Source organism: Phalacrocorax aristotelis, chromosome 6 (assembly GCF_949628215.1).
Source record: "Phalacrocorax aristotelis chromosome 6, bGulAri2.1, whole genome shotgun sequence".
NCBI lineage: Eukaryota > Metazoa > Chordata > Aves > Suliformes > Phalacrocoracidae > Phalacrocorax > Phalacrocorax aristotelis.
The window spans coordinates 40,083,909-40,228,087 of record NC_134281.1 but is presented as its reverse complement, the minus strand read 5'-3'; the positions used below and the strand labels follow the sequence as shown (position 1 = coordinate 40,228,087).

General features: G+C 38.7%; 1 protein-coding gene across 3 annotated transcripts; it reads left to right on the top strand.

Moving 5' to 3' along the window:
* Window positions 1–36,553: 36,553 nt before the first annotated feature.
* LRRC7 (leucine rich repeat containing 7) lies at window positions 36,554–143,014 on the top strand. Of its 3 annotated transcripts, XM_075097301.1 has the most exons (24): window positions 36,554–36,760; window positions 42,333–42,450; window positions 43,333–43,411; window positions 44,169–44,258; window positions 47,354–47,410; window positions 70,121–70,184; window positions 74,329–74,403; window positions 77,099–77,243; window positions 79,276–79,348; window positions 85,033–85,162; window positions 85,570–85,685; window positions 93,695–93,764; window positions 95,814–95,913; window positions 96,658–96,782; window positions 102,284–102,484; window positions 111,223–111,334; window positions 111,555–111,735; window positions 112,732–114,409; window positions 116,195–116,344; window positions 120,890–121,009; window positions 126,032–126,250; window positions 127,534–127,626; window positions 130,250–130,324; window positions 135,719–143,014. In XM_075097301.1, exons 1-24 carry the CDS (start codon window positions 36,572–36,574, stop codon window positions 135,824–135,826), a joined length of 4,368 nt encoding a protein of 1,455 aa, XP_074953402.1. In that variant the 5' UTR covers window positions 36,554–36,571; the 3' UTR covers window positions 135,827–143,014. The 3 variants fall into 3 exon arrangements, with proteins under 3 accessions (XP_074953402.1, XP_074953401.1, XP_074953400.1); XM_075097300.1 differs by lacking the exon at window positions 116,195–116,344; XM_075097299.1 differs by lacking the exon at window positions 116,195–116,344 and having other exon boundaries at window positions 36,564–36,760; window positions 130,267–130,324; window positions 135,719–135,729.
* Window positions 143,015–144,179: the final 1,165 nt, after the last annotated feature.

Here is a 144,179-nt window from a genome sequence, read left to right as displayed (position 1 = left end):
TAAATGTTATTATTAGCCATATATTCAGCTTTCTTACAGTTCTCAAAGCAGTGTGTCTAGTTATTTTTTTCAAGTGTATTCAAAGTTTGTGGTTAAAATGTAATTGAATGTCTTATGGGGATACCTACTGCATATTGCAGCAAGCATCCTCTGATGGTAAATACTGTGCCAATGAACTATCTGACATGAAAATCCATTTTTAAAATTCCTTTTAGGAGAGGCGCCGCAATATAATTAGAGTGTTACACAGTACAATTGCATTTACACTTGCTAAAATTGTTTTCCTAAGTGAAATTAAAGCTATTTTAAGTCTTACCTTTACAGAGCACATAAATATGCCTCTCACGTTAGCAGAGATCTGTGATTTTCATCAGGGGCTGAGGCCTGCTTGCGGGGTGTGGTACCCCTTGCTGCTTTCTGACTGCAGTGTAGAGATGTTCTTGTTTGCTGGCAAATATAGAGGTGTGGTGCACCTCACTGAATGTCCAGAGGGAGTGTCTGACATGATTTAAGTAGGTACATGTACTTTTCCAAGTTTTTAGCGGCTTGGTAGTTACTGAATAGATGCCAGGGGACATATTTTCAAACTGGGCTTTAACCTCTATCTATAAAAACTGCATTTACTTCTACTGAAAGACATTTTTACGTGCAAGTTGGGTAATTAAGAATTTAATCATTCTGTCTAAAGTGAAAATAATGTTTTATTCTCAGAAAAAGAAGTGAAGTTTAGAGGTTTCATTCTAGAGAGCTATTTGCAAGCTTGATATAGAGTCTGAAATGCTTTGTTTGACTTAAAAATAACTGGAAGGTAGATCCCTTGAAAATACGTTTCTCCACGCATCCAGAAGAGAAGGAGCCAAGCCACAGCAAGCAACAAAGTACAGAAATGACTTTGTTTTGTCCACCAGCATACAGATCTGTCTGGCATTTGAGAGGCACGTCTCGGCTAATCCATTTCTGTGGAAATGATGTGCTGTTTTTAGGCACTCAAAGTTCTAACTGAATTATTTCAATTGCTGGAAATATCACTCATATAAAGTCCCTATTTTCTGATCTTTTTAGTGAAAGACACTCACAGATTTGGGGTGAACAGGAGTGATTCCAGGACTTAGACAATGGGCATGTCTCTTTACTGGGGACTTGTGAGCAACTTAATTTCTGATAGCTCATGGCGATATTAATCAGCTGGATATATAGATGACTTGTGATAACTCATCGTTCACTGCTTCCAAGCGACAGCATGTGGGACTTTCAAAGATGTTGAAAATTTTGCCTAAAAAGTGGCAGTGTTGTTTTGTTTATAGGATTGTACATAAAACTTATACTGACCCGATACTTGTAAAAGATAGGTCTGAGTAAAAGCAACTTCATCTTAGTTATTTCAGAAATATATCAGTGGATGAAGCCAGACATACTAACCTACGAATCGGACATTCCCTGCAGAGATTCTGTGGCAAGCTAAGACAATGAAAGAAGGTTCATTTTAATCCAAAATATATTTCAGCCCCGGGATACATAGTCTCCACTTTTCTTCATGCTGTTGGCAGTTTCCCCTGTCCTTAAATGTGCCACTACATTCACCCAACTGGTGGTTGTATGCTTAGCTGCTCTTAAAGACAGTGACTCCTGCATTTAAGGAAACCTTTATTCTTTTCTGTCACCACAATGCTAATAATTGAAAGCCAGCTGAAAAAAATGGAACGTGTACAGCTGCGGGAGAAGTGTGCTCTGGAGGGTTTTGCTACTGAACAGAAAGGCTGCAAGAGTCAGTTGAGTTAGCTGCAAAGCTGATTTACAGTGTAGTGGATGACAAAATATAGCCCGGAATTATGCATATATCATTCATGTTGCATTCAGTTTTTTCAAAACTGCCTTCTATGACTTCAGAAGATTATAGATATTGCCAGGTGCTTATATAATTCAGCAGACTCTATGAAAATTAATTTGGTATCATGCTCTGGCATTTGAGACCACTTTGGTATTACAAATGCTTATGGTTACTTTGACTTTGATGCTTGCAATGTAAGTCAGTACAACAAGATCTATTATTATTTGCCTTCATTAAGAACAGTTTAAATTTTTGTGGCTTGCTACATATCTGGTTTTGTTTTGTTTTTTATAAACACTTCTATTGCATGAGAAAATCTAATGAAAGCACGGCATAGGCAAGGTGTGTAACAGCTGGAAAATAAGTACTTTTTCTGTGATTGCTACTTTAATGAGATACACAGAGTGTGCTACAGAAGGTGCCATCCAAGATTCCATCTCATGCAGTTTAAGCTCCTACTAATAGTGAATGAGACTGGCTGGCTGAACTGGCTGCCAGGCCTCTTTTTAAGGATGTATAGCACTTGCTTACCTTTGCTTGAAATAAACTCATACTGGTATGATTCATATGAAATACATATATATATTTAGGTTACTTACCATCATTCTGATTTTCCAGTGCAAACCTAGTAGGGCCATAAATTAGTTTTAGGAAGATAATCTCAGGAACATCCGGTTTGAAGGTTGTGATAAAAATACTGGAGGTTTCTGAAAGGTACCTCCAGATGTGGCACTGACTCTTGTGTGAGTTTTCATACGGGTCCTAGCTTTGCAAACTTTTCCAGACTTTTAATTGCCTTGAAGTAAGGTATTGGTCAAAAGAGCCTGGGGACCCAGAGCTCTCTGTGGTGCTGTTAGCAACCTCCTGGGATTCAGTTAGCTCTAGATCAGAGCTTCTGATCTGACTTCAGTGGCACTGTACAGCTGGACAAGGTGTGCCTTTGGGTTAGAAAACTTCATTATTCAACTCTTAGATTCATTGAGTCATACTTCATGAGTGTATGTGTATATATTTATTTCTGTCTTGCTCTGTGAATTTTTGATCCTGTTGAGTGATTTCAGTCAAATTTGACAGAGTTCTCCAAAATACTTCAGTATTTGCACATTTGGGGGCAGAAGGAAAAGAAAACTTTTAAGTGGAGTCTTGAACTCATACAGGAGAGAACCCCAAAGCAAACAGACTTGTAAATATCCTTACTGCAGAAAAAGCTTCAGCTGACCAGAAGGACATTTAACAAAAAGCATGTATCCATTGGAAAGTAGGCTTTTCTACTACTAAGAATTATGAAATTACTTATTTTTCCAAAGTCTGAATCCTGTGAAGAACGGGGCACAGACATCGACAGGATACTTGGTTTCACTTGCTCTTTTTAAAGTTTGTCTTTAATTAGAGGCTTCCATTTGAAATTTTAGAACATAATCACAATTTTAAGGCTCCTTTTTTTTTATAAATGTCACAAGGAAAGCTGTTCATCTGAAAACGTGGAATTGTTTCTGCTGAACTGTGGTATTGATTGTTTTCAGATAAAATCCATTTTGTGTGTGTGACATAATTAATTTCCAAACTCATTGTGTAGAAATTGCAAATAAACTTTCTGGTAATGGAATACAGCAGTTTCAGATTTTAAGAGGTAAGCTAGGTACTTTTCCCCAGGCTAGAGTCACAGAATCACAGAATGGTGGGAAGGAGACCCCACAACCTCCCTGGGCAGCCTGTGCCACTCCTCTGTCACCCTCACAGGAAAGAAGTTTTTCTCATGATTCAGTGGAACTTGTGTTGCAACTTGTACCCATTGCCCCTTGCCCTGTCATTGGGCACCACTGAAAAGAGCCTGGTCCCATCGTCCTGACACCCACCCTTTAGATATTTATAGGTATTGATGAAATCCCCCCTCAGTCTTCTCTTCTCCAGGCTAAACAAACCTTTCTCAGCCTTTCCTTTCCTCACAAGGGAGATGCTCCAGTCCCCTGGTCATCTTGGAAGCTCTCTGCTGGACTTGCTCAAGCAGTTCCCTGGTCCTTCTGAAACTGGGGGGCCCAAAACTGGACACAGTACCCCAGATGTGGTCTCACTAGGGCAGAGCAGAGGGGGAGGATAACCTCCCTTGACCTGCTGGCCACACTCCTTTTAATGCAGCCCAGGATACCCTTGCCCTTCTGGGCCACAAGGGCACATGGCTGGCTCAGGGTCAGCCTGCTGTCCACCAGCACTCCCAGGTCCTTCTCAACAGAGCCGCTTTCCAGTAATTCAGCCCCCAGCCTGTACTGGTGCATGGGGTTGTTCCTCCCCAGGGGGAGGACCTTGCACTTGCCCTTGTTGAATTCCATGAGGTTTCCCTCGGCCCAGCTCTCCAGCCTGTCCAGGTCTTGTTGGATGGCAGCACAGCCTTCTGGCGTATCAGCCACTCCTCCCAGCTTGGTACCATCAGCAAACTTGCTGAGATTACACTCTATATCATCGTCCAGGTCATTGATAAATATATTGAACAGGACTGGACCCAGTATAAGAGTAGAGTCCTCTTTTGGGTACTCTTCATAGATGCATCTAATTTTTCATCTTAAATATTTCAAATTAAATGATATATTAAACAAATTCCATCTCTTGTGTACAGATTGATGTTTGGTAGTGCTTCATTTTCTATGTGTTGTTTCCATGGTCGTCCGAGATTGTAAAGCTTTGCTGCAGTTCTTCACATTTCCCCAACTTTTTGAATGTTCATATTGGAAATTAAGTGTGATATATCCATTCTGAGAATGGCTTTCCAATAGTTTGTATTGGATTTATTAGGAAACGCAAAGTATCAGACTGTTTTTTAAATCCATTCTACTACAGTGTATACAGTTTTCTGTCTCCTTTTGGAAAGTCACAGCACCTAAAATAGAACATTCACCTTATTGATGCTTATAGGAAATAATGTTCTGTTCCTCTAGTAGGATTGGCTGTCTTTGATACAAAGTTTCTTTCCTAAAACAGCAGTGAAATAATGAAAAATGGGTTTGGTACTTTCTACAACAATATTCAGCCTTGTTATTGTGGTAGTATGTTGGTAAGTATGAACCCTTGGTTCCAGAAGGCAATTGTCATAACGGTGGTTTTCTACAACAGGAAACAGGATGGAGAAAAAAAGAGGGATGCTGCTGATAGCAAAAGTATTCAAGGGGAAAGAACAGAAATATTACAAACTGTATACATGCAGGTCAGATCCTTACCAGATTTAAGACAACGGGAGTCTGGTGAACTCCAGTAGCTGTGATATAAATGTATATCCAGACTCTCCTCTAGTTTGTACAGGAATGTTTTGACAATTTTATAGATAATTAGAGATAACAACACTGCTGTATGAGTTGCCCTTTGCTGTATACCTGTGGGTTCCTGGCAGGCCATTAGGGCTTAGCTAAACGAAGTTAGTCAGGAATATACTTTTCCTCTATGCTGCTTGCCAGTTATGCACAGGTGTGTACTGAAAGATGGTTTGAGCTGAAGCTTTTCTCGTCAGCCTGTTCAAGTTGTGACACCCAGCCATGAAAGGCTGCCTCTGGGAGTGTGAAATCATGGCACTGGGTGCTTAAGGGGGAGGGGGAAGAAATTATTTACAAGTTGCAAGTAAGCCATATCAAGAAGTGAGGAAAAAAAGAGTTTCAGAATTATCAGTAATCCAGTCATGTGATAAGCTCTTGGTTATGCAAGAACGAGACCCTGCCACATTTACAAATCCGAAGCAATTTATGATGCTTTCAAGTGATACCTATCTGTATTTCTCAATCCATATGAGATGTTTTGGCAGTAAAAAACATTTTGTAAGTGCATCAGAAATCTTTGCGTTCTAACCAGTAATGTGCAAACAGAGCTATTACATCCTGTTAGGGAAGAGCACAGCATCATAGGAGAATTGCCATCATGCTCCTAGCCTAGGTCTCTTCTTATTTTAAAGGCTGTAAATCAAGGTTAGACATTAAAAAGTGAACAATTTATTCTGGAGGAAATATGTTTTTAAGTGGCTGAAGAATTTGGCCCTTTGGAACAGCTTTTCTAACAAAATATATGCCTTTTTTAAGAAACTGATTGTGATGTACTTTGTTTTCAGGTTGTAGTGCCTCCAGGTATTACATGTTCTGAAGAAGAGAAAAGATTTACTTATGATGCCGATGGAATTCTTTTCTCCAAATACACATTTACGATATCCAGAGGATGGATTCTACCTAAATAAGAGTGGCTGTAATACATTCAGCTCTGTGCAAAGTTTTAAAGTAGAAATCAGTGAAGTACTCCATGTGATAGCTTAGGTGCAGGCTGAACTGGGTAGGAGGGATAAAAACTATATATTTGGAATTTGGAATATTGATATGTGTTAGACCATGTTCAGACATATTTATAGCTGAGAATATCTAGAAATCAGGCTTTTATGTTTAAATATAGTTGCTACTTGCAGAAACAGGTTCTCAATCATTTATCTCACTATATCACCTTTAGTGGACATATTTGTTAGACTGTTTTCTTGTTTTATCCTTTCCCTCATTAAAATTTAATGAAAAATTACATGCAAAAGAGAATTACTTTACAGTTATATTGAAACTGGTGTTTACTCGTCTGAGGCTGAATTTCTAATGCTACATCTGTTCCTTTCTGGTTTCTAGACAGAACAGTGTCAATATGCATAATTAAGCAGGCTGAATAATTTCCAGGATATCCACACACTTTTGGTTTTTTATTAGTTGGGTGGATGAAGCATTTGACTGATATTTTTTTTTCCAGGCTTGTTTCTGGCTAATTTTTTTAATTCTTGATTTATGTGGTTGGGGTTTTTTTCCCTCCTTTAAAGTTTCAGGTTTTGCTAACTATCAGAGGAGCTTCTGAGGACCAATGAAAAACAGCTTACTTATTGTTCTTAAACATTTTTATAGTAGTTTTGGACATTCTGGCACTTCAGGTATCTGGTGCAGAATGTGGAAATCTGGCAGTGAGTAATTCTGAAATTAAATTGTTCCTCTTTCCGTGTTTATGAAAAAGAATTCATAGCTGTGTAATGTACAGGTCTTTTGTATACTTGGCAGGCTTTATTACACATTCAACTTGATTTTCAGGGTACTCTTGCCTCATACAGAGCTCAGACCAAATTGATAGTATCGTACAATTAAAGGCTGAGTCACATTGTAGTCATAAAAATGGGTAAAGTTAAGGTTGTAAGGGCAACCTATTTTTGGCATTTCTTAACTTTGAAGTGCTTGATTTTCCAGCTTCCTTTGAATTAGTTTTTGTGGGGGACCATATAGAAGTACAATCACGTGCTGCCATTTTGCCAGGCACAATGGGAAAATGACAAAGGAGACTAGCCAAGAGGTATAAGGCTGGTTTTCAAAGGCTTTCAAATATGATTGTTACTGGACCTATAAATATTGTTTAAAAGCCTTTATGAAAGTGATTTTCCCTTGGGGGTACTGTACAAAGCAACAATAATCTGTAGTAGAATGTAGACATCCTTAATACAAGGCTTTTAAATATTGTTACTTTCCTTACTGTCTGTCTTCTAAAAATACTGAATAAAAACATTTCTGACATGTGCTTTTTTTCCCCCCTCTGAGATATTTTCTTGTCCTGGATCATGTCTAACTATGGATGTGGGTGACTGGCACTGGCTAGCTGTACGTCATGCAGCTGCCGGGTGATAAGATTAAATCATGCAAGGCAATAAACGTACAGGCCTCACTATTTAGTGAGTGGCTTAGTTTGATGGGGAGATTTAGATATTTTTCTTTCAATTCTACCTTTATTTTCAGTGACAGAGTTGTCCAGGCTGTGTTTGTGGCTGCTTGAGACACCTTCTCATTCCCATATGCCTCTTTTTCCTCAAAAAGAGTGTAGGTACTTGTCAGAGGTACAGCTAAGTATACTGTATTTCTCTAGAGAGGTTGCATTCAAGCCACAGCCTACTTTAAGCATCCTACTTTGAGGAGAGATTTGGTTGCCTGGAAACTATAGCTGGTCAAAAGGAATTTTGGGTTTTCCTTTTTTTTTTCTTTTGAGTTGGAACAAAGACTGCAGAATTTCTTACAAAATCACAAAGAAATGGTCAATTGAGATATTTCATTGCAATGTAATCCAGATGCTTAATTTGGAGTCTGGCAGAGGATGTAGAACATTTACATGAAGAGTTATTTTGGTATTCTGTTCTAGAATGGTTGAAATGGATCATCTCAAGTTTACCAAAACACTTTTACACCTCCTATTTGGAAAACAAAGCTCTTGTAGGGAAATGTTTGTATGGAAAGCTTCATTTTTTGCAAGATATTATTCTCAGTTGAAAAAAATGTTCAGCTGGAAATTTTTTAGGAGGTTGTACTTGTTTCTGTAATGCGTTTGGCTTTCTGTCCATGCTTAAGCCAGTCCAGTGATGTTTTAATCCTTGCCCATTACTTTTTCAACTCAGGAGCGTTGTGTATTTCTCCCCTCTAATGTCTAAAATTTGAGAAATACTCTGTCCTGTCGCCTGCCCTGTAGAGAAGACCAGAACAACTATTTAATAGAGGAATGCATTACGTGATGGTATCGGACACAGCCTGCTGCTGTGGCCTGGGGAAGGCTTCTGTGCACCCCCGGTTCCTTGGGAGTACTCCAGCGTATCTGTGGCAGTTGCAGGTGCCGGGGAGCGGTGGGGAGCTCCCAAGCCTCTCTCCCTCACAGTGACACAAAGCAACGTGGTCTAGCATTAAACAGACTTCCCAGTCGGCTTAGGAAATCTTACTGCAGTACTTTCAGTCTGGGGTGATGCATATATTGGCATATTTGATACTAATTGGACCAAAATAACAGCAACTGTGCTGTGTTGAGCTCAAGACAGACCTGACGCAAAGGAGATTTTCTTTTATTTTTTGAGCTTTGTGGTCTGCTTTTTTCATATCTACTTAGAAGCTTGAGTGAGGGGGATGTGGACTGATGGTTAGCACTTTGACATTGTCCTGGTACTAATATGAAAATGTGATGAAGACTATATATAGAGTTTCTGTAATTAATTACTGGAGAACTTTTCATAAGATGCAGAATGACTCCTTTTCTCCCCCTTTCTCAGTCATTTATTTTCATCCTAAATTGTGTTACTGGCAGATTTGTGTAGGGCATTTTTTTTTTTTTTTAATTTCTATTGCACCACTAAAAGGAAATAAATAAAATTTATCTTTCAGTCTCAAATGCCTGTTACACTAATCTCTCCCCATTGTGATCCATGGTAAGTGTCAAGATATCAGAACTGGCCTACTATAAAGATAAATATGATTTTGTGACATTATCAGTCTGCCGTGGTTTAATCATGTTAGGTGACTGACAGCAGAAAGCTCCCATTCTGGAGACACAACTTAGCTCTTTTTTCATTTTTAAGTTATTTCCATATTGCTTCATGCATTTTAAAGTTAACTGCTTAGGCTGGGCCTATGTTAAGAGTAGAAAGTGTGAATTAAAAGGTACACAGCTCTTAGCACCAGCATTGCTGTAGTGACTTCATTCAAAGCAGGTGCTGACCTACTTGCTTTAAATTAGGTCCTTTTTAACTGTAGTTAATTAATTTTTTTTTTTAAAGGAACCCACTGTGTGAAAAACTGTTGTGAATCAAAATGGTCCTTAGAAATCTACAGCTACAGGAATAACTAGCAAGTAGATATTCCATTTTTTCCTCAATAAATGTTTATATTCTTTTAATCAGAGCTGTTCAGTTGATAGCCAGGCGTACATTTGTGATCCTGAAAAGGTGCTCAGCAGCAGTCACTAGATTTTCATTCTAATGTCTAAACAAAAGAGGGAGAACATTAAAGAATCGTTTCACTCAATTAACTGGCAGTATATCACTTCGTAGTGTGCAGGGTGTGTGTAGCCTGGGGAGTGCTAAATTTCAAGTACTTTTAAGACTTCCCCATTTGTTTTAAAACAAATGTTGCTTTTAGTTATGTCAGATGAAATCCTCTGAAATAAATGGCACTGTTACAGATTTACACAAGTACAGCTGCGAGTAGGTTCCGGCTACCTGCTGATTATCATCTAATAGCTTGGATAGCATGAGGCATGCTCTGTTGATGAGGGAGAAATACCGGTGTCATTAAGGTCGCAAGTATACTGGATTAACTTTGAAATGTCAATGAAAACTTACCTTTCACTGAATTATTTCCATCTTGAAATTGAAGGGTTTGTCTTGTTTAATAGGTTTTAAATCTACTTTAAAAGGTTATATTGCAATTAATTAAAATGCAAGCAAATAATGAATAGCAATCTATATCTGTCAGAAGGGTTTACTGTATTTTTATTGCCATGGCATTTTGAAGTGAAGTAAGAGAGATTATTTGGAAAGCAGGCATTCAAATGAAAGTGAATTAGGAAAGTACCAAATGAACAATAAGCTGTACGTAGCAGTGTTAGAATAAGCTTTCAGTAGTCTCTGTTGCTTCTTTCTAGTAAGAAACATTTTTCTTTAAAAACATCATTTGTTTACTGGTAGGGTTGTATCGGCAGAAGCTGGAGGCTTTCTTTGTATCTTCCTGATTTTCACTGTTTCTGAAATTCAGCCCAAGTGGGTTTGGTTAATGCCTCTAAATTGCTTGACAAAGGGAGTGATCTGAGAACATCCAGCTTGATTTTATACTTGTGTAAAAACTTGATAAAGGAAAAGAACCAGGAACAGATGTCAAAATATGTCAAGGCAAGTACGGTGGGAGTAGCACTTGGAACACTCTGAACTTCTGCCTGTGCTTTGGCATGTGGGCAATGAATGAATGAAAATACCATAACGAAATGCAGGTCTGGAATCCCTGTTTTACAACATCATTTTGCTCATTGGGAATATAAAATTGTTTTTCTGCAAACTCTTCTACAAGATTCAAAAACTGTTTCCTGATGATAATATACTGATTTTTTAGTAAAATAATCTTTTTAGCATAGATGTACAAATGTATATACAATAAAGCAGCAGAGTAGATTCTCCAGTAGTGGCAACTAATACGTCACCTTCAGTTAAGGAATTTTTGCTGTTTTACAGAAGGGAGGAAACTTGTGTTATGATCAAGAGATTTAACTAAGGCTGTCAAATCCTTGCAGAATGAAGCATTTGCTGTAATAGGTACTATTTTTTAAGAGTAAAAAAGTTCTTAGACTGCCATGGTGGTTTTTTTTTTTTTCTTGGATCATACTGAGGAAGCAGATTTTTGCAATAAGCAGGATGGAATATAAAAATCTCCCTCTCTGAGAGAATGTTGCATTAATCAGGTTTTCCCCGAGTCCTGCTTCCATGTTAGGAAGAATTCAGTGGCAGAACTCCAGGTGAATTCAGCAAAAGTAGGATTTCATCCATAACACAAAACTCACTTAAAATGTGACGAAAATTTTTTTAAGTGTGTTTTGTTTTTCCTGCCAGCTCTAGTGGATTCAGAAAACTGAGAGAATAGCTTCCTGCTTACCCCTGCTGCACTGCTCAAAGCGGGACGGGAACGTGACCGCGCCTTTGCACTGACACAGGCTTTTCCTCAGATTGGGGCTGGGCTTTCAGAGTAGCATCAAGGCAATACGTGTGTTTTCTGTTGTCCTGTGTCTGGTGCCTGATAGATCAATGTGTTGTTCCACCTTGGGGTCACCATGACCCTAATACTTGAGCAGTGCAGTGATGAATCAGGGTGTGAGCTGTCTTTTGTAGTCAGGCCAAGTGAACGTAAAACGCCCCTTCCGCTCCTCTGTGTTAGTTCTTGTACTTCCTTTGCATCCTTTTTCACAAAGAAAAAGTGATTAATGCAAAAAAAAGTTCAGAGCTGTTCAAAACAAATATTACACTCTAATTCATGACCACAAAGCCTGATAAAATACTATACCTATATGTACTTTATCAAAATGATATCATGATATCAGTACATCTGTCAAGTTGATCTGGCTTGTAAGAGTTTTGGTATAAACTTATTCTCTGATGTGTATATTATAACTGAAAACAAAATCAAATTGCAGCAACAAATTTAATAGTTAACTATATATCTGTGATTGCTTTTACCAGTACAGAATACATTTTAGTTGATGGGTTGAGTTTAACTCATTTATAATTTGGAGAACAAAAAGGGGGAAAATTGCATTACAGACATCAAACAGCTACAAAACACCTGTCCTTGAAGGGGATTCTATCTACTATAAAATCTTTCTTTTATTATATTTACGAGGAATTTGAACTGAAGATGAAGAGGGGGTTTTTTTGTTTGTTTTTTGTGTTTTTTTAGCAACTACCTCTTACTCAGCACTGATACTGCTATTTATTAGTGTAAACTTCTACCACTGGATATATACTACTTACCTTATGGTGAATGTTTTTATGTTTACTCCCACCATCACACTGGTTGCCTTTACTATTGTTAAATGGAGCCATCTCTTATCCAAAGAGATCTAAGTTCCCACTGAAATCAACACAGTGGTGCAAATTCAGGCCAGCTAAAAACCTGGTCATTTTTATTGCATAGACACTGACTGAATGTAGAAACTTAGTGGAGCGAGTCTGGTGAAGGGGCCACTAAGATGATTAAGAGCCTGGACCATCTTTCATGAGGTGGGGCTGTTCAGCCAGGAAAAGAGAAGGCTCAGAGGGCATCTAAACAAATATATAAATACCTGATGGGAGGGAGTGAAGAAGTTGGATGCAGCCCCTTCTCAGTGGTGCCCAGATATGGGACCAGAGGCAATGAGCACAAACTGAAACACATGAAGTTCCACCTGAACATAAGAAAACAATTTTTTACTGGGAGGGTAGCTGAGCACTGGAACAGGGTACTCAGAGAGGTTGTGAAGTCTCATCCATAGAGATACCCAAACCCAACTGGACACAATCCTGGGTAACCTCCTCCAGCGGTCCCTGCTTGATGCCCTGCAGGGGGTTGGACCAGATCATCCTGAGAGGTCCCTACCCAACTTCAAACATTCGGTGATTCTCTTTTCTGTCAGCTTTCTCACTCTTTGGATTTGGCTATGGATGCAGGCATGCCAGTTTTACTTTCCTAGCATAAAAATGTGTAGTAAAGAAACTTATAATCAGGAGGCATGAAACTGCTAAAGAATAAGATAATATTCTGGCATGAACTGCCAATGGTAATTTAAATCTAAGGCTTCTACATGAGTTGATTTGAAAAAAAGAGCTCATGGCATTTTTGAGCTAGCCCTCTTGGTTCATCTTGTGTAGTTTTCACAGCACTAGATGTACAAAAAACCACAGGTATCTTCCTTTAAAAAAAAAGTTGTTCTATATTATTTGAGTGTTGGAGATTAGTCACAAATTTCAATTATATTTTTGGTGTAGATTCATGTAGATTTTCTGTCTCCATACCACTGATAATGTCTTTTAAATTGTGGCATTAATTGGCTGTGTGATTTTGAGGTGTTTCCTACAAAAGGGCTTTTCTTTCCAAGGACCACTGTCTGTGTCTCGTACAACACATGTAGAGAAAAAATCACAGAACTATATCATAAGTCTGATGTAGAGCAATGCTGAAAAGCTAAAAACTTGGTGTTTGTTAAGTTTCACAAAGCTAGAGCATTTTGGATTGGTTTTCAGTGATGTGTTTTACCATTGCCAGCAGAGTGAGTGATCACTATGGGAAAGTCCATAGCTAATGTGCCAGTGATACTAAACCATACATTTGCTGGTTCATCCTCATGATGAAACACAGTAAAAGCAGAGGACCTCATCTTCTGATATGTTGTGCTTAATTTCATGGCACCATCTTGTAAAAGGTAGGTGCTGGTTTAGGTTCTAACTCCTTTATTCTTGCTATTGTAGAGATGCAAGAAAGTCTTGCTAGGACAAGAGAGATTTGTCATCAAAGAAATTAATGTGTGGATACTTAAGATTATGAAAGCTGTCAATCAGGACTTCTTAAAAATGCTCATACGTCTTTCTGGAAAGTGTTAAGTGATTTCAGTTCTGTGCCTTTAGATCAACATGCACAAAGTCCACTCTCCTAAAGCATTAATGAGAACATTTCCACCATATGAAAGTGGACTAATAAAAACCACTTTTACTGTCTCACAGTTAGTAGCACTTGGATCCCTTCAGGACCAGGATCTCTCATTCTGTTTGAAAGAGAGTAGAATTGCATTGTCAAAATTTGAAGTTGGACAGCTAATTCTAAAATGAAGGTATTTTCCTAAGTTATTTGGAAAAAGTCAGAATTTAATTTAAAATTTTTTCTGTGAAATATATTGATTGTTCTTTCAATTAATTAATTACTTGTCACTAAAAGTTCATAATAATATCTGATGTCACCTGTGATTATTTGAGGTGGCATATGGATGCCATATATGTGAAAATCAAAATATTGTCTTTGTTAAATTTTATTTTATTTTTAAACCACTACAAACAAATTGATACATTTTGCCTTATTTTCTTGGTCAAAGTGCCTTCTGTTTGTGTTATAATGAAACATCTTGACAGTTTGAATCAGAAAATATGAGACACCTTATAAGTAAATTGGAGGAGCAGCTATTTTCAGTAGTCTAGAAATGTTATCACAGTCTAACACATGGGTGTTAAAAACAGCTGCTACTCTAATTAGTTCAGTGAGTATTTCATTTTTCTACATGACTTGAGATGATAAGACATGCCATACTGTGCACTGTTACAATTGAAACAACGTGAAATAATATAAAATGTACTAAATGCATTTTTAAACAAAGGCTTGATTCTGGCATTGGTCTCAACTTTGAAATTTTATTTTGAAACAGAAGAACTGAGTTTCAGTGACCTCAAACAATGTCTTCAAAGCATTCAAACAAGAGTGTTTTCAACAGTGATAAATCTAATATTCTGTGTGTTGATTTTCATGAAACTTAATGGCATCTAAGATATTAATTAATGCTTAGTCTGGTTTTTTTTTGTGCACAATATTATATTTATGACTCGTTTGTATTTGGGAACACAGATACATGCACATCACTATTTTCTGTAAAATACAAAATATTTAAAACACTATTGTTGGAATATTAATTTCAGATTAAATTATGGGAAGTTTTACTTTCCCTTTTCCTTAATGGTAAATGACCGATTGCTTTTTAACCAGACATGGAGCCTGCTGTGACAGGAGCTTTGTCTTAAGATTCTTTTTCTCATTAAAGAAAGACTCAGGTTTTGTGTAACTTTTCACTTCTGTTTCTTTAAAGATGAGAGAGCTTCTGCATCTCTTTATGCTGGAAATTCCTATATAACATGTTTTGACTAGAAAAGTTCATAGAACTGTAGAATCACAGGACGCTTGAGGTTGGCAGGGACCTCTTGAGATCATCTAGTTCAACACCCTGCTGGAGCAGAGTCACCTAGAGGGGGTTGCCCAGGACTGTGTCCAGTCAGGTTTGAATATCTCCACAACCTCCCAGGGCAACCTGTGCCAGTGTTCAATTACAGTCACACTAAAAATGTATTTCAGGTGTCATGTCAGATGCTCCAGTCCCCTAATCATCTTGCTGGCCCTTCACTGGGCTTACTCCAGTAAGCCCATGTCTGTCTTGTACTGCAGAGCTTGGAACTGGATGCAGCACTCCAGATGTGGCCTTAGCAGTGCTGAGGGGAAGAGTCACCTACTGTGACACATGAAGAAGTTGTGAACTGCTGATTATACGAACAAGGATAGCAAACAAATTGAACACGGCTAAATATGAGGGGGGAAAATTATTTAGAATGCTTGCATTTTAATGTTTGTGGTTACATATTAATATGTAAATGTACTTTTAAAAGTATATGTTTATGTACTTCTGAAAGTAAATGTTTATATGACAAATTCCAACCTTGATTTCATTTGAGTGTTAAGAACTGAGATTTTGGTTGTGAGTCATCTTTAGTCATAGCAAAGTCTGACATTTCTATTTGGAAAGGGCAAATACTGTACGCTTAGGTGGAGGAATTCAGCCAATTTAAATTTTTTATTGACTGATGGAGTGTTTCAGAAGTGGAGGAGTGGAAGAAGAGAACATCTTCTGTTTACCTCCTCCCTTATCTCTGTTTAATATCACAGGCTCATGAAGTAACATATAATGTCAGGCTGGCATGATTTTTCTAGAAATAAAGACCAGGCCAGACTTTTTAATAGGTGCATCAACTTCACTTGTAAAACATGCATTCTGCAGTTGAATGGGCTACTTCTGTACAAATGCAACAGCTTAAAAGATGATGAAACTGTGGGTTCAAATTTGGCTGCTGCCCATGTACATAAAACAGGAAAAATATTTGGTACCCTTTTCTTTATGAAAATGCAAGGGAGCCACAGTACATCAGTTATGCCATATTGCAGCTCTTTCGGCAAGCTTTCAAACTTCAGGAGTCTCTCTGTAAACTGACAGTTCTTTTTAAGAAAAATTCCCTAAAAGAAAAAAAAAAGAAAATTTTAAGAAAAAAACTTGTACTAAACCAATAGGAACTTCTTTCTCCAGCAGACTGACACCTATTATAATCATCTTCTAAATCCAGAAGACAGGTTCTTTGTCAGCTAAATAATATCTTTTTTCTATCATAGAAAGTGACAAAATGAAATTCTTTTCTTATAATTTTGTCTGTTATGAGCTGATGCTCACAAATCTCACAGTACTAATTCAGCAACTTTCATCCTTATCTCTAGAAATTTTCAAACTTCAGAGTCTTCTCTCTTTTTTTTGGTATGTGTTTGTGTGCATATATTCTTGACTCAGCTTGCAACTGATCTGGACTAGAAATAAACAGTAAACCCTACTTAAAAATTTAATAGTCCTGCTTCACCACTGTGCTGCTGTAGTACCTACACCAAGGAGCTTCGGTCAGCTCTGCAGTGCACTGAAGGAATGCTGACAGGTTCCTCTGGCTCACAAGCATGTTTCCTTTGACCTGGCAAATGAATGGGGAGAAACAGTGCTTAAAATACTGTAGGTGAGGAACTCACGTGAGATTTCATTTTACAGGGTCTCTTCCCCTCTTTTCGCTTAAGTATTTTCATCCATTCTTCCAGTCTAGTCCTTTACACAGAATAACTTCCGCATACTGTTTGTAGAACTGTTTTCATGTAATTTTTCCCCCTTCCAAATCCCTTCCAATCTCTTGTATTCACAGTAAATAGCCAATTATATTTGACTTGTCTGTTTTGAATAATTAAAGCAGTTCCTTTTAAACCTTCCCAACGGTTTGGTCAAAGCCAGGAAGTGGTCAGAGTTGTAATGTGTTGTAAATTTCTGCTAATGGAAATAAATGTACTGGGATATGAGCCCCTTCATTTGTGTTTTGCCTATTTGCTTGCCTGTGCTATGAAGTTAGGTTGCAGAACATTTAGAATGGGACGGCACTGTTCCATTTCTGAGGAGCATAATAATGCAGGTATTTTTTGCATCATTTTGAAACAGTGGAATTATGTTTTCTCTCCAAGAAAATTTTTCCAGTGCTGCTGTATTATGTAATGAAAGTGGACACCTGATAAAAAGGAGAGCTTAAAATTACCTTCATCTAAATTCTTCTTCCCAGTCTTAGATATTTTCAGTGTATGAACTGAACTTCTAAAAGAAATCCTATGAATAAACCAAATCATAGAACTTTAGACTTATTGAAGTTGAGAAGTAGAGAGCCTTGATTCAACTCTTTCTCAAAACAACAGTAGCTTTGATGCTAGATTAGGTTGCTCATCCCCTTGAGTATTTCTGGGGTGAAGATTCCTCAAACTCTCTGGCCCCACTGTTCTGGTACATGACCACATTCATTGTGGAGACTCTTTCCCTTATATTTAGTCAGAATTTCCTGTGCTGTTACTTGTGCCTATTACCTTGGCCTTTTCCTGTGCACCTCTGAGAAGAGTCTAGGTCTCTCCTTTCTGCAGTCCACCAGTATGTAGATGAAGAGAGCAGTTAAATCACTCTGTGCCTTCTCTTCTTGGGGCTAAGCAAACCCATCTCCCCCAGCTTCTCCTATATGTTGTGCTCCAGACTCTTGAACCCAGACCACCAGAACCACTAACAGCTAGAAGGCTGTCTTTCTAGCTCACAGGGAGGGGCCAAGAATGCTTTATATGATGACATTTTGTGGATAGAGAAGCCATTTCATGCATCACTTTTTATTGCTGTATTTCCCTTTTAATTAAGGTAAAAGAAACAAAAAAGTTGGTTTAAATGAAAGTATTTTAGAACATTTGTTTTGTTTGTACCCTTACATAGCTAGATAAGGTCAAAAAAGATTCTACAATAATGTATTGGGAAACTATAGGCCAGTCAGCCTCACGTCCATTCCTGGAAAGGTGATGGAGCAGTTCATCCTGGAGGTCATCTCCAGGCATGTAGAGGAAAAGAAGGTTATCAGAAGTAGTCAACATGGATTCACCAGGGGGAGATCATGCTTGACCAATCTGATAGCCTTCTACAATGGTGTGACAGGTTGGGTAGATGAAGGGAGAGCAATGGATGTTGTCTATCTTGACTTCAGTAAGGCGTTCGACACTGTCTCCCATAACATCCTCATAGGCAAGCTAAGGAAGTGCCCCCCTCATCTAACCCGCCTGTGAGGTGGACAGAGAACTGCTCAATAACAGAGCTTAGAGGGTTGTGATCAGCAGGTCAGAGACTGGTTGAAGGCCTGTCACTAGCGGTGTTCCCCAGGGGTCTGTGCTGGGTCCAGTCCTTTTCAATATATTTATCAATGACCTGGACGATGACATAGAGTGTAACCTCAGCAAGTTTGCTGATGACACCAAGCTGGGAGGAGTGGCTGATACGCCAGAAGGCTGTGCTGCCGTCCAGCGAGACCTGGACAGGCTGGAGAGCTGGGCCAAGGGAAACCTCATGGAATTCAACAAGAGCAAGTGCAAGGTCCTGCCCCTGGGGAGGAACAACCCCATGCACCAGTACAGGCTGGGGGCTGAATTACTGGAAAGCGACTCTGTTGAGAAGGACCTGGGAGTGCTGGTGGACAGCAGGCTGACCCTGAGCCAGCCATGTGCCCTTGTGGCCCAGAAGGGCAAGGGTATCCTGGGCTGCATTAAAAGGAGTGTGGCCAGCAGGTCGAGAGAGGTTATCCTCCACCTCTACTCTGCCCTAGCGAGACCACATCTGGGGTACTGTGTCCAGTTTTGGGCCCCCCAGTTTCAGAAGGACCAGGGAACTGCTTGAGCAAGTCCAGCAGAGAGCTTCCAAGATGACCAGGGGACTGGAGCATCTCCCTTGTGAGGAAAGGAAAGGCTGAGAAAGGTTTGTTCAGCCTGGAGAAGAGAAGACTATGGGGGGATTTCATCAATACCTATAAATATCTAAAGGGTGGGTGTCAGGACGATGGGACCAGGCTCTTTTCAGTGGTGCGCAGCGACAGGGCAAGGGGCAGCGGGCACAAGTTGCAACACAACAAGTTCCACTGAATCATGAGAAAAAACTTCTTTCCTGTGAGGGTGACAGAGGAGTGGCACAGGCTGCCCAGGGAGGTTGTGGAGTCTCCTTCCCTGGAGACATTCAAAACCCACCTGGACATGTTCCTGTGCCCCCTGCTCTAGGTGTGCCTGCTAAGGCAGGGGGGTTGGACGATATGATCTCCAGAGGTCCCTTCCAACCCCTACCATTCTGTGATTCTGTATCTGGTTTTTATGACTTTGCAGGATTTTCTATTGCTTCTTCTGAATTTCCTTATTCTCTTAGATTTGTGTCTATTCTATGAAGCTTGTACCTATAAATTAGTATGTTGGCAAAGGAGTAAGTAGGTATAAATAACCTCTGAAAGAATTTAGACCAGTTATTAATAGTAGTATGAAACTCAGAAGAAGTGAGGTTCTACAAGAACATTCCAGTAGCACTAGACAGGAGCAAGAAAACATTTGAGTGGAGGTGGAGTTAGAAGAGTTTTGATAGGACGTTAAATGACGTGGTTGTAAGCTGTAGTAGGGCATCATAATTCACCAGAAAAGTTCCTTCCCATCCTATACTCCTCTGCCGCTCTGTTTTTATTCTTTAAGAACAGTAGCATAGACTGTTAGGATGTTGTTCATCTTTCTGATACCATCTGTTTTCCTTGGTGGGAGGGAGAAATGGGATTCATTCCAAGCTGTTCCAAATGTTTTTTTTCTCATTCAGGCTGAAATTCAGATGTTCAGTTTCTAATGTGATTCAGTGGCACTTAGAGTACTGTACTCTGGGCAGTCCTGATCCATATGCCACTTGACCCAACAAAGCTGTAATCACCTCTTTATAGAGATAAAAAGGTCTGAGGCAGTAGCTACAGAATCAAAAGACAGTGGTTCATCAATGAAGCTATCGCTGCATTACTTTGCTGGATTTACAATTTACTTTCTTGTGTATTGTCTAAATGCTTTCCCCATAGCTTTTGTTCAGCTTTTTTTCCAGTTCTGTACTACCTCTACATTTCCTACATTTCTTCTCTGTAATCATCTTGACTACTGGTGATTTTTCATGCTTTTCCAGATTCTTTCATGTCCTACTCCAAATTATCTTTTTTTTCCCCTCCATTAAAATAATGGACAATGTCCTGATCTTGTTCATGCAGCCATCATCTTGCCTGTCCTCATATTTAGATCAATGTATTTTTTCAACAGACAGCTGAGAGTCTGAGCACGGTGGTAGTTCTATTTTGTTTTTCCAGTCTGCAGTTATGTGTCTTCAAATCAGTGAACTTCACCAAAAGGCTGAGGCTGAGAAACTGGCTCTGAAGCTTAAGCCTGAAAAGTACTCTTCAGAACTTCTTCCTGGCTTTTGCAATGTCTTCTGCAGAAGAGTTTTCTGCAAGTCCCTCTCTTGCATGTCAACACTGTGTAAAACTGTCAAATCTGATATAGCTCAGAGTTGGAAATGTTGTATATTGAAAGTCCTTGCAGCAGTTACGGTTAAATGCTGTTCTGCATGTGCGTAGCTGCTCAAGCCATAAGCAGTAACAACTCTTGCCTCTCTCCCTCATGTCTTCTGACGGTGGTTTAAAGACATCCTGGCTTACCAGTGGAATTAAAACCTAGATTGTTATCAAAATTGTTTTGTTTCTTCTAAATCCAGTCCTGATAGGCTATATATATATATATATATAGGCTCTCTCTATATATAATTTTAGGCTATAGAGGGATTGAATTTTTATTTTGCTGTTATAGAACTCAAAGAAAGAATGTGTATAACTAGATGTTGGCAGAATCATCTCCAAGTTATAAGAGCTGACTACCTATAGCATGCATGATTTCTAATTTTTTTTCTGTATGTGCAGTGTTGTTTAGAAATCACCTGGAACTAAGGACCTTAATGTAAATAATTCAAGCATATGGGTTTTTTGTTTTGTTTTTTGATGTGGACACCCACATCCGTACAGCAGCCCTTTCCATTGCCTTCTCTGGGCTCACAAAGAGAATCCATATAGACAGAGACTGAAAAGTGACAAAGCATCTTTCAACTGTTGAATTACAAATCTTTATAAATATTTCAATAAAAATTAGCATTAAAGTGTTTTGATGAGTCAGGCAATAGCAAGAGAAATATCTCAAATGCGAAAGAACACTTGAGTAGGTATTGTTGACTGTGCTCTGCTATGCTGCTGATGTGGAGAAATTTATCAATACATGATTGTCATAATTACCAGTAGAAATGTTGCTGGAATAATTTAACTTGAAATAAACTGATGAAATCGTAAACTATCTAGATAAATTTATAAAACCTTCAGGAAAATCCTTGATTCTTTTTCTTACACTGTAAGAATGACAAAATAGGGATCATTCAGTTTGATTATGGAAAGAGATATCAAATACCACATTGATGCAGCTCAGAAAAACTAGTTAAATCTTTATAAAATGCATCTGCTTGAGTGTCGTATTCTGAAGCAGATGAAGTTATATTATTGACAGCTCCTGCAAGAATTAATCTGAACATTTTAAAATGGGATAAGGACTATATTTTAACACCTTTACAAATATTAGTATGAATATTATGACACAGCTGTAATTCAGTCAGATCGGGGTATATCTTTTGAGTTTTCTTTGGCATTAGCTTAGTACCTACTTCAATGGAATTTTTGCTTTCGTTGTAGTTGTCCAAATGATTATAATACTTGATAGCTGGTACAGAAAGCCTGTCCATTAAAATACCATAGTTTTGCTAATTCAGTCAAGGACAGGAAATTCTCTATTTCAATTCTCTCTAGCTTACAACACCACCCCTCTGGGCAAAGCTTGCACTCCTTTTTAGACTTCTTGTCACCAGAGCAGATTGTACAATGGAAGTTGTATGTCTATTTATAAGTTGCTGCCAAAAGGCTATCACTGTTTATATACAGCTAAGACTTAATTTAGCAGGTGCTAAAATATTGCTTAGTTCCTTGTCCACATTTTTTTTCATCTCATTGCAGGCTGTGAGAAATTACATTGGACTTTCAGCATTCATTGTGCTTGCTCGAGGGAGGTATCTTACCCCTTGAAGAATGTCTGCTAAAGTAAATGAGCTGAGACAAGGAGAGACCTTATGTTTTGTAAGAGTGAACAGTTAGCAATTTAATTATGACCACTGGACAGAAGCATGCCGAAGCAAGTGAAACACTACAAAAAAAAAAACAAAACTAGGAAAATCATTGTTGCTGAACGGAAAGAATGTGCCGAAGTGCTTGAATCTTCCAGAGCTTCCAAAGCCCTCCATTAAGAATCAAGCTCTTGTATTTCTTGAGTGGAACAATTCAGTACAGTTCTGGTTGATGATCCCAGTTTACAATGAAAGTGATAAAATTCTCTTCAGAAAGTCATTGCTAAGATTGCATAATTGGGCATTAAAGTTCTGATTATACTTTACAAACTCCAGGACTTTGTTAAAAACCTGACATTCCAATGTACTGAATTTCAGTGTTTGACAGCTCAGCTGTGAGAATTTTTTTAGAGAACATTTGTACCATAAGAACAGCATGTTAATTGACTAAAAAAAACTGGGACAGATTAATCATGGGAGGGAACACGATACTTAAGGGAATGTCGTTCTAGAGCCCTCTGCTGATGAAAACCTTTAGAAATACAGTTTTTTTCAAATGCTCTTTTTTGAATGGCCTGTGTTACTCATCCCATCCATTTCAGACCCCTAACTTGTAGAATAAATCCGCACACTTCAGTGGCTTTCTTGTGGTGTTGACCAAGAAGGAGCCTAAAGGACTAGCTTGCTCCAGACCCTGAACTTCCACATGGCCAAAGATGAGGTGAGGTGCATCTGCTTCTTGTTCTTAGCAAGTGTGTCTCCAGGCATATTAGCCAGTGTATTTTGCAAGGATGGCAGTTCTCATTCAGCAGTGGCTGTGATGGTAAAGTAAGTTACATATTCTGCAAAAAAATGATCAAAAAATGGCTGAGTACTATTGATTTATATATTGAAAGAGTAGAGAGAATAGACATGAGCTAGAAAATTAACCAGCAGAGAGTATGTACTAACAGATTATACCTTCCCCACAAACACTGAAGCAGTGTTTTGCAGCCTGCCTTCCCTTTGTTTGTTTTTCAACATCAGTGGTTGAACCTGAGCCCCCTACAGCACAGCATGCCTTATTGCTGGGAGTGGGTTTAGTGGCTATATAGGAGGATGGAACAAACCAAATAGACCTCTTTATTTTCCATGATACCCCTAAATACATTTATTATCCCTACTGCATAGTAAACCTGACTTTTGAAGTGTTACAGTATCTAAAATATTAGACTGACCATTGTCTCCAGCATTTTGAGAGTGACTGATCTAAGCTGATAAGACTTCCTGGACTCTGAGATGGAGTTTACATCCAAAAATTGTTGAATGGATTTTTTTAAAAAATTTATTGTTAAAAACAGGAACTGGGCTTGTGTCAGGCGGTCAGAGGCCTTGTTTCTTGTTCTTTGGGAACATTTGAAGCAAAAAGAGGTCTGGGAGGGGTTTACTTAGATTCATAAAGGCCAGGCCTTCTGACACAGTCATTTACTTGGAAAAGAGAGGAGCTGGCCTAAAGCTGCCCTTAAACCTGTCGTTTCCTTGTACAAGTGTCAGTTGCTCTCGGCCTTGCCAAACAGGTGCACCCAGAGCAAGGCACAGCTAACAGACCGTGGCAGCTCCGGGGCCGGAGCGGACAGCGCTGTGGGCTGGGCCGGTTGCGCTGGTCTGCGGTGGGCTGGTGACTGCAGTATTGGCAGAGAAAGCTCCCCCACACCCCCCCTTTCCACAGATAAAGAAGGTGATTTCACTTCTGCCGGTGGGGCTGTTCTGAATTCATCTCAAGGTGATGGGGCAACTGACACTGGCAAAACATGTTTAAACCACAAATGGAGAAAACTGCAAAATGTCTCTAAGTGTGAAAAACTGGGCTACTGAAAGAAAGTGAGAATATGCCACCCACAAAGTTCCTTAGGGAAGTGAAATTTTAAGAAACCGTTTACCAGTAATACTTTATATCATGATAATGTTAAAAAAAAGATCATTCTTGTGATCTCTGGTGGCTGTGTAGACAACCATAATTTTGGAAGTCTCCCCTGTCCGGTCACTAGTGGTGTCTTTTCCAAGTCTTCAATATTCTTTGTATGTGTTTAATAAACTGTGATATTTACTATGAAAAATCAGTAAAGAGCAAGGCTCATTTGTCATGGCATAATTAACATTTTCCAAGAGTGATATATAATTTTTGCCCTGGTCCACATTTTTTTCTTCTCTTCTGATATTTCTAGTTAAGCCTGCCTTGACTTTCCCAAGATTGCTTCCTGCCATAGAATTTGAGCCTTGCAAGGTTTTGAGAAGTCAGTATAGTTGGACAGAAAGCGAATACTCCCTGCAGATCTTTCCTGTGAATTCATATAAAAGATTTGTAGTTCTGCAATTACATAGCCTTTACTGAAATGAAATGAACTTTTTCTAGTATAAATGTACTTTAAACTCTGAAGATGAAATAGGCAATTCCCCTGAGTTCTGGAGGGTTTTAATCAAGGGTGTCTCTGTGCTCAGTACTTCACAGCTCAAGGCTAGTGATGGGCCTAGTTGGTGTTGGGGGGAAAGGGCAAAATTCAGATTTATCACTTGATTCTGGTTAAAAATACACAAGAGAAATGCAGCAGCTACTATATGCATTGAAATACAGGGGAGATGTGCTCAGGTATTCATGAGTAGAGAGGTATTTAGAGAGATAAATGTCTGGTTAGATGGAAAATTGTATTCTTCAAGCAACCAATTTTCATGGGTACTTGTGGGAATGACATTTTTAAGATTTTACTTGTGCTGACATTTTGGTATGCAGACATAGGCTTTTGCACTTTGATAATCTGATTTATGAACGTATATGCAAGCATATTACAGCATGGGTGCATAGCATTAATGGGTATGGTGAAACAAATGGGGAGCATTGAAAAACAAAATTGCACCTGTAGCCAGGAAGGAGGATAGAATAAAAGAAGAAAGAGGAGCTGATGGACAATAAAAGTTTTTATATTTTTCTTGGCAAAATGTAAAATCTTCTGTAGAGAGTAAGGGGGGGGAAGGTTTTTAGTTGTGAGTGAACAATGTTAATAATGAAGTTATGTGTTTATGCAATTCAGTTGGAGAATTTGAATGTTACTGTAGGAACTCATAGAAGAGAGAATAATTATGTAGTAAAGAAAGCCAGAATGATTATTGGAAAAAGTTCTGGTAGTGCATAACTTAAAAGCCAAGGGCAGGGGGTTGCGGAGGCAAAGGAAAGAGGATGTGAGCCAGAAGAGGGGTCTGGAGGTAAGACCTGTCATTGGGATGTGAAGGGCAAAGGGGGATGTATGAAGCAGAGTGAATCAAGAACTGTATTAAGATCAGGAAGGAGGGAGAGGATGGGGCAGATGAGAAGTTATTGCGGGTGGATGATTGGAAGAGCAGAAAAGGCTAAAAAAGGCAGGTGACTGCTGGGGAACAGGTTACGCAAAATATAGAAGGATACCAGGAGACACTGAGAGAAGAGAGAAGATAAGCAACAGATATTGGAGAGTAAGCAGTACTTCTGACACTTCAGTCACTTGGGAAGTGGAAGAGTTGAACTAGGTGAATGTGAGGTGAAGTCAAACACTGACTATACAAGGAGAGCGTGGTGAAGAAGACAGGGATCAAAAAAGGCTTTGGATGGACTATACTGGCAATAATGTGGAGAGTGATAGGAAAAAAAGCCTCTGTTACAGGGCTGTTCACAGAGGAACGGTTTGATAAAAGGTCAAGAGGAGGCATCTGGGAGCATCACAAACAGGAAGGGAGAAGCCCAGAGCTGCCTGCCGCTGCTGTATTGCGACACGGAGTGCGTGCTGAACTGGGCCCTGGAATGTCTTCAGTGAAGGGATCTACATTATTGTGGCAGTGCCATATTACTCAGTTTCTGTCTGGCCTGCATAGCCCCATTTTCTTTGATGCAAGCAAAGAAACCGCAGACGAGAAGGAGTGGTGCACAAGCCGATTTCATTCTGGTGTGGAACTAGGACATAGTCTGCATCCTGAAGCATAGATGCAGTCCTGCGGGCTGTGGGCTAGGCTGGACCTCATGAAAAATGCAAGGAATAGCAGGAATGGTGACCTTAAGGGACAGGAATTGTCTCAAGGTAGGGTTGGAGTGGTGGAGGAGGTTGGCAGAAAAACTCACGTGGAATCAGAACTGTATTTTTTTAATGATTAAAAAATTTCTATTTTTCAAAAAGGAAAATGTTTTTGAAAAAGGTTTGTGACTGCATGTGAACATTTACCATGGTGAGTGAGCAGCGTGCATTTCTAGGCAGTTTGTTACATGTATTTCAAATGTAACCATGTTTGGAAATACCGATGTTTAAACAAAGAAGTGTTAACAACATGTTAAAAATTAATCTCTGTTTTGGACTGCAGTAATATCTGCCCCAATGCAACTGTTATCATACACATGCTGAGCAAGGTAGCAGTAATATGAAGGAAGAGAGAGGTCCCTTGTCCCAGCACATTTCTGCCTGTTTTTTTTTCAGAAGTTCAGCTTTCATTATGAGACATAGTTGTCACTTTTAATTAAAACTTTCTTTCCTAGCTGCAGTTTGTAGTTGCACATTATTATCTCTGGAACTTTCATTGTGCAAACTCAGCAAAATGCATACAGTTCTCCTGCAGTAAGCTCCTGCTAAGCTGATTAATATGTCAGGAATAATGCAGACGGATTGTGATGTAAACTGCTGAAAAGCAATTGGGTATTCTGTATGATCCTTTTCCTCTATGGGGAAGAAACCCAGACTTAATGGAAGTTATATAGCTCATATTTAAATACCGGTTTGTTTAGTTGATGTATTTAGAAGGCAAATTGTGTTTTCTATACTGTTCCTTTGAATAGAGGTTCTAGCCATCATATGGGCAGCAAAATCCATTACACTATAAAGCAAGAAATAAAGCATATTTCATACTAAATTTCATACCAAATAATCTGTTAAATTAAAGGATTACTTGAGGTAAAAGATGAAACACGTCAAAGATCTAAGTTTAAATGTAAATTTTCCAGCTTCCAGAAAGCACACTTTCCAAAGAAGGCTATTTCTTGTCTTAGTGTATTGGGATTCTCTCCTACTTGAATGTCTGCAGGGTGGGCCATCAAACTGACTGTAATTTCTAACAATTAAGAGCATAATTACTAATTTTCAGCATTGCAATTGACTAATATGCAACAAATTGTTGAAATTCTGTCAGTTCTTGTATAAAAAGAAACTGAACAAAACTGAACTGGAGTTTTCCTTATGGTTATGCAAAAACTGTCTTTAGGGAGAATAGGGTACAGATTTTTTTTAAAAAAAAACAACCCCAGCAACTTTTTTTGCTGTCACTAAACGGTCTTTGTTCTTGGAGTCATCATCGTCTATGATTAAGATAACCTAAAAACATTTACTCAAAAAATGTCACAGGAATTTCAACGTAAGACCCATAGTAAACTTTTTAATTAAAATACATTAATATCTTATCAGAAAAGGTAAAGATCGCATCCTGTGTGAGGAGGGGTGTTAAAGGTCTGGTAATTCAAAACTGACATTTTGTAGAAAGAATTCTGTCTTAAATTTTACTTTACTCTTTTTACAAATTTCCCAGATCTCGTGATGGTCAAGTTGTGACATCCCAAATCTTGTAGCAAAGACAGAGAAACTTTCTGACATTAATATTCTTGGGAGACAACAGGTAAAGTTGAAATCTGATTATTCATGCTTGGTTATTTTATTTTAGGATTAGCAAAATCTAAATATGAACTTCAATGCAGAATATTATAATGACAATATAATGAAGAGAATTCAATTATCATGCATTACAGGCATTTCTGGGTAAGATATGCTGGTTATCATGGTATTTGTGTGCAAGAAAACAATTCAGATAATATTTCACACCCCTCTTTCTGATAAGACAAATTCCCCTTTGGAAGCATTCTAATAATTCTGCTCTTGTGTCTTTGTCTTTAGAACAATAGTTTCTTAATCTTTTCAGGAAGATTAATGAAAACTATTGGAAATGGGTTATACAAACTGAATATCTAAATTCCTAAATTTGAGTTACCAATTAGAACATAAAAGCAGCACGCCTGACTCCTTCACCTGGCTCAAGTGTGAAATTTCAGTAGAATTTGCTTCTTGCTTCTACACAGGATATGTAAAACGGTAACTTAAAAAAATATGTAGTGACTTCAGTGGAGAAAATGAGGTAGAAAGGAAAGAGTTCTGGTCGAACCAAGCAGTGCGCTTTCTCCTTTTTAAAATATACTAATTGGAACCTTGCAAAAAAAAATGACCTTAATTGGAAGGCACTGAAGTTTTACACTGTTTTTCTGAAATTGCGCTCTCCCTGGCCAGTCGTGATCAGAGTCAGATGTCTGCAGAGTGGAGCTTTTCTCTGAAATTCCGTAGCATGCTTCCTCAGAGCCTTGCCTGCAGCTACTTCCTCCTGTAAGTCTTCTAATACTGCCCTTGTTTTTCCTTCCCTTCCTGCATAGGTCTTATCACTGATTTATTGAAATACAGAGACTAAATTAGAAAATTAGAAAACAAAAGTGGATGTCTGGCCAGTGCTAGGAAAATATCAGTGTGGGAAAGGTTTTTGGCTGAGGGAAATTTTAATTACAACCTTATGCTCATATGTGTAGTCCCTATTATCAAATCTCTTTCAGCAGAGGAAATATAATATAAATTCTGGCCTGTTGGTATGAACTGGAAAACTCCCAATGCCTTTCTAAGATCCGAGGAGGGATACCATATCTTCAGCACTTGTAGAATCACAACTTGTGCTAAAAGCTTCAGAAATGGCTTCTGTTTCAAATAACAATGGGATTTGAAGAAAAAAGTGGTACTACCATCAACAAGATGTGGTTTAAAGAAGGGTATGATACCAGGAAAAGAAATAGTAGCTGAAGAGTTTGGTCTGCAGCTGCCTCTTGTGATCAGTCACCTGTGCTGTGGCAGTGTTCAGGCTAGCACTGTGCCCCGGGAGAGCCGGATCGCCGCAAGGGGAGTTGTCCGTGGCGAGCGGCCTCGGCAGGGTGGCGGGGGCGCGGTGAGGGTGTCTGCTTTGGAGGCTCCAAGTGGGATTGGTCTCTGGGGACGCTGGGGGCTCGCTGGGTCTCTCAGAGAAATGCTCTCCGCTTTCATCACTCTGGAGTAGTGAAAGATTTCTGGGAGAACTGGAGGGGATGATGGAAGCTGTGATTGGTTTAGTGATTGATATATTTGTGATTTCTAAGCCTGATAGGATAGCTCACTGCAAAGAGCCAACATGTTAATGTTGATTATGCTGATAATAAGAGAAAGAAAAAAGGAACAGAAAAATAATCACTTATCTGTGATGTATGACAAAGGAATCAGTGAAGCGAATTGTCTGCTGCTTTGAATATAATTAATATTTTCTGAACCCTCTGGCAAATGTTAGCATTATTACTCATTTCAGCCTTGTAATGCTTTCATTTGGACTCCTAAGTTTTTTATTTCCAGGATTTGTCATTAACTCTCTAGCACTACCAGATCACTTAAACTTCACAATTTCTTGCAGTTTTCAGAATGAAATTTCAAGAGTATGAACAATTTTAACATTCGATACCTTGTCAGGCAACACAGGCTGGTCCTACAGTACTTACGACTTGTTGGTTTTCCTCCTGTTTCAGCTTTGGCTCAGGCCATTGACTTTGGCAGTGCATTGGTGAACTAAGACCTTCCTGAGATAAAAATACTTAAATGAAGTATTACATTGAAAGCTTGTTTGGTAGAAAAATTAAATTCATAATGAATCTATACCGAAAAACAGAAATAAGCTGATTTATACTACCAATTACACAGAGACAAATTCTGGAGTTTTTTACAGTAGCAGTTTAACTACCTCTCTTCTTCATATACCTACTTGACACTTTAGAAAAAGATGTCAGAAACCTATTGTTTGCTTCTAAGAACTTAAATCACCTACAATGATTTAAAATTGGTTTTAGTGAAGACTTTCAAAGGCTTGAAGAACATGCATATATGGGGCAGCTGCTCTGTAGTGCTAGTCATGTTAACACACAGCAATCCTGCGGAACTTGTACCAGGAGAGTAGGCTTAAGGCTGTGTGAAGGTAATCGGTCCTGCCTGTGTAGTGGAATAAAAATGTATAATGTCAGTGTCACCCTTATTTCTCATCTGTTTTTGCTCAGTTTGTTCTTTCAGCAGAATATGCTGGAAAAATCACACCTGGTACTTCTTGGTCAGGGTAAATCTCTATTTTCTACAGGTAACCATTTTAAAAAATTATGTTTGATTTGATTATTGTAAAGTCTAGACTATTTTTAAATGAAAGCTTATATATCATTTGTTTAAAGAATGAGCTGCACAGAATTCAGTAACACCCATCAGTTTAGGAGCTGGTTTCCTCATGGAAACCGAATGATTCTTGTCATGCTTGAAATAAGCCAGTGAGCCTGGTATAAACCAAAGTTCCTATGAATCCCAAAGCTTTTTTAATAGTTTTACCAATGCTTTCTGTCCTGGGGTTTTGGTGTTTGGTTTTGTTTTTTTGGGTTTGGTGTTCGTTTTTGTTGTGGTGGTTTGTTTGGGTTTTTGTTTTGTTCTGTTTTGCTTTTAGCACGTGTATAAATACATGCATTTGAAGTTTTGCAGGTCCAAGATGATCAAGAGAACTGACTTCATAATTACAGTCAGATCATTCAAATATGGTATTTGGGAATTCTTATTTTAAATGCACTATGCAGAAGAAATCGAGTAGATTCCAAAGGCAATTTGAAACTAGTTTTTATGTTACAATTCTTTCAAATTGCTTGTCCAATAATTACCACTTGCTACTTGTTGTTACTGGTTATTTAACACTGTTAATGGAAAAATAAAGCACATTGAAGATAATGCATTGCACATTTTAACATAAAACTGAACCAATTAGATAAAAATATTTCAGAAAGAGATGGCGCTTTTTTTGTTTTTTATGAGCAAATTTTTAATTATTTTGTGAGGGGAGAAGAAAAATGGCTACATTTGATGATATGTAGGTCCATTGCAGAGGAAAAAGCTTTTGAGATTAAAAACTAAATTCTTCTATCTTGTCCTTTGAAACAAATTGCTTCTGTCCTTTCAAGATACTTGAAGTTTTGAAGTTTGTTGAGCTATTTTGTTCCATCTTTAAATCGGAGTTTTGTGAGCCATACAGCAATTTTCTTTGCCTCTGTCTTTTAAATAGGTGAGGAGAACATCTTCTCTCTTGATTACTGAGAAACGGGGATTAGTGGTTTTGCTGCACAAAGGATCCATTAACTGAGAAGAGATTAGATTTTATTATTAATTTCCATAAAACTACTGTTATTCTTAGAATAAAAATTTTCTTTATAAGAGAACGAACTGCAGATAATGATAATGAGATGTTTGCATGAAGCTGATAAATAGCAATTTATATTTATGCTTCTTTCATAGTTTCTTTGAGAAAATATGTTTTTTAAAAAGCATTCAGAAAACAGGTCATAACATTTGTAAGCTTTTGTGGTGAAAAGTGCATTTGTATTTCATTTTGCTTTTCTGAATTGTTGAAAAATGGCACATTACAATTTGTTATGAATACATTTGTATAGAATTATTAGTTAAGGTGTCAATAAATTTCCTTAAGCAGAATCACAATAAAAAAAGGATATATATTCCACTTATTCCCACTGCCTTTGCAGGACAGTCTTTGTAGCCTTCCAAGCTGCTGAGCATTTCTGTGTGTGGTCTGATGAACTTTGAAAATTTACTGTTCTTACATGTGAGACTGAATAGACAACCTGAGATATCTTGATTTTTGACTGTGATAAAAGTCTTCTAGAGTATATAGTCTTTAACTTATAGCATGTGGCATATGGTGAGCAATAACCTCTAGCACTTAGCTGTGGAGAATGATATTTCTTTCACTAGTTTAAATGGGGAAAAGTACTAAGCACTGGTGTTCCTAGGAGGAAGTGGGAAGACTTTCTATATCACTTACAGGGATTAAGGAGTTTTATAAAGCAGCGATGTGTGTGATGACTCAACCTCCCGAAGTTGGGAGGTTGGCTTTCTGTTGACTCTTTGACTTAAATTTTGTTCCCAAGAATCTCAAGTAGCAATCCTCTTACAGTAAGTAACCATCAGAAAAAAAGAAAAGCTTTATCAAAATTATGAAGGAATAAAATGTAGGTAAGAAAAGTGTAATTACTAAAACTGGAATTAGTCCAGGGTAGGAATTAATAATACTGAAATTAATAAAGGGTTTAATTACCATTAGTCCACAGGTCATTAAATTTTACTCCTTTCAATTGTACCGCAAGATCTTTAATTCTGTACTGGTACTTTCTGAAGTGACTGTAAAGAACAATATAAATCCCAGGAGATGTTTTTACAGGTTTTCTTTTAGCATTTTTGTTTGTTTTCTTCTTAATTACTAAGGGTAAATAATGGAGAGACTAATAATGGACACATGCAAACCCACTTCTCAAAATACATCTAAGTTCATACTTTCCCATGGTCATTCTTCCAGCTAATATTCTATAAGCAGAAGTTTCTGTAGTGGAGTTACTTCTGATTTTTCTCACAAAATCATAGCAATGCACCATAATTCAGGTTCAAGTACCTTTCTTATTCCAGTATTGATCTTTTCTTAAATACAAATTGCTCATCTATCCAAATCACATTCTGTTTTGATTAAGTTTTGGTTTGGTTTTTTTGGTTCGTTTTTGTTTTGTTTTGGTTTTGGGTGTTTTGTGTTTTTTGGGGTTTTTTTCCCCTAAAGAGGACAGTTCCCATAGATAACCAATTAATCCCACCAACATAATGTATCATGACAATCAGGTCTTATCATTTTGAGGAAGGCTAGGTAATTAATTCACTTTTCTTTATCCTCTGAGGATTTTTTCTTTCTAATGTTTAAAACAATTTTCTATTGAATAAGAAAATACAGATATTTTTATGAACTGCAATAATGAAACACTTTCGTTTACATAAGCAAAAGAAAAAACTTTTACAAAATGTTTTTGCTGTTGTAATTGATATTTTTAGTACAGTTCTATCACTTCGCTATTTGTACACTTTGTAGCTGTTCCATTATACTGTTATTGTTCCAGGTTTCTATTAAATGAAATGCAGGGTTTGTTTTACGTGTGTGCCTACAGTAGAGGAGAATAATGCAAAGCAAAGTGCTTTGTAATGCCTATGGGAAGAATGTTTTTCTGAGTAGTTTTTGAAGTACATGTCACTGTTCAATTGTTCATTATCTTCAAATGGCTTGAAAAGCTACAAATAATTTGATATTCCAGGGGCATTTATTTTTATTGTGTCAGGGTTTGAAATACGCCGTTGCAAATGCGACTTCTTATGCTTGAGTACAAAGAGACTGTGCAGAGTGATAGCTAATTTCATATTCTGTGACCAATGCTTTTACCATTTTCATCAGTTTTCATCTTGTACGCTCAAATGAGCTATTGGGGAAGATTTCTGGACCTAAAGATGCAGTGCAGATTGGTGTCAGTGGTTGTGCTGCACCCCTTCTCTGTCTTGTGCCTGGATTCTGGAAATACTGGCAGGCGGAGAGGTTGGGAAGCTGTGAGGTGTTTGTGCTGCCTTCCCTGGCTGGCTCCTGCAGCTGGCTCATCTCCAGCACGGACATCTGCCCTGCTGCATACAGGGGTGCTCCTTCAGAGGGGAGGGACAGGACAGGCAGCCTCAGCTGGGCATCCTAGGCCGGGGAACACAGCTGGAGGCTGCCTGACACTGTGGGCTTCACGTCCTTTCCCCTTGGCTCCTCCTACAGCCCTGCTGATGTTGACAGCTTTCCCTCTTCTCATTGCTCTGCCTCGTTTCCTTGCTGCTTCCCAGGGGGGAGAGTTTGCTGAAGGCAGCAGTTGCTGCAAGCGCAGATGATCCTAAAGTCAGGTACAACATGGGGTGGGGTGACTAACTCTAAGTAGTGATGGCCAAAGCTGCTTTCAACATCCAAATACAGGCTTTCCAAGATCAGGTGAGCTGATTGCATGTTGAGCTATGGTGGTGGGAACACATACAGCGAAAAAGGTTTGGAGAGTGCAGATAACATGGCAATTGGAAAAAACCCTGATCTGAGACAGAACTGGGAGAAATTCTGGTGTGATGGGCCATTCTCCTGCTGGACTTGCTTCGGAGCAGAGCTTTGGGACTTTTCCTGCCTTAAATAATAAGTATCAAATGCAAAATTTTTTGAAGTTGAGAAAACTATAAAAGTCGTTGCCCCCCAGATGGGTTTGAAATTGACTGACAGATTTGAAGCTGTGAAGGCAGTAGCCTTATTTCCAGAGGGAAAATTAGGGGTGATGTTAAAATAAACATTTCCTTATCACAGGAGATTTTGAGTGCTAGTCAAGAACTCAGGTCCAGCCACAGTGTTGAGTGTGAACTCTGACTGGGGTTCTAGTGTTCCTGGTGTAAGGAATTTAAATTAAGAACACTTAAAATCAAAGTTCACAAAGTAAATTTGAGTGGTATGTGGTACCCTTAAATTTTCACTGTGTGGCTGTTTGTGTTCTGCCGTGGACTGTACCGTTGAACTGAAATAAAACTTTTAGATTCTGTGATTTATTGGCTTGTAAATTAATGCTGCTTTTTTCATACCTAAAATGTTCTATCTTCACATTGTCAGAAGTTTATGTGCACTATATGATGCAGATGTTTTCATTGCAACAGCTGACTGTAATTAAGATATAACTTTTATGTTATACCCACAAACTTGGCGCCTGGTCAAGCTGAATTACAAAATTACTATAGCCTTCTCTCTGTTTTAAGCTTTACCCTTAAGCCAGAATCAGTGAACAGAAAGCCTGTCATTGGCACTGCCAAATGAATAACTAGCTGCACTCTGGTTTCCCTCCTGTTTGTTTCAACATCTCGGTCTTCTTGAGAACATGAGAAAACAGTATTTGTTTTGACAGTATACGTGTGCTCATCTCTTTGGGATTGCTAGAGGCAGATTAGGTGCTACTAAAATTTAAAAAAGGAAATAAAACATTTGAGTATTTTATCTCCAAAATATCAATGTATTACATGATAAAAAAGTCAGAGAGATCCATGAATGGAGCATTGTCTGACCAATTATTTTTTTATCTTCCATTGCTTAAGCCATTATTTATGTGAAATACAAATTATCTCCACTGATATTTTGCATGAATATACAGTTGCATTTTCACTGGCATCCTGTGAAAGAGGATCCTGATGAGCTTTATTTTGCTTTACCTGGACTAGTTTTGAGCTTTTTTTTCATAAATGTAACTCAAAAACCTTGTTAAGTGGTTTAGAAAATGGGAGCTGAAGTTTTAGCCCTTCTTGGATTTGTGGTAATATGTTTCAGAACAGCCTGATTCATCTATAATCATGTTAAAATAACTTCAAAAAATGTCAATAACTATTCTAGATTTAGAGACTGCTTGATGTGTATAAAATCTCCTTGTTGAGTGTTCTCTTTGTTCAAGAGTAGTGAGTTAAAGTATTTTTATTCCATTGAAAAACAAGAAGATACAATTGTGTAAACTGTTACTCATATGAGTTAGAAGTGCCCATACGAACGGTGTATGCAAGGAAGATCTGCAGAACTTGGTGTCTAGATGAGAAGAAGTTAGGGACAGACTGTGGTGAAATTTCCCAGACGTTTATTTAACTGCAGAGAAATAAATGGTATTTCTCTTAAGTCTTTTATCTGAGTTTTCAGCAGGTAATAAAAGAGAAGCAGGAATGACACGTAAACAAACGGTCTGGTTTTGGGTTACTTTTGTTCTAGTTTTATATTTTATAAACAATTAAGTTTACATATCCTCTTCTTTATTCGTATGGTTGAGAAGACAGCGAATATACTCCAGGAGTAACTGTGGAAGGCTAAGGAACTCTGATTTCGGAGAAATCAGAGAAATGGGGCATTTATCAGGGCAAATCAGAAGCAAATGACTGATTCACTTCAGTGACTGGCAGTCTGAACTGAGCAAGGGACTAAACCATGGAGTAGAAATGTTGTCATTTTGTACTTTGATGAACATGTTCATACATGTGGGATTGACACAGCTGATTTTTATCATTAAAGAAAGTAACAGTTGTGTATGGTCTTGGCATGTTTCGTTCTGTCACGGTGCAGGGGAATAGATGATGTATTGAGATCGCTTTCTGTGATTACGCTGGTAAATCTCACTTTTTCATGTTCAGTAGAAAGGTAGAATAAGAAACGCAGAGTACAGATATCCCTCGGGAAAAAATGTATTTAATGGATTGCAATCTTGATATATAATTTTAAAGAAATTGTCCCCAAAATGTTGATAGTTTAAAAAAACTCTTTTTTCCCCCTTTTCCTTCAGTATGCTGTTTGGAGATGACAACCAAAAGGAAAATTATCGGCCGTTTGGTGCCCTGCCGGTGTTTTCGTGGTGAAGAAGAAATTGTCTCAGTGTTAGATTACTCCCACTGTGGCCTACAGCAGGTGCCAAAGGAGGTTTTTAGCTTTGAACGGACGTTAGAGGAACTTTACCTAGATGCCAATCAAATTGAAGAGCTACCTAAGGTAATCAGTGTTCTGCCTGTAATACAGATGTCACAGTTGTGTTCTTAAATGTGTATTCAACATGTGCTTCAACTCTGAAACAGGGCTTGCTCTTGACCAGGAGATGTGCTTGCTGTGGGAGGAATCATGGCTATTAGGACTAGATTCAATTACATTTTTACAGTTTTTTTTTCTGCCCTCTCTGAAGAGCCCAAACAGCTGAGACACCGTTCTTGCAGGTGGTACTGCATGGGGAGGAGCAGGGCCACCTACCTCTCCTTGCTTCATAGCACAAGAACAGGGGGCAGCCAACGAAGTCTTAAACTGGGAAATTAACAATGTTCAGAAGTAGTACTTCTTGCACAACAAGTAATTAATATGGCATTTGATATCTTGAGCAGGAGTACACTAATATGTGGGGTAGATGATCTCACATTTGGATCCTCTGTAGCACTGCTTTTAAAAGCAGGCTCATTGTCAGGATAAGCCATTTATCATTGTGGGAGAAATGCCAGTACTATCTGACTAATATTTTTATAACTGCAAATGAGGTCCTGCAATAAGATTACTTAAGTTATCCTTCCTGTGTAAAACTTATATTATAGAGCCTTTAAATCTGTTCTTCTGTTGATGAATACTTACTATAAGGAATTAAAAGTTACTGTAACTTAAGTGTTCTGGAAACAAAAGAGGGCACGGTAGTGGAAAAACCAATTAATAGTAGGTGCTAGCTACATAATGAAGCATGAAGTAATGTAATCCATTCCTTAATTGAATTTTTCTCAACAATAATGAACGATGCTTACAAGTCTTTAATTAAACATTGTTCACTGTAATCCGTTCTTCATCATCTCTCAACATATTTCTCACACTGCATGCAGACTTTGTCTAAATTCTATTTACAAATGTAGAAAACGTACTTTTTCCAATACATGGAGTTCCTTTATTCAGATATGATGGTTCATCGCTTAAGATTGCTCACTCGGTCAAGAAATTCTTTACAGATGGTGAGACAGGGTGCCTGCAATCTTTTAAGCATCACAGAAAAATGATATAGTGAACTGCCTTATCTCTGCTGCTACTAGAAAGGACCGAAGAGAGCCAGATATTTTTTTCTGTCCCCATAAATGTGAAATGGATTGTGGTGGAGGCCATTTTACTGCTGATAAATAGTTTCAGGACTATTTATCTTTTAATAATATATGGTTAACCTTGTATATTTTAATTATGCTACTGAAGAACATATAAAGTGTCTAATTTAGCTAGGGATTTTTGGAATATTTGTTTTGAGTCTCTTGAAAGTATGCATCGCCATGCTATTCAAACTAAATTGCAGTGTATAATGGAAGACAAATATATCAGGGCATAGAACAAGAGCAATATGGCATAACTCTATGTGGGAAAACTGAGGGCCAGAGGTAAGGGGTCCAAAATTATGAAACTGGGATGAAGGTCATAGTTGTTAGCGTCAGTCACAATAGAAATGGGAATGCTAATGAAACCTTTGCATTGTGTTGTGGTATCATCTATTTTGTATTTCTTATCTGAGAAACAAAACAGCAGATAAATACATACTTTGGACAGATTTAAATGTATAGGAGTCTTGTTCTGCACCTCTCTTTTCTTATTTTTCTTTGTTATAAATAATATTTTGAAGCAAATACTATGTATTGAAGAAAACCTTTTAATTGGTCTTGAGTTTGAGTAAACGCATTGTTTAACATAGTCTTGGCCTTGTATGAGAGATGATTAATGGGAGTGTTAATTTGCTTTCTGCATACCATTCATAATTTTTGTCTTAAGCCTTTATTAATCATTATCATAAATTAAACAGTCCAAATAATTTCTGTGTCAAGTTTTTTTCTTCATATATTTTTTTTGCTGCAGGTATCTGAACTTTTTTCGTTATTGAATTAATATTCTAGGAGAGGAAATGCCATTTTTTCCTAAAATGGCACCGTATAACTTAACACTAACTCTCGCATTATACGTTATGATCTACCATAGGCAGAACTTTCCTCTCTCTGTAAATGTGAATTCAAATTACGTCTTCCAAGAAAACTTGTTTTGTCAATTTTCTGTTATTTACCAAATGTTATGTGCCTCTGAAGTTACAATATTCTTTTGAACTTTTCTATGACCAGAATACTTTATGCTGTTTAAAAATTTAATGAAAAACGTATAGGTAAAAAATCTGTTAAGCCCTTATCTACCTAGATACATGATACACTAGAAACCAATGAATTATTCTGCATTAAACTGATATATTAAACTCATTCTGTCTGTTTTTAAGAATTTTTTTAATGCATCGTTATTATGCTTTTTTTCCTGCTGTCTTCATTAGAAATGTATTTCGAATTCCTGATTTCTAATATTTTTCTTTTAAGGATTTATAGGGTCATTGTATAATTCTTATTCTCTGTTCTCCCCTAAAACTAGCCAGGTCTTTTATTTTGTTTGCCTTTGACTTCATTTTCCTGAGCTGCTGCTGCAAGTATGTCCCTATTTGTGAGTCAAATGAATCAATGACTAATAAAAACTAATATAGATTTTAATGAAGGTGGAGTCACTGGCAATCAGTATCCAGAAAAATATGAATGAGATTAAAATTTTCCCCAGCAGCTCACCCTTATAAATATAAAGTAAAATCTGGACTAATTTGCAATGGACAAAAAAATGCAACCAATATATAAATGGTGTTGAGGTAGTCACTAATGTATAGCTCACATAGATGGGTAGATATTGTTAATTAACTATATCTTTCTTTTGCATTGCATTTGCTATATGTTACAGTTTCCATTAAAGGCATTGAATATTTTTTCTAGATCTGCCAATAAGAAATATGTTTCTGTTCTGCAAAGCTAGGAAGCGTTCTTCCTTTCAAATCCTGACGTGAAATTCCCCCCATGTATTTCTTGGTTATGCCTATGGAAAGTAAAAAGCAGAAATTTCTTATGGTCCTAGCAGCCAACAACTTCTACTGCTGTGTAGTCGAGAACTGAGATATGCAGAATAATAGCCCATTGTTATAACTGAAATCACAGCACTGTTAGCACCACTTGGTTTCCAGTTTGAAAGAAATAAAAGTAGTATATAGGCATGCAGTATGCTGATTACATCAAGATCGTGATGGCAAGGCCATAAAGTGCCAGAAATTGAGAAAGACACTTTTTGAAAATCCAGTGGGTTAAAAAAATTGAGCAATTTTGGGCCTACATACCTGTATTCACACTCTTGTATTATTTATGATACAACAGTGCATCATAAAATTACTCCAGAGGGAATATTTTTTATTGAACTTCTTCATTCCCCAGTTCAAAAGCCTTGCATCTGTTGAGATATTGTCAAAACTGTAAGTTCCAAGCCTTCCCTGGCTTTTAAAAGATGAATTCTCCAGGGAAACGGCTGGGAAACTGTGCTCAGTTATAATAGCATGGTATGGTTTGTGTATGTACTAAAATTCTGCAGGTTCCTTATGCTGAACATTACTAATGTCTGCAGCTGTCCTCATGCAGTGAGGTGGCTAGAAATTTTAAGAGCAAACCCTGTAGGCTATTAATTTCATTACTTTCCGGTTTTGTCCAAAACGATGTGCTTCCTTAAAAAAGAGAAAGAGTCGGTGCTCTCAGATGCATTGCAAAGGAATTCCTCTTTCTCTGGAGAGATAGTTCCCTTTATTAATATTGTCTGCAAGCAGAAATGTGTAACCCAGTTTTGCCTTCCAAATGTTCTGGCTGTTCCTATGAATTAGATTGGGAACTGCAGGCCCCAGCATGGAAACGGTTTTCTTTGTTCCTCCTGCGGGGCTGCTGGGCTGTAGCAGTGCCTTGGGCTTCTCTGCCTGCCGTTGGCGTTGGCTGGTGAGCGGTGGGGAGGGGGCTGTTGTGCAGTCTTGAGAATTAACAAGTACGTTTCATGTAAGAGGAAATCTGAAAAAGACTGTCAATTCAAAGGCATTTTGGAAAGTGTCTTTCAGTAAAAAGACCCTTTCAGATTTGGTGCCAATTGATTTGGCGCTTCTCATTCTGAGCGTTTTTTATTCATGTGATTCCCTCTCAGTTTTCTGAGAACAAATTATCTTGAACAAAAAGCTGGATTTTTCTAAAGGGTTGTGAGTTACAGCAGAAAGATGTAGTTTCAAAATAATCTAAAATTTACTTCAAATGAAGTACCAGGTTGGCATTTGCACACCATTTACGTGTTAATTTTCTCTTCTCTGGATAGTTGGCTGAGTTTTTCATCTAGGCAATCAAATTATTATGCATTCTTAAATAGCCTGTAGATGAGTATGTAGACTATTCTGATACAGAAGTCTGAAAGAAAGACTAAATCTGTTGTAAGCATAGCAGTAATATTTGAAGAATGCTTTTGAGATGCCTGCAAAGAGAACTGTTCTTCTCTGGAACCCACTGAATTTTCTGGTGCCATTTGGTGAATTCATATTTGCAGGAAGTCCTGCGGGTTTTGGTAACTTTTAACTCTTGAAAAGAGCGATGCTTTTAGAGCCCGCAGCCGCAAAGGGGTAACGTGAAGCAGGTCTTTCCTGCAGTCCGGTGTGATGGGTAGCGCAGGAGTGGTTGGTACTGGGGGTTGGAGGCCAGCTGCAATGACGCTGTGCTGGGTGCACAAACCAGGCTTCGTACCGCACACCAAGGCGGGGAGCCATGCGTGACCCTTCCCCGTTACTCTTTACAGGCAATTTTCCACAGTACTGTTGCTGGGGAATGTGAAGCATGGCAATAAATAAGCCAAGCAATTATATTGCATTCTCCTCTTATACCTAGCGTGCTGGGCTTCAAGAGGCTATAAGCTACTCGATCTAAAAAATGCACCTGCTTGCTCTTCATATATTGCACCTCTAACCTTGCAGTGTGATGTACCTAAACGTGACATCACTTTTCATGGCTGCTTTCTCTTAGTATGGCTGTTTTATTAATGTGTAAGGTGTTATATGAGATAGTGTTATTTCTTGAGGAAAGCAGCCATGTTAAATAGGTGCTTTCAACGTGACTTATTGAATACTTCAGGTTGAAAGGAGGATTGTTTTTGCAGTGGAAATTCTGACCTTTTACAAAATTTGAATTGAAATTAGAATCAAGTTCTGAATTTTGGGGGACTTAAGGAACATATCATTTTGATAATGTCAAAGCCTTTTGCTTCTTGAAGATAGCAAATTTCTTCTGCATGCAGACAAAATATTTTAAAATCTATCATGAAATTAAATAATAAAATACTTTAATTTACCATAAGCCTCAAAAAAATTCAATTGATGTGACACACATGAAATATCATGTACCTACAAAAAGTTGATTGCAATGAGCATGTAGTTTTTGACAGAAAGCTCTTTTTGAACATTCCTTCTCCCGATCGACTGCTCTGATTATTCTTGTCAACTGTGTACAAGCTCTGTTTATGATACTGAACAGCCAGTAAGAATGCGTTCTCAGATTATGGCTTTTCAAAATATTTTTTTTATTATTGAATTCTCATGTAGCAAGTGTAGTTTTGTGGTATTTGTTGCTTCTGTGTATAAATAATGATCCCAAACTGATCTTTTTCCTGAAACACTGTGAAGTATCTTTTTATGTTACAGCAACTGTTCAACTGTCAAGCTTTACGCAAACTGAGTATACCAGACAATGACCTTTCAAGTCTGCCAACCACTATTGCTAGCTTAGTTAACCTCAAAGAACTTGATATCAGTAAAAATGGTAAGAGATCAAAAGTATTTTAAAGAATTGTAATGAATGTAAACAGTAATGAAGTTTTAATTCCTAATAATTAACAAACTAGCATTCTAGAAAACTTGTTCTTTTTCTAGATTATGTACTATTTTCCTGTCTGGCAGTTTTGAGAAATCTGAGTAGATATCTACCTCATTTACTTTTCTGTAAAAAAATATTGAGTTTGCTTTAGCATAGTATCCTGTGATGAATTGTGACCAAAAAACCCCATTAGAAACAAGAGGGGGAGTCCATTTTTATGAACCATTCTGCTTTCTAAAGTGGCTTAGTACTTACTGGGCTCTTGTGTAATGTATTTAAGCATATAAGGCTGCAGGTAAACAACTACCAGGATTTATATAGCCAGTGACTAATTTGCTGATCTGCATTTCCAAATTACGCATTTACATATTTATGTGCCTAAAAACCTTTGCATGTCTGAACTTGAGTGTTATTGTTTTGGAAACAAGGCTTAGGCACTCTTGAAAATGTTGAAAAAGTTATTATCAAAATGGGTCTAGAGACTCTTGGGATTATATGTATGTTCTTCTGAGAAGAGGTGGTGGCAAAGAAGAAAAAGATAAGCAGTTGAAAGGCACAAATATCAGTACAAATTATGTCACTGTTTAACTGTAGAAGATCATATAAATCAAGAATTACCATAATAGCTTTAGTACACGGCATATTATCTGTTCTGGTGTATTTATTTAGTGCTTAAGTATCATCTTTTAGACTATGATAATAAAATATATGTATTCTTCCTGTTATAGCTTAAGTCTGATCTGAAAATGCCAAATGAACTGATGTATGAATAAAACAAGTTGAGTAGTTTTTTACATGCGTATAATAATTCTATCAATATTTTTTTAGGAATTCAAGATTTTCCAGAAAATATTAAATGTTGTAAGTGTTTAACAATTATTGAAGCCAGTGTCAATCCAGTCTCTAAGTGAGTATCAGTAGCTTGTGTTTATTTACTGCAAGTGCAGAAAATTTACGCAAAGTGAACTAAAATTTAAAGGCATTGTATCAAGTTCATTTACAGGATTAATCTAGATTTCTTTTTAATTATCTGAAATCCAAGGTTGATGTATCTATGAAAAGATCTGTGTACTATGTAACAAATATGGTGTCTTTACACATAGTAGAGAAATTGTTGGCAAAGCAGTCCGTATGATGCAACTTCTTAAACACAGGGGGCTGGTTCTTTATGTATTTGGGAAGCAAGCCATGCTGCGTCCTCACATACCGTAATCTCTTGGGACTTTGGCAACCTTTATTCCTTAAAAAAACTTGCAGTAATAGACAAAAAAAAATCTGTGTTGTAATCCCATGATGTATAAAATGGAGGGAAGGAGGTGAAAGGATGAAATTCCACTATTTCAGTTTGGGGAAAAGGAGATATAAAGGAAGGAAGAAAGAAAGAGAGACAGAAACAAACACCTTTGGCTTAAAACCCTCAGCTAGGAAGGGAGAAAAGACTGATGTAACTTGAATGTGTGAGGCGTTTGAATTTCATGTGGTTATAGCAACATGGAAAAGATGAGAATGGGCAAAAACGTTGCCTGTAACCAGTAAGTTCTTTAGAATTTGGGTAGAAATAGAAGGTGAGAGAGAAAGTCATCTTTCTCTTTCTAAATATATATTGTTATTATTTCCATAGCAACTTTGGTGTGAGCATTAAGATTTTAACTTGGTTTTTTTAGGCTGCCAGATGGCTTCACACAACTTCTAAATTTGACCCAGCTCTATCTAAATGATGCCTTTTTGGAGTTTCTTCCAGCTAACTTTGGAAGGTAAGAATTAGTCATCAAAGCACATTGCTTTTTCACACGAACCTGGTTTAGGCTTTAAGGGACCATTTTAAAGCTGTATTCTTTTTTTTTTAAAAAAAACCAAACCACAAAAACCGAAGAGATTTTGGCTTTTCAGCCCTATTTTGATGAATGATTGTTGTTAGAATGTTATATCAGCAAGGATTTTATGATTAAATGATGCAGTTTGCTGGTTGAGAGAAAAGGGGAGAAGAAATAGAAAATTAAGAAAAGGCCTGTCCTTGATCAAATGCGTTATTAAATTGTGGCAGGGGCAGAAAATAACAATATGATCTATGCCTATTGAAAAATGAACAGAAAGACAAAGTGTTGTGAGTCAGAAAGGAAGAAAGAAATGACTGAGCATGGTGGAGTAACCAAAGGAAGAATGAAAAAGCAAGAACAAGGGAGAAGATTCAAAAACAGCAGGGCAGAAAGGATGTAGAATGAGAGTAAAAATAAGTGCAGCAGAAACTGAGCCAAAAAGTGTCAGATATGGACAAAGCAGAGGGAGGTGGGGATCAAAGTTAACCCAGTTTGTCATGGCTATTTAAGAGGGCATTAGAAACTAGTGGATGCTTACACTTCACAGGTCTGGCAGAAACGTCAAGTTTATTCCACCCCTGTTACACTGGTGAGAGAATAGCCTTTCTGCCCTCAGATTGTCCAGTCGGGCAAACAGCTCAGAAGACAAAGGAATAACAGAGAAAATATATGGTGGTCTTACAGAATTCACCTAGTAGTAGTTTTTTCCTGGTCCATCCAGCTACCTGTATGTGTGTTTTATTGTTCAGCTGGGAACATCAACTCAGCACTCCCAAATTAATACTGAGGTGACATAATTTGTGTTGGAAATGACAATGGTAGGCTCAGGCTTTGAGAAATAGGAAATGCTGCTTTATCAGCATTCACTTGATGAGCCTGTCACTGATGCAGGGCTGAGTCTGGGCTTTACGCTGGAATACCTTTTAGAAAATGCCTAGTTGAAGAAAAAGGAAGAAAAATTGTCATTGTTTGCATTTGATGAGTGTTTGAAATATCAGAGTAAATCCTAAGACAGCCTGCTTCTGCAGTTTGGAATCAGACATTATGTTCAAATGTCAAGGAAAAATAAATATATTAAATACCCTGCAATTTATCAGGTGTTTATATTCATTAGGCTCTTCTAAACCCTTGCTGGTACTTTGTCTAATAATTGTTGTCGCTTAAGTACATGTCTAGTATTCTAAATCTCTTAGCAGAAAGCACTAATTTTTTTTTTTTTTTACAAATGCATATTTTATCTAAATGAAATTACACTAGTTCCAGTTGTGGTTGTTATTCCTTCATTATTATTCTGCTCCTGTATTATCTGTTTGGTGTCTTGCATTTACAAATCCTTGTCATGTTTCCAAAGCTTCCCACATTAGCATAAAGACATTGCTTTTTTTTTTTTTTTTGTTACTAGTCACACATAGCTCTTTAACTGTATCTCACTTATTGCTCTTCTCCAAATTTTAGTGCTTTCTTTATATCTTCTGGTACAGTAATAGTCAGTTAGTCTGTTATAGTCTCATTTAGCCATGCGAATAAAGTCATGAACGGAGTCTGCCTGAGCATCATGTAGCTGTCCCTACACATTTCTCATTTAGAGTTGTTCTCTTTAGTCCTGGTTAAGCAAAGCTGTAGGAATGGTTTAGGAGACATGCTATTGTTGGGTTGAAAGTTGGACTTGATGATCCTAGAGGTCTTTTCCAACCTTAATGATTCTATGACTGAAAATATTTTCTGCTTTATTTGGTAGGAAAAAGATAAAATCACAGTTGTCTAGAAGAGCATAATATTGGGAACTCTGAGGTTCCATGAAACAGAAGAGTGGTGGTGTGCTGGACAGAGAACTGTTGAAAGCTTTGTTTTATTTTTAAAAACTTTTTCACATGTTTACATTTACAGCAGTAAAGGACCTGAACTGTAGAGACGGAGTAATATGAAAAGCAGAATTAATGAAATCATTGAAACTCACCATAAAGTTGCTCAATACATTTCTTCACATTCAGAAACTATTATATCAGCCTAAAAGCTTTAATAGTATGTCTCCCGGCTGACATCTCTGTTTAGGAATGATACAGTTACGAATTAGGTATGCAGAGGTGCTCAATTTCACATAGGCTTTGAACAATCCTGGGCATGGTCAGCTCATGCTGAATGTACCTCCAAAAAATTGTTGATTTTTCAGATTTTCTGTGAGGGCAGTTGTACACTTTGAGATGAAGAGGAAAGGACCTAGTTCATCCTTTTGGTTTTATATCCTCTTTCTTTTCCTCCCCACATTGATTATAATTTGGGATTAAAGAGCCAGCAAAAGGGTGACATGAATCAAAATCCTTTCATGTTTATCAAATTATCTTCCTAGACAATATGGGTAATTAGACCACATTGTCCCAAATTCTGGAACTCTAATACATTAGTTTCTTCATCTCTTACCTGATGTGTCCTCCTTCCTTCCCATTGTTCTACTTCATGAAATTTATTGTTTAAATAATAATGCCAGTTAAAGTTTGCACAATGATATGGAATTATGAAGTACTATTGTGTATAGGTTCTAATTTATGCCAACACTTAAGCAAGTGTCCCAGTAAATTCAGTGGATATCTGTTCTGTAGTATTGTTCTGCATGTGTGGAGCTGTAGAATTCAGTGCTGAAAAAATGCAGAAGTTGTGAACTAAATAGCAGTTGCTTTTTATCCTTTAACGGGTCTGGAAATGTTTGAGAGAAATTAACTTTTACTATGTTTGCCTTGTTTGAGTAATTAATAAAAATAGTTCAGGATGACTGTGAATGAACTGCTATATGTCAAAGTTTTTCAGAAGAGTTCAGGTAAGGACAGATACATTCTTCTCTGAAGCTCTGTCCTTAGATGAAGCTATTTGGCTCTGAATATATTTTGTATCATATTCAGCCCCACAATAACTGGACATCTTACTGTTGTGCATTAAGCGGACTTCTTTTTTTGTTGAAATAAGTAGTTTCGTAGAATTCTTCTGAATTCCTGAATTAATTCATTGTATGAACTAATTATTTTCTATCATATTTCCAGACTTGTCAAATTGCGAATTTTGGAGTTAAGAGAAAATCACTTGAAAACTCTACCAAAGTAAGTGATTGAATATTTACATAAGCCTCTTTCACCTGAAATTTCCAAAAGTGCGGAATATTTTTATTGTTAGCAGTGGAATGGTGTAATTTCTGTTAAGAGGTATTTTTTCCTCTGTTTAAAGAAATTCTACTGAAGGTTTTTAACAAAAAGCAAACATATAATGGAAATGAAGGCTGGTACATTAGCTGACTGTAACTCAATATCCAAAATCTATAACATGACATTTTAAAATATGAGATGTAAACAAAATTGGAAAACAACATATGAGATAACCCTGGTAAGTAATTATGTGACAGTATTTTCCTCATCAAGAAGTAGTCTGATGTACTAAAAACATACTCAATGTAACCTCAGTAGAATAATCTCCCCATATGATCCGTACAGAAGTTAAATATATCTGGTGGTTTACAATACTATTCAGAAACCGGTATCACAATATTGAAGAACTGTTAATTTGGTAGTGTTTCTCGGTACTATTTACCAAAAAAAGAAAGTTGCTATAATTTGTTGCTGTAATTTGACCAACATTTAAATGATATTTTGAAAAGGAAACAGTAAAGAAATGAAAAATACATTGATATACTTGCCATGCTAAATATAGGAAGTTGCGCTGCTTAAAGCAAGGAATATGTTTTTATGTTATAATTGTTTTCTGTAATGGGGAACTTAACCAATGAAAAAATATCCATGGATTTCGGGATTGTTATAAATGGGGTTGTATGGCGCCATTATAAATGAGACTTATAGTGGTGGCAATAGACTTTGTTTATGAAATGTTGCTAATACTGAATTGCATATTCTTTAGCTCATTTTAAAAGGGCACCCTTTATAGCAAGCATGCATTTATCAAAATCCTGCGCAGGCACTTTGCCTATAATGGGATACAGTGACATTTTCACTACTTCCTCTGGGCTTTCATCCACAGCACTTTCCTTTTTTAAAGGAAAGCTATTTTTTGTGTTACAGGCAATATTCTTTGTATCAGTTGAAATCTGGCTTTTTGGTATAAACTCTATATTTCCTCTGTTCTGAGTTAGGTTTACTCTTTTGAAAAACAACAACAAAAAAGCTTCAATCTGCTACCAAAGTGTTTATCTGCATTTAAAAATGAGACCTGTTCAGAACAGCAGATTTGCAGCCTTTGAGGTCTGTATCATCGTGAAAGGCTATATACATGTTATCTAGCTACCTCTTAAACATCAGTCTTTCTTAGAAGGGAATTGCATAGTCTTTGCATGCAGAAGGTGCGTGTTGGAATAAACGGATGTGTGCATGCTAAAATTGAAGAATCCGAATTCCACAAAAGAATAATTTTGATCAAAGAGAATTTTTTTCTACTTTTGGTCTAACTCTAATGTCACCGAAGATGGTAACAGACTTGTTGCTGAATTCAGGGGGAGCAAGGTTGGGATCGTGTGTCATTGTTACTGAAAAATAATTTTTTTGTTTTCTTCTGCAATACACGGTGTTTAACAGGCAAAATTTGTCAAGTTTGGCAAGCGTTTGGAAGATCCATACCTAAGCGTAGTAGCCTCTGGTTTCATTAGCACTAATGTTGTTAAGGTGGCTGAGTGCGACTTTTCCCACTGTATGATTCTGAAAGTAAGGAAGTTCTTTGATTCTTGTAACCACAGGAAACGTTATTTGTGGGCATGTTTGTTGTCTGCTTTTTGCTATGGCAGAAGGCTTTGCTAGACACGACTGAGATGAACTGCAAATAACAGGTTTTGCTTATTCAAATGCTATCCTTAAAACTGCCAGACAAAAGGGACATCTGTATTATAAAACAAAGCAAAAGGAAGGGAAAAAAAGTTGAGGAGGTCATTTTTGCATTAACTGGGACAAAAAATGGGAGATCTATGAGTTTCTGGGCTTCTTTTGTCCTCTAGAGCCATTTTCCCTGTGAGCAAAAAAAAAAAGGTGCGCAGTGTAACGGATGGACAGGAGTTAACGCATATTGCAGAGTGTTGATTTGGAGAATATAGGTCCTGCTTCCTAGTTAGAGTGAATTTGACCTCTTTTTATAAAAGACAGTAACTACTTGTCTAAAGCAGCATCTCTTGGCATACTAGAGCGGGCCTGAGAAGATCAGGGCTGAGCATGGGAGGTTGGAGGAGGAAAGTGGTGAGGCTGTGGGTGAACACAGACTCGACAGTGCAGCAGGTAGAGCTAAAGCAGTATCGGTATGTCATTTAGGCTTTACAGGGGAACAGGCAAATGTTAAATACCAGTCTGCTTTATTTTCTCAGCCCATAAGAGAAAGAAAATTGTGACAGGAAAACTGTGTCTACAATAGAACCATCTGCACTTAGGAAAACAAATGCAGTAATATAAATTAATGTATTTCACATTCTAGCTGCAAAAAAGGTGATCCAAATCTTTCAGATACATACTTAAAGGTTTTCTTTCTTATCCTGTGATTTAATAGATGTATCATGAATAAGGTAATGGGATTATGTTGGTAATTTGGCCAGTAGTTCTAATGTAAGAAAAGACATGAAAAGAAGGGCAAATAAGTAATTTAAATATTGTAATTTGGCTTTTAAATAGATGTGAAATGTACTGTAAGACTCTCTTAAGTAACTTCTGCTCACTACCATTACTGTGTTAAGTGCAACTTAAAAGATATTATTAAAAAGCAGATCCTATTCTTTCATCTGTTCTGTGCTGTAAAATGTATGTATAAATAATTTTTAATGGAAACATTTAGTATTTTGGCATAAATAAGAATTAAATGTACTTTTTGTTTACCATAGCTCTAATTCTGCTATATTTCATACTAGCTCAACAGTCAAGATTGTTGTAAAATGTATCCATAGTAACTGAATGCAAGTTTTCTAAAATTATTTACAAAAATACCAGATCAAGTAAATACTAACTATAGTTTGCTGAAGAGTAGCTCTCTAACCAGAGCACAGACCTCCAAAGTGCCTCTCTTTAATACAACTTGCATTAAAAAATGAGAGCTTCCCTTTGCTGAATTTCTTGACATAATTTTATGGCATCTAAACAATGTCCAAACATATCACTGTATTCTCAGACACTTTCCTGATAGAAAATTAGTGAAGCATTGTTTGTGCAATGCTTTGAAGATTCTTCTGATTTCTTCTGACAAGCATACCAAACATTTAAAATACTGCTGTCTTGCTGTATCATACCAGGCTGGAGACATAAGTTGCTCTTCAAATGAAAACGTTGCAGGATGTTCCTATTTTCTGTCAGCAGTACTTTTTCTGCAGGAAATACTACTAGGCTTACAAATATTTTTAACATACTGAAAATATTCATATGTTTAGTCCGTAGATGTTCACAATACTGTTTTAGAAAATCAGTAATTTGTTTTCTGTCTCACACAGTTTGATTAAAGATTATTATTGATACCAATTTCCAGGATCTTTTGAGCATTTAGAAATATTTGGAAATCTCTGGCCGATTTTGCAAATAATTTCTAATATTATATTAAAGCTTTAATTTGTGCAACAAAAATAGAAAAATCTGGTTTTTTCTCTTGTATTTCTGTTATATCTTTCAGAGCATTTGTGAGATTCTGACCAAGTTTCTTACATTTGAACAGTTTTGCCACCTAGATCACAGGTTGTCTGTTGGCATGAAGAACCAACTAAGATGATTTCTATTTTTCTGTTTGGATAAAAGTGTACTTGATCTTTACTCACTGTAGCAACATGTAATATTACTGTGTAATAGCTCAGAATGGTGTTCTATAGACCGTGGCTCCCAGTACCTCTGTAGCATTCTGTTCTGTAATACTACCCTAATGAATATGTGTTTGAAGCTACAGGTGAGGTTTTCCAATTGCCAGTGATGTTTCCAGTCATTTTGCACCCAAACTGAAGCAATTAAAATCAGTGGACAGATTCCCATTAGCCCATCAATGGGTTTTGAATGAGGCAGTTTGTGCTTCAGTGTTTAATTATTCTGTGTTTGAGTAATTTCTCAGAGTGGAGAGATGCAATTCCCACTTTTCTATCCTGCTGAATAAGGCTGTAGTTCAGCCTGGATGGGAAGATACGGGGAAAGAAGAGGCTGCCATGGGAGGAACCACTTAGAGAACTGCACTAGGAGGTTGACGAGTCCCACGGTTCCCACCAAGGGCCCGTCTTGCCCTCGGTCCTGTTTGTGGCAATGATCGACACTTACCTGGCAGGACCTGAGTAACTTGGTGACTGAAAAACTCTTTTCCTTAACATCCTTAAATCTGTGTCATTTATAAACTAACCAGCCTGTGCCCCAGCTTCGAGGCTGATTATTGGCAGCTCCTCCTCCTCCACCCACTCCTTTAAAATTGATATTTTTTCCAATCTTTGGTCATTTATTCATCCATGTGAAGGCCCTCTCTGGTCACATAGCTGCTTAGGTTAAGAACTCTCAGTGAAGGACCTTTGCACATATCTCTTGGAAATGAGGGTAGGCTTTGTTGTCCAGCTCTTTTGTACTCTTGCCAAAACCAGCACTCTCAAAATAATTCCGGAGTCTTTTGAAAGAGTCATCCCTACTCATCACGAAAAGTATGCTGAATTTCCCCAGTGTGTCATTTTTGTCTGTGCATCCCCTTATTCTATTGTTTAAAAGACTTTCTGTTAATTTGTCTGGTACATTTGTCAAAGTCACTGGTCTGTAGTTTCCTAGGCTTATCCTGGAATGATTTAAAAATTGTTCTGACATTAGTTACACTCTTCCCAGTCATCTAGCGCTGAAGCACTGTGTGAAAGGTTTTGTGTGTCATACATGCATGTCGTCTGAGCTTTTAACTGCAGGTAAGCATTGCAGCCTGCCCAAACTCTGAATACAAATGCAGAAAATCAATTTAGTTTTTCTGCTCTGACTTTTTTTTTTGAGCATTCCTTTTATATCTTTTCCATAGACTCTGGCAGGCTTCCTGCTCCTGAGGGGCCTGAGAAAAGTTTTATTATTACTTTTTATGCCTTTTTTCAAATATTTCTGAAGGTATTTTCTGGTCTCCTATAGTTAACCATTCTTTTCTATTTTCCTTATTTGGGCATGTTTTCATCTTTTTTAAAGGACGTCTTCTAAGTCTCCTGTGTTTTCTTCTTTACCATTCTGGCTTTGGATTTTCTCAAGTCCTTTTGACAGGTGATTTTGAATTGCTTTAAGCATCTTGATCTTCTCCCAGCAGTGATTTAGCTTGCTTAGGTGATGTGGCGGACTTCTCACTGTGATTATTTTCCTCTTACCTGTCCAGAGCCATCCAGAGAAAGGCTGGAACTACTAACTCAGAGGCCAGACATTACTCCTGAAGGTCTCTTCATGTGGGTCCCGACCTTTCCCCCTGTGTGGGTCCGTTACTCACTGTTTGATGCAGAGAGAGACAGACTGGCAGACTGTCTGCCATAGCATCTTGCAGTCCTGGGACCGTATGTCCACATTGCATCTTTAATGACAATGAAGTCTCTGCTCATCAGCGGCTTTGGCGCGTGCCGTACGTGTAGGAGGCTGCCCGCTGAGGACAGAGCGCAACTCCTACCGTGGCTTCACCAGGAAGGAAACTGCTGTGAGAGCACCAGTGATGCACTTGAGTGTGCACATGTATAGATGGCTCAAGGAAAACTTGCACCAAAAAGAAATTGTCCTGAATATAAAATCAGGAAGGTAGATGCGCCCAGTGAGCACCTCCACCTTTCCTTCCTCTTCCCCAACAGTACAAGCTCTGCTTGTTTGTCGGGAGTTGTTCAGTATTATCCATGTGGGTGTTTTATATTGTCTGTGTAGGTGTTGTCAGTGAATGTCAGTGAACGTGTCAGCATCTCTGGGTTCAGCGCTATAACAACCTGTGATTACAGTTGCACTTTTCATCTGTTGTGTCTAGTGAAACAGAAAACACCCCACTTAAGGTTTTTTCCTCAAGTTTATAAGGAAAAATCCATTTAAGTTAGTTGTACATTTCAGTTATGTGTCAGAGCAGATAAATATTTATATACACACATATATAGGTGCATACGCACACATAGGTATGTATACATAAAAATGGTTAGTGAAGAGATGTAATAACACACCTGGTTTCTGGAGGTGCTGTGCTTATAACCAGCTTGCAATACTAGGATTAGCATTAGCATGCGTACCTCCCCGTACAATGATGCTTTTTCTGTCCCCTACCAACTTGGAGGCACCCACGCTGATCAGGGCCGTGGTAACTGTGTGGAAGTGCTTCTGCTGTTGCCCTGGCGCCACGTGGGGATGCTGTGGTGGGTGCACCTCTCCTCCCCCAAAATGTCTCCACCTAGCACATGGCTGCTGTGGGGAGGTAGCATTTCTGCCGGCGCTGTTCTTATTCCTCAAGCTGTCACAGGCCTAAAATTTAAGAACAGGGAGGAGGCTGTTATTGAGAGCATAATTACTTACCAAATGTATTTTGTTATTTTAAAATCATGATGGTGAACTGGGAGTTAATGAGTTTTCTGGTAAATGTTGTGAAGTATGTGTATGTGCAAATACTGAAAAATTCTAAAGTATGTTCACACCCGCATGTGTGTATGCTCCTGGCTTGGTCAGTTAGGTGTTCACGTTATTGTCTCAATATTCCCATTTCAGTCCAGATAAACAGCTTTCATACCACTGTTACAGTCTTCTTTGTTTCCCACTCTCTCAATTGTAGCTTCAGCTTGTGTGGCTTTGCCTCACCTCTGATACAAACAAATCGGAGTGCTGTTTTCCCCATATGATTGCACAATGAGGCTTTTTTTACCTAGTGGTTAAATAATTATCAGGCTAGCAGTGTCTGTGTTGATGTTTTCGAAGCCATTTACCAAACACCTTTTGTGTTGGAGCTGTGAACTCCAAGGCCTGTACTTCATTATAAGGCTACCCTTTATGAATGGCTATAAATATTGGACACTCCTGTAAGAACCACAGAATGGTCTGCCAGTGACTTTCTAATTTGTATGATTAATCCAACCACTCTGATGCACAGGATATTTAATAATTTTCTTTGAGGAGTTATGTCAATAATATAAAGTACTACTATGTTTTCCTGCTGTTTGGTAAGTGAATTGTACTGAATGTGCGAGAGGTCAGGCACTAAGCACTTCTGTTTGTGTTAAAATATATTTGGTATAGAAAGTAAACCTTTTCCAACCGTTAGTTGTTTCTTGAAAGTTATGTCAAACTAGTTGAATGAAAGTTCACAGTGGATGCAAATACAGAAGTCATGTTTGTGCTGCCTACGCTATAGGAAACAAATTTTACATCATGATGAGTCAACCTTAAATCATTCAGCAGCAGCGGCTGTGTTCTGCAGTCAGCCTTTGGGTTTCATTGCTTCAGTTCTGACTGCAGTTCAAGGACTGGTGCCCATTTTCTGGATGTTTGGTTGTAATAAATGTACTGTTAGGCAGTAGATCTTCCAAATACAGTCTGATATTCTCCCAAAATAAGTGAAACAGAAAAGTTTGTGTTCAAATTGGACATAAATCCAGACTATTGAAAAGGATATATTGTTATTTCCCTTCTACCAAAGCATGGTTGGTTAAATCCTAGCATTGTTTTCCTAGGGTTTTTGTAAGTGATAAGGCAGTTATATTATGCAGACTTCATATTAGTGCAGACTATATTTTCATTTCCATCTTGACTGTTTTCTGGGAGTTTGAGTATAACTTGGCTTGTGTATTAGTAATAAAGACCCACGCCATTGCATTGGTGTTCAAAGGAATGAGGATATTCAGACTCCTGAAAGAACCCTCATAGGAGAGAAGAGGGAATCAGAAAGCCTGAAATATCTTATAGCGTAATTACACCAGCATATTTAGGAAGCCGAGATACATAGAGGCTATATATAACTCTGCGTTTTGTGTGTGTGTATTTATGTAGAGAGACAGATGTAGATATATAATATGTATGTGTGTATATATATATAGTTGTATGTAAATACACATATGCGATATAGATATATCTGTAATCAGTCATTTCATAGGCTGGGAACCAACCTAGCAAAAACAAACCAAAAAAAGAGCAGTAGGTAGTAGGATAGTGTGAGTGTCAGTGTTAGAAGAGAAGATGGGGAATATGCAGAGTATCAGGGGGACAAGAAAGTGAGAGGGGCATTAGGATCAAGGTTTAGACTGTATTGGCTGCTGGGCACTTACACCCCATGAGCAATGTGACTGCTGCTGTCAGAGAGCCTTACTTGGCCTGCCCTGGCAAAAGTCCATTCTGAATTTCTGCTCTTAAATAATAGTCTGTCCTAAACTAGCTAGTCCGCAATTTAATCCAACCCCAAATCTAAATTACCAATTTTCCTACTTTTTTTGGCCAAACATTCTCGGAACCGTGGCGCATATACAAAGCTCGGAGATGGTTCCCCTCACGAATGTTCATCACTTTGCTTGTCTGCGTGCTGAGGATCTGTGGTTGTGTCAGGACAGCGCGGTTATTACAGTAATTGAAGTAAATCACCAATTCTTCAAACAAATCTAGAAGCTAAATTTACAACTTAGTTGGGAAAGCGATGTTCTGAGCACATTTCAGAATTAACAACAGAAGCTTTAAATTTATCTAGCAGTCATATTTAAGCCTGATCTGGTTACTGCTCCAATGGAAGTTCATTAATTTGCATTGAATTTTATATTTTCTGAGATCAGGCTCTGCAATAAATATTCATTGTACTTCATAGCAACAAGTGTCAGCAGACCTGCCACTCCTAAACTGAATGTTTTGGGACAATTAAATCCTGTTGAATTCCTAGGAGCAATCAAGAATATTTCATATCTCTGGAAACTATACCCATGATGTTGCTTGCACTAAGCAGCCAGGCAGCCTGCACATATTTTTTCAAAAATCTTTGAGTAAATTAAAGTAGTTTGTATGATCTTTACTCTTAAAGCTGTTTGGGCTGAGGAAAACACATTTGCAAGGATTTGTGGGATTTCTTTCAGTAGATATTAGTAAAATTGAAAAATTGTAGGAACCTCATTTGTAAATGGTGAGTCACTAGTGTCTGAGAAACTGTAGGTGCTGGTAATTGATGAGAAAATACTTTTATTTGTTGTACTCATCCTAATGACTCACTGTTTCCCAACTGAAGCTGTGGCTTCTCATCTCCTCTTTGGTTTTCTTGACAGGAGGTATCACAGCTATTGTTTTTCTGCACTGCTGTGCCATTAGGAAATAATGTACAATGGAGGGAGGTGCTACCAAAGGGGTGGGTCTTCAACTATTGCTCAGAATTAATTTGCTTTATGACGAGTAAAAATTATAGATCAAGTTCTCGAGCACAGCCTTTAAAATTGGAAGAACTATGTAGTTCCAAAGATGAGAGAAATTAAAAACTGGGTAAAATTTAACAGTACAGTGTGCAAGGTCATGTACCGAGGTTCTAATAGAAATTTATGTTACAAATTAGGAGTTCTTCAGTAAGAAATCATATTGGAAAGAAAAGGTGTGAGTGTATTAGCAGGGTGTAAAATGTCTATGAGTCATCTATCTAATAGAGCCACGACAATGCCAAAAGTTCTTTGTCAAAGTATTTTCACTAAAGACAAAGAAGTGTTTGTGACATTGTATAAAAAATGAGGGAGACCTCTTTTGGAAAAGCTCCAGATGAAACAAGGACGAGGAAGCGCTGAAGAAGGTCCCAATCTTATAGGAAAAATAATGAATGCAGAGTGTATTGTATCAAAGGGCCCTAAAAGTAATGTGTTGCTTGATCTATGAAAACAGAATTTGAGAGGAGGTGTTAGTGTTTGTGTCTACACACACAGTCAAGGTAGGCAACTTGGAAAAGAACTGTTTCTTCTGCCTGGACAAGGGATGGAGTTGTGTGTGGTTAGCAGAGTAGCAAAAAAGGATAGGCTGGCCATGAGAGGTAGGGATGAGAAGTTTCCAAAGTATGAGAGTCATCAGTGCCTTCTCTCTCCTCCTCTTAAGATTGAAAAACATCACTCTGCATTTTGATGAGAGGCAAAAGCAGGACTTCTGGCTTGGGGTGTCCTCACTGGCTTCTCCTCGGTACAGACTGGCGGAGGTAGGAGGAGGGGGAAGCAGTGGTGGCTGTCCCACAGCTGCTGGAGGAGCTGGTTGTGCGTGTCCTGACAGGCAGGACATGCTGAAACGTGCATTCAGTCTGCCCTGGCTGGCCAGTCCGACCTCCTACTGTCGCAAACTTAATTTTCACTAGAAAATTGTGGAAAGGTCAAACTTGAATGGCACATGTTGCAGTCCTGACATTTCAAACTTGTTGGTATATTGCAGCATTAAGTCTACTCTCTGCATAAGGCAAATTATGGTGGTTATTAAGTAAATTGGCTGAAATCAACCAGAAATGGTAAGTTCTATCACAAATGATGTTACTATATTGTAAGATCTTTGTGTTGATCAGCACTTTGATATTCTTTTGAAGATGTTTGCATGCATTGTTCTGTTGCTCTTTGTTGTTTTAAATCAGCACATTTCAGAACAATACTTATTTTCCAATTATCTCTTTCCCCTTGGTTTGTAACTGTTTGACTGCAATCTTCCTGCATTGCCAAAATATTACATACCTGTAATTTTATTCCTGGTTTAAGTCAGCAATAAAAGGACTTTATGATTTTGGTGATGATGATGAAAGGGTGGTGTTTTTTCCTTTTGTTAAAATTAGCCGTTTTATATGGATGTGTTTTCAGTCTTAAAATGTAAACCAATGTTTTTTATTCTTAATTGCACATTTGATTGTGATAAAATATAACTATGTGAGAATACAGGCAATATGTTATAGCCACACATTCTTATTTCTGAGAATTGCTGCTAATTATGCTTGCTGTCAAAATTCAGACTCAACTTGAAAAATCGTTGTTTAGACAGACTATTGTAGGCAATATAACATCCAGTCAGTAACCTTCTGGTTTGCTTTTTTCTGCAAATGTCTCAAGTTTTGTTGAATCTCTGGGTTTTAACTACCACTGATTACTACCAGAGTACTTCTGTGCATTATAGTTCCACAAAAAAGTGGTTCTCAAAAATTCTATGAAAAATAAACCTTTCTATTTTGTCTAATATTTTACTATGAATGCTTGAATATCTTCTTTGATAAAGGGCATTGAATACCTTTTCATCCAATAATTCAAAAGCACAGAAGGTCAGTCTTATCTAAAATTTCTCATGAAAAATATTTCAAAAAGAAATGGAAACGACAAAGATGCCATCTATTAAGTTTTTTTCTTCTGGATAACAAAAGAAGGTGTGAAAACAATATTTTTGTGCATATATAATATAATTAAAGTATCTGTTTTGGCTTCACAATTAAATATATATTGTAACAAAAACTTAGGAGGGTGGGAGGGGTTGGAGAGTCCCATTTTTCACTGAGAAAAATTCACTCTTACAAAATTCCGTAAAATAGATTTTTTTCCATCCTTTGAATTCCAAGTGTACTTTTATGTGAAAATTGACATTTTTCTCTAACATTCATTCTTTCCATTTCTTGTTTCCCCCCAAATTAAATACAGGACCTTAGAAAGTAGAAGGTCTATAAAGTGGTGGGGGGGAGTATACAGGTTCCTCCCCCCCCACCCCCCCACCCCAGATTATTTATTTACTTATTTATTTATGTTACTTAACAAACTGATTAAATCACAGATTGTATGAGTCATGGGTTGTTATTTCTTTTATTCCCTTGCCAATCACTTAGCAATGTTATAACTCTTTCAAATCTGGAAAATAAGCCAAAATATTAAATGCTGAACTGGGAATGCCAAACTTTTAATTAATTCCACTACCAAGTTACCATGTAGATCTGCACCAAATTAATGTGCCAGTTATCTGCAACTACAAAATGTCTAGCAAACAAATCCAATGGAAACAAGGCAGAGTGGTGGAGGTTGTCCTGTTCCTGCTCTAATGATCATAAATACAGATTTGTTGAAATTACTTGTGGTTATTATCTGGTTATTTCTTAAAATTGGTGTATAAGGAGATTCAAAGGATCAAGGTTTCTAAGCAGCATCATAAAAACTGTATAAAAAGTAGTAGTAATTCATTTTTAGAACAATATAAAAAGAAGTAGACTAGATTATTCTTTGTCCGAATACATATAAAATAATAGTAGGTGTTTTGCAGAGGTTAAGTTTGCAAATTGGAAGTATCTAAACCTCGAGAGAGCTACAGCTCTTACACTCCTGTAGCCAAGACTTTTATTCCAAATTGAGAAAGTAAGCAGAATAATACAGATTAATCACTTCTTGTATAAATACAGTGTGCGTATTGAGTGCTTACATTCCTCTTAAATAATTGTCTTAGTATAAAAACTGGCTTATATCACTTAGAGCATCTTCAGTGATTTATCAAAATGTTGTTTGAAACGCTGTCAGGTAAAGTATTTGTTATTCCCAATTTCAATACCGCCTTGCTCTGCTTTTAAAGGTAAGTATGAATATTTCTCAGCTTTTGCACTGTTGAAAGAGCGTAGATATGGCCTTGCTTGTTCCTTCAGTTTCATCTCAGCAGGAAGGAGCCAATGAAGATTCAGAAAGATATTCAGACATGGAAAATGTCACAATCCATTACCTTTTTTTTTAGATGTGAAATTCACTGAATGAAAGTGATTATTATTTCCTTTAACCTGAAAATGGAGTTGTAAAAAGCATTCTTGTGATTTAAGACCATTGGTCCCATTGACTTAAATAACATTTGTATTCCTAACATCCTTACCACTTCCAAAATCCCATTTTAGGAAGCAGATTTGCAAAAATCGCAGGTTGTCTTAAGTGTGTTGAGGTTAGTGGAACAGACAATTTATATCAGCTGAGAATCTGTCCAGCAGAATCTAAATATGGGTTTAAAAGCTTAGCTTTAGACTGCTATTTTTTGAAATGCTGTTACCCTTTCTTCTAGTTTATTATAAAGATGTAAACTGTTTCCCACACTTCGAGATTACAAATATTTTCAGCATTCATTATGACCTGTTTTCTTCAAATAGTAACTCTGGCTGAGTTTAATAAATCATGTTCCAGAAGACTTACTGCTTTGGCACTACATTACTAAAATATTGCCAATATTCTAATAAACAATTACTACTACATATCTTCCCTTTAAGTTATTTTAAACTAAATATATTTGCAGCTCAGAGAAGATGCAGAAAAAAGTATTATATTGTTTTCTATTGTAAGAATGTTTTTCCAGCCTATGTAGTGGGTCAAACTTGTCTGAAAAATTGCATCCTTTTCTCAAGGCAGCAGTGGCAATTTTTTTGTCATATCTCTTATAAAAGACGCTCTGGGAAAAAGCGTAGCTAGAAATTCTTGGTACTGCATTGAACATACATCAGTATTGCGTCTGCCATCTGGGATAATCCTGACATTACTTAAACTGCAATTAGTGGTTCTTATCTCGTGGTGTTCACGCTGTATAATTTTAATGTATCAAATGGGTAAAGGAAAGACAGAGCAGAAATTAGAGCCTTGTATGCAGGCCTCTTTTGTACACTAATTTTTTTTTATTTCTTTATCACTTATTTGCTTCTTTAAAACTTCCATTTTACAGACACAGAAGTGATTTCTTTTTTCAGAAGGGCTTATATCTGATTAGTAGGGCTAAATTTCAGATAAAGACTTCATAGCACAAAATAGTAGGAGGGGTGAACATTTATAACCATGGAGAATTACCCTAGCCCACCTTACACTCATTTTGTTCTTAATTATACCAGAACCCTGAGCTCCTCCCAGAACAACTGGGAGCTAAACACACAAAGAGTTCAGTCTGACTGTTGTTAATGGGATCTAATTTGGTTACGCTTAGACTCTGTGCTCTGCTTTCTCAGGTATGGTTGTTTTATAGTATGCAAGGAAATTGCTCGTTATGCTCAGAACACCTTAAGTCAGTATCCTTTTAATTTTACTCGATTAAAAAAAATCTACAGAGTACAAACGCCTGCACACAATTCAAACTGCAAGAAGAATTAAACACAGAGAAGATGACTGCTGGAATGCATTGAGAACAGGATGGGGTTTTTACCTGCCATGAACATCGGAGACCTTTTCTTTTTCCCAGCTGGAATAGGAGACTACTAGAAGCACATGTTTCTCAGCTGCACTACTGATGCAGCGTTGACTTGCAGGTAACACACACCTCCTCCGAGTGTCTGTATGCACTGCTCTGTATGTCACTCTCCTGTGTAGTCTCTGAGTAATGGCTCAACCTGATGCCTTGGGACAGTGTGTTTCTGTCATTTAATAGGTTGTTGGATTAAGGATGGATGGTTCTGAGCTAAACACGTGTAGAATGACATTTTTAGTTGTTGCCATCCTTATCTGTAACAAAGTGTAGAAGCTGTACCTGCAGATGCTGTGGGCTGTGAATGTCAGCAGTGGCCGTTTGTCCCTCCACACGAGGGGGAAGGGGTATCCTGTGATCTCTCTTCTTGCAGTGCATCGGAAGTTCCCTAAAGTCCAACAAGCAGACAGCACCTAACCTGTGGCCAGCAATGTGGTATGCAAAAGGTTACCTTGGGCTACCATTTCCGTCACGCCTTGAAAAATCCACTGTACTGCAAGGCATTTTATTTATGTAATCAGCAAAGTAAAAATAATCATGGAATACTTGATGACTCTCAACTGCTTATATTCTAACACGTATAAAATGTGATTGATGATTACTTTTGAAAAACTGCAGAATACATATGTCTGAAGAAATTACAATGGTCGTTGGTTCTTTATCACAATTGTGTTTTCCTGTAGCTGGTCAGTGAGGGTTTTTTATGAGCTATTAATATTTGTATTTCCTATTGAAATACATTTGCAGATTATATTCACCAACAATAACCAGTATTTGTGCCTTGCAGCCGTCTTTTCAGCACATACGGCTTTTTCCATGCTTTTCCCATTTTGGTGTCTCCAATGGACTGGTTCAGTTAAAGCTCAGAAGCTCTGTGTTGCAGCTTGCTTCCTGGCACTGGATTATAAAACAGATCTTGCCCACATTTCCCATACTTCGTAATGGAATATCGTCTTTCTGCCTACCTTTAACAGTTCTCTAGTAACTTAATAAGAAGATCACATTATGGCCAGCAGTTGCTTTGGTTTCTTCCTTTTAAAGCTATGTCTCATAGATAGAAGTCTTACACTGGCCTCCTCTTTGGCACCTGTTCCCCAGAGTACAGTGTGTATCAGATGGGGTTAATTTGCTTGTGATGTTCTCTCTAGCCCACTTGGCAAACAGCCGCTGCAGCCAAACATATTATTAATAGTGTGGTAAAGTAACTATCTTGGAGAGCCGGTCAGTAGAGATCTTATGAACAGTTAAAACTCCTGGAGACCACCTATGAAGAAATCAACCATTCTTCTGAGAGGGCATAACTATAACTGTATACACATATTTCATGTGTGACAACAGGGATTATCCTTCTGCTTTTTCATTTTCTGAGGTGCTCCTTGCCATCTCTGACTACATCCATCCTTCTTCCTCAATTAATATGTAGATAGTTACTGAGTCATGATGTTTTTCACCTCAAGTTCAACCTTCTCTTTTTCTAGCCCATCCCCATTTTATTACTCTGGCTTTCCCTTTAGAAATAATCCTGGGTTTGGTATGTGTTCGCGCTGTCTTTAGGCCATATTTGAGCAGAAATAGGAATCAAAAGGTTTACTAAATAAGAAACCTGTGTCGAGAGTAAAATTCTTTTACTCTTGTTCTTTGGGTTAGCTGATTCAGTTAACTTTTAGTCATCAGATATTCATTAACACCATTTGAATTTGGTTCATCCCTGTTAATTATTCAGCATCTTATGTTAGGTCTTCTTCCTGCTCTCGGGCAAAGTAAATGGGAAACCAGGGCCAAAATTGCATTTTCAGTCTTGCAAGCTAAAACCAGGTCTCTCTTTAATTTATGTTCATTCATTCCATGCAAGATTAGTACAGAGGAGTATAAAACGTGCTGAATTCTTTAGAGATTTGAATAATATATTGTATATCCTGATGAAACATAGGTTATTTTTAGGCAACCTTTAGTCGTGGGAAACTTAGAGCCTGGTTCTCTTCAGTCTTCAAGATGGTGGAGACCCACATACCAAGTACTAGTCATTTTATATCAATTTAATAAGTTCAAATTGATCAGTACTGCAGAGTTTACAGATCAGTTGGTTTACTTTCCACTGTATAATTACACTGAAAACAATGGTTGTCAAATACCTTATTTACCAAATACTGAGTCTTTTAAGCAAAAACAGTGAGGTGACCTTTGTGGCAGTGAATGATACAGTCAGTCTTGCTCAGTTTCAGTTATTTTGAATTTAGATGACTGCAGTGGGTCCTGGGTTCATAACTGTTAGACAGGTGTATTTGTCCCAGAACATGGAGCAATTTTTGTTGTCAGTATGTCGGCCGTGTTACCGTTATATAGTGTTTCCTTGTCCAAACGCAGACATCTTATAGCATATAGCAAAGTCATTGATCTTATCAAAGCCACATGTAGTTTACTAGGTGTGAATTTGGCTCCAAGGTTTAGTGACTGCTAGGGTGTATTTACCCTGTGGCTCTCATGTGCTGAAGCTCATAATTCCCTCAAGGGATATTAATTCTGAAATTCACTGTCAGAATAGCTGTATGTTTGCTGTTGTTTGTTTTTTAAATAGTTTTAACTAGATATACTTTGAAACTAGATATACTTGGAAATTTTGCAAACATGAATTTCATATATTCAAATTGTGTACTGAAATCAGTGTTTTAAGGTAGATACAAGGTTAAGAAACACACGTTACTTTCTGGAAAAGGACAATAATTTAATTGAGTCCATTTAATCCTGCAAGTGGGCACATATATTCTTGTATCTTCCAGATAGCGTTCCTCCAGATTTTTTCTGAGATAAACAGCACAAAGTAGAAAATACCAAACGTTACGTTAAATTTTCAGTTTTCTATATCAAAGGATCCTTCAAGTAGTGGTGATTCTTAAGCAAAATGGGACATTTCAGGGTCATGCTGTGAACATATACATTAGGGATTATTTGGCTCCAACATTCAGGAAAGCAGTCTTAAGATATTGTATAGAAGTATCGCGTGTATCCTTTCCATGTAGTCACACGACTGACCCCATCCCTGCCCATTTTCCTGCTGTTACAGAGCAGTAGGTAGAAGTTGCTTACTCTGCAGGTAGGTCCTGTTGAGGAGGCAAGTCTGAGAGAGGAGCTGCTGCTCCAAAATACAGCATGTTCCGTAAGCATGGTGAGCAAGAACCCACAAATAGGGATGGATCTACAAAGAATATCTAATTATGTGCCATAGGGCATTTCGTAAGAAAATATGTGCGCCAGGTAAGGCAGATTTTCATGTGATTTAGTCCAGAAAGTGGAAACATACAATAACCTTGGTTTTAACCATGCAAAGCCAGTTATCAGGAAGAAGGTAGAGGAATCCAGAAAGCGGATGCAAAATAAAGAGAGGGGGGAAAAAGGAGTTTAAAAAAAGAAAGATAAAAAAATGTATTCATACAGTCTTGATATTGCCAGGAATTTTGCACTGGCCAATGACATTTACTCTACATTCTGTTTATGTAATCAGCTAAGCAGAGGTGGATCTGAACTGAAATTTAGAACGCCCTTCCCCAACGATTTGAAAGCTGTGTTGGGAAAGAAATTTGTGTGTGAACGAAGGTCAAAACTGTGAAGATTTCACCTTTCTCTACAATCAGTTGAGCAAACCTTTCCAGTTGTAGAGTGATTCATAACTCAGTCCTGAACTAACGGATTAATTTTAGAGATCTGATCCATTTCCACCATAAACAAAACTGATAGGAATTTAGGATCCTATGTGGAAGGCAATATTTTAAGTGAGTAGCGTGCTTTTAAAATCCTTACCTTTTGCACGCAAGCATTTTTCCTGAAATCGGTTGTCCATGCATTTTTATTATGACTGAATCACGAAGGAGCTTGATTTCCAGTTTCTGTATGTAGGACAGTATGTATTTTGTCTTTGTTGTGCTTTTTATTTTAGCCTTTGATGCAGAATTAGGTAAAGTCTCACAAGTCTTCAGTGCCATAGATGCATTGGTTGTGTTTAGACACCTTCTGCACCAGCAGTTCCGTCTTTTGGGCATTGAAATTGATTTTTCTCATCTTAGCATTTGAAGATGGAGAGTGCCCTTGCCCATCGCCTGAGAGTGTACAGTGGCTCGAACAGCAGAGGATGTGGAGTCAGCAGCTTTTCGGGCTCCAGAAATGGCAGCATCAGGAGCATCAGCACGAGTAGACTGTGTTGAGGTAGTTCTCCCAAACTATATTATGAAACCAAACAATTCTGGTATACAAAGGCTGATGGAGGCTGCCTCTTAGTCCAGAATGTTTAATCGAGATGAATGTGTTGGCTGGTTTTCCCACATGCTTAACCCAAGTAACGTTGTGTACAGCCCTGCATTTTGCACAGCAGTATTGTCATGCAGCCAAGGCAACAGTATGTCTTGTGGATTGTCTGCTCCTAACTTCTCTTTGTGTTAATGACGAGACCATATAAAAGTAACAATGAGCACTGACGTGACTGACTGAGAGGCTCTGGAGTTACTTAGTCTACAGAGATTTAATTGCTTTAGGCATCATCCCATGGTCTCTGCAATGTTCGCTGGTTTGTGGATTGATGTTGCAGATTGTAAAATAATTAAGTTCTTCAATATGATTAAAAGTTGAAATTAATATTATTTTTGATAGTTAAAGATGAAAAATACATTATTATAGATATTATGTACATTGTTTTAGACATTTTCTCTCGTTACATATTTCAGTTCACATGTAACAGTATTTTGTATCCTCAAAACCAGTTTTTAAACAGACTGTTATTTTGAAGCCTGGATAATACATAGATTCAATACTTTATGACAGATTGATTTATATTTTTGGTCGTTTGCTTTATACCATATGTGTTTTATATTCTAGAAATGATATAAATTATCTTGAGATTCACTGAAAACTGAGACTGAGTTTTCTTTGTAATCCACTAAGTGATGTATCAGTAAATAGCTCTTTGTGATTGTATCATGTAATGCTTTAGTCCTGGTTAAGATTTGACTACTCTGCCACAGGTAATCTATTAACTTTATGTATTAATTTTACAATGGAACTTCCAAACCGATTCATTAATGAATTTAAAGTTACATCGCAAGGTTTAAAATACTGAAACTGGAAGAGACTCCTGAATGTGACATTTTAACAACTTTGAAATAAAGGTTACTGTGTACAACAAAAGTGTGAGAAAATATTATTTTAAATGAATACAGCAGATAATCCGGGAATGGCAACATCTTTGCCTTTATTTGCTTTTTGTTTCTTCAGAAAATAATGATATCAATTTATCATAAACGAGAATATATTTCTGTATGTTTTTGCACAAGGAAATGGAGTATGTAACCATTATAACTTTCTCAGTCCTATCTTTGTAGAAGTATGCCCAACAAAAAGCATGCGTTAATTGTGCGGCAGCATTATATTTCCTCTTTCATTGCATTTACTGTTGTGTAAATCTAGTTGTGTCTCTGACACAACTGCTTTTCGCTCATTAATTTTTACCTGTTGGAGATACTTTTGTTATTTATAAATACAGTTCTTCATATGTGGGAACAATTCAGATGTGATTAGAAGTTTGTGATTGAAGGTTTGGATAAACCTTTATGTAATCACCATCTCCTATCTGTCAGAAAGCTGAGCAGGATTTTGATGAGAATACCGTGATGTCATTAAAATAATTTATGGCAGTTGACTCATTTGTTTTGCCAGAAACTGTAAATGCAAGGCATTTTCCTGGTTATTTGAAGTATTGACACCGTGTAGATAAGTGTCTTCTAAATAAGGGAGCAAAAACAAACATGCAAGAACATGAGAACGTTGTATTAGGCAATATGTGTGATTACCATGAATTATAATTAATACCATTGAATTGTATAATATAAGCTGTAATTTACAGAGTGTGAATATTTTAAACCTATTGCAAGCAATGTTAATTTTTCACTAAATATTCAGTAATCTTTCTAAGCTACTCTCTATGCTGGTTTTCATGCATTTGTAGTTTTTTGAGAATCGTATTCCATTATTGTGTTTAATTAAAAAAAGATTCACCTTATTCTGAAGCTACTGTGAGGTCCACTTCCATAGCCAAGAATCAGATCTTCTCCATATAACTCCTGGAGTTACTTACGAATGGGAGAATAGATCCAAATGTGATATGGATAAAGATTTATGTGAAATTTTTGGCTGCAAGTTTTATTAGCACATTAATTATATTACATCATTTAAGCAATGAATATTTAACTGAGCATTACTCATAATTGCACCTTTCCTCTTCCACCTTCATAAAATGACCCCACATAAAAAATATAATTAATCTTTCCATAAGAAAAATACAAGTAATTACATGAAAGAGATAAAAATATCACAAGCTAATGAAAAATCTCATATAATATTCCACTGGGTACATTTGGCAGCGTGCTTTATCTCTTGATATAGTACCAGCTAACTGAAATGAATCTGTCCCCATATAAATGTTACAGTTTCTGAAACTCTGTATCTGACTGAGGAAATTCCACAAAATAATGTTTAAAAGTTGCCTTTTATGATGAATTTGCAGTAGTACAAACCAAACTTTTTAAAGTTTTGTTCGACGGTAGACTACAGCATGAAATACACAAGTTTTTTGCCAGGTTAATTGGAACTTAGCTTACCATTAATTTCATCTTTGAAGAATTTCACATCTCAAAATATATAATTCCGTAAATATATAAACAGTAATTTTGTATGTAAATAACAAAGCAATACTGCTGTTCAGTTTCCAGTTCCAGTTAGCAGGTATTTTCAGTCTTGTGGCTGGGTTTTTTTGAGCACTTTAACATGGGCGTGGGGAATCAAAATCACTAGAAGCTTTTATCGGCTTTAGTACAGAATGATAAAGTCACAAGTAATACCCCCTGTGAGAGAAAGCTTTGTACAGCCCATTAAAAATGTATGTCATGTTTCCTGTTTTTTTTTAATCGTGAAGGCATTGTACTACATAGTGCTTGTGTGTATACAGTTAATATTACAGCTGAAAAACTTGTAACATCTGCAAGTGTAAAGAGCTGTAAGCCTGCAATGCTCACGTGCTGAAATGTGTTTCCTGTGGTGTAAAAGCTTTGTGTGGTACTAAAGAGCGAAACCTACTGTCAGGGTTTATTAAAGGAACTTTGGTAATATTGAAATGCTTTTCACGACTATCATTCAGGCTGAGTGCGCGCTGCCTAACTGTCTAACGAGTGGCTAGTCTTCAGAGGGGTCCAACTGATTTATTTTAAGCAAAAATACTTTGATTTTCAAAACAGCAACTGGTAAATTGTGGATAAGTAAGTGTATTCTTACTCTGTGTATTTTTAAAAAGTTTGCCTATATTCAAAATTGATAGTTTTTAAATGCTTTTGGCAGTCAGTCCACATATGCAGTGATCCGTGCCTTTGTCACTTTAAGCTATACTTGAGATAACAAGTTTTTCTCACAGCACAAATTCAGAGATAAACCTGGGAGATTTATCCCATTGAATTCAGTAAATAAAGAACTTAATCATGTAATTTTTATCAATTTCTCACTTTTCCTCTTATTTCACTGTTTTAATCACCTGAGCCTGAGCAGTAAAAGTGCCTTTTCTGCTGTCACATAGTGATCAGTGACAGACGTAAATCCAGATTATTCCTCATTTAAAGCCCTTTACTGCATAAAGCACGGGCGATACTAACTTTTGGTTCACTTTCTTATGATACATTCTTATTTGACTCTTTATTTTGTAATGCTGTGAAGAAGGATAAGCTGCTTTGGTTGATTTTGCTGTCATTTGCAGAGTCTTTTGCAGCAGAGGCTGTGTGAAGCCTTTCTTGCCCTCAGAGGAGCTGCTGCCCAAAAAAGGGCTCTCAGGGAGACACCTACCAGCAAAGTATGGCACCTTGCTCCCATCCACGCGTGGTGTGGTTGATCACACAGTCTCCCTGCCATGCTCCTGTGCCATTCATGGCACAGAGAGAGGAATACTTGACTAGATGTGCTTTGCAGCAGATCAAACGATTGAATCTGAGATTGGTCATTTAATTAAAAAAATCTGTATTCTGTTGTTTATCTGCTTACAATGATGGAGCTTTCATAAGCTACTGGTGGACAACAAGTGTCGCTAAATACCACTGCTTATTGGTGTGAGAGTTTCTTTGCTTATTCCTGCAATGGAGGCCGTATTTCAGTTCAGCTGTACTACAACCCAAAGAGGAGGGGACCCCATCAGTTCAGTGCATTCTGTTAAAGAAACACAAGTACTCAAAACAAACCTCATCTAAGCTTAGCTCATGTAGCATGCAAGCCTTGTGCTGATCCTTGACACAAAAGTAATTTTGCATTGTGACTGTAGTTAGGTACAATTTTAGGGAAGTAACAATCATACTTTGTACTTTTGCTGTGAAGAGGCAAAACACTTTCTAGTGTTTTATAAAGAAGTTGATAACGATTTTCTAAATCTGTATCAAAATGTCACAATTTATATGACTTTCAAATGGTTTATAAATATAACATTGGTCATTTTGCTTGAGCAACTCCGCAAAATTATTCCAAGATTATTAATGTAATTGTTGCTAGCTTTTTACTTCAAGAACTTTAGCTTGTGTCTTAAAGGTGGAGTGTATCAGCGTAAGTCTGATGTAATTATTTTTGCAGTAACGGTATCATTTGACCAAGATTTTTCAAGTAAAAATTTAATCTTACGTATCTCCTAATCTGTTACAGGTCAATGCACAAACTGACTCAACTGGAGAGACTTGATCTGGGCAATAATGAATTCTCTGAACTGGTAAGGAATGCACCATTTTTAATAAAAAGCCTCTGTGTTTTGGATGCTCTGTGTATGGGGCATTAAACTTTTACTTAAAAGGCATTATTGTATTGTGGCCACATGCTGTGGTCACATTTCCTTGTAGAACAAAAAATTTATCGTAGTTCATGGGGTAGACGTTGGTAAAACAACATGCTTGATCTACGTCGGGCTTCTGCGGTTCAGATCAAGGTCACAGATGATTCTCTCTCTGACTGGTTGCTACTGCTGCAGTGCATCACTGCCACGATGTGGGATGAATTGGTGATCTCAGTATAAATATTTGTGTCAATTATGTATTAAGTTCTTAATATCTATCACTATATTCTGCAAATATTAGAAATTGCTATAAGAAGAAGTAAATTTTTGGCTCTAAAAGCAGTTTCTGTCCCTAAAATGAGAATTAGCTTTCCTGAGATTTAATGGCCTTTGGGAGTTTTGTCTAATCTCAGTATAGGAAATAATCAAGTTTCTGGTCCCTTTAGGTATGTTTCCACTGCATCTATAGAAATTGACACTTCTCAGAAACAGTATGAGGGTGTTTAAACTATGTTTTAAAATGGGCCTATTTTTGAGGAGAGCTCACTGACTTGATCCTGCAGGAGATGTAAATATGTTAAGAGAAGCAAAACTTAGGAACATCCTTTTTGAGACCTATTAGTGCTAGGGCTATTTGGGAGGGCCTGTGCTTTTGTAGGATAAAAAATGAATACTGTGGCACTTACCATTGGACTGATGGCAGAATAAATGTCTGCATGTGTCTTATCCACCAAGAGCCTGTCCAGTGACTGTTAAACCCTGTGAGCTGAACCATCTTTCCTCCAGAGTCATAGAAGAACAATCTGTAAAGATAGTGCTGCTGAATCAGGGCTTACAATTTTGTAAGCATTTTATTTCCTGTAGTTTTAATTAAAATTAAAATAATTTCACTTTAAACAAATTTTGAAATGTCATCTAGTAGTAGAAAGATGTAGCAGCGTCTACATCTGGTTTGTAGACAGTGCACTATGGTCTACCACTATGGTTATAACCCTGTTAATGTTTGCTAGTTTATACTACTATGTAGGAGAAAAAAGATGGTTTTAATTCAGATTTTTAATTAAAACTAGAAATCTTTTGCAGAGATGAATAGAAAAATTTTTCAGAAGTGGTATTTTGAATTTTGATCAAAAGAAACATATATATACTTTCTGAATTTAGAGTGTGTCTTTTTTGGTGGTGGGCTTGGGGGGTGGTTTGCTTTTGTAGTCTTTGTTTTAGATGACTTCAGTGTCATTCTATGTTTTTGCATTGTAGCATACTGTCCCCTAAGAATGATGTATCAGGAGTTTGGTAGCCCCGTCCTGCTGTTAGGACCAGACTCCCCGAGTTGACTCATTATTCAGGAGGCTGGTCCAAAAATGTATGAAGTAGAATCAAATACCAGAAGCAGAATGGGCCAAGAGGCAAAGGAGCAGCATGCGTCTGCAGAAATGTCATAGGAAAAGTGGTACTAGTCGTACTAGTTTAAATCAAGATCACCTGGAAAAAGGGATCGAAAGGTCCTTTTTTTCATGCATTCTGAAAATGTGATTTGTATTTCAATAGAAACTTCCTTCTTATTGGAGAAAACTACTACCTAGAACCGTGTGAAAGAGCTTAATTTTCTTGACAGTCCATCTCTAGACTATTGAAGTTCTTCCCTTTGCAGTGGGAGACTCTGCTCTTCATACAGACAAACTGGAGCAATAGGCATGGGGTTAAGAATAAAGGTAGTTGCAAAAATGAAGTAAGTCTGTTCATTCATTTTCTAGAAACAAATTTATACAAATCATGAGATAGCTGTGTGTTCCTAAAATAGAAATTGCCACTTCCTAAATAGCAGCCATATTCAAGTGCCTTAATATAATCAAGGAAGGGTATAGGTAATGTGTCACGCGTCTCAGGGAAAACTGGAGCATTAAATCACAAGGTATGGGTCAAGGGTTTAAAATCTCCCAATCTTTGAAGTGTCAAAAATGGCACTGGACAAATGATAAAAGCAATTGTAGTACCTCTGCCTGAAAGGAGGAGGAAGGCTGGTGTAATTCTTTCCAGAGTTTCAGGAGTCTGCTGTCAGCATCAAGGCTTTAGAAGAAAATTTGAAAGAAAATAGTTAAAGGTAGGGAGAAAAGGAAAAGGAAAAGGGATAAAATGTCATATACTTTTACCAAAGATTAATGTCAGTCTTCAATTCAGACTTGATACTAGGAAGCATTTCTTTACCGAGGGGGTGGTCAAACACGGAAACAGGCTTCCCAGAGAGGTGGTTGATGCCCCAAGCCAGTCAGTGTTTAAGGGGCATTTGGGCAATGCCCTTAATAACGTGCTTTAACTTTTGGTCAGCCCTGAATTCGTCAGGCAGTGGGACTGGGTGATCATTGTAGGTTCCTTCCAACTGAAATAGGCTGCTCAATTCCAGTCTAGTCTCGTCTAATTGTGGCAATCTACATGGAAAATGAAAATATTCTCCAAAAATGTGTTAGCAGAAGCATTTCTAACAGAGACAAATAAGATTTTACTACCACTTATCAAATCATTAGTGACATCTCATCTGGATTATGGTATACTGTAATGCTATACCATAATCCACAGTGTGCCCTAATAATGGTACACCATAATCCGTGCTCATGAAATTTCAAATCAAGCTGTAATATGTACAATGTAATAGTAGTCCGTTGCCTTTGAGAAGGGTGTCTGTCTAATGAGAGGAATTTAAAAGAAAATTAAAGTTGAGAGGGGAAATTATGATTATCTGTAATAACATTAGTCAGTGAACACTCTGGGGGAATAAAGAAACAGAAGTCATCACAGTATAAAATAAATAGTATAAATGAAATAGTGTAAAATTAATTTAGCCTGGAAATTAGAAGTGGTTTTAACCATTGAAGGACAGCAAAACTTCAATAGAATTAGCCAAGACAAAGTAAATAATCTTTGAAGTATTGACTAATCATTTTTTAATAGAAGCACATTACGTGACAACATGGAACACTGAGGGATTGAGCTGTCCAGATTAGCAGGTTCTTTCTTACCTGATGATCCATCAGGAGCTTCTGCCATAATGTACCATGTGACCTGGACAACGGGAAAATCATATTTCTTATGAGAATTACAACATTCCGAAGAACTTAGACCAGGAGATAATGGTCTCCTTTAAAGTCCTGCCATGCTAGACAGATACATTTGTTTCTAGCTGTGCTGAAATAATTCCAGTGAAATAGTACCACAGGCTTTTAAAACACTAGAATTTGATTTAGTCAGAACCAAATGAAATATTTAATACCAGTTTCTGGCAGACTGTGAAAAAAAATCTCTATGACTTTACAGAGCTACGGCAAATTCAAAGTCTTGTTTTACCTGTGACAAGTGTTTCATGAAAAAGAAAAATACTGCTTAGACTGAAACATTGACATATTTGTGACCTGATAATTCTCGATTTTACAGCTGTAATGAATGAGAAAGGATTTGGGGAATTGCTTTTTCAGTTTCTCTCACTAATATCCTATAGTGTTGAAAAGAATAGAACATCCTAGATTAAAGTTTAATATTGTAATTTTAAGGCTTTATCATTGCATACTGCTGTTTTAACTACTGAATATGACAACTGTAGACATTAAATTGTACATAAATGCAGTATATCCAGGGAAGTGCTCAGCAATATGACTCTGTTAAGCTATTTTAAAGACTATAAATCATGCAAAAGGCAGACTTTCGCGTGTGCTGCAAGATGAGATTTGGTCTGTCTTTTCAGTGCATTGTTTCTGAAGCTCCACAGTTCTCACTTCTCTTATTTGCCTTGTTCATAAATTGCATACGGCGAATAGACTGCTTAGAACAAGAACTTCTAAGAAGCTCTTCTTTGTATTAATTTTCTTCCAAAGGGTTCTTAAATTTTACAAGTTTTGAAAAAGAGCAACAGTGGTTAAATTAGATGAAATGAGGATACTGTTCATGTCATCAACTATCTGAAAGTCTGATGTGAGTTATAAAAAGAAGAAAGACAGTAAAGGGGGGTTTCTTTTTAAGAAAATATTGATTTATATTTAACTAAAAAAAATACTGATTTATTTAACTGTCCATAATACTATATTCTTTTCTTCAGCCTGAGGTTCTTGAACAAATACAGAATCTAAAGGAATTGTGGATGGACAATAATTCTTTGCAAATACTACCTGGGGTATGAACATTTATTTTATGTAATTAAATTATTGTGTGATATAACGAACTATTTACCTTGCAGTAAATAAATGCGTATGCATTTTCTTGAATGGGTACATATTCCTAGTTCATATAGTCATTAATTATCATCAAGAAATAAAAGTCTCAGCATAGCTCTTCATATGAAAACCTTTTAAATGTTGAGTTATTACATAATAGTGTCTAAATGGGAATGTGCCTGTTTTAAGCCTTGTGTAGTTTTCATTGTGAGGGGAAATTGTTTCCTATTGTCGTCTTGGTCACCACACATTAACTAGCAGTTTTATAAAAACCCAGGAGTTTTAAAAAGGAAGAGGAAATATTAAGTAATCTAAGTAAACTTAAAAATAACAGATAGTATGTATGGATTCAACTATACTAAAAACAATTCTGAGGCAGTGGAATGAAGATCTGTTTCTCTAGAAAGTGCTCCATTTAGAAATGGAACAAAAAATATTTTACAATCTAAACATTAGGGTCATGGTTACATATTAGTGCTGTTTCTGAGTTGTTGCTACCCCACAGCAGAACTTTGATTTTCAATTTTTATTACCATAAATTGAGATTATGACTCTGAAATACCTGGACTGATTGACTGAGGAAAGGAGTCCCCATCGTTAGCATTTTATCACACAGGTAGCAGATCATATGTTTCACACAATAATACTCTTCATTGCTGCAGGGAAAATGTAGAACTAGATCTAGCACAAACATGTCTAGGTGCTGGAAGAAGTAGTAGTACTTTCACCTTTGAAGATTTGTTGATCAAAATGCAATTTTTTGCACTGAGCAATGACTATTTTTTGTCTTAAATAGATTACATTAATTTTAAAATTTTGCATTAAGCAGGGAAAAGTATCATCTTCAGTCACTGTCCAGATATCCACTTTTTGAGTGCTCCATCAGTGAAAAGAAAAGCTGATGTTGAAACCACTTCTTGATACTGAAACAAGCTGGAGATCAAGAACAGGAGTATTGCAGTATTCTTTCTGCGGTGTAACATTTTAACCATTATTCTGTTTCTTTTCTGTTCACAATGAAATTGGTTAATACATCCCGTGCCAAAATGTGTTCCAAACACAGTCCTGCTGAGCTGTCATAATCCCTGGGGAAGGTATTTACAGTTGAATAAGTTTGGTAGATCGTGGAACTGAATCCCAAGGAGCTTAATTATTTTCAGTAAATAATTCATATTTCCTGAATCTGATCCTAGTAGACCCTAGATGATGTTTTATGAAAGCCTTCTCCAAAATAAGATATTTAAAATAGTTAATATTAACTTTAAAACTTTACTTCTAAAATTAGAAAGGAAATACCAACTGGTAATTGATTTTAAAATTTAGACATTTGCCAAGTTTCCAATGTTGATAATTCAGTTTTTAAAAAAGCAGTCTGTGCTAGACACAAAGATTGTATTCAGCTATTAATATGGGTAGAATGGCAAAGGTTGGGGTAAAAGTGAGATTTTTCCCTTTATACGATTTATACGATTAAAAATAGCATGAAACTGCCTCCTTAAAAGCAGAGAGCAGATCTCAGCAAGGTAAGAGATGAAAAGCGAGCTATAATCATATTGTTTTGAAAGTACCTGTAGATGAAGCTGTCTGAAACTATTTTCCTTTTTCATGTATACAGTAAATAAAAAGTAAAAGTATATGTAAATAACTAAAAAACACACTCCTGTGAACTTCTGTAGAATGCGTACACTTCACTAACGACTTCCCAAAATCCATGGAGGAAGTTCCTGGGTGGGCCATGAATGTTTATTTGTCTGGTTTGAAACAGTATTTTGGTGGATGCACAGTGCTACAACCACATGGTAGTTCTCCATAGCAGTGTTGTGCAGCCTTGTGTCACTCCTACCGAGTAATCCTCCACTCTGTGTCATAGCTCTGCCACTGGGTCACAGATCCAGCTCGTTTACTCTAGTCCCAGCAGTGATACCTCGTTGCTGTTCCACTTGTAGGTTTTAGTTGAGGGAAAATAACATCTTTTTTGTTGATTTTCTTGGCGAAATTTCATGTCTAGGATGAAGTGACCATCTTGTGATAGTGGATCAAGAAGCAGGTTGCTTCTACAGGCTTCAAACTCTTACGTGCGACACAGATTTTCAGAGAAATTAGGGAAGAATTCCTGTCCTGTTGCTCATTGATGTTATAGCTGCAGTTAAAGAGCTTATTCACAAACATGAACTATTGGGGTTAACAGCTCGTAACTGAACTACGAATATCTAAAGTCTGATTTTGGTTTTTGTAAAATTCAGAGAATCAGTTTGACACAGAAAAGCTTTGCGTGCATGCCTAGCCTCAGTGACCTGAAGGACTGCTGTTACGAGTAGATGTGACTTGTGAGTAAACATCCCTTGGATCTGTGTCCAAATGAAGAAATAATACAGCCGTATGACTGACAACTCAAACTTTCAGCAAATTTAATGACTCCAGATCACTTTAATTAGTTTGATACATGTCATTTAGTTTTGTACAGGTCGTTTTGCAGTTGTCTGAACAGGAGGGTTGTTAGACCACCACTGATAACTGCCCCAGTGAAATAAATGTTGTAAAAAGTATGCTGAGATAACTGAATATAAGTCTTTATTACTATTGTCTTTAATTAAACTTAGACACTGACTTGCAGTGTATATCTGTTCAAGTAACACTTCGTAACATGCTATTAAGTCTATAGGGAAGTTAAAACAGCTCGTGTACCTGGATGTGTCAAAAAACAGGATAGAAACTGTTGATTTGGACATATCAGGATGTGAAGGACTGGAAGATCTCCTGTTATCATCCAATATGTTGCAGCAACTGCCAGACTCCATCGGTGAGAAAAGCTTCAAATTTATTCTAATCTTTTACAGCTGAGGATTTCATTTATATCATTTTTTGGTAACGATGAGACTTCATAATAGCTGGAACAAGAACTGCCATTAAATTCCCAAGGAGATCAGAATATCTGTGTCTGGACAGTCCATGATGACCATTTTGTAAAGTCAGGAAAAAATTCCATGGTTAGAAGGTATTGATTAGTCTGATTTGCTATTTTAAATAAAATAAGCAAAGAAAGATCTGATCTAAATTTGAAAGTAAGTATAATAGTGTTTACGTTCACAGTGTGAAACTCTTGAAGGAAATCACTACTTAGGTACAGGAGTGCAATTCCATACGAGAGCGTTAAACAGAGAAATAGTTCAAACTATTAATTTTATTTTTTCTATATTGCATGCATAGAATTTCTGAATTATTTAGAATATACAGAAATTCTGGAAGCTAAGTGGTTGTAGGTATATCATTCTATACATCCGGATATTTCATTTCAGTCTTGATCTGTTATATTTTCTTTGGAAACACTTGATGTCTTTCCTCTCTTCTGTTGTTTCCAGCTGATGAGCCCACTGTATCACCGTTGTCTTTTTCACTTTCCTAAGTGTGTCCCTTTGAACGTGGAATTAAGTTCCCCAATTAAATAAACTTAGTCAAGATTCCAAAATGTATTGCTAATTAATAATACTGTACTACGTGAATATTACTAGATATCTTTTACAGCTATTTTCCATCTTGGTCTTCTACATCTCACCATAAATTCTAGAATTTTTGCTTTATGTGGTTTTCTGATATGCATATGCAGATTGATTTTTAAAGGGCATTTAGCTCCTGTACAAAAGGAATAAATGTTTACATTTTGAATTATTCATTCTTGCAATTACATATATTCAGTTCTCATTTCTAAATTCCTATTACTGAATGGTAATAGATTGAACAGAAGCAAAGCAAAAGGAGTCTTTTTAATAATGCATTTTCAGATGAGAGCTTCCTGAAATTCATTTTGGTGGAACTTTCTCTTCTTAAAAGAACATTTTGTTGAAACCTAGATGTTTCTTGGAGCATGCTGATTTTTAAAAAGTTTTCAACAAAAACGTTCTGCAGTTGAAATGAGTAGTGTTTCTAGTATCGCTTTTAATTACACTTCTCATTTGCTTCGGCTTCCATATTACGGCCCATTCAGTTTACGGTTTTCTCTATATTAGTGATTAACTTATATTATTCCCAACATTAAGTATAAATAATCATTCAAAAAGCGCTATTTCAGTATATCCAGAATTCTTTCAGAGAAAAAACTGATTTTGAAATGTTAAAAACTTCCAAGAGGTAGAAATATATTTCAAGCTCTGTTTCTAGCACTGTAATGCATTATTTTTCCCATTTTTTCTGTCTTCACTTTTTCATTGTTTTCTGCTGTTACACACTGGAAAAGCAGAAGCTTTATTCCCGTCTTGGCAAATGTTACCCAGTTATGCATCTGCTTACACTGACGTATGTAATAGTTCTTTTAATGATAAGAGTTAACTGCATATACAAATGCATTCAGGATTAATTCTGGATTTCAGTCTGATTCTGGTTTTCTGTCCATACCTACATATTGTGAAGCTTTATAAAGATAGCATTTACTTTAGATAATTCACCTAATGTCTTGTTATATTCTGAGCACCTTTTAATCAAGGCAACAGGACTTGAGTTCCATTGAAACATTAATTGATGAGTAGAAATACTGCTCTTCCTACACAGATGGGATACTTTATTTTTTTACAGTTTTTTTCCAAGACTCTAGAAATACACTTAATATTCTACTTGCAGATCAGCTTAAGATTTAATCAGTGCTTCATTTTGTTGAAACATTTTCAATGGGACCAGAATGTGTCTGTGTACTGTCCTATATACAGATGTTTTCCAAAATCTACATCAAAGTTATTCAGTGTTAGAAATCATTGCTTGTTTAAGGATATGGGAGATTACAGAAAGTAAAAAGGATTAACGTGAAATATTTTCCTATTACTTCTTCCTTACCTGTTTTGTAGGACTGTTGAAAAGGCTTACAACTTTAAAAGTAGATGACAATCAGCTTACAATTCTGCCAAATGCAATTGGAAAGTGAGTATAAGTCTCATGATTTTCAACATTAAGTGAAATGTGTTTTCCCTTCTGTTTGCAGAATGCAGGGTTTTTGAAATAGAAAATAAGACAAAGATGCACTGGATTATAAAATAATTTCAAACTGTGTGCCTAACACCCATCTTATAACATTTACATTGGAGCAACACTATTACTTCTGTGGACTTATACTGGCCGAAGTGGTAGGAAGACGAAATGTGTCACATTTTCCAAGAAGAACAAAGATATTTTTCTGTATGAATCACTTGTGATTTAGATGATTAGAGCAGCAAAATTAGAAGAAATAGAAGTATTTGGGGGAATACGTCTGTTTCCATAGCAACAGCCAGTACTTGATGCTGAAAAGAAAATGGCTGTAAACCTCCTATGTAGGAAGATTTCTTAAAATATTGAAGTAGGATAAATTAAAAAGTCATGATAATTTCATAGATGTGTACATCAAAATGTGAAAGTATCTTATAAGTAATCTTATTATGAAAAGCACTAGTGATGCCCTTTAGCTCTCATTAGTCAGATATTACATGACCACTGGTGCAAAATTCTGTCTTGTACTGCTGTGCTTCTTGAGCTTATTGCTAAGTGAAATCTGCAATTCATTGTAAAATTCAAGGTGGATGCAAGCCCGTCTCCACATACGGTAAGAGGGGATTCTTTGTGTTGTTTCACACTACACATATGCCCTTCTGGCAGAACATACCTTTAACACTGATATTGTTGTAGGATGCCTGTTCCTCTACATATTTTACTTCTGAAATGCTATATAAACTGATACCTGGAAAAATTTGCAGAATATGTGGTCCCTTGCTGCCTTCTACAGCTATAGCTCCAGTTTTTTCATCCTCCTCCTTGCATCAGCAGTAATATTCATGCAGAAGAAAGAGTTCAGCCTAAGTAATGATTGTCTGTCTGGTGTGACTGAACACATGGTTATCCCATTTATACCAATTCTGTGCTGTCAGCATGAAACATTGGGAATGGGGCATCTGGGAGCAGAGTTGCACTCAGATTCCGTGTCTTTGCTCGCAGTGCTCTCTTCAGCAGGTTGTAGCTCAACAAACTATTTCATTAGAAGTAGCTTTCTTAAGCCAGGGCTGCTCTGAGGCTCCCAAAAGTAAAGCTTAGAAGGCTTCGTTTAGACTTGTCTATGATTATGAGAGTACAGTGAGGTCTCTAGAATGAAAATAATCTCTAACCTGCACAGCCAGTGCTTTACTAATCCTGCACCCTTTTTATAGTAAGAATTTCAACAATAATTTAGTTGTTGGTATGCCAGTCAGGGAAAAAAAAATGCAAATTTGTGAACTATTACAACTGCAGCAACTGAAAGCTCAGGTTTGGCTTACCGTGCTGTACTTCTTGCAGTATCTTTAGATTTATGTGATATTCGTGGAGAGTATTAAAAATTGGTTATATGAATCACAAAAGCAGAAATCTTATAAACATTGTGTAGCAATAAATTCTGATAGGCAGTGAAAGCTTGTAAGGCTCAAAGCTCTACTGGACACTCTACAAAAAGGTTGATATAATGTCCAACATTGTCTTTAACAACTTTTGGGGTTGATTTATAAAACCTGTCATGAAGGTGTCTTATTTATTGAATTGTTCAAATTGAAGGGGAACCCCTCATTTTTTTTAAACCTGATATCTGTTCAGTATTGTTTATCATGGAGCATCAATTACATTTTTAAAGATGCATGCTGCTGCTCTAAATGGTGTATATGCAAAGCAGTAGGCTAATCACCTAATATTATCAGATTATTTTTGAGTGATTGGTTGTGCTTTTTAAATGAAGTACTTTCTCTTATTTAATGAGGACAGTGTCTCCCACATCAAAATGGACTTTCTTCCTCTGACTCATCCATTTAGATAGTTTCCTACTGGGTCTTTTCTCCTAAATGATAGTTGTAGTACCCACTGCAGAGTATATTATTGTCACACAAAGGTTAGCAATGTGGAGGAGGGAATTCTCCCTCCAGGGACCAATTTCATGACAAGACAGAGTGCTTCAATGCTGTCTGAGTCGATGTTGCTAATAGTGAACTGCCACCCTCATTTCTGGCAGTCTCATTCAAAGGGCAAGCCTGCAAGTGGCATTTAGAGTTTGACCCTGCAAGATACTATGCACAGAAGACCCAGCTTAATAAAACATTCCTCATAAAATCAGTGGACTCATGTTGATTAGGTACCAAATTGGACCCAAAGAATGGAGATTTTATCTGTAAGACCTGAGTGAATGCCCATGCTCCCACTCTGTGGGTAGGAAGGTGTCACAAGGGCAGTCGTGACCGGTACATGGGTAATGGTGCAGCTCATGTGTTGCAGTGTGTTGTGTTAGATAAGTATTTTGTGCATGTGTCTAGTCTATACCATATCTGACAGTCCAGATGCTACAAAGGAAAGTGTAAACTTGTATTCCTGAGCCTGCAAAATTGCTTTTGCCTAATGTTGGTCAAATAGTGGGGGGGTAGCTTACACTTAGGGTTTAGGCTGCTTTGGCAGTTATCTGGGTGCTGTGGCTGTTGGGAGAAAAGTGCTGTGACTGTATGAAATGGGGCTGAGATGGGTTGCAACTACTCTTTCATTCATGGCAGTCTTCATTGTCCATTAATCTCTCTCTCTACTAACCTGTCTAAAAACATTCCTGATCTACCTTGGGACGTTAATGGCTTCAAGCTGCGTCAGGGGAGGTTTAGATCGGATATTAGGAAAAATTTCTTTACTGAAAGAGTGGTCAGGCATTGGCACAGGCTGCCCAGAGAGGTGGTAGAGTCACCACCCCTGGAGGTATTTAAAAGGCATGTAGGTGCAGCACTTCAGGGCATGGTGTAGGAGACATGGTGGAGTTGGGCTGACAGCTGGACTTGATGATCCTAGAGGTCTTTTCCAACCTTAATGATGCTGTGATTCTATGTAATGTGAACTGCCTCATTTCAATGGGTGCCAAACTGAACAGCAGGTGCATATCTGATTTTTGTCTGCCTTTCTTTAAACCTATGAAGAATGATCTGAATTTAGCCCAAGAAGACAGTAAGATTAATATTTTAGCTAAATTAGCATTGTCGAAATTATAGCTGTTATTGTCAGCTTACTTTCATGCACAATCCATGATGAATGAAAAGTCACTTTTGAAGTGTGTATTTTTTTTAACCATGGTAGTTATAGAGATAAAATATAGTTTCACACTGACTTTGTTGCTTTGTTGTTTTTATTGTGGCCATCTTAATTTGTCTGCTGCTGATGTCATCAGGAAGGAAAGAAGCTGAGAATGTCTGTGCCAGACAATACCTTTCAAATAATAGTCTACTGTCTGATAAAGTAGTTCTTCTCTGTCAGGAAAACTTCTACAGTTACAGTTCAGAATATCAGATTTTCTGATTGCCATTGGAAACATAGCAGTTCTCAATTAGCTTATCTATTCTCAGGCTTTTTTGGTTGCGTTATCATCAGTAAAAGGAAGAATGTGTGCATCTTGCAATTTAACAACCTTTGCAGTTGGACTTTGCTCTGTCAAGCACATATTCTGTATGAAGTAGGTAAACATGACTGAATTTTGCCTTTACTGAAATTGCTTTGTATCTAGTTTGAAATAAATTGTGGTGGATACAAAGGTTATATTAAAGAAAAGCTATAACCAAACCTGGCAGAGCTTTTGGATATATTCCATGCATCTCTCTCACTAATCACTCTATGACTCACTTTGGCTTTTCAGTCTACTGAAATACAGCAATTAGAGGAAAGTTCTGAGAATTCCATGTTAGGAATAGCTATTTCTGGTTTCATGTTTCATAAACTTTGAAGGCCGAAAAGACTTGAAAACTGGAATAAAGGTAAGTTAGACATACAGTGAAGGTCCAGTCCTGCAGCTGTGACTCATAAATACTAAGGAGCAAGGTTTGTAGGAGAGGTAGACTTTTTACCAGATCTTCCAAAACATTTGGAAAAAATGTTCTGGGCACTTAGTGCCTTCATCAGTGGGCAGGGAGATGACACACATTGAGGAAGAAATAATTGCTTGCCATTTAACCTTACTATTAATTAAATCAGTTGAGAGAAGAAGATAGTACATGTGGAGTAAAAAAAGGGCAGCAGAAGCAGGGAACAATAACATTTGTAATGGGTCACAAAACTTCTATTTGGTGAGCTGAATGAGCAGTGTAGTACAGTATTTGTTTCAAGAATGTTTATATCCAGCCTAATTTTTTAAGAGATTCAGTAGATATTTCTTCAGTATATTTATATATATGTGTGTATGTGCAGAATATATATGTAATATGTATATATATTTATATATCTTTCTATATAACATGTATTACATACGTATTTCTGTTTGTGTTATTTGCATTAACAAAGGTCAAATTGTTGATTCTTAATCACCAAAGTGAGATTGATGTTGAAGTGTTGCCTGGTACCACCTGCTGTCTTCAGGGAAAAGCAAACACTGAAGAGAGTGCTGAGGGTTGTGTGACTGGCTAGGACAAGGTCCTGAAGAGCAGAAAAATGCCTCTGAAGGCCATTTTGTACTGGAGCAGTGGTGGGTGAGGAGGTTCAAGTGCTGACTGTCAGCACTCTGCATTGGGTCAGCAATCCTGGCGTTTCCTTGGCTTTCAACCTGCATAGGTGCCCGCTGCTGTCAGAGAACACCGTGGCTTTTACAGCGTGGGCCCCTTTCGTTTAGGACTCAGTACAAAATCACCAACTCATTTCACAACCTCTTCATGGATAATAAAATGCAGTAATAATACCGAATGCCAATTCCACACACTAGGAAGCTGTGCTTTTTACTGCTCCCTGGTACTGTGGGCTATGGCTAACCAGGACTTCAGTTCAACAGGGGAGTTTTGGTCAGCTGTCTCTATTTCATCCTCTTTCCTGAAAACCTGCTCATGTGGAGGAAAGGTCAGGTCTCTTTCTTTTCACAGTTTGACAGAATACAACAATCTAGGAAAAGGGTTACAAGACAGAAATGAAGATGATTTACTTTTTTTTTAAAGAGAGAATTTGAGTGTCAGAAGGACACTTACTTTAGTCTGCTTTGTTTCAGTCCTTGCCATACAGATACCCATTCAAGATCACTCTTTAGCCAGCTTTCTCAACACGTGAAAGATAAGCACTTTTACAAAAGCTGTGTCTTACTACAACAGGCTGAGATTGCTGAGTTTAGATCCAAGTTCATCTTTTTTCGTGACTGATCTGTAGTAGAAATTGTCAAGCGCATCAGTTGGAATGTACCCTGGAGGCAATTTCTGCTTCCCTTCCCTTTGCTCTTACCAGTGGTATTTCTCTACCTGTTGTCTGTCTTTGTACGTTAAGATTATAAACTTTTTGGTTTGATTCTTCAGCTTAGTGTGAATTGCCCAGATGACTATCTGTTTGAAGTACTTGGAATGCTTCCTCACTATATAAAGTGAGAATGATAATGTGGGGATACTAAGTGGTCTTTCTTAAACTGCCTTGCTGGTTAAGATTGATTAACAGTGTCCCTAATAGTTCCTAAAAATCATATTATTATAGACTTTTACTAGGGAAATATGCAATAAAGGTTCCCTCTTCAGGGCATGATGTCTGTAGTAGTGTGATGCTTTAAAACTTTCAAAGGTTTTAGATTGTTAAATTTTGTTATCCAGTCCTTGTATAGCATCTAACAAGTGTATTTACAATTTCAGTTTATCTTTATTAGAAGAATTTGACTGCAGCTGCAATGAGTTGGAGTCCTTACCTTCTACCATTGGCTACCTTCATAACCTGAGGACGTTGGCTGTGGATGAGAATTTCCTTCCTGAACTGCCCAGAGAAGTGAGAAGCTGATTCTGTTTTTAAATTACAGATTGAAATGTTTTGTGATAGGCCCAAGATTTCATCCCTACTCAGACAAAGTGTCTGTTAAACTGATTGTTTCTGCACTATGTGGAAGACTGAATCTGTCTTTCATACTCGGTAACAAAATAGTAAAACCAGTAAATTACTAAGTTCATGTAAAGGTGAGAGTATCACTTGGAAGAGTACCGCAAGTAACCCCAGACATTTTCCTGATGTTACTGACAAAAGGAGGGCATAATTTTCTGAATTTAGATTCTGTATTTTCTGCTTTTTGTCAATTATAGTAAACACACAATTTGGCTACCTCCTGACATAAAAAGTTAGTGATAATAAATTCTATCAAAGTCGGTATCCTAACATCTCTGGTTTTTTCGTTCCTATAGATCGGAAGCTGTAAAAACATAACAGTCATGTCTCTGCGCTCTAACAAGCTAGAATTTCTTCCTGATGAAATTGGTCAGATGCAGAAGCTGAGAGTGTTAAATCTGAGCGATAACAGGTATAGTTCACATAATTTTTCTAAACCATTTTAAGAATTTATTTTTTTTAATTTTAAACTATTTCTATGTAATTGTAAAAATACATATATATATAATATATTTCTAAATGTAATTTTTATATTTTTAATTACTTTATTTAAACTATTTAAGCTATAAGGAAAAAGCTTGGTGGATTTTTTTTAATTTTTGTTTTGTTTTAGTCCCACTGACATCCAAAGAAAAGCTTGAATGGGGTCAAGATCTGGGTCTCAGTGTATTTCAATAGATTAAAACCTGTTTACTTCTTTTATCTCCTGGTGTTTTCATGTGAAAGTGTGATATTTGGCTTTAAAATAGTTTATAACTTTGTAATATTTAATGATTAAAAAATTGTGACATGCTGATATATAGGAAATCATTAAATGCAAGCACACTAGCATGTTATCCTGACTCCACTGAAATGAAAAGAAAATTTTGTATTTCCTTCAGCAGAGTAAAGATTTTGTCAAAAAAACTGATTCTTGTTCCTATGCACATGACTATTCCTCTGAGAAAAGGAGTGCTTACAGTGAGCCTTTCTTGATACCTATCCTGTGCTGCCACAGGCATCAGTAAAGACTGACTTTTCCTTGAAACTTACCCATATGTATGTTCCAAGAATATGCTAATTTTCAGTATAACCACCAAAATAGAAGTTTGCTTAGTAGTGCAACAAATGGTGTGTGAATGCCATTTTGCTTCCAGTAATTATCCTATGTACTCAGGAAAAATTAGAGGAAGGACTGTGTCTGATGTACTGTCAGCAGTTTCATTGTTGAAATTAAGGTTGACCATAAAATACAAGATGAAGTAATGTAGAAATCCCTGTAATGTATTTGTTGAAAGTTATTTGCTTAATTTTATTAGATGATTTTCTGCGTTGCAATTGTGTATCATAAAATACATTATGTACGGACCAGAATATAAAGTTAAACTTAACTCTAGTTTCTGTTGAAACTGTCCAAGCCCCAGAATCAAATATTGGGTCTCTTGATTTTGGGTTTCAAATTCCAGTGCTTTCCGAGGGACAGGGACTACTCTGTCCCATCAGTATCTCAACACAGCTGTCTACAGTTGTGCTTTTTAGCTGTACAGCTAGAGTATGAAACTGTATTTCAGGCAACCCTTTAAACTCCCTCAGGCTGACATTCTTGCCAACAAAGGCAGTCCAGCTTCCCCTCACAGTTCCTGCATTCATATACTCTGTCCTGTCCCAGTGTGATTTTGTCCAGGCGTATGGTGATCTTGAATACCTAAGTGATACAGATGAAAGTAGCTGATCAGAGATATGGTGAATTTTCAGATGGACATTTGCAGCGGCTGGTCCACCTTGTTGCTGCACAGCCAGCTGTAGAGGCACGCAGGAGGAGGCGCAGAGTGGGCATAGGAGTGGGGAGGCAAAAGGATGGTGCTGGTTCGGGGCCTCTTGAGATTCCAAGGATCATCAGCTGCAGGGTGCCTTCCCTGGCACATTGAACCAGTCTGAGCTGGATCACCATTTGCCCTGTTTTCAAACCCGTAACTGTGCAATGAGTTTGCACTGAGGAAACAGAAAACTAGTCTTTTTTGCCAAGTTACTTTTCAGTCAGGTCAGCCGCTGATTTCAGGCATGTGACTTCATGTGTAATTACTGATTATGAGTGCTGTTGCTGGGGAGAGAGAGGGAGGAGGTGGCTTACTGCTGGGAGGAGGCAGTGGAGGTGGTAAAAGCAGGCAAGGTTTCCTGACCAAGTGGACCTGACAGCTGGATGTCACTAGAACAGCAGTGCTGTCCCACCTTCCTTTTTTCCAGCTGCCCATGTGTAAAAAAGGACTGGGATTTCCATTGCGGAGGAAGCTAATTATGGGACCAGGATTCCAGTGACGTGATGTTCCTTGGGGTGGAAAGTGTCAGCTGCTGTCGTTCCCACTCCCCGTCAGTGCTGGCTGGTAGCCCAGCATCTGCCCTTATGCTTGCTCAGGGCTCACTGGACAAGTCACTGAGCTGACTTATCTCACTGGAAATGGAAGAAGCTACTGTGCTTCTTGTTGTGTTCATTTTATGACACTCCTCATGGCCCATTTGCTCACCATGGAGTCTGGCAAACACCAAAGCCAGCTAAAGGTAAACAGCGGCTGTGCACCACAGCACGTGTGAGGAGGGCAGGAGAACGGGGCCTTTGCCTGTTGGGGTGGGAAGCTGTTCTCTCAAGACCACCTGAAAAACTGTACAGCGAGTTGTGAGCGTTGTAGTACTAATGGGAGAGCACAGTGTAGACTAGGAGGGATAGGAACTGACTCAGACTGTAGACCTTCAACCTTTAAACCTGGTTGAATTGTCTTGTGCTTTTCTTGAGTGGTTTGGGGAGTAAATTTTAACTCCTTTGTTGATATCAGTTCTGGCTAAGGTTAAAGGTTGTCCTGCTGAGACATTGTGGTAATGCTTTTCTTACGGAATTTCCCACCTTAATGAAATTTAAAAGTTTCAACGTTTTGGCACCAAAGGGTTTGGACAAAGTTCAGATAACATCCTAATGTTGAATTTTTTTTTTTCCATTTTTCTGTTTTCCCATTTTCACATTCATATTAACATTAAGGTAATATCCATTCTTTCTTTGAATGAGTCCACATATACATGTTAATAAGGAGTGTACTTGGGCTCCACTTGTTGCTAGGAACCTTTCCATGTTACCAGAACAGTTTTGTCCCTCTACTCTTCCTGCTTTGGATATGACAGAGGAGGTAGAGCACACCAGCTCTTTTCCTGGATACCCTTTCGAGCCATTGTAAGAAGAGACGCAGACACGCAAGCAGAGCAGAAAGGCAGTTCTGGAGCCAAGGGGTCAGTGCATATGCGTCACCCTATGGTGCTGGGCTCCTGGGTCCTAGGATGTGGGTCAGCCTTTTCCCTGTCAGCCTGTTATGAGACCTGCTGAGCCCTGGCCTCTGTGGGCTCCGCTGGTAAGGCAGACCCAGTCACACCAAACACTGCTGATGCAGCCTTCTTTGCATAAAAGCTCCAACCTTTGCACAAACCTGAAGAGCAGCTGTTACTCCCTGTACTATATAACAAACAGTGATGGGCTGTGCATATGACCGCATATTCTTTCAGCAATTTATCTGGTCAGTCCTTGATGACTTTCTCCTGACAACAGAGAGGATTCCATGTCCATTCGGGCAGGTGTCCAGTTGCTTATGCATCTTTGCATGTTATTTTCCTTGCAGAGGGAACAGACTCATCACCGTGACTGTCAATCCATGCTGATCATCATGGATGTATAATTTTACAAAAGAAACACAATCTTCCACTGGGGATCTGTCCACTGCAAGTTAATCCTAGTGAATGATACCTCAGGGTCATCTCCTTCTACTTTGTCACATGCTAAATTTCACCTCCATTGTCTACAACTGTGACTGTAAATGGTGCACTTGTGTATCCATTAGCCACTTACGTCATTGCCTTTATCCCGGTGACTTTCTCTGCTAATAGCTGAGCTATTCAAGTGTTTACTGAGAGATGTCCTTTTGCCACCAAAACTGTTCATTCTAGACTTGGTCCTCATGGCATGGGGAGTGCACTCTGACTCAAGGCATTTAGAGTACAGGGATATTGGTGGCTTTGAACTTGCCCTGCCAGAGGGTGTAGAAAATTTGCGGTGTACTCTCAGAATGGTCAGGCACACATGAAGAGATGTAGCATGTAAAGAGGAAAAGAGGACTTCTCTCTCTTCGCATTACCTGGAGCCTGTCTGGGTATGAAAGTCAAAAATGTTTTGGGAGCATTGGTCTAAAATCCCGATTGGATGTCTTTCAGGAAGGAGGCAAACCTGACTTTTTGCCACTCAGGCTAATGAGAATCCCAGATTTTTGTGAGTTGAAACATTTTGCTCGAAGGTGGGTCAGTGTTTGGAGTTACTCTCTAGTGCATTTTTAATACTATGGTTTCAGCTACTACGGGTTTTTGCTCCTGTTCCAAGTTTTCCGAAGCCCCTCATCACTGTAAGATGGACCTTGCTGATCTTAATTGACCAGAAACTGGTTTAGTTTAGGACTTTCTTCAAATATTCATGTCAGAATTTCATTTTAACCAGGGAATTAGACTCTTCTTTCCCATGCCATACAGTCTAAGACTATATACTTCTCATCTCCATAGGTGGGAGTCCACTCTCCTTTTATCTTTACAGGTCCAAACCTATTCAACCCTGTTAGAGGCTCTTCATCATCCCTGGGAAATGCAGTATGTAGCTGTCTCTGCACAATAAAAGGCAGTGATGGGTTGAATCCTGACTTGCTATCAGATTGCAAAGGTGGAGTCTAATGAGGGCTAGTGTGCCTCTCACCAGAGCTTAGGTGGCTTCACCCTATGCAGTGAGGAAGGTTTTGATTCCAGATACTTGCTAGGCAGCTACCTGGAGATTCATCCTTGCCTTTGCCAGGCATAACACTGTCTCCAGTGCCTCAAGAACCAATGCAGCATTTGATAAAGTAGTTGTGCAATTACTACTTGCACGAAAGATATCGAGACCTCCACCGTGTAATGAGTCATTGGGGATAGCTGCTTGGATTCAGTCACTGTTAAGAGTGCACATGGGATTCATTCAAAGAAAAAACGATGTCTTACCAGTAACCGGTGTTCTTCACAATGTGTAGTCCACATATACATTTGTCTTCCATCTGCTTCTCCTCTCTCCTCAGAGTCCTTCCAGGTATGAGTCCTGTGATTGAGAGGTAGAATTGTTAGAATGTACATTTGGGCTACACTTCTCAAAGAGCATCGGTTACTGGTAAGTAACCTTTCTTTTAGTTTTAGATTGTTCTTAAAGAACTAGTTTAGGGGTGTCATTTCATAAACTGTGCTGGTTTTGGTTTAGTTTGGTTTTATTCACCTGAGGAACTTCAGGGGAAACTTCTTCTCATTTTTTCTCATAAGAAAACAATTTTATGTGAAAATTAAGTACTATAAAATTAATATATGCATTTCATGCTTTTCCAAACTATTACTGCAGACATTTGTTTTCCTGAAAAATCAGTTAGTGCTTCAGGATTTACCTTAAAAGAAAAATTTTTACTAATAACTTCTAAACTTTTACATTTACCAATGGCATACATGATTTTACCTGTAATTTTACCTAATTAATATGAATACAGATAATCTCTATAGCACTAAGTGATTTCTTTAATTTGGCTATCACATTTTCAGCTCTTTTTACAAATCAGTTCAAGAGGTTGCAAACTGAAGTTACTAGTGATTAAAAAATGGCACAGGAATGAAGCTGTTGCTCACGCAGGAAAGCATGCGCAGTGGTTGGCTGCCATGTGTTAGAACTAGTGTAACTGCTCTGAAGGTTCAGAGATATTGTTTTCCCACAGACTGCATGTCTTTGGATGCCATTCAACTGATGCCTGAAGGAATGGGTGCAGGGTCTGTGGCTATATTTCTATTATTCCTACTCCTAGTCCTGATTGCTGGGATACAGTTGCTCTGAAACAATCAAACAGCACCTTCCAGTAGAGAAATTGCCTCATGCAAAGGCTATTTATTCAGACTGAGTAAAATACCATCCATAGTAAGAATGACTCATTTTGGTACAGCGTAGTTTGCCTTTGAATTGTAAGTTAATTTAATTTGGCCATCATCTTAATTAACTATCTATGCACCAATTAAAGTTTCATCTAGTATTGTGAAGATATTTTCCCTTAGATTTATAAAAACAATTACTTATGTAATTTTCCAAACAGTGTCCAGTGAGAAGTTTCAGCATTTAAGCATAAAGAAGAAACTCTGTTGAACAGCACAGCCATAAACTTCTCATTTCTTTGTACTGATATCTGATTGCAGTCATGTATTAGATCAATGGAAGCAGTGAAGATTAATCACTTTTTTCAATTACTGATGAACAGTTTTCTCTTCAGAGGAAGCCAAATCCTTTACTGAGGATGATGTGAGTTAGCTCTTTGAAATCAGCAGGGTTATGCTGATTCATATCAAATAGGGTCTAGCCTATAGTATGTAGAAAGTAATCAACCCACATCCATGCATAACTAATATTTGAGAGCCTTTGTAGCTGTATTATACCCTTATTTTGTCTGATGAAGCTAGAAAAACATTTATGTATTTACCTTTCATGGTTAAACTAATATAGTGTAAGTGACAATTATCATGGGCCTTGTTTAGAAAGTGGGTATAATGCAAAATCAGTTAGTAATTCAGTTGTTCATGAAAGTCAGAGTCTTTGTATGTGCATTGTTAGTACAGATGAAGGAGGAATGTTCCTAAAATACACAATTTAAAAAGCAGTCTTAAACTTGCAAAAACAAATTGCAATTAGAAAAAGAGGCTGAGGCTTATCTTGGTTGAAAATTTTCAAAAAACAGGAATGATTTTGGGTGCCTACATTCTTTGATCGCTGAGATTTTTTCTTTTAAAGACTCCTTAAAATTGGACCTTTTCAGATGTTTAAAAACAGGTATCCAGGCTTTATTGGCAAAGAAGAATTAAAAATCAAGAATTCTGTGTTTTGTTTTAATTTGGAAATGGAAAACCAGCTTGGAGACCCCCTTGCCCTACATAATTTCTGAAGCACGCTTACCAGTTTTGCTTCTCCCTTTGATACATACTTCTCAACTTGAGTGCATTGGAAACATCACCAGTAACCCTCTGCAGACAAAGGTTTCTGTATAGTTTTGAAACTTACATTACAGGTACTGAATCCTAAAGTGTAAAAAACCAAAGATATCGCTTGCAAAGCAAAAGTTTGTCTCTTTTTGCACAATAAAAAAAGTTCTGAATAAAACATCTGGATAAACGCTGTTTAAGAATCTTTATGTTAACTATTAAAGCTTAAACTTGTAACCTGAATTTATAAAAAATGTAACACACTGCACTATTCCACATTGCAGTATTCATTTTATTATGAGACAGGAATGAAAACTAAATTTCAGGTAGTTTAGGCACTCCTTACTTTCTTATGGAATTAATTCTAGGTTTAAACATGCACATGCATGTAAAGCCGCACTAATCTATACAGGCATGTAATTGGAGTTTATGTCACAGTACACTATGTATGTGTATACGATCGTGTCAATTTATTTCACTTTTATAGATAAGTCATTTTTAGTATAAGGTATTCTTATTAAAATCTTTAAAATCTGTTACTTGCAGTAGGTACACACTGCTTTCTGAAATAGCACGATTTGTAATGGTAATGACTTTGTGGCAAAAATCTATCTAAAGTAATTCCATAATGGATGCACTTTCAAAGCGCTCAATTAAGGCAATGGTACAAAAGCTTGTGGGGTGCTCATCTCCCAGAAATACAGATAGGTTTTTAATATAAAGACAGTTCAGGAGTATTGTTGGTTATTTGCCGGTAGAGGGGCAAAGGATTTTCCGGTGATGCCGTGCAGGTGGAGTACCTGACGGTGGATTGCCTGTTTTTATCTGAGGTGTGAGTGAACAGATCTGTAACACCCTTTTTTTCCACGGTATGGGATTATCTGACTCTCTTAGAAAAGGGCTTTTTCTCTTTTCTTTTTGTTAAATGACGTTTAACTTCTGTCTTTGTAATACAGTCCTTTGGTCAGTCCATTTCTTCCTACAGTCCTCCAGCTCCTTCTGTAACACAAAGATGAAGGTGTGTGGTTAGGACAGACCTCTCATGTGGTACAGACTGAAAAGTAAAAATAATAAGTTCAGAATTAGTGGGAAAAACATGAATGAAGTTTCCAGAAATATCTAGTCATCGTTTCCCCATTCTGACATTCAGATCACTTTTAGGAAATGTGTTTACATGTATAATTGAAATGCTAATTTTTTTTTACTGTTTCATGTCACTCTTAATGTAGAACGCCTTTAATAAAATACTATATTTTAGTAAAAAGTGAGAGAAAATAAAGATATGAAATTATAGCTATTTCGGTAGGATCAAGATAAACATGCTACATACAAATCTTTAAAAGAAACTATTGTTAAAATGAAGGATTCATGTTGTTCCAATATTATCATTTACAGACTGAAGAATTTACCATTCACTTTTACTAAGCTTAAAGAACTTGCAGCTTTGTGGCTTTCTGACAACCAGGTAATTACTTTCAATATTCATATTTTCTTCAGTAACTAAGTGATCTTAGTAAGGGCTGTAAATGAAACCTATAATTTAATACATGATTGTAGTAGAATTTTAGACGTGTTTGCTCCCGGTCCAGCTTTCTACTTTCATAACAAGATAAAGTTTCTGCTGGCTGTCATTTATTAAGTTGGAAAGATCACCTTTGCAGGATTTATTACGTCTTATCATAATCTTTTATATCATCTTACCCTTATATGTCTTGCATCATTATTGCATCTAGCTAAGCTTCTCTGTCCGTACAAAAGTAGTAAATCAAGGCCAAAAGTGTCAAGAGAATATTTTGTAAATAGAAAGTCAAGGGGTAAGACTTTGTTATCAAACTTGCTATTAGTTTGTCCCATCCTTTACTCCATCTATGCCTCTAGTCTTGTCATCTTCCCTTTCCCTTTTCCTTGCTTCCATTCCTGCATGTTTTGAACTCCATTAAAGTCAGTGCGAGTTTAAACATGTAAAAGATGCACAAGAACTTTTAGTCTTGTTTTAGATAAAACTCTCATTTAAAAGTTACTTTTAAATTTAAGTATGCCTTTCTTTGTTCCGAGGGGTTTGGTTTCACTACCACATATTCTATAGGATTCCATTTTAAAACAAATTATGTAACATGAACACTGAGATATGTAACAGTTCAACCAGCCTCTGAGCACTAAAAGAAGTCTCGATCCTTTCCAGAATTGGTAGATAGAATAATTTTTCTGTTCCGTAGTTTAAACGGAGAAAAACTCAATTTGTACAATGTTAGACATGTTTGACATGCCTAACAGTTTTTAATAATCTCAAATTCACATAGTCTCATCTTTCTCACTTTGCAGTAGTGCCTGTGGTCAGATATTTTACCTCTTTAAGTGAAGCTGATGAGGATAATTCTTCAGGGGCCAATTATCATACTACTGGAAATTAATCCATCCTTTTATCCGTATGAAAGAGCCACAGGGTCTCAGGTCCTGCAGCTGCCTGTTTGCAGGAGATCATGTGCGTACGCCTGTGCTGAGCACTGCTGGTTGCAGAACTGCTCAGAGCAGAGCCCATGCCTGTCCACGGGGCATGGCCCAGCAGACGGAGTCGGTTTTTTTGTCAAGATGTCAGATGAAATTCCTGCTGACTCCTGGCCACTGTGTACCATTCAGCTGTGCCCTTAAATCATAGAAAAGTCAAATGCCGTGCAGTCTATAGATTTACATTGGTACATGCTTATTGCACTGCTCCTTAAATGTACTCCGACTTTTATAGCTAAGCAAAAAAATTTTAAAGCTGAAGGGAGGGGAGACTAATAGAAGGGATAATAGAAAATTATGAGTAAATTTTAATGAGTTGAAATAGATTTCTTGGGTTTTTCACTCTAATTTCCACTACAAAAAATAACATTGCATGATTCCTCAGCCCAGCCACAGAACATACACTTCCTTTTAAATATACAATATTTTTTTGGCATTTTGACTTTTCTACGATGTAGTATAGATCAATTTCTGTTCTGTGAATTATGGTAGTCACTCCTAGATACTGCATTAGACCAAAGCAATAATAAAAAAATAATCAACTGAAGTAAAACATCCAAATAGTCAGAGTACTTCCATGTAAATTCTCCAGTATCTTGTACCAGGTTTACCCTCAGATGAACTAATAACTCTCATTAACCATGACTATCATTTACTCCTTGTTATCCCTAGCTTAAAAGAGATCACAGCCATAATGTGGGTGTTTTAACTGTGTAGTTGCAGCTTTCTTCTGCTGATCCTTTAACTTCCTCACTGATATGACTCTGAACATGCAGACAGTATTTCTGACATTTAGTGTTCTTCTGTTGATGCTGGTAGAAATTACAGAAGTGAGGAATGGGAGAGGGGGCATTTCCACCAGACTAATACTTCTTTTAGTCCATAGAGGAGTTTATTTTTATACAAATTTTAGTTAATCTTGTATTTTCTATTTGTCAAATGCTAAAATCCCATCTCGGTTAAGACACGCTCTGAGTTAACAGTTCTTTATTTTGCCTTTTCTGTACAGTCCAAGGCTCTCATTCCACTGCAAACTGAGGCTCACCCAGAAACAAAGCAGAGAGTACTGACTAACTACATGTTTCCTCAGCAACCCCGCAGTGATGAAGGTAAAACGCCATCAGCAGTTCTACAAAGGCAGGAACAGCGCTTGTTCAGATAGTGGAGGAAAAAACAGAAGGAGGGAGAGGGAAGGGGTTTCAGACGTGGTTCTGTGTGTGAGTGTCTCTTCTGATACATAAAGCCAGTGGTGCACACATAACAGTCTATATTTTGTCATACACAAAGGAATCCTGTTTGCAGATCAGTTATTCTCAGGCCACCAGATTTACATTTTCTTAAATGCTTTTTTATTTTCAGAAGAATGGCCTTATATAAAAAATTTCAACCCGTGAATTGAGTGTGCAAGGGACAGAAATTCTAGGATATGCCTTGCTGCCATGTGGGCAGGCTGTTGGCCAGAGCCAGCTCAACCTGCAGAGACACTGGACCCATCTGAGAGAGCTGGGGGGTGGGCCAGCTCATAGGCATGGGGACTTCAGAGCTCTGAGCCTGGCAGAATTGAGGGTTTGGCTCCTGATATTCCTATATTAAGTTAGAGAGTTTGCCCCTCAGCTTTGCGTCTGCCCTGAAACCCTGTTGCTTCCCGTCACTCTCATTCCAGTTTTAATACTAAACTCTGTTTGTAATGGTTTGTCAGTTACGACTCTCATTGCCCCCCTTCAACGGTTTTAAAACAATAACCCAATATTACATGATCAACTATGAGCATGTCTTTTCGGATCATTTCCATTCTTCTATTGGGTGCGCTAATTACTTGTTCTTGTGCATTGTTGCTTGCTATTTAACTGTAGATTTCCAGTCAGACAGTGATAGTTTTAACCCTACTTTATGGGAGGAGCAGAGACAACAACGTATGACTGTTGCCTTTGAATTTGAAGAAAAAAAGGAAGAGGAGGAAAATGCAGGGAAAGTCAAGGTAAGTTCTGCTTGATTTATTCTGGTATTCATGTATTATGGACAGGATCCAATTTACAGACCTTGACTTGAACTGTTTTTTTTCTCTAAATACCCAGAAAATACTCATCAGCATGTTTCAAGTACAGCAGTTGAGGAAGAATAATATATCTGTTCTCCCCAAAGTACGCATTATCAATGTCTGTTTTTGCTATTGTCTAGACAGCAAAACCTTGATTTCATAAGTCAGTTCAGGCCCATAACCCTAATGTTGGGTTCCTGCTGTGACACGAAGACAAAACTAATGCAAAATGTTGGGAGATGTAGAATTAATGTCCACCTGGTTCTTTAGAAATATTTAGACGACATAGGGAATTCCATATTCCTCTCAAAGTGGAAGTCGACAAGAGCTTTGCAACTTCATGGAGTTACACAGAAATGTGCGCTGGAGAAGGTATCTCTCATCAATTTTGTAACCTACCAAAAATGAAAATCAAAACATGAATATCCTCCTCCATTTATCTAAAATTAATATAATTGTAGAGTTTTCAGTTGAGCTCTTGATCAGTTACATTGTTATAAGGATATCGTCGGGACCATCTACATTTACCTGGCATGAAAATTTCTGTTTCTTGAATAATATAAAGGAATTACCCCAAATCAAATGATTAAACATTGCAAATTTTTAACTGTGGTAGCATACCCAATGTAAAATGTATTGCCAGAGACAAAAATATTTTAATTTTAAAATTAAAAATACTATTATTAATAGTTATTTAACATTCCATTTAGATCATCTTAGAAAATGTTGATATTTCTTTTTAATATTTTTCCCAATTAGGAATTTTCATCTGCCTCTTGTAACCAGAGATAATGGACTCTGCTGCTTTAGTAAAACAGAAGATTAAATAAAAAAGCAACCTTTGCCTGACAATAAATAAACTGAAATTTTACCCCAGATGAACTGCAGATTTATGGGTCATATATAGAAAACAGAGCATCTGGGAGAGTTTTATATTGTTCCACCACTTCTTGTCAGAATTTTAACTGTGGGTAATATGGCTGTCCAAATGTGCAGAACAATTGAAATACTAACAGAGAAATACATATCAATTTCTAAGATCATTGAATTTAATAGTATTGTTATTTGCAAGCGTTATTTTAAATATTGAAATGCAATACATGAATTACATCACTTAGCCATTTTGGTTTTAATATATTTCAGAACACTATGAATGAATGAAACAAATGTTTCCTTTCAGTAAACTGTTCTTGTAGGAAAAATAATCCCTTCATCCACTGAATGCTGTTCCTGTACTTCAGTTCAAATGCTGCCATCTGCTGTATGGAAAATGAGGAGGCAAACACAGCTGAGACACAGTACCACATTTTCAGGTTTCCTAGAAAAGCACTTAACAAAAATAGTTGGCCTGTGCCCATGCTGTGGGCAGATGTCTCTGTGTGGTGTGATCCCAGGCCGTACCAGAGCTGTTCAGGATGCAGTGGATGCTCTGGTTGCAGTGCTTCTTACCTGGGCTGTTTGCTCATCCCTGGCAGCTGCTGCCGAAGTCATGCGCTGCGAAGCAGCGTCTGCATTCCCAGAGGTGTGCATTGGTCAGCTGCAGTCGCAGACCAGTTGCAGCAGAACGTGAGAGGGGCAGCCTGCAGCCAGTCGTGCTACCAGCGGAAGGAGTGGTTTGTACCACGTGGGTGTTTCACAGCCCACAGGGCTGCACCTCTCCATAGCGTTCTGGCTTGGCCATCCAAAGGTCAAGACAGTCTTTTTCTTTTGTATCACTGCTGCTTAGTTGTAGAAGAGTCCAACACTAAGATATATTTCCTGGAGTTTGTTCTTACCTGTTCTCCCTCTCTTCCATAAAGAGTGGGTATAAACCAATGCTGTAGTACATGACTCTGTTTCTGCATGAGATTCCTCTATTCTCATATACATTTCCAATGTTCCTCTCCTCCATAATGATCCTAATGTCTTCTCATCAGCCAAAACACTAGATGTTGCAGCTGATGCTATAGTTACTGCTTCTAGAGAAGAATTCTTAAATGAAAAGCTAAGCAGGGAGCTTGGAGCTGATCAGATATTTCCTCCCATCTGTGTATCTTGAAGGGTGCATCTCTGGTCTCTTGTATCTCACTGTGTGTACACCAGATACCTATAAATACCTGTAAGTTTGTAAAAACTGAAAGTAGGGAAATAATACTATTCAAACCTGGGAAATCTTGCCAGGCTTTGAAAGGAAAAGATTTCCCATTGAAAGTGTATGTGGGTTTTCCCCCTATCATGGAAAACAACCTTTTTGCCCAAGCCATGAAAAAATGAGCTCAAATTCAATTACTGTTAATAAGATAGAAATGCTTATTTACAACCTTCTGGTATATCTGTGCTCTCTCCCAGTAATGCCGATTCATCTCTGTATATTAATGACCGTAGATGTGTTGTAAAGAGTTGTTTGACTGAACTGTTCACCAGCCTGTGTTTAGACGGATGCACATGAACTGAAAGCTAATTGCTGGAGCCTTTTGAGAACTTGGTGTGTGTCACTCTATCCGTGTGTTGCAATAGGTCTTAGGGAGGTTTTGAGATGTTTGGTTTTAGCAGTTTCATCAGACCTTCATGGGATGAATTTGAAGGTCAACCTGAATTGTCAATAGGCAGTAACCACAAACATTGGTAGAGTTCTGTAAAAGCATACATAGTTTTCACTTCTTATCTTTCATAAAACAGCCCTCAGCCAGCTGTATGAAAGCCAACTATGAAGAAAGGCTGAGACAGTTGGGGTTATTCAGCCTGGAGAAGAGAAGGCTCCAGGGAGACCTTATTGTGGCTTTCCAGTACTTGAAGGGGGCTTATAGGAAAGACAGGGGAAAACTTTTTAACACAGCCTGTTGCAATAGGACAACGGGTAATGGTTTTAAACTAAAAGAGGGTAGATTTAGACTGGATATAAGGAAGAAATTTTTTACAATGGGTGTGGTGAGACACTGGCACAGGTTGCCCAGAGAGGTGGGAGATGCCCCATCCCTGGAAACATTCAAGGTCAGGCTGGATGGGGGCTCTGAGCAACCTGATCTAGTTGAAGATGTCCCTGCTCACTGCAGGGGGGTTGGACTAGATGACCTCTAAAGGTCCCTTCCAACCCAAACCACTGTATGAAGCTATGATTTGGTATGTTAAAATAGATTTGGTAATTGAAATTGTTCAATAACTTCTTCCATCAAGAATTTTGATCTTCAAAAATCTCTTCTCAGGGGCATGCTACTTTTGATGTAGTATTAAACATACAGGAATTATATTGTCAGGGAGTACAGATTTCCTCTGTAATGATAAGTCTCAATCAGTGATGAAAATATCTGCATTCTAGTGGATATCACCTACCACAGCTGCCAGTATTTTTACTGTTTAATATTAATACTCACAGTGATATGAAACTCTTGCGGAAATCCCTGTCTGTGACTTGTCTATCTCATGGAAGTCTTTCCGTTAATTTTTCCTTCACTGGTACTTATTGAGGATTTGCTCTATGACTTGACTTGTAGCTATGCTTGTCTGTAGACCTTACACTTAACTCATTGCCTGAATTTTGCAAAAAAGCAATTGCCTAATTGGGCAACATCTAAATATGATTTCTTTCAACCATAAATCAACCAGAGCTTTAGTAACACTTTAAAGACTTGATTTATTTTTTCTGTTGAAATTCTTTATTAACATATGATATCATAGTCATACATTTTAATGTTTTATGTTAAAGTCATGTCAGAATCTATTATCCGTAATGTTTATTCTATTGTGGTGCAGAATTGTATGCTAGTATTTCGTATAGTTTTATTTTCCAAATCGATCATGCTTTTACTTCTAAAATACTCCTATCAACAGACTGTATACATTTGAATCCAAAATTACATTTTTCCTACTCTTTAGGAATTGAAAATCCAACAGCTATAGCAGTGAGCTATTAAGAGTAAGCTCCCTTTGCTTACCTCATGTACACAATGAGGTAAAAGCTTCTTTGTGGTAAATGCTTCCAAATACTTATCGGTTAGTAAATGTGGAGTAATTTCAGATTTCACAGCCTCATAATCAGAAACAGTTATCCTCACACACACAGGTTGCACTGGGAGATGTAATTTTACTCCATTGAATTATTTTATTGCATTTCCACCCCAAATTCAGGCCCAGAGAGAGTGGCAGCCTCAGCCAGCACCTTCTGCATTTTAGCTGACTGCGTTTGGCGGCTGTTACATGCACTTAGAAGTGGGCTTGCTGCTCCGCAGGGTGTGCTCTCTGGTTCACCTTGTGAGTCCCAAGTTTGGTGCTTAAGCCACAACCATCTTTCACACCTCAGACAAAGGTGGTGGAGACAGGGTGGGCTTGCAGCATGAAGAACAGAGTGGGGAGGGCAGGAGATGCTCTGTGGAGGAGAGGGCCCTGTGCTGCGAGGGAAGCATCTGCTGGAGGCTAGGCTCAAGGGACAGACCTACAGGCTGCCCACACTCTCTCCACAGCCCAAGAAGCCTTGCCAAGGTCATGCTTCATTTGGATGCACACTTCAGATTCCTCAGCCTCTCTTCTCATGGTGTGGTGTGATGTTCAGCAGACAAAATATGTCTGTACACAGGTGGGGAGGTATAAGTAGAGGTCAGCATCATGTATGTCATCTTTACTGCTTGGATTATTCCTGACATGGTCATTTGCTGCACTGTCTCCACAGAGTGATTTGCTGATAGAGTAATGTCTTACCAGATTACGGGGAGGGGGTGATGTCACCCATGAGCCTTCTCAGTCACTCAACTCAGCAACTCAACCCTGAGATTTTGTAGAATTGTCTTCAAATTAGGATTGCTTTGGACTTGGGAAATACAATGTTTCTCTACTTCTGAGTGATAAAAATTATAAACTTAAAGGGGATCTTTCTAGAAAATGTGTAGGCCTGTCAGTTAAAGTACTATGCAGTGTGACTTAGGGTGACTTTTCTGTAGTGGTTTGAGTCTGTTTTCCTGTATTTTCTGTATATAAAAAGAGTAAGATACTCTTGAGTGCATGTACGTACATTTTACATCTCAAAGAGCAAATAGCTCCCAGTAGATCAGATTCTGTTCTCAGCTGCCACAGATAATTCAGATTAATTCAGTACACTGAACATAGCTAAATTAATTCTGCATTTACATCAGTTTTGTTTTGAAAAAATGTGATTTAATATGTCAGTACTCTCAAGCACAGTGTAGAATTAAAATACAATACTCTCACAGGGTAAAAGATAGGCTTATAGGGAACCATTCCCATCCATTATTTTGTGTCACTGAAATTCCATTATAGGTTGACATAGTGTAACTGAGAGCAAACTGCAGTCCAAAAATGCATGAAGATAGCTATATGTAACACATTACCTCAAATAGATTAATTAAAAATTTGAGGAATTTACACTTAGCCATAGTACTGTAACCATGGTTTTAGTTTGCATGCTGTTTTCATTTTGTATTTGTGCTTTAATTCTTTTTATGAATGTTCAGGTTGAAATAAATCTAAAACGTTATCCCACTCCATACCCGGAGGATTTAAAGAATATGGTAAAATCAGTTCAAAATCTGGTGGGCAAAACAAGCCATGGAGTACGGCCTGAGAACTCAACACCAACTGCGAACAGTGAACAAACTGTGAAAGAAAAGTATGAGCACAAGTGGCCCATGGCACCAAAGGAGATTTCAGTGGAGGTAATGTAAAAGGATCGTTGTTCCTCTCAAGAGTTCGAGATGGGGTTTTAACATAACTCCATCAAATAAATGATATTCTGCATCTGCTGTGAACTTCATACCTAATAGTTTCTAGTTTCATTCCATAAAGTTAATTTAGTTTTATACTGAGTTGCTGTTTTTCCCAATACTGCTGAGTTTATCAGACTGAATTTTGGTTTTAAATCTACCTAGATCTGAATTTTGGTATTGATATATACAAGCACTCTCCTAAATTTTAATGATATGAGAGACTTGCATATTAGCAGGAGAATGGACCTGATCACGATGTACATCTCAGACTTAAGTAAGTGTATTTCTGCGTCAAATATGTTCATGACAAATTAGTTGATCGCTCTGACCCTGCTATGCCATTAGGTTCTGCTTCTTCTATTCACATTACATGTAGTAGATAGCCAATTAACTTTGTCAAGAGTTAATGAAGTCAGCAGGAGTGCTTCTTCGACTGCAGGGAACTTTACATCAGGCACCCCCTGAATAGGGACTTACAATGAGTTGCAGAACGTAGCCCTTAGTATGTTTGCCAGAAGTAGATCAGTATGCATAGTAACAAAGTCTTCTATTCTAACATGAATACGGTTACTGAAAGGTAAATTCCTAAATACTGCAGTCTTCTGCAAAGCTGTTACAAATTGCTGAAGCGTGATCTCAGAGGGCATCTACTCATTAACATTCACACTAATGACTTACCTTGTGCAGGCACAATTTATAAATAAGGGAAATCTGTTACGCTGGCAGTATGTACTGATAGTTTATAAGCTTGGACAGGTCTACAAGGATACCAGCATTCCTGAAAATCTTTATGAAGTCTTAATGTTCAAAAGAAATGAACGAGGAAAAAGGTTATCACATTATCTTTTCGCTCCTTTGCTATTTAAACATTATAAATTCATTGTCCTTGAAATATCCTGTGTCTGGCTAGTCATGTATGCATGAATTTTTCCTTCTCAGTTTTTCATATCCTTAACACAGGTTGACCGTTCTCACATATTCAACAGTCACTGTTGAATGCTGCGCTGTAGCTGCTCTGTCAGTGCTGTGTTTTTATTTACAGTTAAAGCTTTTAATTTTTTAAAAACAAAACAAAAGTTTTCTCTTAAGATGGCTTCAGAAGAATTTCTTCAAATCTAGGCACAGTTTTGATTAGTACTTCAAACTCAAATATTTAAGTTAAATCATTCATGTTTTTATCTAAATCTGAAATCTTAAATTCCACGGTTATTCCTTTTTACTCACTAAATTGTTTCTTACTGTGTAAATTTGGCCTTTGAACCAACTTATGTGTTGTGGACTGAGTATTGACATATTCTGCTGTTGTTGCTGAATACATATGATTTATTTTGTCTCATCTAGCTTTTGAACTTCAGTATTCTTAATAGGTTTCTGCAGATTTTAATTATCCTTACTGTGAACACATACATATTATCTAGCTGGAATTTGAATCAATGTTGCCTGACAAAGACATTAGATATTTGGTCTTATGGCTGTGTCTGGTGGTGCAGACTTCAGAAATAGGTGGCTGCACTGGTATAGTTGCTGTTAAACTAAATGTTAAGGTATTAAACTAAAATGTCAACATCCCAGTTACCTGAGCCACAGCAGAGTCCTGTGATTATGCAGAGCCCAGTGAAGCCTCCATTGTGGGGGTATAAGGAAAGAGTAAATGGCAGCAACACCATAAAATAATACAGTTACTCTGAAATGCTTGTGTGACCACATACTGTGTTCTAATGTAGAAAAGTCACAGAATCACAGGTTGGAAGGGACCTCAGGGATCATCTAGTCCAACCTTTCTAGGAAGAGCACAGTCTAGACAAGATGGCCCAGCACCCTGTCCAGCTGAGTCTTAAAAGTGTCCAACGTGGCTGAGTCAACCACTTCCCTGGGGAGATTATTCCAATGGGTGACTGTTCTCACTCATGTGAGTGAAAAATTTCCCTCTTGTGTCCAATCGGAATCTCCCCAAGAGCAACTTGTGTCCATTCCCCCTTGTCCTCTCCATGTGACTCCTCGTAAAGAGGGAGTCTCCATCTTCTTTGTAGCTGTCCCTTAAGTACTGGTACATGGTGATGAGATCCCCTCTAAGCCTCCTTTTCTCAAGGCTGAACAAACCCAGTCCTCCCAGCCTATCCTCGTATGGCAGGCTTCCCAGTCCCTTGATCGTCTTGGTGGCCCTTCTCTGGAATTTCATTCTTTGATAAAAATGCTTTCACTTTTGCAACAGAAAAATAATCATATCTAGTTTTTCTGTGAATGTACATGAACTGTTAATTGCATGAGTGTCACAAAAAGCATTCTGTGAAAATAGTTGAACTACTGAAGAACCTGTGGTAATTCCTGAAGTGCAATTAAATAATGTGATTGCAGTTTCCTAGTTAATTTTCTACCACAGCAACTGATGTGAGTGCATGACTATTTCCATCATATCAATGAAGAAGTATTTTTCATCTTCTATTATTTTAATAGTGAAGATGATGGAACTTTTTCAGGTTTTAATTTCCCTAGTACTTGGTCAAGACTAGTAACACAACCATCTCGTCAACTAAAGAAAAGAAGAAAAAGTGTTCTTGTCATTCATACAAATAATGACACTGGGAAAATTTTATGGCTGTAAAGCAGAATGATGTATACATTTCACTTTCTTTGGCTTCCTGCCTGCAGATAAAGAAGAGGTATGGGAAATTGTAGAAAAAGTGTGAACAATTTGGTGAATATTAGCACGATTTCAGTTGTAGCACATTAAATAAAACATAATTGAGCTCCATTTGCTTTTCAGATAATTAGGAGACATGATCTGAAGCTTCAAGTTAAAATACAGGTTGAAAATACAGGTCTTTTCTGATATACATTTAGACTGAAGAGAGTTTCTAATAACAAGGTAATTTAATTTCAGCTGCAATGCTCTCTTTTTCATCGTCAGAGGCCAGATAAGCTGGTTTCTTTTCTGATCTCTTTTGGGTTTTCTTGCGATTAATTTACACGTGTCTCTTCACAAAACTCTTTCTAAATAATTAAAGGGAGCATCTGAAATGAGTAACAAGCAACATTTCAAATCCCCTGTATCATCCTCTACTTTCAGGAATAAAAAGCAAACGATTTCTTAATTAATCATCAATTAAAATAAACCTCCTTGTTGTCCTAAGTTATTTTGAAAGATGCGCATTTTGGACAAAAAGAAGTCTGTGATAACTTAGTGTGTTGTGTAGCCTTTCTATGAGAAAAAATACCACAAATCAGCAATTAAGATCTTTATAGTTAATATTCTTGATATGTATGGATTGACGAATAAACTGGAAATACTTCTATATAACTCTCAGTTTTGGATTAAAAAGTCTTTTCTAGTCCAACCTAAAGCATTCCATCCTTTGTGTTAATTCCTAGCAGGTTTATTAATACTGTGTAAAAAGGAGAGATTGTTATTCTTTGAGTGATCTGATGCAGATGCTAGTGCTAACAGCTAGAAAAATACCGCCTCAGCTGTATTGGATCTTCTGAGACCTCCATCTCGTTTCAGTCAAAATAAGACCTCAATCCTTTTAACTTCTGACTTTGTTACTGTGTGGGTTTGGGTTGTGGGATTCTTTTGGGTGGGTGTGGGTGAAGAAGAGTGTTCTTTTTCTTTTGTTTTTAGTAAAAGTTTCAGAGACTGTGTTAAAAGATCATCTTGCCTTTCTAGGAAGACTTACACACGTCTATTTCCCTCAGGATCCTGGCTTCAGTTGATTCAGTTGATGTGTCTATTGTGGGAGCTGTTTTCCACTAATGAGATGCACAATGACAGTCTCTCCTGATTGGGAGAGGAATATATGCTAAAGATTTTTGGTTTGTATCTACTTTAAGCCCATACCTTGATAAGCTTTTTGCAACAGAATTACCTATCTTTTACCAGGGGTCAGAAATATCTTCATCATTATAGATTTTCTGTTTTCTCCATGGCACAAAAGATCTTTACTGAGGTTATGACATTGGTGCCTTCTTCTCAAAGGGGAAAGGAGGTAATGATTTACTCATCTGGAGATCTGACTCACAAGGGACCTTTCTTCAGACAGGATGTCAAATGTCTTAAAGTTCATTTTGAGTTACTTTGACTTCTGCTTGACCATATCTAGGTGTCTGGATTGGAGGAGCATTATTTGGGGCTGCCTCCCAGATAAAGCCTACTTTCCATAAAATCAGTCCAAGACATTAGTTAACCCCTGAGGCTACTGCTCTGTCTGTCCCCACCTGCATGAGAACTCAGGAGGTGCAGTATTATGTGTCTGGACATGACACTCTGTATAAACTCGTACACACAGGGCATATAGGCCTGGTTTATGTTAGGTGGACCACGAAGTGGCTTTTTTGCAAAAGGCCCAAGACTCACTCTCTATTGGCAGCAGCCTTGGTGAGATGTATGGAGTTGGGTGCATTTCCAGCTAGATAAAGAGCTCGTTTTCTCCAGAGGCAGGAGAGCACAGAGAGCACAATTATAATATCAGGGTGTTGTAGCTCCGGGCAGTACTGAGATTTCTGTCCTCACACTGAAGACCACATACAGAGCTGGACAAGAGCCTCTCCATTGTTTATAACTGAGGATGCTGTTAGAACGTCTTCCATCCTCTGCAGTACATGACTGACAACTGGCTGGATAAGCACCTGCAGTTTACTTTTGCAGAATCCTGACCGTGGCCATATGGGATTAAACTACTGCAAATGGAAACTTTCATTCTAAAATACATCTTTGTAGACTGGGGATCTCAAACTTTGATTTATCTGGTGATAGGTAGTTCTGGTCAGTTCTTGGATGCATCTCCTTGGCTGTGTTTCTGATCACTTGAATATGCAAGGTTAATGTGTGCATTCTTCCAGCTGCTTGCCGGTCCACCGGACCGCAAGGCAGAAAGACACATGGCAGAAATAATCGTTATGCCCTACCTGCAGATGACAACTTTTTGCCAGGATCTACCATGTCTTTCCATGTGGAGTTCCAAAAACTAACTCTGCCCCACTCTGTTCCTCATGTACTTATGTGTCCTTTGAAAACTCTATCATACATCTGAGATTGCGTGCTGGAGCTGAAAAGGTGAGAGCTCATTGCATCAGTGCCATAACGTTGTGCTGGCTGCTCTATCTCCTCTGCAGGTAGGAAGTGTGTTGGGATTCCTTCATTCTACCACTTTCAGATTCCATATCCACAGTCGGAAGTTTTTCTTCTACCGGTTCGGTTATATCTTGTATTAACATCCTGTCTGGGACAACCTTCAGATCTAATGGCTGCTGAAACTGGCCTTTCTGGATGCTGCCACTGCAGCCAGAATAGTGGGAGTGATGTAGGAGCAGGTGGAAGATCCTCCACTCTGCTTTCTTCTGGGATAATCCCATGTTTTGGGGTGACTCTCATTGCATTCCTGGACTGGTGACTGAGTTTTATTTAGATCAGTCTGATAATAGCTAGCTTAGACAGCAAAATATCCAGAACCGTGACTGCCTTTCACATGCTGACCTTCGGATAGAATTCATTTTGTGATTTTGTCAGGAGAAGACTATTTAGCGGGACTTTGAAGCTACTGACATACAGAGCTGAGAGGTGAAAGTACTGCTATTTTCTGTGCAGGACTGTAATGTGGGTAAGTGGCTCAGCAAGGTTTTGTTAAAAAACCGCAGCACTAACTGTGATTCTCAGGCAAGATGCCTATGCCTCAGTTAGTCTTGCTTGTATCTAGGGATATTCTGACAGCTATCTGGTTGCATTTGTCCCTAGACCTTCCGTGATCTCCTTTATTCTTTCATTAAAGTTTTAGTAAAATCTGGGCCAAGTAACATTTGCCTTAATCTGCTTATTTCTTTGCTTCTCCATTTCTTTATAGCCAGCTTCTCATTCTTCAGATTGACCTAGCCTTCTCCAGTTTACAAGTGCTGCCAGCCCTCTATGTATATTTAATTGTTCCTCTGGAATAAATATATCATTAATGGTTCTGCATTCCTCTGCCTTGTGCATGCTGCATCTGCCCAGAGTCCCGCCCCAGTCTGCTCTATTTGGAGGCTTTATATACTTTCCAAGCAGACTCTAAGAGTGAGGGTATTTTAAAAATTCCATATCTCCAGGTTATAATTTAATGTTCTTATGTTGTCAGCATGAATAATTGGTGATATTTCTCTTTCCCAGTTATTTTAATGGTTGTTACCAGGTATTTTCTCTTGGGAAATCGCTCACCATATTTTTCTGTCCTCTACCTATATCTTTCTCTGGTTAGTCCTGAGGAATAAGTTCTGACACAACACAGTTGCATTTATCTCCTCCCTTTGTTCTTGTAATTGGTAATTGGTCCTTTCCCCCCCACATTAGTGACCTTTTTGTTCTTTGGCTTGTAACAAAAAAGGTCCTCTTAAACAGAGTAGAATTAAATGGAATATGAGTTTGGTTTATTTACAACACATTCCACTTTCGTGGCATAATCACAAATGCCAGACTAGTTCTTTCAAAAGTGTATTGATTTTTATTGGAATAGCTAGACTAGGGGCTAGAAAGAAAGAAAACTTCATAAAATCATGCACCTGAAATAAAAACCTGTGTTCATCATTATGTCAAAAATGGAACTGTTGGTTCTTCCTATCTTACAGTAAGTAGTTTTATTTTAAGCTTATAGCTTTTGGAATTTTCATGGCACAATATTGGGATTCTAGGCTCAAGATAGAGAAACTAAAGAATTCCAAAAGAGTCACCTGTCTGATACAGACAACGCTCATAAATCGACTCTGGAAATCCCAGACGGGAAGGAGAAAGAAGAGCATACAAAAAGCTCAGAGGTACAACAAGAAACTTAACATGCACTGTGCTTCCAAGGTGGAGAACATCACACTCTGCGACTGCTATGCACCTTTTTATTTGTCAAAAATAGTTTTGCATAAGCTTGTTACACTGCACCAGAAGGTGATTGTGCTGCACTGGAAACATGCCGTTGCACTATTGTTAGCTTTGACCTGTATGTAGATCACTACTGTTATGTAAGAAATACCACACAACAAGGGGTCTTTGCATGTGGAAATAGTTTGAAGTCTTCGATATATTACACCGTGTAAGAATCAGTGTGTAGCTATACTTGCTTAAACGTTAGCAGTGAGAGGATTAATTAAATGGGCTGTGAAGATACCTGTTCTTTGCTGTTTAGGTATGCTACTACCTCCAGTAGAACACCAAATGCAGAAGGATTAAAATATCTGTTGTGTAAATATAATAATATTCTTCAAGGATAAATGACATGGCAAATACTTCTACAAATCTGTTTCCACTGTTACTACAAAAAATAGTTTATGGAGAGTAAACCTCTGAAAGTTTTCTCCTTATGAGTTAAAGCAAGTAAATTTCGAAAATATTGTAGCATTTTACATTTTAATAATGTGGTTTTGATTTTGGTACTCCATTTTAAATTGTTTCTCTAAATATTACATCTCTTTCCTTTATTGACTTCAGTCTGCAAAATCACTGGAGTACCTTTAACAACAAAATGTCAGGGTACAGAGATCCTCATAGTGTCTCCTTTAGTGTAAGTTCCCTCCTAAATATATTTCTCCTAACCATTTCCTTCCTGGTTTATACTACTAATTGATTTTCTCCTAGTATCTCTCCCAAACTTCCTCTTTTTTACTAGATACTCTTCTCCAACTTCCATCCTCTTACAAAATCACAGCTTGTCCTCTCACTTCTGAGATGATGCATGTTCCCTGTACCCCTCCCCACAAGGATCTTGATTGTCATTGGCACGGCTTCCCAGTGTTGCCGTGCCCATCTCCATCAGTTCCCTTTCCATTGCATTTCCTTGAGCCCATGCACCAACACCCACAAAGTGTGTTTCCCATATTGCTCGTTCTTCCACCTCCCTTTCCTTAAGTCCCCTCCTGAGGGCTGTGTTACCAGTATCATTCCCCCAGTGTCATGCCCTACCCTCTTCTCCCCAAGACACCTATCTTGAGGTCAGCGTCTTTCTCACTTCTGGACTTTCTTCCAGGGGTAAAAAATGCCATGGATTCCCTGTTTGTGTCTTCATTCCCTTCTAGCTATCCTATGAGCCTAATTTAAATGTCCTAATTTAAAATATCTCTTTCTAAGACTACATCTCACTTTCCACTTTTTAAGTCATGTTATTTTCAGTTTATATCTGGTTGCTGGGTAGAACAGCAAAATGGTTGTGCGGGGCAGTCTTTGAAGGTCAGGATTTGCTGAACTCTCAATGAGAACTTTATGAAATCTGAATCATTTTAATTTAGCAAATATCTTCAGCAACAAAGTAATTTTCATTAAATATAGCTATAGGGACACTTGAATCTATGGAAGGACTTGTGCCATGAATAAATAAATCAGGAATACTTACTCCAGAAATAAGAAGTAGTTGTTTATTCTAAACTTTATTTATTTCTACTGGCAGCTTGCATTTGTGACCTTTACTTCATCAAAAATGTTTACAGGGCCTTGATATATCTTGCAAGTTCCATCTGTTTTGTCCACATTTTCAGAATGAACACATCACCATAATTTTTACAAGTGTTTATGTAGGACTAATTAGAATTTTCAGCTGATATATCAGCATGAGTAGACACTACCCGTATGGTGGGGTTTTGGTGTGTTGTCACATTCATGAAAAGAAGGCTGTGAAATATTTTTTTGTTGCAGTTTGAAGTGGCTTCTCTTTCCTGTGTTTACTCTACATTATTATATTCCTCAGGATGCCTTTGGACATCCCGCCAGTGAGATGAGGATAGGGGAACTTCGTCCTTCCATGCCAGAGACTCCGTTGTACCCACCCAAACTTGTTCTTCTGGGTAAAGAGAAGAAAGGTACTAACTTGACTTAGAACATTTTAGATTAAAGCATATGTAATGTACACAGATAGGCATGTTACTTAAGATGTTCTACACTTCACTTGGATTTTAAAACATATTACGTGTATATTTGTGCATGTGTATATATACATCCGTAGTATCAATTTAAAAATGTTTTCTGGAGTTTAGTTTTCAGATACTACATCCTGAAAATGTTTGCTGTGTTTTGTTTCAGAATCGACAGATGAGTCTGAAGCAGATAAGATCCATTGTCTGAATAACAGCGTTTCCTCAGGCACTTACTCAGACTATTCCCCTTCCCAGGCTTCCTCAGGGTCCTCCAACGCGCATGTTAAAATGGGGTCCTTGCAGACAACGGCTAAAGAAGCAGTGAATAACTCTTTGTGGGGGAACAGGTGTTTCCTTTCTTTCTTAACACAGCTTCTGGTTGCCTTTCATTTTATGTTGTCATATGCATTCAAAGTGATCATATGCTATCTGTTAAGGCATTCAATTACAAAATTACAGTGTTTTTACCCCAGTTGTGCAGAGGTGTACACAGCTGTTCAAATCCAGGCTGTGCAGAGTTGGCCACGCACTCGCACTCCATAAATGTCAGTAATTCTACAGCTGGTTTTTCAACTATGTGCCGTAACCATGCATTAAAAGTGCCTAGTAATTGGGCTGCAGTTATTCTGCTCTGTGTGGTCCTGAGCTGCAGCTGGCTGTAGTTTAGCATAGATAGCAGAGTGTATGTCTCTCATATTATTGCTGTCCTGAGGCTCACTCTGCCCTGGACCTCCAAGAAAACACAGTTCTTTGAAAGTTGTAATTTGCACTGTCTGTCAGCAACCTGAAAACACTCTCGTACCATACCAGAAATACCCTGCCCTGTCTATTCCTGCTATAAATCACCTAATGTAGTTCCATCCTAAAGGTAGTTCCATCCACAGGCTCTTCCCTATTAAAAAGAGCTGGAGCCTGCTCACTAGAGATGCAAAAAATCTTGATGCTGAGAACACTCACAAACTGAATCTGGTATTTTTGTTTAAAAAAAGAATCATGTAAGTTTAGAAAAATCTTCCCCTGTTCTCATAGAAGATTATTTTTAAAGCAGGAAAATATGTTCAGCTGGATTTATATGAACATGGCATTGAGCCACCCAGGACTTTTGACTGACTTCTTAGGTTCTCTGTGTATGTACTTACAGAATCTGTGCTCCAGTGCAAAGAACTCCTGCACGTATTCATGCCAAACCAGTGGCACAAGGTGCACATCCCATAGTACCATCCCAAAGTCAGGGTATAGATTGGAGAATACTAGATAGGTTTATAATTGCGTCTTTCTGATGACTGCTTATGTGCTCTAATAGAGGACATTTTATCGTGTTTTGTTTTGGTTTGTTTTTGCAGGCTGGCACAGTCATTTCCTCAGCCCCTTGAAACAAAGCCATTGCTGAGCCAGCGGGAATCCACTGCGGCGGGGAACCTGCCACAGCGCACCGACAGGCGCCCACTGAGCGACACCTTCACCGACAGCTGGAACGACAGCTCGCATTACGATAACACAGGGTTCGTTGCAGAGGAGAACACGATGGAGAATCCGAGTGCTAACCCCCTCCTGAGCACGAAATCCAGAAGCACATCTGCGCACGGACGCAGGCCGTTGATTAGACAAGACAGGATAGTTGGCATTCCGCTGGAGCTGGAGCAGCCGACGCTCAGAAACACACATGAATCTGAAGTGCCTCCTCCCAATCCTTGGCAAAATTGGACCAGAACTCCTAGTCCTTTTGAAGACAGGACAGCTTTTCCTTCCAAACTGGAAAGCACCCCCACCACCAGCCCTTTGCCTGAGCGGAAAAATCATGTCAAAGAGTCTCCTGAAATGACTGGCACCTTCACTCCAGGAATAGCATGGGAATATCATGATTCAAATGCTAACAGAAGCCTCACAAATGTCTTTTCCCATATCCACTGTCGCCCAGATCCTTCCAAAAGCGTTATTTCAATCAGCAAGAGTACAGAACGGCTTTCTCCAATGATGAGGGATTTAAAAACTAACAAATTTAAGAAGTCACAAAGTATCGATGAGATAGACATTGGTACATACAAAGTGTATAATATACCCTTAGAAAACTATGCATCTGGTAACGATACTGTAGGAACCCACGAGAGGGTGGACAAGCTCCTGGGCCCAGAGCACGGCATGTTGAGCATGTCCCGCAGCCAGTCGGTCCCCATGCTGGACGATGAGCTGCTGACATATGGCAGCGTCAAGGTGCAGCCGCAGCAGAAGTCATCCGTCACGAAGAAGGTCTACCAGTTCGACCAAAGCTTCAACCCGCAGGGAGCAGTGGAGGTCACAGCGGAGAAGAGGCTACCGCCGCCTTTCCAGCTCAACCCTGAGTACATTCCCCAGCAGAGTAAAAACCTGCCCCAGGATCTGGTCAGCCCAAGGGCCTACCGCGGCTACCCCCCCGTGGAGCACATGTTCTCCTTCTCCCAGCCTTCGGTGAACGAGGAGGCGGTCAGTGCCCCCTTTGCGAGCCAGGGGTCTCGGCCGGGGTTCTTGAGGAGGGCGGATTCGTTGGCCAGCTCCACCGAGATGTCCATGTTCAGGAGAGTCAGTGAGCCCCATGACCTGCCCCCGAGTGATAGGTATGGCAGGCCTTCGTACCGAGGAGCTGTGGAGCGGCAAGGCAGTATCTCGGTCTCTGAGTCTCAGTTCCTCAAGAGGAATGGCAGGTATGAAGATGAGCATCCTTCCTACCAAGAAGTGAAAGCCCAGACTGGAAGCTTTCCAGTTAAAAACCTTACACAAAGGAGGCCGTTGTCTGCAAGAAGCTACAGTACAGAGAGTTACGGCACATCGCAAACCAGGCCGGTTTCAGCGAGGCCTACAATGGCAGCTCTGCTGGAAAAGATACCGTCAGACTATAACTTGGGTAACTATGGCGACAAGCCTTCCGATAACAGTGATATAAAGACAAGGCCTACCCCTGTGAAGGGAAATGAGAGCTGTGCTAAAATGCCTGCTGACTGGAGACAACAGCTACTTAGACATATAGAAGCTAGAAGGTTAGACAGGGTATGTTTGGCACTTCTCTGCAATTAATGCCTTTAGTTGTGTGTTTCGGTATTTCAAACTATTTGCACATACAGTGGTAACCACCAGAATTCCCAGTAATGAAATTTTTGCATTGGTGTCAGAGGAACTGGCCCGCAAAGGGTCTGGGGTTGCTCAAAAGCAGCTGGAGTGAGGGGTAAATGCGTGATAAAGAGTCTCTGCATGAGTAACGCACCACAGTGCATGTTACTAATGTAGTAAATGCTGCAGCACTGTCTGAAATAATAAAAACCATAAAAATCTCTCCTTATCAACGGATGTGAACATGCTGCTGAAGTCTACCACTTCAGTAATGACTTCAGAGCTTTAAAATATGCCAGGTACATCTTTGCAGTAAAAGTCAATAAAGAAAAGTATCACAGATAAAAAGTAATGTATTTTAGCTTTCATATCACTGTTAGTGGAGGGGATTTAAAGGTATCTCTTACCTCTGAAAAATATCACTGGATATACACTGCCACTATTTTTAACAAGGAATATGATTATAACTCCTTTTAGCAGTAGGAAGTTATGCTTATTTACCTTCTATACAAAACAGTACAAGTACTATAGCGCATGATTTCAATAATGATCTTGACTTTTTAATGACCTACTTCATGAATCGGGTTTACTTCATAATCTGAAGTGGTTGTGAAAAATTACTGTCATTCAATGCATAAGTTAGTTTCAAAATGTGTCCATATATCTATTTTATGCTAGATGCTCGTGAGTTTGGTGTTAATATATTCATTACCTTCCAGTTGCTCGGATGTGATGCATATTAAAATAATATTAAGGATCAAATGGATAAACTTTAAAAACTGGCTTGAAGGCTGAAGTTTTTTCCTGACTTCAGCTATTTTCATTGTGTTGTGTAAAACTGATTGGAAAATACATAATACCTAGGCAAAATATGCACCCCAAGTAGAGACATTTCTGGTGGAAAGAAACACTTGCCAGATGTTGTTTGTTTCAGAAATATCTTTACACTTAGTTTACAGTGTTTTATTTGCTTAAGAAATACTTTCTCTCGTGGAAGGCTGACACTGGTGATTTTATCTAGTTAAACTGAGTTCATAGTAATCCCTGCAGATGCCAGCGAGCTAGTTTCTGGTTGTTTACAATGTACACACATTGCAAAGCTCTAAGAAGCTGGGCTGTCTAGTGGAGATTTTGCCAACGAGAATGCCTGGGCACTGTGCTGCAGCAGCAGCTGCTGCAGGAGAAGACGCTGCCCGTCTGCCCACGGCCAGCGAGGTGCCAGTCTGTGCAGGACCTGTGTACCTGCTGTGCTGGGCCCAACCACAGCTTGTCCCTTGTGGGCAGCTGCTAGCCAGGGAGCAGTGGCGAAGCTCATAAGATGGTGCAGAGCCTTCCTGTAGAGGGTTTTTTCCTCTGCCATTGATGCTCTTTTGTGCTAGATACATGTTTTCTGGCCCATCCATGGTTGCGCAGACGCACCAAAATTTGGCCATATTTGCAAAATAAAGACTTGTATTGTGTTATGTACTGCAGTTTTCAAACTACAGATAATGACATATTTCATCTGCTGTCAGCGTTGAAGTCTTTTATGGTATCCATTTTATGTATAATTAGCAATGTATTTGCTTCCGTGTGACCCAGTGCATGCATCAAGAAGCTATTTATTCCTTGGTACTGTTCGTTTGCTTAAACTAAAACTTTGTGAAATTAACCATATATGTGTGATACTTAATTCAATGAGCATGTGTGTTCATATCCTGTCACGTGGTTGTTTCCTCTACTCAGACCGCTGCTTACAAACACAACACAGTTAGCCTTGGCATGCTGCACTCTGGAGGTTTTTCAGCAATGCATGCCGGCAGAAGCATGACTTTAAACTTGCAGACTAAATCTAAATTTGAAAACCAAATGCTTCAAGAGCTACCTCTACCGAAAGTAAGTATGGGATAGCCAGCATATACCAGCATTACGAAATAAATTAATAATACTCCTTGCTTTTTCCTGGTTTAGCTTTTGCCTATTATTCATGCTTATATTATACACAATCCAAAAAGCAAAGATGATAATACAATTTTCCTGCTCAATAATCTTGCTTTTTGGATTAAGTAGCTCACATGGCTGTCATTACTGCTTTCTGCTCTCGTGTTAGACTGATGCGATCATTTTTTTCAATGACTTAATCTGTGCACAGAAATGGAGAACATGTTTTGTTTTGTGACTGTTTGATCCTTAGAAAAATTAACATAGAAATGTTTAATGTGCATTCAAATAGGCTCCAAGAGGCAGGGATTTTAACATATGAACTTGAATTGGTTATGTGGTAATAGTTGATGAGTTTTGAGTCGGTGTCTACCACACCTAAACGAATTTTAAACTTTTGTTGCCTATAGAAAGAAAATAATTTTCTCAATTTTTACTGTTTATTTTACAACTATTAACGATATATTGTTGATAAGTACATGCATACAAAATTATATACAAACAAATGCTTGATGGGAAAAGACCATATGACAATCCAGAGAGGGACCTTGCTGAAATATTTTCGGAGTATCAGAGAGGGGATGCTGAGATCTTAGTCTGTGTCACGTATGGCCACAACGGAGTCACAGCAACAACCAGTTGCCAGACACTTGCAAGCAGTCGCACTGTTGGGATTGAGTGTAATGGCAGGGGGCTGCTGCAGTGCTAGAAGTGACGAGCATCGTTAAGTGTCATACTGCATTAGCATCAGTAGCTGTTGGTACAAGTTAGCAGCATCTCTGTGAGTAATTAAAGGGTGACAGAGCATAGATCTAGGCGCTGAAATGTGATCATCTGTGCTGTTAATTCCTGGACTAGCCTCAGGCGTGGTTTGGCCCAGGCCAACTGGCACCCTCCCAGGCAATCCCTGGCCGGCCTCTGGAGCCAGCACTGGCCAGAAATTCCCAAAGGAGGGTTTCAGTGCCTGATTCAAGAGTTTGGATCCAAGCCTGTTTAAAAGAGAAAGATAATTTAATGGCAGCACCATGACCAGATTGTGCTGGTTGGCTGGAGGACAGGCCTTAGCACTGCTTAGCATACTAATACAGGCATATGCATCGTACACTGGATTTCCAAGCAAAGCTGTGATAAGTTAACAGTGCACGTGTGCATGCGCGCGTGCACACACACACACACACACACACACACACACACACACAGAGATCGTTGTCAGGTTTCTCCTGCAGTAACTTACTTATGTTAACTTCATTTACACGTCCTATGCAGCTGTCCCTGGGTTTAAAGAAGTCCTGATGTCAGTGTGTGCTTCTCTGTTGTTCAGTTGATGACATCCAGGTGACATCTTAACTGTAGATATGTGTGTGTTTGGACACAGACAGCCTTCCAGTGTTGGTCATACTGTTTTTTCTTTCAAAGAATTTGTTTGTCTACTTGGGTATATACTGATTCTTGTCACAACTCCTTGAAAGAAGTCCATTTGACATCAGCTGCAAATAATGGTACTATTTTTCCACACACATTTAGGAATAAGGTATTATATATCATTTTAAGAATTTTAGGCTGTAGATGAATATGGATACTAGTGAATATATGAATATATATGGACATCTGAGGAAATTCATGAAACTGTTTAAAGTTACATGTTTTGGGGTGTGGTCTTATGTGAATTATTCTGCTTTATATTTCGCCAGCATTTCATTGCTACAAACCCATATAAAATGTGATGCTCAACTGCATGAAGGGGGTGTATTCTAATACTGTACTGTTTGGAGAGCAGTGAAAAATTGTTGAACAAATAATATGAATGTTTAGCATTGTTTAATTGTATTCCTTCACATGTTCTAAAGGATTTGCATTTCTTAATGAATCCAGGCCACAGCAGCTTAATATTTACCTCTTGTTCTTCCTCTTTCTTGTGGCCTAGATTCAAGAGAGTAATGAGTGAGATCTGTTTGTCCAGTGGAAGATCAGGAAATCAAGTATAGCAATTACTTATTTTGAGGAAGTTTATTACATTGATTCTGCTCTATATATAAAATGTTTGAACTGCTGCTTTTCATTTTTTACCTGGACTTAATAGGCAGGTAGTTTGTCTGCAGTCTGTCCGAGCTCTGTAAATGAATAATATTACAAGAAAACAAATTCATTTTACTGCAGAAAATGAAAAGAAAAACCTGTTACCACAGAATTTTCATATTTATTGAGAAAGCAGAAAGCACCCTCTATATTTTTTCTTTTTCCATTTTGAGTGCGAACTCACCTCTGCGGATTAGTCAGTTGCTTATAAAAACGGCACAACACTGTCTGCAGTGACAAAAGAAACACTTTTCAGAAGAAAGCTTTCAATTTTTGGCATCCATCTCACAGTTATTTTAAAAGTTTATTGTTTGGTGCACTTCATTCTCAGAAGTGTACAGTACCACCTCCCTTTAGGAATAATCACTTAGGAGGAAAAACAGAAGTTCCCTCAGGAAGCTGCCTCATTAATCCCCTCTGTCTCTGCATGGTGAAGGCACATAGCACGTTTTATAAATTTGTTTCTCTGGGAGGTGAGCATATTTCCAGCGCAGCCTTGGGCACCTTGGTCTGTGGGTATCTCTGGAAGGGATGATTCACATCACAATGATGATGGTCTTTCTTTTCCATTGTATTTTTACTAATACTCAGAGCAGAAATTTTTGCAATTGTACTTTTTCATTTTAGAAGTTGGTTGCTGTCCTGGTCTCAGGTGGTCTACCCCCCCCATTTGGGTGAGGGTTATGTGGGGATGTGCAGCAAGCAGGCAGAATGGCTGATTCCTGAGTTTACGTAGGCACAAAGAGCCCTACCTGGGCCCAAACTGGGACCCAAATCCTGAGATATGGACAAACAGGGTCAGCATGGCCGGGGCTGGGAAGCCTCAGCATGGGTAACCCCTGGCAGTGTGTTCAGGCAGGCTGCTCACAGTCCTGGACGCCTGTCTGGACACAAAGGTTTAGCTGTGTGTGAGGGACTTAAAGCCATATCGTCAGGTTTCATGCATGTCTGTACGCCAGCGTGCGGCTCTGGGCCCAAATTTGCCAGCGTTCGAGAGTAGTGTGCTGTCTGAGAGAGCAGCAGAACTGCCGTGTCAGGCACTGGGACCAGTGCCTGTTGAGCTGTGAGGGGTAATCTATGGAAAAAGTGCCAAGATTGGTCTCATTTTTCCATTTTTAATGTGCATAAGGAAAGCTCTATAGGGAGGTCTTGTAGTTTCAACAGGAAATTGTTTTCTAGTGGTTTTTAATATAAGGAAAATCACAACTTTCCTGATTTTTCTGGAAGACTTCTTGAATGATGAGAGAATTAGTATGAAAATTTTCTCTGATTTTAAATAATTATGGTTGAATTTTTTTACTTAACCTCTGAAGAGTGATTTAAATCACAATTTACTTCTATTTACTTTTAAAGGACTTTTAAGCTTGCATAAAAAGAAGTTCTTAAGTGGCCAGTTAGCAGCTTCAGTATTTCAAAGCAACAGTTTCCTTTGTTCTTCAGTCATCTAAAGAAGTGCTTCCTGATTTTTTTTTAATCTAAGATGAAGAAGAAACTGCTTGAATGTCAGAGGGGAAGAATAGACTTTTTTTTTTCTTTGCAGATTACCATTACTCAGAACTGAGTAAGCAGTTAGCTGAATAAGCATTACATAATGCTAAGTGCTGTCAGTGGTAGTAGTGTGTTGGCATTTTGGAAAGTCTGACACAAAAAAAACATACCCATGTTAGCAAAAGTCCTCAAAAGTACTGAATGCAGGAGTAAAATAAATGGGGAAAGTGGCAAAGAAGAAACGTGTAAAAGGAGAGAAAAGTGGAAAATAATAATGAAAGTGTCAAGCTCATTTAGGAAACTTTAAATGTGTGTTATGTTCATTCATATTCAGGGAAGCATTTAATTACTGCTTAACATTGTACATATGATACCCTGATAACTTAGAACAAAACCAGCCACAGCCTAGAGAGAGGTCTGTGTGAAGCACACCACACACAGTAATACACAGAGCATAGTGCAAGGTAAGAGTAGTCACAAGTTCAATATTGCCAGTAAGGAATCTTTTCTGAAGAATATACAAGCATATAATTTATCTTGGTGGCAAATACTTAACAAAAAGGTTTTTGATGCTTGAATGACCAGTAAGAAAGTTCTAACTCAAATGATTAATGGCAGACTGCACGTTTAAATGTGGAACTTTGCCAAAATTTGTTTATTTGAAAACAATGAGTTACATTAAATTAATATTTTCTTTTCTCTCATCATTCATTATTCTCATTATTTCTCATATATATCTTTCAAGAACTCCTGCTTGCAGAGAGTTCCACAGCAATGTGATTAAAAGTTAATGAAATATTGTACAAATTTAAGAGGATTTCCATTTTAGCAATGTTGTGTTGCAGTTCAGCTGGGTTGATTACTGAAATAAATATGAGGACAGAGTTTTCTGTTGTGGTGTGTCGACTAAAGGCTGCCCTACCATTTCTGCAACAGACCCCGTCGCAGCAGAGCAGCATTCTGGACAACGGGCAGGAGGAGGTGTCTGTGAGCAGCCAGTGGAATCCCTACCCGCTGGGGCGGCGGGACGTGCCGCCCGACACTGTCACGAAGAAGGTAAGCAGCACGGCAAAGCTGCTGGCATAGCTGCGGTTGTCTTCCCAGCAAATCACTGGAAGGAGGAGAACAGGTTAATGAGGACAGGTTTGGGAAATGCATATTTTTGTTTCAAAGTTTAAAGCAGTAATCATTATGAACTAAGGATTGTATTTTCATGCCTGCAACCCATTTTTGTATTTATGCAGATGCTAGTCGATAGAGTGTGAAATGGGCACCGTGGGCTTGGCAGGTGTATTTCTGCACATATCAGGCATCCGTCAGCTCCCTCTTGTCCTGAAAAGTCTTCGTACAAATGTTTCATTTCAATTACATTCTTCAGTTCACAACAAAAATAAATGTGTCAAGATGGAGGCCAGCCCAGTGTCTGGACAGTTACAGATATTTTCACAGAGACATCCTAGGCACACATCATCTGCTGATAAACTCACTAGAAAGGGGTCTAATTTCTAGTACCTTGTGGTGGTAGATATTAAATTACAGTGCTTGCATTTGGCCTGTTCTGTGAAAATACTGGCTGCTCTCTTGCAGCCCCAACTTGGCTCTGCTCATCGACTGAGAAACTGCCATTTTTAGATGCTCTAATCATAAAACTGGAGAATGGAGGATCTTGACAAACTAAAATGTTTTTGCAATCGGCTTTAGAAGGTGGGGCGGCACATGTAAGCAGCAATAATTGCATTGATTGCTATCTATGTGGAGATCGGTCCTGCTTGTTCCTGAAGTGAAATCTTACGAGTGAATAGAACTGGTGTGAAAGTTGTAATGTGCACACTAATAACTTCTGTAGCGTAATTAACTGTCAGCACCGATGAGGCAAATATCTCCCTACTGGCTTCCACATCTTTTTACCAAAGATAGTTTCAGAAGGAGTAGCCCTTGCCTTAATACAAAAGTAGCAACAAGAGATACACATGTACAAGAGAACTGCTTGAAATGGGAGGCAAAAGCCATTGTACCTAAAGCAGCCCAGGGTCTTCTTCCCAGGCATAGGAAGGCAAGGAGGAGGGGGCCCTGACGTTGTTTGATGGAGTTGGCTCTGACAGCCAAGTTATTCGAAGGGTTTCTTTTTCCTCCCATATGCAAGAAACTAGGATAAGGGATTTAAGAGGAGTCACTGCTTATCTTCACTGGCATATTGGGATAAACCCAGCTTTTATCCATTCACACAAACGTAACAGAGTCTATGTTGTGCATTTGTGCATCATCAGTGTTACTATAATAAGAAAATGCAGATTCTTTTTTGTTCTGAATATTTCAGAATCTCGCCGCTCAGATGTGGTAAGTGCAAACATTGCATAACCGTACTGAAATCTGCTTAACTCAGTGGAGCAATCCATTGTTACATCCGCTGTCAGCTACTTTAATTATACTGTAAATATTGGACACTGAGCTGAAAATTATTAACTTCTGTGGTGGATGTTAAAGTAAAGAATACAAATGAAATTGGGGAAGCAGTCTGCATAATCAAGATTTTTTTTCTGCAGAATAAATAATTACCATTGCCAAGAAAGGCAGCTTATCCACCTCCAGCAAGAGCCACAGTGTGAATACACAAGAAGTAGTGATATGATCTCTTCAAAGTCTGTTAACAGCAGTGAGAAAAATGAATTCTGAAAATTGTTTACTCACCATCCTCAGGAGGTGGTTTGCAATGTGCTGTTATGACAATGCTAATCCATTGAAAGTGACCTAGTGTCTTGGTTTCCCAGCATCTGGGGATTAAAATACTGCAATTATTTGAAGTCAGACTCAGGAAATCTCCTATAGAATTGAAGTTCAACATTACAAACAATTAAATGGTGTAAATATAAATTGTAGTATATGTTTTGGTTTTCCACTAACATAATAGTACTAGTGTGAATGGACACCTGCAGACCAGTGTCACTACATGGTAGAGCTGTACTTGGGAAATCGCTGGAAGAAGAGCTGGGACTTGTTCTTCCAAGGGGAAGAGCATGTACACAGATGGACTCTGTACTCCAGCTGATGTAGTACGTCTATAGACACAATAATACATGTTCCTAAATTATCCACACGTAGAGTGCTACTATACATGTAGTGGTAGCTATTTATGTGTCTTATGTAGGGTGGGAATACTACACAGTAATTACTACATAATTATGTGGGGTGTGAGTGGTTGTTTCTGTCCTTTTTGCTGTTCAGAATACAGATTAAATGCTAGTTTTATTTTAAGTATGATCATTTATGTGATCATCCCATAATTTCTGGGCTATTTCTCCTATGGAAAAGTTGGATATTCTAATCTTGAAATTGAATAACCCACTGATTTATTAGAAGACCACGGTATTTATACTTCCTGGAAGATGACTTTTTCTGTCACGTCAACAAGACCGAAGTCAGCTACCTGCCTGATTAAATCAGTTGTATTCTGAGTTAGCTGCTCCTCCATAAAAAGGGAAGGGTTAGAAGTGTGGTGTGGGATTACCAAAAGGGAACCTGGAAAGCACTCCTTATGAAAAAGAGAGGTTGAAGAGTGAGAATGAAGATGGAAAATTAACAGACACCAGGCTGGCCAACCTGGGTGCAGGGTGACGACCCTCTAAGATGATGAGCTACACAGATTTGGGGATGCATAGGACTCTGTTAGTTGGCCTCTTCTGCTGCAGGATCACAGCAGCCCCCATGAAGGCTGAAGCCATTCAAACTCTTAGAGATCCTTGCATGGACTGTAATGGTCTCAGTGGATGTGGAAGGAGCATATGCTATGGAACTGGAGCAAGGCAGCTGCCTCAAAACCGGGACACATAAAAGTGTCTGAGTCACCATTTCTCTCCCTTTCAACTTGTGAGTATTTCTGTTAGTCGTGACTGAGAGGCTGGAGGCTCTTTCTGTTTTGTTGCCATCATCTGCTCTTCAGTACGGAGGTCTTTTAACCTGATGAAGATTTGAGGCTTTTCAGTGAAGAAGCAAAATTTTTTTTAAAATTTGAAATAGGCATCTTCCTCTGAGGCAGGCAATGCACCTGCTGTGGACTGCTGTGGTGGATATGGGATTGTATCTGGGGCAAATAGCAGAATTAATGAGATTCTGCTTTCTTTAGATCCTCTTGTGGTGAGTATCTGACGCAACAGGAAGTACAGAGCCGTGCTGCATATGGTCACCTGCTCACCTTGCATCTCCACAGTGCAAGGTGAAATGGATTCAGCAATCTGCTGCAGGCAGGGCTTGTTGCTGCTAGGTTGTTAATGAATAGCTAAAACATCTGTTTTGAGCATTTTTCTTCCCTTCTGATCTTGGATGAATTGAAGATCTCTCTGACCTGTAAAGGGGGATGTTCGCAGTAAAGACTGACTTCACCAGGCTATTCTTGGAGTAAGTTTGTCAATGTCTATTAGGCACTTTCATGTACACAGGTGAGCTGTGTTTTAAGAAGAGTTTGCGGATTGAAGATTTGGGAACAAGGAGCAAGAGACGACTCTGTCATTACTCACTTTGGGACTATCCCTCTTGTACTACAATGAAGAACTGTCAGACGTAGTCTGACCTAGTCCCTTTCTTCAAATGTAGTCAGCAAAAAAATAAGAGCAGCTCAGTTTTGCTTGCAGCCACTGTGTGTCTTGCTGGGATTCTGTATTCAGTGACATGAGTAGCTCCAACTGTATCTGTATTAATGATGTGTTGTGCAGACAAATCTTGGAAATCCATTCAGATGTATTTTTGCTATGGCAACAAGCAATTCATTCTAATGCCCTGGCTGCTATAACTTCTGAGGCCAGATGATTGGCCAATGGGTAAGAAATATTTTGATCTTTTGCTGTATTAAATTTAATGTTGTCTAAAATACAGTCTCACAGTTGGTGACTCTTCTACCAGGATCATAAAGGTTCAGTAGTACTGAGGATTAGACCTTCATGATGAGATGTGTTTGCGTCATTGGTTGGTGTAAACTTAATGTGAAACATCGTTTAAGTAGGTCTGTTTTGTCCATGGAGACTTGCAGATATTGCAACATGCAATCATAATGCTTTTCCACATTGAGGCTGTTCAAATAATAGCACTGGTTGATGGGTACATTTAATCTGAAAACTCTCAGTAGTAACGGTGTGATATTTTGTGGAGGTAATAATATTCGATCATACAATGGAGCATGAATTTTGCTCATTCCCTTACTGCTAAATTGCATGTGATTATTTAGAAGCAACATCTGAATCCTGTGAATCTGAAATGTATAAAATTTTTTCAACTGAGTTTGTTTGCAAAGATTTGCTTCAAATGTTCATGTAATTCATGTGTCTAAAGAGAGACTGTGTATTGAAGAGTAAGCAAGTATGCAACTTTACCATGTCAAGAACCGAATACAGAAAGCAAACCTCACCTGCAAATGTGAAAGGCAATGGGGATGGAGGGACTGATAGCAGTCATCTTTTTTATCCTGAAAATATCAAAAGGCCAAGTCAATGTAAATGCAGTATTTCACTTATATTTACAAAATACTAGAGCTTCAAATCAGTAGATATTATCATAGAAATTTGATAATTTGATTAGTTACAGTTTGTAAAAGCTACATTTGTTCCTAGGACCAAGGCATAGGATTTAACAGATTATGCTTTCCATACACAGTGCGCAATGCTGGCTAATATCTGTATTTCAGTTATAAATCTGATTATAAATCTTATTCCAAACTATCCCCAGGAAAAAAAAAACCAAAACATTCCAGTATCTTCAGAGTGTGCTGTGATAAACAATCCATCCTACTTCAATTTGTTAAATTGTTCACAAAACATCTGGAGCAGAAGCATATATCATGACATGAAGAAAAAAATATTTTCTGTTTGTGAAACGTATGGTGTGCGGCCAATTTCCCTTAAACCTCCTAGGATCACTAAATGCTGTGGGCATATCCATGCTGCTTTTAATCACGGTTGTTTCCAGCTGTGGTCAAAAGGCAAACCTCTGATATGATTTAAGAGGTTTGCTTTTACTTGGCTCTGTAAGTTGTAATAATTGCTTCTTTTCAGCTTCCTGAATTTCTGGCCTAACGGGTTACGTTACCCACAGGCAGGTAGCCATATCCAGACTTTAATGGGATCACAAAGTCTACAGCATCGGAGCCGCGAGCAGCAGTATGAAGGAAACATGAACAAAGTCACCATTCAGCAGTTTCAGCCACCACTGCCTATTCAGATTCCCTCTTCGCAGAGCTCTCGAGCACCTCAGACAGGGCGATGTTTAATCCAAACCAAGGGTCAGAGAAGCACAGATGCATATCAGGAGCAGGTGAGAAAGTGTCTCTATAACATAACTCTTTGACAAAAACTTTCTGGTTTTTTCTGCCTTCAGCCTAGGGCAATACCAGAGGGCGGCTGAGCCAGACTGCCTCGGGGGGAGGTATGGTTGAGCTGGATGGAGGCAGGTGAGCAGGTCTATCCTCTCCCCCAGCACCAGGGAGTGATACCATTTTTTTCTTGGATTGACCAAGCAATACAGTTTGGCATTGAAATTCCTGAACAGAGCTGACATCACTGGGTCATATTGAATTAATTAGCAATTTCTGCCAATTCCCCGGTAACCTTGTTTAACGCTAACAGTGCAGAATGTTTGGCGAGGTGCTGACCTCAGATTTGTATCGGCTGCTCTGGTTTAGCCATAAGAAAGACCAGCTGTAGCTCCAGTCTAACAAAACGGGTGCTGATGAGTTTCTTCATTAAGCGGTCCTATTCCCATTATATTTGGACTTAATGACTGCAATAACTGAAGCACCTGACTTGCAGAATAAGGTTCAGAATTGTTACTAAACCTTTCTCTTGTGTAAAGTGTTGGACGATCCACGCAAGTAGCTGCCTGTATTAAGTCCTTGAGTATAGCATTGAGATTCAGAAGCAATTGCTTGTGTGGCTCACAGTACATGCTCGGACTGGCTCAATGAGTAGTCATTAAGCTACACTGAAGTAATTTTTGTTCTGTGTTCAATTACCCAATGCCATTTAGAGTCATCCTGACTAAAAGATAAGATTCAGCACTATTTCTCTGAGAAAGACACTTGTAAAAATGGTTGGTGCTCAGTGCAGGCTGTCAGGACTGTGGCCCTGGTAGTGACAAGAGACTGAAGATCTCTGAGCTTCAGAGTACTTATTCCCTGGGTCTGTCCCAAGCATAGCGCCCGGGGATGCTGCACGTGTGACACCTTCTGGAAAAATAAAAGTGCACAAGGTGAAGCCTCACTGACAGATTTATCCCAATGTTTAAGTGAAACATTTGGACAATATGAACTGCTCTTTCACAAGTCTAAAGGGTTTTTTTTTTCCGTCTTGAAAATAAAATCTTAAGATGCAGGCAGAAATACATGCAGCACTGTGAATATTATGACAACATGCTAAAATAATGAAAATACTTCCAGTTTATAACAATATTCTACTGACTTTTACTGTACTGTGCAATACAGCTTTTGAGAGGGTCAACTCATCTTGTTAATGGTGAAATGGGATATAGGAGAAGATGCCATTATTTAGATAGGCTTTAATGGTGGCATTGACTTATCTTGCCATATCTTTTTAACCTAGTTTTGCGTGAGAATAGAGAAGAATCCTGGCCTTGGCTTTAGTATCAGTGGTGGAATAAGTGGACAAGGAAATCCATTCAAACCGTCTGATAAGGTAAGTTATAAATTTCTCTCTAAATGGTCCTTATTTTAGAGTGCCATATAGTGAAGACATAGATAACATGAGTGAAATTTTTATGCACTTCTGTTATGATAACTGAAAGAATTTTTCCCATACTTGGCTTTTTTTTTTTTGTTAGGGGAGTGTTGTTCACTTTTTTTTCTGGTTGTTGAAGAAGAGAGAATCAGAACAGAAATCACATGGGTGTCTGCCTTGTATTCCATGTATAAGAAAGTTTTTAAGACTGTTTTCTGGAGAATCGTGTGTCTCTCTCTTTTCTTTTAAGAGTCAATATAGGCCCTGAGTAAACTTTCACTGAAGTCATTAGAAAGAATACTAAGCCAGTAATAGCATTACTAGGTAGCTGAAATGCCAGAGTTTATAGCAGCTGTATCAAATAAAATCGGTCTGGCCTGCAAACTGGTCTGGAGATCAGTGGTTTCTTACAAGCACCATGGCAAGCAATTTCTATTCTGTAATGCTATTTAAAAATTACACCATTATGGTACATGATGGTCAGGGAGACTCAGTATTCATTCTGGGAATTACACATTTTAGAGATTGGTAAATCTCTTTACAGTAAAAGGAAGCCTAGGGAAAATACAACATCGGGTGATTATCAGCTACACAGGGCCTTAGGATTAGGAAATGGACTCTTGGACCTCTGAATTAATCTGTTCTGTGATGTAAAACTGACTGGAGTTTGTTGAAAAATAAGTACTGTGGGCACCTGTATGTTAAACATATTCTTATAGTTTATATTGTTTGATAATACTGGATTCAGTTTTAAGAGGCAGTCATAACTTCCATAATATATGGCAAATGATTAAATTAAAACTATCTTTTCATCTGTTCTCAAAAATAATTTCACCACCACTCTGAGTTACAAAGGAAGGCTAACTGGAAATGTAAAATATGCTTGGAAATGTCAGTTTAACACAATCACGATTCCTTTTAGTTTTCTCATTGATAATCCCTCTTTTGAGCTTCAAGAATAGTTCCATTTAATGTACATAACCATCAGGCATTTTAATGACTACCCCTTAAATCATGCTCATTTTTGGTGTCCTTCTTTGAGACTGCACACTGGAATTACACTTTATACCGTCATGGTCTTTTTTTCCACAGTTTAATGTATGATGTTAGAATTAAGCTATACTTCCAGTGTCTATCACTTGCCTGATATTATTAAAGAGTCTACATCCCACTATGAATGTGCCTGCACCAGTAATATGTGCAGTGCAGTAACAGCTGTAGATGGACTTGATTTTATCAATAACAGAAATACAAAATTCTGTACTAAGGGAGCGATAGCGTGGTTATATTGAAGGAATTAATAGTTCAAAAAGTTTTTTTATGTGTTGTTACTCTGAAAAATTGTTTCCCACACTGTTAAATCAGATTTATCAGGTTTTAAATATCACAGAAGTGGTAAGAGGGTGATATTGTCCCTCATCGTACATGCCAGTTATTTGTGATGGTTTTAAGTCACACATATGGTACCATTCTGTCTGTAAGATTAAATCAGTGGGGATGGCAGTGAGCACTCTTCAGCAGAGTGATATTCCCTTGTCCTGACACACTAGTGGTACTGTGGTGAGAGGAGAAGACAGGAAAATCAGTAGAAAGCACAGAAGCAATCAGTCATTTTGAACGGCAGGCTTGTGTCGCAAGTTAATGGCATGTGGATGAAATATAAGCAGCACATCGCTCTGCCCTTGAGGAGGTCAGGTTTTTATAAGGTTAACAGAAATACTGGACAGTGCCTTGCTCCAGAAGGCTATAAAATCCCTCAAGGATGCCCATGATTTGCATGATGATACCAAACAGGGAATTTCTCTGCTGTCTCTGGGAGCAATGTAAATGGCTAAAATTTAGCCTTTGCTCAGTTCTAGAGTCTGCTTAAAGGTATTAACCCCTCAGCAGCAGGGGAAGCGCAGCAGGGGAAGTGAGACTGATGGCACAGAAGGACAGGACGGCATGAGCTGTACGGGAAATATTTCAAATGTGTTCATCATCTAGGTACTCAGTCTTTGATTTTGGGTTTCATTACTGTATTTTACTGAAATTCTGAAAACAGACCTAAAAATATCCTTTATTATTTAAAATTTTTTCCCCTTTCAAAGTCATTCACTCGTCAGACACTGGATTAAGTGACAGTCCTACAGACCATTGTACTGAACATCTCAAGGGCTGAGTATCAAGACTGCTTTTTAGAAATAGTTTTCAATTTTTTTTATCATAGAGGAAGTAAACAAAGATTACTGTATAGATTATGGTACACATTAATAAATTAATGCTTGCTGCATTTTAATTATCCTCCTGATAACCCTGTCACCCTTGCCCTATTCAAATTGGAAATTATTTTGTGACGTGGAATCTTAGTCTCAGATGACTCAAAATTATATTTGTATCAGGTGATAACTAGCTGAAGGTCATGGAGAGCTACTACAAACCCATACTACTGTTTGATTACAAACAGATTTAAAAAAGAGTTTAGTGTTTAGACTATTGCCAGAGTATACAAAGCCCCCAGACACCAGTTAGGGAGACACCTGTATTTTGGGAACTAGTTCTTGGTGATAGCATCCTAACCTCTGTTACTTCTGACTTATAGGGTATCTTTGTTACTAGGGTTCAGCCTGACGGACCAGCATCCAGCCTGCTCCAGCCTGGCGATAAGATCCTCCAGGTATGGATGGATTTAACTGCTTTGTAACTGAACAGAGTCTTTGCATCTTAGAAGTACAGTGATACTGTTTTCAGTACAAGTTAACTGCTAGTGTTGTTATTATGGTACTTTAATATTGATTTAGGACAGAGTGTTACTTGCAGTTCTTTTGAAAATTGGTCTCAGAAGGAAGGAATAAAAGCCCTTTGAAAACAAACTGAGGATGTGAAAAAGAGGCCCTGGGGTGTGCTGTCCGACACCTCCGGTGCTGCCAGTGAGGAGCTGAATTAAACCCAGGGAACACACTGGGAGCAGAGGGACCACAGCACAGCAAGGAGCTGGGCTGTCCATTTTGCCTGGCAGTTTCTGCTCCCTCCCCAGGGATACCGACTAAGGATGCCAGCAACAGCCTTCTGGGAGGGCATGGCACTGCAGGAAAAGGTTAATGCTTACAGTCTGTCACATGAATGATCCAGGTGACGCAATTTAAACTCTGCAGTAAAAATAATCCTTACATCATATCCAGCTTTCCCACACTAACAGCACAAGAAGATGCAGGGAGATACGAGCTTTACAAGCAGTTTCACAGCATAAGTACAGGACAAAGCAAGACACACTTGTAATTTTCACCTTTTCAGCTTATGTGCACATTTTTTTTGACAGAATTGTATCTGGCAATATTTTTGCCTCTCTTTCACTGCCTCAGCGTTTTTGAATGCACTCACATAAAAAACAGCCACTACCAGAGCCGCTACTGGATCGTGGAAGCATTTGCATAATTTACAGAGAAATCTCAGCTTTTTGTTTTCTTTTTTTGTTTCTGTAACAAGTATTTTCTGATTCCAGTGAACTTTTTACCTAGAAAGACAGGCTATTCCTGAACATACCTTTCAACAATGCCTCATCCACAGAAAATAACAGCTGTCCGTGTAGAAAAGGGTTTTCTACCATGTCCTGCAAGGTTGTTTCTTTTTTTGTTAAGCCTGGAAAAATGTGTTACCACTGGCAGCAAATAATGTTACTTTTGACAAAAGGAAGAGAGTCATTATAGTTGTCTGAAACACTTAGTTTTTAAAGCCATTCACACTGATCAAGGGTAAGAGGTTAACTGTGTTTTAATCAGTTATATGAAGAAAGTCAGCAAACCAAGGATGTTTCAGATACCTTCGGTAGCCTCCCTCCTCCTGCCTCCCTCTCTCCTTCACGCCCCCCCCCCCCCCGCCCCTCCTACTACCCAGCATGGACACTGCAGTGGTTATCAGCACTGAAGTCTACAATAGGCAACCCATGTTTAATTGCTAGTATGTTAAAAAAACAGTGAAATAAAATAGCGAAGCTAAATGAAGTACAAAATTAACTAGAGATACTTAGAATAATCAAGGTGCTGTGCTGAAAGCTGAGCTTAGTAACAGAAACAAAAATAGGTAAAATATGTTAAAAAGTAACAGCAAAATAAGGGGATAAGATTGCCTGCGGGGACAAGCAGTGGGCCTACGCCGTGAGAGTAGTCTGCACGGAGTCGTGCGAGGGCTGTGTTATTTTCTGCAGGGACAGGTCTGTTGCGTGTGTGGACCCAGCATGTCTTCATCAAAGGTGTACACTTTTGACCTGCGTTTATTTTACAGCTATTGTTATGTCAAATGATTTCTCCTGAGGGGCACAGACCAGCAGGAGCTGGCATTTCTCATACTTCAGCATGTGGTCCTAAAATAGGAGCATTTACCTATATTTCTATAGTCACATTTAAGGTACTGCTGCATTTTTTTTTTACATAGCAAATTTCACTCTCCTAATTTATTCGTCACTTCCACTGATGAAGTTTGTTTGACTTTGCACTCTCATTCTCGTAGGATTGTGGATCAGTCGGAGCAGTGTTTCTCATTTGTCACTATCAGTACATACATCATTTCAATTTCTCTGGCAATAACATTTTCCTTTTATTTGTAATTACTTCTACCCATGCATAATACCTATCAACAGGTGTTGATTTATATTGTGGCAAGTAAAAGGGCGGTCATTAATCTCATGAAGGAATTAACATTAAAAAATCCATAACTATGGTGAAGGATATTTTACTTCTCAAATATAAACAATGCCTTTAGCTAAAAGTATCCAAGTCCCTAGGCAATGAGAACTTTAAATCATTGATACTCACTAGCATCACTTCACCTCCACCCCTATTTTCCACTATTACTAGCACCTCTGTTTGTGTTTGTCTTATGAGACAATCCCCTGCCAGAGACTAGGGCATTGTTATACCAGTTACTACGTAGAAGGAGGTTCCTCTTCACCCATAGTCTCTCTTCCTTGGCATCAGTAGCTGTCTGTGCCACTCGGCTTCCACAGATGCCCTGGTTATGACAGCAGTTGCTGCTGGGTCTCTGAGGGAGGAACCATATTCCTGTGTTTCCTCAGTCTTAGCCCACTCTGTCCTCATGCTGTCTGCCCTATGGTCTGCTCTTAGTATCATCTAAATCATCCATGCTACAGACTCTCCCTCCTGTCGTGTCTGTCTGATGCTTTCTCCCGCAGTGTTACTGGCTGATGCCTTTATATTTTATCACGTCAGGTAACCCCAGGGTCACCATTACTGGAGCACCTCAATGTCTGTGCACCTTTTATGCCCCCATGCAGTGAATTCAGTTTACTCAAGATGATACGCAGGAAGACCAAGACTCCAAGGGGAAATTTTTTAAGTATTTACATAGAAGAAATTGCTTAGCAGGATGTTTTCAGGAGAAGCAGTCATGTTTCTGTCATACATTTATGCGTCTCCCCAAGCAGTTTTGGTAAAAGAGGGAGGCAAGCTTTAAAAGGCTTGACATTCCCTGGGTGGAGTTACCCAACTCACTGAGAAACTGTCATTCTTAAACACGGTTTTGCCCGTTGCCTGTTTTTGATAGAAGGGTGTGTGTGTCTTCTGCAGTGAACAAATTCTGGTCCTGACAAGTCCAGAAGCCCATGGCCCTGCTGGGATCCTGGGAGGAGCAAAATTGTTGTATCTTTCCTTTCTGTGTCATAAGCTCTTAAGTTATTTATTTGATAAGTAAGAATGATTCTTCTGTTATAAAATTAGCCGCAGTTTTAGTAGGCGACTTTTAAGGAGGAACAGAGTTGTACGGCTGCTAAGTCTATCAGCAAGGAGAGAGCAGCAATAGCAGCCATGTCGTACAATTTTGCCACCATATGTTAAAGTCTGCCCTTCAGTTCTAAGAAGTCTTGTTTTAGTGGCTCCATGATTCAGCTAAAAACCATGCTTTCTGTCTAATGACTAGAACTAAATAATAACTCAATCTTCATAGCGTATTTTGTGGGGAATGTGAGACCATACCAGGAATGAAAGTAGTAGATTCCAGTTATCATTTATTTATATGTTAAATAACAAATCCCTCTGGGTGTGGCCTGCTTAGGTATTTTTGGATGAGTATCTCCTACAGCCCTCTTCCACTGAGAAACTTCTTGCAGAAAAGAGGTTTCTCTGCTAGCTAGAGCTGAACCTGCACGTTTTCCTGTCCCCTCACTGCACAGCTTGAAAATGAGAGGGGGAGTAGGCAGAGCTGGCCTGCTCTTCGGTTTATTTCCAGGTCCTTTTAATTTTTTCTCCCCAAATTAACAATACAGGTCCCAGTGAGCTGTGTGGTGAATGAACTGGAACTCCTTCAGTTTCCCTCTGAATTACATCAGAGTCCGAGCTGACCTCAAACTGAATGCCAAATGGCTGCCTAATTTTGGCACATAAGACAATGTCTTTAAAACTTTTCCTGCCTGATATTTGTATTCTTGTTTCTCAGTAAAAATATATTTTACTGTATTAAGCTGAGCAAAAGTGAGCTACTTTTCGCTCTTGCTTGGATGCTGCCTTTTCTCCGTGCTCTGTGCCTGCCCATTGCCGTTCCTGTGCAGTTGTCCGCACTAGAGCTCACAGCGGCTGATACCTTTGAACAGAAACCTTAAGTGCCAAGAAACCACCACCGCACTCACAGGCTTCCTGTAGAGAGCTGTGCCCAGCATTTTTATTTATAATTTTGGGCTGGGCATCCTTTAATACAGCAAGAGGGCATGGGGCATCCTTTCAGCAAGTGCCTGGTCCAGGGAGAGGATCTTAACTTCTGTGAGGAGACGACCAGCAGTGGGCACGGGTGAGTGGGGGAGATGTGAGCACCCTGGGGGGCTCTGGCAGCCACTTCGTGTGGCTTGTCCAATACCTCAGCCGTGCTGACTGCTGGCAAGGGGCGGCTCTTGAAGTCTGTCTTCCATACATCATGTGGCGTAGTATGGATTTGTTGTGGCCGAGAAGGTATCAATGTATGATGGTCTGGATATGTGCACCAGATGTCTGGTAGTTGTTCTATGGGGCTGTAACTTTGCAGCAGTGGTGGGTTATTAACCGAAGCATGAAGGCTTTGCTAACCTATTGTAAAATGTTAGTTAAAATACATATATATTTTGTTAAAATGCAGTGTGTTTATAGAATTGCTATAAGCTAGAAAGACCAGATTCTGCCGTGGACAGCCCTATAGCCTGTCTCTTGATCCCCTTCTTGGCCCTGGCAGCCTCCGTAAGCACTGCGTGGGCCGGGCCCAGCTGCACACGCGCGTGTTCCCAGACGTGGTCCTGCTGTGCCTTCAGCAATGGGCTCCCCGGGCAAAGGACAGTGGAGGTTTCCACTGGTGACTTTGGGGAGGGAAGGGGGAGTTTTGAACCAGCTGAGCATTTACCCAGCTCTCTACAAGCCTGGAATTAGGGCCACGGGAGTTTGAGGCCTTACCTGGCACCTAGGGAGTAGTCTTGAGGCTCTCATGGATGGCTAAACGTGTGGTGTCTGCAGCAAGCGCTGTCTTTGTTCGGTGCCTGATCACCTTCATGGGCTGGCTTTATTCTGTAGAATGGTGGATCTTCTACTTCAGCTTATTGATCACACTCCAGAAACTGTTGGTAGTTATGTTTAAAATTTGACTATTTTAAGTAGTGCTGTAGCAGACAAGTTATAGAAAGATTTAATTAGCACTAAAGGAGAACAGTTTATTCAGTAATTTTTTCCATTTTGTATGTGCAATATGTCTGCATCTGATCTGAGCCAGAGCCTCCTTTGTAGTCAGCAATGCTTTCTGACAGCATTAACTTTCTTTGGGCTTCACAGCATTTGAAACTTTTACAGCCCAGGGATATTGTTTCTTAAGAAAATACGTGGAATATCATGGAGTCACCAGGGGTGTGCAGTACCTGTGCAACGGAGGAAGAGGGAAATGTGTTCTGTCAGTGGTACAGGCAAACTCCTCTTTGCGGGAAATCATTATGTGATTGCTATTTATCTTAGCTGTGTTTTTAATTTTCATATATCCCTTTGCACCCTTAAAATGAAGACACTGAATAGAATATAATTTGATTTCTTCTCTTCTTGTTTTTGTGTTACAGGCAAATGGACATAGTTTTGTACATATGGAACATGAGAAAGCTGTATTACTACTGAAGAGTTTCCAGAATACAGTAGACCTAGTTATTCAACGTGAGCTTACTGTCTAAATATTTTTTTATAAATAGTAAATATGTCTAGCCAGATCTAATGTTCAGACAGATTTATACATAGGAAACAAATTTTTTGCCAATTGCTGGACCAATGGCAAACAGTAGTGCCAAATGTATAATACTATATGTTAGTACCAATCATCTCGAAAAAAATATATTAACTATATAAATATATGGTTCATGTGGCTATGTATTAGTTTTAATTGTCAGCCTCTGGCTGTGCATTGGTGCGTTTTTTTAATCAAGTTACTTCTTAAGGTCAATTTCATATGATTTCAAAACACAGAAGCACATACAAATTCTTTAGGAATTCTGCTGTCCATCAGAAACACTGCCTCAAAGTTGTATATGCCTTTATAAAGATAAAATATATTAACCTGTACTTCCCATGAAATATTTCTATCATGTCACATACAAAAATATAGAGAAAAAAATATTTTCATAAACACCTCGAAGAAAGTATATATTAAATTAAATTTAATAATGTTCATTTATTTTCAATGCAAAGATATTATATGCCTTATGAAAATACCTGTACATATGCAGTGTGTATAGCTGGCTCCATATTAATTAGTAAAAATGTCACTATACAGGGTGAGATACTTAATAAATTGTACTGTCAACTCTGGGACCTAGATACAAGCAACCTACATAAAAATTGGTTAACGTCCTTTTGTTTGACACATTCAGTTGATTCCATGTGAACACACCAAATGGACGAACAGTGAGTTTAGACAGGTGTGCTTCATCACTGGAAGGAGGTCGTGATGGGTGGCAGTAAAGCTGCTTCTGTTGCTGCTAATTTTATTATTTAACTTTTTAATTTAAAATTATAGGCCCTTTACTTGCATTCCCCATTTCTCCAGCCTTACATTGTTCTGCATTTTCACTCTGGTCCAGGTTGTACTAGCCCCTGCTCACTACATTTGCTACCAGTGGGGCTTTAACCTTTATACAATCCTTTATTTGAGTAATAGTCTCTTTAAAATTAATGGGAGCAGGTTTAATCTAAGATATGATGCATCACAGGGGGAGCAGCAAATGGTGATGAGCGAGCTTTGGAAAAGCTTTCCCATGGAAGTATGCACTTTGAAAACTGTTAAGGTAAAGGTCCTGGTGCTGTCCCCAACAGAGAACACTGACAGCACAGAACTTTGCAAAACTGCCTTTGGTTCAGCAGTTCAAGTGTCCGTCATGTCCATAACTGACAGCAAGACGGGAAAACGTAAGAAAACCTCCCGTGAGATTTTTTCATGGGATCCAGTTTCCATTGACCGGAGTGACACCGATGGCAATAGACTGCGGGGAGAGCCGGGACGTGCTGCGGGAGAGCCAGGCTCACCCGCACCTTTTCCAGCTGGATTAGCAACACCCTGAAAAACCCAGGTCAGAGGAGCGTAGCTATAGCACGTGGGCACCACCAGGAACATCTTACTTTTCTGCTTGCAAGAGCCTCTAGAAAGTCTTAAACCTTTCTTCTGTTCTCATCAAGTGCACACTGACCGAGGTAATCATACTTCAAATTAAGCTAAACGTCAAAAGACGATACTGCTGTCACGTATAAAGCCCTGTCTGCTGTGTGGACCTCATGTTTCTCCCACAGAGGTATAAATATACTTTGTGGAGTTTTGCTGCAGTCTTGTGTAGAGTAGGCAGAAGGGCTGAGCTACGACAGGTGCTGTCAGCATTCCTGTTGGCCAATGTGTCCCTGCCGTCACTGAAACCGCCCGTACTCGGAGGCGGTTCCTGCACAGGCGGTTTCGTGCGCAGGGGGCTTACGCCAGGCTCCAGGAAAACCAGACGAATTCATGGGAGAGGAATCTGCTGAGGTTACAAAATGCCTAGCAATCGCTTGGGTTCGCCTGCTGGGAGAGGGTGGTGTTATGGAGACCGCCTGCGGACGTAGGAAAGGAGAGAGAAAGTACCCCGTACATAAAAATTGAATGACAAATTAGTACAGTAGGAACTCTCCTCTAACAGTATTATGAAGCACCAGCTTTTTAACTGTTTGGATTTTTTTCCTTTGGGTTTTTTTTGTTTTTTTTTTTTTAAACTGCATAGCAACTGCTGAGAAGTAGAGTCTGGCTGGGCTGTGGCACTGCAGCCCACGTGCTGGGTCAGAGCGGAGCTGCAGCCCTGGGCTTGGCCGCACTAAGGGATTGCTTTAGCAATCGTTTGGAAAGTGACACCTCTCCATTTGCCTGTGAGTCCCGTGCTCTGGTTGTTGGCATCTCCCTTTTTGTCCTCAATCAACAGGAACAATTAAGTTTATTAGTATAAATATTTATGAAACATGAATGCCAGGCCAACTGAGCAGGTTCCCATATCACATTAATTTTACTTTATCCGTGCAAGCAGTCCTACCGGAAGAGCTTCTGCACCACCGGAGTGGCCACACACCTCCAGATGCCACAGTGAGTCGTAGCTGGGGCTAATCCTAAAGTTTACGATTTGAATAAATGATTTTATGATATTCAGAACATAAATTGAAACAGTTAATACTTTCAGTAAATGAAAATCATCTTGATATCACAAGCTGAAAAAGCTTGCTGCATTCACACGATTTGGTTTTGGATTGCGATTTGCTCAATTTTTTCAGCTTTCAGTTTTCCATCACAGGGGTGTAATTTTGTAACATGCCAACAAATCACCCAGGCTCTGGCAGAGCCCATCCAAAATTTTTCTAACGTTCCATGGCATTTCAGAGGCCAAAATTTCCATTCTTATATCCTCATTGCCATTTCAAAAGAGAGATAAGGGTTTATTCAACATCATGTTCAGAAAATTGTAGACGCCTACGTAGCTTTCAGTTAATTATGTTGAATGGGCATTTATGCACCGAAATTCCTCTGTGGAGCTGCCTTTGGCTTTTCATGCAGAAAATCACTCTCCTGAATGGGACCACACGCGCACCCAGGCGGCGGCGCAGCCAGTACCAGCGCGTCTGGTGTTACACACCCCACGGGCATGTCGTGACAGCACAGCTCCCCGGCTCAGCAACCCGTCCCGTGACTCTGCTTCGGGCAGGAACATGGAGTAAATGACTACGGCAGCTTTGAATCATGCTGTAACGCTGTCTGATGCCATCGTGCAGAGCCCAATGCGCCCATCCGCGCCCCTGCAAGCAGAATGACAAGACAGACTCCTGAGGCCTGGGCAGCATTAAATATACATCTTATGTACGTAGCACTAAAAATGTGGTAGGGAGTTGCAGATATAGGAACGATGAGGAGGGCTCTGCCTTAGGGCCTGGAACCAAGATCACAACTTAAAGGTAAAAATTGGTAAACTGAAAAAAACAAGTGAGCTTTAGTGCTTGTTAATACCGTATTTTGTGCTCGGGTTTTTTTCTGCATGCTGAGTTTATTAGATCTAAAGCGCAGTGGCATAATCAGTCGGGGCTGTGTTAGTGCAGTAGAATTTCACATTTAACTCCTTAGCTTAGTCAAAACTCCTGCTGACCCTAGAAGGGGGCTTAGAGGGAGAGTTTGGACTCCCAGCTGAAACATACAGTAGCGGAACTTTAACATCAATCCCCACTGCCCAAAAAATGCCAAATATTTTCTTTTTGGTGTTATTTTTGTCCAGATTGGCTAAAATGATTTTTTAACTAGCTCTAGTATCATGAGCAATTAAAATTAATGGGACTACTTGGGATTTTTCCATCAGTGCTTCAAAATAACTTGCGCCTTTTGTCTTTCCTGGAAGGTCTCCTGTAACCTCTCACGCACAACCCGGTTTGCCGGTCGGGTACCAGGTTACGTGCATGTGTTAAACGTAATTAGGATTTTTTTTTTTTTAACTCAGTACGATTAGATGGCGAGTGCTGGAGGCAGGTGGCAGCTCACCCTGAGGTGAATCCCACGCGTGGGTTCACTTTCATGGGTGTGAATGAATTTTGATCCAGCCCACACAGTCTCAGAACGCAGGCGGTTTCCTTTCTCCAGGCCATTCAGCACTCCCGAACGCAGCAGCTGTTCTCCCACACTGACTGTACAGGTGCTAGGCGCTCACGCTCGGTATCTTTCAGAAGCTCCTAAGGGGCATTTTGGTACTGCCTGTGTGAGGAGTACCCTGGGGAAGCTCGGCCAGGCTTTCGCTGTGGTGCTGCAGCGCGCGTGCCCCCGGCAACAGGGCTGTTAGCTGGGAGCCGCAGTCCGGCCTTTTTATGTGTGTTTTTTTTTCCCACGCAATAAACACTTCACTAACGATCCTCAGGGAAGGGTTAGGTTAAAAAAAGAAGGCCTGTGATGTAATTCCCTTTTCCTCATTTAGCAACAAGTTTTAAGGAGCTCAGTGGTTGGTGCCAGAGCTCCAATTCCTGTGCTACGCTCGTACCCCGGAACCGACTGCGGGGCCTCTGCTGCCGAGTACGAGGTGTGCTGAAAACCCAGCGGCCAGACCAGCAGGAACTCGTTTGCTTTTCTGCAGTCATGTTACAAGGCAGCTCTTAAGGGGAAAAAAGAAAGGGAAATACAGAAAAAAAGGAAAAAAAAAAAAAAGAGGAAAACAGCTGCTTCCAAAATGCTTTTCTTATTTTGAGAAAAACGTTGAGACCGGGAGGCCTGCAGGACTCTCTAGGCTTGATAATTTACCCGTTATCCCATTCACAGCTTGCAGTTTAAATCTGGGTGTTGATAAACTATGATATTTAGAAGCCAGCTGTTCATAACAGCGATTGTTGAACATCTTCAACTCTGGTTTGATGTTTTCCAAGATATCTTTTTTAACACGTCCACGTCTGCACCTCTGTTCCGTGGCGCTAGGGTAGCTCCGGAGGGGGACAAGGTGTGCCAGCCAGGGGTGGCCGTGCCTGGCCGCTGTCTCGGCGCGGTGCCTGGGCAGGACAGAGCTGAGGGTGTGAGGGACAGCCGGGAGCCGAGCCGAGGGGTAAGTTCCGAACGCTGAGTGCAGTGTGTCCACGGGACAGCAACTGTAACAACTTCCAGGGGTTCACTGGGAACCCTCAGCCTGAAGGACTGCCGAGGCTTTTCCAGGGTGGCCTTTTCTGAACAGGAATGGAAAGACCTTGGAAACATTGCTGTAACAGTTGTATTTTTAGCTCTTATAGGAACACCTGAAAAGTGAAATTACTAACTTTATAGAATACCACTAATCTTCATGAGCCAAAAATCTAAAAATTACAGCATGAAATGTTCAGGAGATTGGTTCACTGTTGCTAGTAAGCACTTTGAATGTAAAGATGTCCTTGGTTAAACCTCCCTGGCTTGTAATATAGCATTTAATGACCTTATGCAATCAAAAAAAAATGCTTATTTATAGCTACGCATGTATATATGTATATATCTGATGGAGATATATGCAACAGTAAATGCAAAGACAGTATGAAGTGAAAAACCGTACATTTCAACCTGCTCAGGCGCGGGACCTGGTCTCAAGAGGCAAGCCGGGGGCGGTGCCGGGTTGGCCGGGTACCGGGTGTTTGTGCCCGGTGCGCGCAGGGAGCGGGGTTAGCGCTCGGGGTCCGTGCTGCCCGGGCTCCTCCACGGAAGCTACGCTCACGAGCAGGTGGGGTGCTGCGTGGCGCCGTAGCGCTACCCCCCTCCCGCACAGCCAGGCGAGCCCTTTGAAGGACAAGTAGGGTTGGACACGAGTATCCGTCTCCCCAGATTCATAACCGGGCAGAGGTGGGGGTGAGCCTCAGCCGTGGGCTGCGGAGTCACCCCCTACCTTAGCAGGATTTTTAACTAACTGGTGGGATTTTACATTTAGAATTTCCAAATGAGAATAACATTTTATCTGAAGTCTGAGCTCCCTACCCGTGGGCTAGCGTGTACCAACTCCCCATCCTGCCTCAGCGCTCTTCCCCCAGTCTTCTGCCTTCAAAACATTTCACTTCAAGCAGGTGCACAAAGACGTACCACGTCATTTTCAGGCAAATCAGACCTAAGGATTTAGTTCACTTGTCAGTCTTGCCAGTGTGAGTGGAATACAACGTAACGATACAACTTTCAGGCCAGTAGTTTGGATAGGATATGAATTAATTGATGGTTTGGGTTTTGTTTTTTTTTAACACCTGTGGTTCGGGTATGTGTGACGGCGGGCATCAAGCCACGTGTGCGGCGCGGCAGTGGCACCCAGAGGCCAGGCAGGGCCGCCCACGCTCTGCCCCACGGAGGGCGTGCGGGGCAGCCAACGGCAACCAGCATGGAAAGCGAATGTCAAAAGACAATATTAGTGAATCGTGGCATTTCAATAGCCTCTCCTAAAAAAAAAAAACCAACAACAAAGCCTTTTGCCAATCCTCCTCCTGGACGATTCCAGCAAATATTCTGGAAGTGAATGACATCACTGCATTGCATACGACTTTCCACGGCCCTTGTAAGGCGTTTTCTGCAGCACCACCAACCCAGCCACAGCCCTGCAGCACAAGAGGCTTCATCGCCGTCAACTGGGGCCTTCTCTGTCTCTTTGCTGGCACGCGTGGCTTTGCCCCAGCCCCCGGGCAGAACCAACGCGCTCATTGGTTCAGTTTTCTACTTGTGAGTACTGTATCCAGTTCAGAACCAACAGCTTACTTTATTAAAAATTTTACCATTTTATAAAAGACATGTTTAATTATGATGGAGATGGCTGTATTGTAATTAATATTTTGAGATAATTGTGATTTTGAGCTTAAATTATATACAGAAAAATGGTCATTTTTGTATGTGTTAAAAGATTGCTATATTACAAATGACTAACTGTACTTTTCAGTTTAGTTACAGTATTAATGTAAATAAAGCTGACTGAAGAACTATTTACTACTTTATTAACATAGATTGTGAATGTACTTAATGTTTTTTGCAGTATAAAGACTTACTGAACTTGAAAGCTGCTTCATTTTATGTGCAAAAAGGTACTTCGAAACTATATTTTAAATCTATTGATTCAGTGCAATCAATTATATGGTTAGTTCATTTGCACACGCAGGTTGTATCCTTCCGGTTTTATTTCATGTATGACACTTATCCGTAAGGTGCATATTGTGTTTAGAATGCATTTTGCAGATGCTTCTGTACATAAAACAAATACAGGGACTAAAACAATGCTGTGCAGTGTATAGCAGAGCCATTTTTCGGCTTTGGTGTACCCAACTTTTTCAGTATTTAAAAAAAAGTGTTTTGAATAACATAAAAAAGGTCTCTTTATTGTATAAATAATAAAAATGTCACCTTATTGTAATTACTTTCTGTCATCTTTTACTACTGGAAAGGATTTGAGCTTTCCAAAAACCCTCTTCTGCAAGTTGCGGGCAGCGAGAGGGCTGTAACCGCCCCATCGCTCTGAAACTGGTGCAGGTCTCTGGGACCGACACCCTCTCATCAGCCAGGTAACGTACAGCGTCAGGAACCGCCACGGCATCTACCACCCAACACAGCCGTGGTTGAGGGAAAGACGCCGTTTAGTGACAAGATATGTCAGAAAAGGACTTGAAAACTGAGCAGTTTCCCTTGTTCAGCCATAGCTACTGGTGAGACCTCAAATATGAGGAAGAGCGACTGCAAGCTTGCAAATAAAAGCTGAGCATTTGCTGCTTTTTGGGTGTACATGCCTTGTGGAAGCCAGGGAAACAAAAGACAGGTGGGGGGGTGGGGTGTGAGAGAGAGCAGCAGCTCCATCAGCCAAGTCACTACAGAACAGCTCTTGTTCAAGCTCCAACAAGCCATTATTCTGCACACAGATGCCATCAGGTAGCCCGTTCCCTTCCCCCCACACCCCCCCCCCGCCCAGTCCCACTCCGGCTCGAGCCGGATCGTGCCAGGCCTGAGGGCCCCGGTGCCTCCAGCCGTGCTGGCCCATTCTGGGCCGCCTCCACCAGGGCCGCAGCCCAGCACAGCGGGGCATGGGGGGCCTTATACATCCTCCCGTGTGCTGAAAGGCGCACACTAAAGCTGAAGACCCTGAGGCTGAGTAAGCATATTTTATGTTAAGTCCAGACACGTTAAAAACCTGGGAAGTTTAACTTTGAACCATATTAAATTTTGCTGTGTTACAGAAAGGAAAATGCTGCTGTTTGTTAGACGTATTTTTCTCCTTCTAAACACATACCCAGTCGATGTCCGCCATCATAGAGAGGCTGAATGGAACAGAATGGGAGCGTGAGGTGTGTGTCTGTCCCTAATGTTCACCGAGGATGCCCTTTACTTGAAAGCTTTGGCTTTATTTAAATTTTAGATGCAAAGTTGTCAGCAGGTTGCAGTTAGCCACTGTGGTCGTACAGTGGGACAGCAGTAAATCCCGTTTGCTGGCAGGAGCGGACAGTGCGGTACTGGGGAGCCACTGGTGACGCTGCTCCAGAGCCAGAAGCAACGCGGCGACCCTGGCCCAGCGTCACGCCTGGCCACCC

Coding starts and splice junctions, on each gene's coding strand:
- LRRC7 (XM_075097301.1), top strand. CDS start 36,572: ATGACAACCAAAAGGAAAATTATCGGCCGTTTGGTGCCCTGCCGGTGT. Junction 121,010..126,031: donor CCGACACTGTCACGAAGAAG/GTAAGCAGCACG, acceptor CGTTACCCACAG/GCAGGTAGCCATATCCAGAC. Junction 126,251..127,533: donor CAGATGCATATCAGGAGCAG/GTGAGAAAGTGT, acceptor TTTTTAACCTAG/TTTTGCGTGAGAATAGAGAA.